A 144,179-nucleotide genomic window follows, 5' to 3' on the forward strand; every position below is an offset into this window, starting at 1 on the left:
TGTCCTGCGGTGGGTTGGCACCCTGCCCAGGATTGGTTCCTGCCTTGTGCCCTGTGTTGGCTGGGATTGGCTCCAGCAGACCCCCGTGACCCTGTGTTCGGGTTGTGCGGGTTAGAAAATGGATGGATGGATTTTGGGTTATTGAGTGCAGATTGAAGGGTGAAAATAGCAAATGTAACCATTTAGAATTAAATCTACAACACAATAAATTGTAAATACTTTTTGAATACTTTTTGAATCCGCTATATATAAGACCATAGCATCTTTGAAATGAATGAGGAAGCAAACATTTTTAGTACTCACCTCTTAAACAAGTCTAACATCCTGTTGTGGATTAAGAGTCTCAAAGTATGGAGATGGCTCTAACTGCAGGCTACAAAACCGATGACGTCGGTCTGGTAAAACCCAAAACGCAAGTCCCGAAACACATTTTGAGTCAGATAGCCCTCACATAACTTAATCACATAAGCTTAACCACAGTGTAATCAGACATGCGATGGATGTTTTGTGACTGATGTCAAGGGTGTTTCGTAATGTTGGGGCATTACGTGACTGACCTCATAGATCTGCATCTGCACTCTGTTGAAAGCACATAGTCCCAAAATCAATTCCAAAAATGTCCACTACAGGGGAATATCACCGTCAAACCTCAGGTCGAAACAGGATAAACACAGATTTTTTATGAATAAAAACATTTATCCTTCACAAAATGTCTTGTAACAAGAATAAAGCTCCAGAGGAGCGCAAAAGGCAAATCAAGACTCAATACAGATATTCAAAGAATCAATCAAGACTCAATACAGATATTCAAAGAATCATCAACGTACAGAGCAGAGGATAAAAAATGCAGAAATCCAATAAATCACCTAAACTCAAGTAAACTCACCACTCCCAGGCACTATTGAAATGAAGTAGCAGGAACTGTGAGAGACACTGCAGATTTATAGGGCAGAGGGCAGTTTCTGGTGGTGATTGGCAGGTGGCCCCGCCCCTTGAGTGACCACTGACAAAACACGTGGCAGCTTACATACATAAACAAAGTCAAAGAACAAAGAATAATGCACATAATCAATAACAGTAACTTTAACATGATCAACATAAATCAAACTAGTGGGCTCTGCGCTCTGCTCCCTTCGCTCGCCAACCCCTGGGCGGGCACTACGTGCTAGTCACTTTGCGGCTCTGACGCTTGCGTATGGGGAAGTGGATGTGCAATTTAAACACATTGATTATTTTCATTCAAATTGTTACATATGCATAATAGACTTATTTTACATTACAGCGAGTAATTAACCATAGTGAAAAATAGTAAAACGTAATAAATTGAAAGAAAATTATGTTTCATGTTGTGTTAGAGGTATTCGTTTGTGTTATACGTTTTTGTTCTGTTTGGCTTTGAAATTAACACGCAAATACTTTTTAAACTTACACTTTAACCGTAAAGCTTCAGTAAAAACAATATTTGGAATTAACGTTCCATCAATATCACATTGAATTTTGATTCTGTGTTTGGAGTTACATCGTGACAATGCAACATATAACTGCTCGTGAGTGAATATCATTTCTTTCTCTCTAATAAATAAACCGACTGTTTTGAATGTTTGTCCCTGTGATTAGTTAATTGTCATAGTAAACTGTCACTGTAAATGTTTTAATACGAATATCATATCAAGATCTCCTTTGGTGTCTAATGTTATCTGCGGAATATGTACTACATTACTTTTCTTGTCGTCTGTTAAAATATGACATGTCAGAATTGTTCGACTAATTTTGAATACAACTAATCTTGTCCTATTGCATAGCCCATCACTCAGACATAAATTACGCAATAACATTACGGTACATCCTTCATTCAACAGTAATTTGGCCGATGGAAGACTGGACGGTGTTAACAATTGTAGATATTCTACAGGATATTGTAAGTTGATGTTTTCATCATCTGCCGAACCATCAGCACCAACTGCTTCAGCATAGCCTATTGATACACATTTAACCAATTAGCTGTGTAAATGATCGACAATTTTCGCGTTAATTCATTTGACTTCATAATTTCTCGGTGCTAGGATTTCCCGTGTAGTCATTTCTTTTGTTGATAACCCTTCAGGATAAAATTCTTCAATAAGATTTGGACATAATAAGTCTTCTTTTATTGGGAACTTGAAGTGAGGAAAATGTAAAAATTTATAAGAGCTGAGAGCGCAGGAACTGTGTCTGACAAAAGCATTCACACGATTGAAAGTGAAATGGACTGTGGGTGTGGGCCGTTAACCGGAAATGGTTGAGAAGAGGATGGGAACCCCTCTACCAAGTTGAAAATCTCAAGATTTTCTTTTATAATAGAGAGATAATAAAAAATGAACCAAACAGACATAAAACATATTTCAAGCTGAGCCAAGGGAGGAACACAGGCTGAGACCTGACACATTTCTTCAATAAAATCTATAGGTGTTGCTGATGCAGTAAGTGACCAGCCATATTGATGGGTTAATTCTTGAGTCCATTTATTTACATGCTATTCAACAGCATGGTCCCTGGGCCAGGGCTGCCCTTTGTCACCGATTCTGTTCATAACTTTTATGGACAGAATTTCTAGGCGCAGCCAGGGTGTTGAAGGGGTCCGGTTTGGTGGACTCAGGATTGGGTCACTGCTTTTTGCAGATGATGTTGTCCTGTTTGCTTCATCAGGCCGTGATCTTCAGCTCACTCTGGATCGGTTCGCAGCTGAGTGTGAAGCGGCTGGGATGAGAATCAGCACCTCCAAATCCGAGAGCATGGTCCTCAGCCGGAAAAGGATGGAGTGCCCTCTCAGGGTTGGGGGAGAGATCCTGCCCCAAGTGGAGGAGTTCAAGTATCTCGGGTTTTGTTCACGAGTGAGGGAAGAATGGAGCGTGAGATCGATAGGCGGATCGGTGCAGCATCCGCAGTGATGCGGGCTCTGCATCGGTCTGTCGTGGTGAAAAAGGAGCTGAGCCGTAAGGCAAAGCTCTCAATTTACCAGTCGATCTACGTTCCTACCCTCACCTATGGTCATGAGCTATGGGTAGTGACCGAAAGAACGAGATCGCAAATACAAGCGGCTGAAATGAGTTTCCTCCGCAGGGTGTCTGGGCTTTCCCTTAAAGATAGGGTGAGAAGCTCAGTCATCCGGGAGGGGCTCAGAGTAGAGCTGCTGCTCCTCCACATCGAGAGGAGTCAGATGAGGTGGCTCGGGCATCTGATCAGGATGCCTCCTGGACGTCTCCCTGGTGAGGTGTTCCGGGCACGTCCAACCGGGAGGAGGCCCCGGGGAAGACCCAGGACACGCTGGAGGGACTATGTCTCCCGGCTGGCCTGGGAACGCCTTGGGATTCTCCCGGAAGAGCTGGAAGAAGTGGCCGGGAGAGGGAAGTCTGGGCCTCTCTGCTTAAGCTGCTGTCCCCGCGACCCGACCTCGGATAAGCGGAAGAGGATGGATGGATGGATGGATGGCTATTCAACAGTTAACAACTGACAACCCCTCAAAACAGTGAGATGTTTTTAGTGGGTTGCCTGATGTAGTTGCACATCCTAAATCATATTAACTAATGGCATGAAACTTGTCAACATAACTAATTTCAGGAGAATAAGTGGCTCAGAGTCCTTTTAACAACAATTTCAGTCAAACTGACCAAACGGTACATCCGTGTATGCTTTGGGGCTGGCTGAAAATGATTACTCCAGACCCCAAATTTTAAGTGTTTAGCCTTAGCCTTAAAGAAAATGAAATAGCCAAACCTTATAAGCTAATGGTAAATTTACACTTAATTTAACTTAGATAGTGGAAGACTCTGTTTAACAAGTTAATGGAATGTCCTCAATGCTCTGCAATACGAGACAATGGAATTCTCTCTAATTATAGTTAGAGAGCTAGAAAGAAACAGTTTTCTGGGCATTGCCTCTACGCTAGCATTACGTTATTTGTGTACAGTCCTAATGTTTAAGCCTTAAACAAAACGTCACAGACGTATGAAAGCAACTAGCCGACGCCATGTGAGAATTCCATGTAACACTGACCTCACCGTGCACGTCCAGGCTTTTTCTGATTATCAAGGGGATTACAGGGATGCACTAAACGGAGCCAAGAACACACATTATGACAGAATAATAAAAAATGGCCATGATCACCCAAGGGTTTTGTTCTTTGTAATTCACTTCAACCTGTATCTGGCCCAATTACATCCTCCGCCGAAGTTTGTGAGAAATTCCTCCAGTTTTTCTGCAGTAAAACTAAAGATATAAATAATTTACCTAACATAATTCCATCACCCATTTATATCTTCCCACCCTATTCAGCTTTTTTTTCAAAATTTTCACCGGTCACATCTGCATTTGTTAATGACCTTCTTTGCAAGGTGAGGCTGACTGCTTGGGTAATGGACCCCATCCCCACCACACTTCTTAAATTCTGCCTTCATGCCATAAGCCCGACTGTTACGACTGTAATAAACACATCCCTTGACACTGGCTTTGTGCCGACCACTTTTAAAATCGCTTCTGTAACCCCACTGTTAAAAAAGTCTGGTGTTGATGCTGACAATCTTTCTAACAATTTCTGGCCTATTTCTCATTTACCTTTTCTGTCAAAACTTCTTGAGTGTGTTGTAGCCTCCCAACTCACCAATTACTTAACTTCTAATAATTTGAATGGAACCCTTTCTGTCTGGTTCAGGGTGCAGTACAGCTGTGAAACTGCTCTGCTTGGGGTAACCAATGATTTGCTTAAGGCAGAAGATTCCGGACAAACCAGCATATTAATTCTGTTAGATCTTAGTGCAGCATTTGACACTGTTAGACATGACATTCTACTGTCCAGAGTGGAGAACATGTTGGGCATCTCAGGCACTGCCCTCCATTGGTTTAAGTCCTGTCAGACTGACAGACAAGAGTTTGTTAGTCTTGGCAACAGCAGATCCAGCTACGCGTAGGTCACAGAAGGGGCTCCGCAGGGCTCTGTCCTCAGCCTTCTGTTCTTCTGTATCTCTGTGCTTCCCCTTGGTCATATCATTTGTAGCTATGGACTGGATTTTTATTTTTCTACAGATGAAACTCAACTCTATTTCAATGTTAAAAGTGAAAGTTCATCAGGGCTTTCTCAGCTCACAACTTATCTCAGTGAAATTTAAACCTGAATGGAGCAGATCTCTTTCAGATTAAATTGCAACAAAACTAAACTCCTGCAAATTGCAACTAAAGCATAGCTTAAGAGAACAAGCTCTTGATGGTGATCTCATCAGACCTTCTTCTGATGCGAGGAATCTTGGTGTCATTTTTTATTTCTCCCCTTCTTATTCCACCCACATAAACCACTTTAAGAAACGTTCTTACTTTCACCTCTGTAACATAGCCCATGTTCGCTCATTCCTCTCCGTTTCCAATGCTGAGAAATGTGTCCACACTTTTATCTCATCCCACATCGATTATTGTAACTCCCTACTGGCAGGTGCCACTTTTAATCTTATAGCACAGCTCCAGTTGATTCAAAACTCTGATGCAACAGTCCTAACATGAACCGGCAACAGCAAGCACATAACACCCATCCTGCTTCTCTTCCACTGGCTTCCTGTGTCTTACAGAACTGAATATAAAATTCTCTTATTAACCTACAAAGCTTTAAATGGCCTTGCACCTTACTACATCAGTGACCATCTCCATTGCTATGCTCCTGTTCGCCCACTAAGGTCCTTTGATTCTGGCAATCTTGCTGTGCCCCACGCTAACCTACACTCTGTGGGTGACAGAACAACAACAACAACAACAACAACATTTATTTATATAGCACATTTTCATACAAACAGTAGCTCAAAGTGCTTTACATATTAAAGAATAGAAAAATGAAAGACACAATTATAAAACAAAATAAATCAACATTAATTAACATCGAATAAGAGTAAGGTTCAATGGCCAGGGGGGACAGAAAAAACAAAAAAACTCCAGACGGCTGGAGAAAAAATAAAATCTGTATGGATTCCAGACCATGAGACCGCCCAGTCCCCTCTGTTTATTCTACCTAATATAAATGAAACAGTCCTCTTTGGATTTAGGATTCTCACGGAAGGGCTTGATGATGATGATGGTCACGTAGACTTCTTCCTTTTAATCCGTCCATCATTGTTTGAGCATCATGAAGCTTTGAGTAGGTGGTGGTGGCGCAGGCCATCACCACAAAGAAACCGGAAAAAGAAACAGAAAAGAGAGTAGGGGTCAGTACGGATTTTAGAGCCACCATGAATAGTTATTTTGAGGAGACTGAACATATAGAGTATCAGGATTAAGTTAAATTAAGATTAAAATGAAGTTATAAAAAGGGCCTTCAGCTGTATAGCACCCTGACTCTGGAATGACCACCCGAAATGAATTAGATCAGCTGACTCCATTCATTCTTTTAAAAAACAACTTAAAACTCATCTGTTCAGGAAGACTTTTAAACTTAACCTGATATTCTGTCCCTTCTTTCAGTCTTCCTCTCTGTCCAGATGCTCAGGAGAATTTGTGTTTGTGTTATATCACAAATGATGTTATTTTCTAGGCTATTCTTTAAATATCGAATTTAATATTTTACTCTGGTTTATTGTGTTTTATTCTGTTTAATGCTTTGTGTATCATATATCTATCTATTTTGATGTTCTATTCAGGAAACATTTGCATCCATACTGTACAACTGATGTTTCTTTCTGAGACTATGTGAAATGCCTTGAGCACGGGTTAAGATACTGTATAAGTAAAATGTATCTCTCTATTATAATAAAAAAAATCCTGGGACAAGATGTGACGTTTACAGAGAGATACTTTCACGTCCTGTGAGACGAGACTTTGTGCCAAGAGATTTAATCCTGTCCGGGGTTCGAAATAAAAGACAAAGTGTAGATGACAAAGTAGAACATCTTAACGAATTCAGAAACGCTGGTGTGATATGCATTCAGAGCGGGTTAGAGATAATGGAAGTGCGAAAATTCAAAAGTCTCAAAATATGATAGTAAAGATCGCATTAGCGTAAACAAATAGAAATTATTAGATAGATAGATAGATAGATACTTTACTCGGTGAAATAACAGAACAGCGAAAAGAGATCGAATATATTGTAAGTCGTAGACTTGTAGTTCGTCTATTTCGTGTTGCCATCAGGGAAAAGTAGTGTTTCTTCCCAATGAAGAGGCATATCCGTGAGAATTAAAGGATTTGTTGTTTGGTGAAAGTGAAATCCACATACACAAGCCGCAGAGACGCGAAGTGGCTGGTGCGTAGTGCAGGCTGGGGGGCTGGAGAGCGAAGCGAGCAGGGGGCGAAGTCCCCTAGTTATTCTTATTATTATTAGTAGTAGTAGTATGGCATTCAGTTTTGCTTTTTCTCCTTTGTTACAACCTCCTGGGGGTCCACAGCATGTCCCATAACTGAGCCTTTTAATTAGCTTGTTGATTTGGTGGGCATCTCTTGAATTGATGTTACCAGGCCAGCACATCAACAGCATAGGAAATTCCACTGGCCATCACAGAGCTATAGAAGATGTGAAGGATGTCACTTCCCACATTAAAGGAATGCTGTCTCCTAAGAAAAAAAGAGTCTTCTTTGCCCTTTCTTATATATCTTGTCTGTGTTATGAGAACAGCCCATGCTGTCATTGATGTGAACCCCCAAGTACTTGTATGAGTGAACCACCACTACATCCTCTCTCTGAATAATGACTTGACATAGATGCTTTGGTGAGTGGCTATAAGTAGATCCATGTTTTGTTGTTGTTAAGATGCAGACAATTCTTTTAGCACCATTAAAGAAAGGTCTCCACCTGACTCCTACATTCTGTCTCATCCCCCTTATCAATACACCCCATAAATTTGGAATCATCTGAGAATTTCTGCAAGTGACATGACCTGGTGTTATATTTATAGTCAGAGGAGTCCAGAGTGAAGAGTAAATGTGACAGGCCTGCTCCTTGTGGTGCTCCAGTTTTGCTCATCCATACCAGAGACACAGTCCTCGAGTCTCACAAACTGCGGTCTGCTTAACAGATAGAGTCCATTATCCAAAACACCACAGGCTCATCCACCTGCAGATCTCTGAGTTTACCCCTTAACAGGGATGGCTGGATGGTACTGAAGGCACTGGAGAAATCAAAAATCATCATCCTCAAAGTGCTGTTAGCTTCGCCCAGGTGAGAATAAGCCTTGTGGAGTAGTTAGATCTGCAGTGGGCTGGCACCCTGTCCGGGATTTGTTCCTGCCTTGTGCCCTGTGTTGGCTGGGGATTGGCTCCAGCAGACCCCCGTGACCCTGTATTAGGATATAGTGGGTTGGAAAATGACTGACTGACTGAGTAGTTGCATTGCAAGATAATTGCATTCTCCACTCTAATCTTTGTCTGATAAGCAAACTGCAGTGGGTCCAGGTGGCCTACCACAAGAGGTCTAATATATTCCAGGACCAGTCTCTCAAAGGTCTTCATGATGTGAGACGTAAGTGCCACTGGTGTGTAGTCATGCCTTCCTTCTTTGGAACAGGGAAAATGAAGGATGTTTTCCACTGCAGTGACACTTTCTGGGGCCTTAGTGACAGACTGGACAGGTGACAGAGGACACCACAAGAGGACTTAAGAACTTGACGACTGAATGGTCCAACAGCTTTTCCTGTGTGTAGCTTCCTCAATTGTTTCCTTACTTGGTCTTCAGTTATGGACAGCCTGCTGTTCACAGGTGGATTCATCACCAGCCATTCCAGTTCATGTAGTTGGGATGGTGTAGGGAGACTGGTCATTGCAAGAAGGTGGCAGTGGGAGGGAAAATGTAATAAACTGGTTCATGGAATAAGCTTTGTCCACATCTCCTTCAATCACCTAAGCCCTGGTATGCTTGAGTCCCATATTTATGTGAACATACTAAAAAATGCAGCAGCCCAGGCCTGCTGTGAATGAGTGTGATTTATGATGGACTGTTGCTACATCCAGGACTGGTCCCTACCTTGCGGCTGATGCTTTTGGGATGAACTGCGTTACTTAAAGTGAGTTCAGATAACACTGGTCTACAAAAAAATATTTTTTGTTTGCTACTGGGAACTTCGGAGCAGCTATTTATTACGTTTTTTTACACTGATTCCATATATGACATCGGAATTAAGCTAGCATGTCAGGTTTTTGAAATACACATCATTAACGTTTTGACACTTTTGAATATCAAGATAATATATCAACACGATATCTGGAGTTTGGACTATGTCCCACCAAAATTATTTTGATGTGTTTATTCTGAAAACAAACCAGGAGATGATACCAGAGACACGTTAAAGCATATTTATGTCCATTTGCCTCAATATAAAAGTGAGGTCAGCGTGCCCAAAAATGTTGGAGGCATTCGCTTTTACACTTGTACTGAACATCCGTTTCTCTTTCCAAGAACCAACAGTAGTCACCCATCATGCTCAGAGTGAATTTTCCCTGATATCAATTCTCCATCACCTTTATATCTTGATGAAATCTTTCCCCATACTCAGCGCTGACATCGCCCAGATTTGGTGGAAAAAAGTCGAGATGAGAATGTAAGAAATATGCATCTTTAGTGACATGCTGGCTCCCATAAGCTGATACACTTTCAGCAGGTTCTCCAGAAGCTCAGCATTATTTTCTGCTCTGTGACTGCCAAGAAAATTCTGGACAACTCGCACGAATGCTTCCTAAGCTGCTGATTCAGTGGGCTTCAGTTTCCTTTTGAAGTCATCGTCAAACATCCATCAGTTCACAGATTTCAAGAAAAACAAAAACACCTTCCTTAATTTTGGCTTCACTTCTCTCGAGACCAAACTTATTTCTTAAGTGCATCGTCGTTTCTGTCCATCGCCTTGACAAAATTTTCAAAGTAATGGTGAATCTAACGAACAAAATGTCCCGAAATGCAACGTTATGTTTAACAATTGTGACAGATAGGGGGCACTATCGCTACCTTGAACCCCTGTCCAAGACTCCAGACACCAGATAAAAGTCCAAAAGTTGACTTTATTTATTAACACTAGTGCACCAAGCACCCCACTCTCCACAATACTCATAAATTAAATCACAAATACAATAAACAATCCTCCACACTCCCAGACGCATTGCCACCCTTCCACCCAGCTCAGCTCAATGCTCTGGTGTCTCTCTGTCTTTTATAGTCCTTATCCCCGAAGTGTTTTGCCCTCTCTGTCCACATGACTAGGAACACTTCCGGGTCAGATGAAAATCCTTTTTCTTTACCCCGGAACTACGTCATTCCCCTTGTCCATGTGTGTATGGAAAATAGTCACTGCTCCTCCCTGCAGTGCCTTTTAGTGGCCCCCATGGTATCCAGCAGGGCTGTAAAGGAAAACTCCAACGTCCGTAATTCCCTGCTGCCATTCGGGGCACCTCCATGGTGCAGGGAGGGCTCCACCTGGCGGCATAGGGGTATTGGCTGGGATGAACAGCCGGCCATCAATCACACAGTAAAACCTCGATCTACTGCACTGTCATGTCTGAGTTGTGTCATTATGCTTTAGATTCATATAAGACCTGGTAATCAGTAACAAATATTTTTTCTGCTAATTAAAAATTAATAATTAAAAAAATTAATAACGACAAAGTAAACGACTCACAGCTGTTAGTAACGTGTGGCAAATTCTTTTATCTCAATGGCATCCCTAATGGAATTACCGGTCCAGTCACACTTGTTGTCCAAAACCTGGAACATCATAACTAAAAAAACGGGACATGCTGGACGAAAACGGTTTTCAGATTTGGAGTCAGCAAGTGAAACCTGTTATAGTAAAGATGAAAGACTCCCAGTAGCAAAATGCTTGTTGACCAGTGTAATGGATGTATTAAACAATTTATTTAAAATGGTCAGGTAATAAGTGAGTATGGGTGTGTGACGGTATGTCCTTCCATGCACTGGTTGGTTCCCTGCTTCCTCGTGACTAATGCTGCTGGAATCCTTCAATTAGCCTGAGTGTTTTCACTTGAATGGATTGATGGTCATGGATGGACAAATGCGAAATAACACAAAAAGCATTAAGGACAGACAAGTATCCATCTGCTTCCTGCATTTGCTTTTACTCATTACAGAGTCAAAGTGTGTCCCCCCAGCATAAGATATGAAGCAGGAACAGTCGCTGGATTGGAGGCCAGTTCATTCCATGACATCCGCAATGAATCATCAAGGGCTTGATTTCTGAACCTTTTCCTTTTCGTTTAGGATTTCTTTCTGTCAGTTGTTTCTAATGAATTCATTACGTATTACTTGTTTCTTGTGTTAGTTGGAATTACTGTTTTCTGTGTTTTGTTGCTGGAACCTCAGTTTGCGAGCATAATTCATTCTGGAAATGTGCTCGCAATCCAAAGCACTCATATATCAAAGCGAATTTCCCCATAAGAAATAATGGAAACTCTGATGATTCGTTTCACAACCCAAAACTATTCATATAAAAATGATTAATACAAAATATAAAGTAAAAATACATAAAACAAATTAACCTGCACTTTACCTTTGAAAAGAATCATGGCTGGTGTGAGAGAGTTTTTAAATGCTTTCGGGATTCTACCTAATGGGACGACAGGCCGGAAGAGCATCTCGAAGCAACCACAGGCTCCAAGTGCTGCAGCAGTTCGCCGTAAAAACAAATCTGAAAAGATTACGGACATGCTATAAACGCCTGCCATTGATGGGTAATACAGGAACATAATAAATGTGCAGGGCACAGTGTTACTTGGCCCTGGCCCTGTCTGACTGCGGTGTCTGTGTATAGTTAGTGGCAGATCCCGCTACAATAAATAACCGTGCTGTTCCTGTTTCAAGCAGAATAAAGCTGGTGTCGCTAAAATAAAGCGACAGAGAGAAGAACCATCAGCTCAGTTGTGATCACGTGGCGCTTGGCAGACAAAGTGTATACGGACTACTCGTATTGCAAGACATTTCACCATTATTAAAAATTTTAGCTCATCTTGCAAAATACTCGCAATCCAAGGTTCCACTTGTATTTTGCTTGATTTAATTAGTGTGTGGAAAGACCCTTAATTAGTTTGTTGCTTTCAAGTTCCATCTTTAGAGGACTCCGTTAAACACCAACATACAGACAGTGCGGTTAACCTTATGTTGGTGTTCTTCTGCTCTCTTTAACGCCCTAGAGTGTTTTGGCATTTACAGTCTTTTCACCATTGCGGAAGAATATGTGTAACTTTAGAAAAACGGTTTATATTGTGTTATCTTTCGCTTTGATCTACTTGCTTGAGTAAGCTTTAATCTTATCAGCTTTTGCTGATCGAGTTACTTACTGTCCTTCTTGAGACATACCCTGTAGGCTTGTAAACAAGCTCATCTCTTACAGATGACAGATGCAGGACATGTTTTGTGGTTAAAGGAATCATCAAAGTGTAATATGTCTGTTTTGTCTGAGGGGCCTACATGCAGGACCTCTCTTGGGCTGGCGTGGGGAGATCTGTAGCCATGATGTCCAACTACTGCAGTGCTACTGTGGCTACGAGCTTTCATCCTAACCCTTTTCTTAATTCTTAATTTAACTCTTTATCTTCACTTCAATTAATCCAGACCCCCACCCCAGTTCTTTCTGTTTTTCTTAACTAGGGGGCTCTGCCCCCTGGTCACTTTCGCTCGCCCACCCCTGGGTTTGGTTTACTGGATATAAAATTTAAAGAGAATGTTATTTTCATGGGAATTGTTACACATTCATTACGTTCACTTTTACTTTAAAACTTTTGTAAAAACAATACTTGTCCTTTATTTCCGGCCCTGACTGTGGTTAAATCTCTTTCTCGCAGGACGTGTCACGCTTCTTGTGTTGTGAAGGGGGGGGCAGCTGAATTCACACTAAAGAGAAGCGGTCGGATCATCTGCTAGCTTGCTGCTGCTGGCGAGCTGCCTGTTCTGTTTGTCGCGCCGCGCGTCAATCATTTAAAAGCCAGTACAGCAGCTGTTCTTTTGCCACTTTGTGCTGTGAAGGGGGGGTGAACGCACGCTAAGGATCATCTGCTGGCTGCTACTGCTGGCGATCTGCGTGTTCTGCTTGTCGTTGTTTTAAGAGCTGGGAGCACATGATGCATGTCTGCCAAAAGCATTCCAACAACTGCTAGGTTAGATGTCCATGAACGTGTTTGAAATGTCGTCTCACTGCCTTGACTCGCGGGACGTCAAATTGTCTTCCAAGAAGATCACGTCTCGTCTCCCTAGTCTCCCTTTATAATAGAGAAATAACAATGAGATACAAATTGAGCCGACACATGGCCATCTAACTTGTGTCCATCGTACAATTTTGGAAAATAAAGAAAAGTGATGTCTCAGTAATGGAAGTCTGCTCAGGTTCACAAAACATTTTGAGGGTCTTCTTACAAGAGAAAAAAACAATTTCTGGAAATATCTGTTGTGACAGAATGAGAGCGCCGAGAAGCCACGGATTTAAATAACAGGTTTAAGGAACAGCAAGAATCGTCTTCTAATTAAGAAAATGGTTGAGGACCTGACTTAGCGGGTCATCTGTTGGCTCACCTCACATCTCATTTGTTTTTTTTTTTTCTTTTGCTGCCACTGAAAGAAAAAAGAAGCAAATTCAGAGGACTAAGTGTTTTTAAAAAACAAGGCAATTAAAATGATGGGAAAAGAAGTCAATTAACAGCAGAAATTTGTCACTAATGAAGACAGGAAAATCTGCAGCCATGGTAGCCCAGCCAGGATTGGAGTAGGACACCCCAGGCAACAGCAGCCCAGCCCTGGGTGAAGCCCCCCTGGTTCCAATGTCTATGTTTTACTGTCATCTATAGATGAAGTTAAAGTAATGAATGAATAATGTTAGATTCCAATTAAACCAGGAATAGAAAATGACTACACGCTTGGCTACTCCCCCACAAATTTCTCATTTGGTTTAAGGCTTTTTTCTCAGTTCTATGCTTTAAAACTTAGAGCTATGCATCTGGTAGAGATGCCTCCATTTCAGGTCTCACTCTAAGCTAGTCAAGGAATTTGATCAAAGAGCCCTTTTGATTCCCTATCTGCAGCTGAATGCCTTCATGACTGGACTGCATAGCATCTGGGAAGGAATTCACACGTCATGGTGCTGCTCGTCACCTCTGTTCTCTGCTTTAAAACTAAGCAAGGTGTGACTATCACTTCAATCAGTCTGTCAAGCTTGTTAGTATATAGCGCCTTTTACAGCATTCCCAAAATAAATCTTTTTATTTAGAAAAAAGGAGGTGTGTGTGTGTGTGTGTGTGTGAGAAGAACAGGGTCCAAGCAATCCACTGGCCCCCACCCAGTTGTCTAATTAGAATAAAGCAAAGTTGAGTTTGGGGGTTTCCTGCAATAGCCATGCTGCCTTAGAGAAGGGGGTGAGTAGCCAGGCACCTTTGGAACGAGCCCCGGACACAGACAGGTAGACATCGTATTACACACCACCACATGTTTATTTACAGTCCCTATTTACAACAAAGTGTTCACAAACCCCCAAAACTGCCCTAAAGTCCAGGCCTCACACTGCCTCTTTCAGTCTTCAGGCCGCCTCCTTTCCTCCTCCAAGACCTTGTCTTCCTTCGCTCCAGACTCCAGCCAATGAATGGAGGGAGGAGACCCCTTTTATTCACACCCGGACGAGCTCCAGGTGCTTCCTGACAAGCCTCCGCAGACACTCCCCAGTGTGGCGGAAGTACCAGCTGCATATCCTGAAGCACTCCGGGTGTCCCTGGTCTTCTTTCCCCCAGCTATTCCGGCTGTGGCGGAAGTGCTGAGGTCCAGGGCTCCATAGGCATTGGGGCGCCCCCTGGTGGTGACCACGGGCCCCTACAGGGCTGAACGTCCAAGCTCTGTACCCGTGGTCCCCAAAGCCACCAGGGTGGTCACCCCCTTGTGGTCTGGAGGAGGCACAAGCCCTCCTCCGGTCCTCCTGGGCATCCTGGCTGGGTAGCAGCCCCAGCCACTTGCCACACACCCAAAAAACACATCAACTATTTCAAATGTAACTGTTTATAACACAAATTCTCCTCTTACCTTTCTGCTGACATTGTAATGTATCCTTCTGGGTGGGATGCTCACAGGACACTGCAGGCTTTACTGCCAGTATAGTGACAACACATAGGGGGACCCCCTCTTATCCACCAACACTCAAGTATACCTATCCAGTTAATCTGGAGCGTGTCATTGTGCAATTGTTTAATAACTAGTCTTATGCAAAGAGAGTATCTGCAAATTTAATGCCAGAAAACATGGCAGAACTCATTGATTGTAACATTGAATAAAAACAAGGATAGATAGATAGATAGATAGATAGATGTAAGGTACTATATAATAGATAGATAGATAGATAGATGTAAGGCACTATATAGATAGATAGATAGATAGATAGATGTAAGGCACTATATAATAGATAGATAGATAGATAGATTAAGGCACTATATAATAGATAGATAGATGTAAGGCACTATATAATAGATAGATAGATGTAAGGCACTATATAATAGATAGATAGATAGATAGATGTAAGGCACTATATAATAGATAGATAGATAGATAGTGTGGAAGATGGCCCAGACACAGACAGGCAGACACACACGTTTATTTAGGTGCTCCATACTTACAAGTATGCTCCTCAGTCCCCAAAGTCCTGGCCACCAAACAATGCCTTCTCTTTCTTCAGGCCGCCTCCTTGCCTCCTCCCAGACCTCGTCCGTCTTCCACCCAACTGAAGTCAATGTAGGAAGGGAGGCGGCCCCTTTTATGGTCCCCCAGATGTGCTCCAGATGTGTCCCGGCAATCTTCCACCGACATGCCCCAGTGTGGCAGAAGTGCCGGCTGCATCCCTGGAAGCACTCTGGGTGTCCCTGTTTCTCCGGGTGTGGCGGAAGTGCTGAGGTTCAGGGCTCTAAAGGCATAGGGGCGCCCCCTGGCGGTGACCACGGGCCCCTACAGGGTTGAGTTTTAAAGCTCTGTACTTGTGGCCCCCAAAGGAACCAGGGCAGTCACCCCCACATGGTCTGGGGAAGGCGTAAGCCCTCCTCCGGTCCTCCTGGGCAGGTCGCCCCCCCAGCCATCTCCGACAATATATAGATGTAAGGCACTAGATAATAGATAGATAGATAGACAGGCACTACATGATAGCTGGATTGGTTCCTAAAGCTGTTTCTAAAAATCTTTTTAGACCAACAGAAGCAGATGCCTCTCAGATGGTTTTTACCAACAGTTGTCCCAAATACGATTTTATACACTAGCACAAAGTGTAAACGTTGAGAGGTTAACCTGAAATGCTTACAAACATTTTAATAAGTATGTCATCAAACTGAAGCAGGAGTGACACTTGTCTTTAATAAGCAATGTAAGAAATGTCAATTCTTCCTTTTTTTTTCTTTAATGTATGTGTTTTTGTGGCTCACTTTTATGTCCTCCTCCTGGTGTGTGTATAATGTGATCCGCACTGCCTGATCCCCTTTGGTTGCTCTCTAGTCCCACTTTTAGGTGAGATATTAAAGACCATCAGTGACAACATACACTCATTGAGCAAATTCTTATGCACGCTCTACTTTTGCTCTCAGTTGTTTGTTGCATGGACTCCCCACGATCTTGGAAACATTCCTATGAATCTCTAGTTCATGTTGACAGTTTCTGCAGATGTGTCACCTGCACATTCATACTGCTGTTCTGCTCGATTCAGATATGGGGACTGGGAAGGCCACTGAAGAACACTGAACTCATTGTCATGTTATTGACAGCAGTTTGCGATGACTTTTGCTTTGTGACATGGTGATTTATCATGTTGGAAGTAGAAATTAGAAGATGGACACATTGTGGCCAGGAATGGATGCACATGGTCAGCAACAATCCTCAAATCCTGGAGCCCTGGACCTCAGCACTTCCGCCACACCCGGAGAAGCAGGGACACCCAGAGTGCTTCCAGGGATGCAGGGTTGTGGTATTCAAGAGAGGATTGCTTGGTATTAACAGGCCTAAAGTGTGCCAAGAAAACATTCATAACACCATGACACCACCACCACCAGCCTTGACTGATTATCCAAGGCAGGTTGGGTGCACGGATTCATGATGTTAACACCAAATTTCCGATCCGTATGCCTTAGCAGAAATTGAGATTCATCAGACCATTCTTTGTTTTTCTAGTCTTCAATTGTCCAGTTCTGGTGAGCCTACGCCAACTGCAGCCTCAGCTTTCTGTTTTTGGCTGACAGAAATGAAACTCGACGTGGTCTTCTGCTGTTGTAGCCCATCCACCTCAAGGTCTGACGTGATGTGCATTCTGTGATGCTCTTCTGCTCACCTCAGGTGTACAGAAAGGTCATCTGTTGCCTTTCTGTCAGCTTGAACCATTCTGGCCATTCTCTTCTGACCGCTCGCTGTTCTCAACAAGCCATTTCCATCTGCTTTTGAGGGTTACCTTTATGAGAACCCTGTTGGTGTCATTATTTCCATAACTCATCTTCAGTAAATATTTGATCACATCCCATCTGCAGAACTACCGCTCACTGGATGTTTTTGTGTTTCTACACCATTCTCAGTAAACTCTCAAGACTGTTAATACATGAAAATCCCAGGAGATCAGCAGTTACAGAAATACTCAAAGCAGCCGGTCTGGCATCAACAGTCATTTTTCATACTTTTCATACTTTTATGCATTGTGCTGCTGCCATGCGATTGGCTGATTAGATCGTTGCACAGACGTTCTTAATAATTTGTTCAGTGAGTGTCATGTGCTGTACAGCACTCTCTCAATATTTGTACATTATTTGAGCAGTAAGCTGTGCGTTACTTTCATGTACCCTGCTGTAAGGCGTGACTCCGCTGTGTACTTCACCTAGAAAGGGTTTATAAATGGAGCAATGAAAGCACAGCCTGAGCCCAAGTTGTAAATTTAACAATAAACTCTACGTGCTGTCTCTCAGACTTCATGCTGGGGTGAAAACACTGTGCATAAAAACTTTGTAAAAAACCTGAGACTTTGCGAGGTTTCATCTTTTTTTACTGACTCAAACAGATATGTAAAGATATAACAGTACAAAAAGTATAAAATCATATCGCGCATACATCAAAATGACAGTTTTATGAAAATAAGTAATCGTGATACTTGAAAAACGTGTAAAAATGTTATAAAGACATTAATGTGCAAGCCGTTCTTTACACGTTTATTAAAAGTGTCTGGAAAAGTTAAAATAAAAATTCATATGCATGGCATGGCTCTCTTGATTTCTTTTGTCACGGAAACAGCAAGCAGTACACCTGAAATCCAGGAACGGAAAAAGATCTCTGCTAATGGCGCATATCCGTAGGCCACGGATTTATTCAAAGTGTCTGCTTTTAATACTGTGAATATCGTCCGTGTTATTCTGGTCAGTTTTTAATAAAAACACAGAACTGGTGTGGTCAATAAAGCACTTCTGTTCTGTGCAATATTTTCAGAATTACAATCAAACATTTTTTTTGGCTGCATGGTCATGCATTGGGGTTGTGCTTTGAGCTCCAGGTTCAGGATTATGGATTTAAATCCCTGCTGAGCTGCTGTATGTGAGAAGTCCGAGTCTCTGCCAGTCCTTGCGGGTTTTTCCTTCAAGCACTTCAGTTTTCGTTCTCTATCCCTGTGACGTGCACGTTATGGGTGCCCTAAATCTGAATTTGACCTCATTCAGGCTCGGCCCCCTGCCTTGTTCCTGAAGCTCCTCGATACTCGCTAAAAATCACTCAGTAAATGGTGGGTTCCATTCTTCCTTCCACATGCAGAGTAGGTATTGCAGTTTAGAGCTACACTAATGAGTGTGCCTGTGATTGTGTGCCATTTTCAAACAAGAAATAACCAAATGTACAAAATATCTCCAATCCCAACTTTAATTGTCCCTCCAAAACCCCAAAATGACATAATTTATGTTCACATTTATTTAACAGACAACTTTGCCCAGAGTGAATGTACAAATCCCGTACAGTTAACTATGCCAGCTTAAAGGATTTGAATCTGTAAGTCTGAAGGGCGCCAGTCCTAACCGCGGAAGTGACCCTCAAAGTCAGTGCTCTGATGTCTAAACTGTTTTACTGTACGGTGCAAAATTGAAAAATCAGAGCCGGCCATTGACTATATGGAGTTTGCGTGGTCACTGGATGGACAGACGCTTTTGGTCCCAGCGACATCTCTGCAGTGTATGAATGCACCGGAGTGGAGCCTGTGATCTGCAGCCATCCTATCGAGGATCGGTTCCTGCCTTGCCCACAGTGGTCTCTGCCCAAGTGGAATGAGGCATAAATGTCTTTACTAAATGCTATGTTTCAAAATAAAACGTAACAGTGTAGAGAATAGATGCATAAATATCCTTAGCCACGATGATTTGGTTAAAAGAACACAAAATATTTAAGCAAATACAGTATAACGTACTGTTTTAATTACAAAAGGTAGTTATGCTGCTTCCTCATAGCTCCTGGGCCTTGGGTACGAATGTTAGCCTAGTGGAGTCTACATGTTCTCTCCGTGTCTATGTGGGCTTTCCTTCAGGTACTCTACTTTTATTTCTACACTCCGTCACCGAAAGGGCCTGGCATGAAGGAGTGTGGGTGCGAGCAAAATGATACCCTTTGATGGACTGGCAGCTGTCACAGGCTTTGGTCAGTAGCATGTTTCAAAATGGATAGAAGACCATAAGAAGTTTGACAAGTGAGAGGAGACCATTCAGCAGTACCGCCGCTCCCTCTACGCAGAGTACGCAGTCTGCGTAGGGCACCAACTCCCAGGGGCACCATCCCAGCTGCTCAAAAAAATCTTTTATATATTATATTAATAAATTAATAATAATAATATACATATACAAATAAACAAAAATATAAACGTATATATTGCATTTTACGGTGAACGCAGAGTAGGCTAAGCACACGTGATGATGCGCGCGCCCTCATGTACTTACTTTTATTTGAATAAAGTTCTATTTTGGCCCCCATAGTTGGTGTTTTTTTTATTATTTTATTTTTACTTCCGTAATATTTGGGGGAGGGGGCACAAAAGTAAATTTCTGCTTAGGGCACCCATTTGGCCAGCAGCAGCCCTGCCATTCAGTCCATCAAGCCTGTTTTGTTTAGCTAATAGCTCATCCAGATTCTTAAAGGTTGTCAAGGACAGACAGAAGAAAGCGAGGTCCTTTGATATTTCTTCACATCCATAATGGCTCAACTCAAATGTTGTTATTAATATCCATATATTTTTAACACTGAGCAGTTGAGAGAGCTAGTAGGTTTTGGGCATGATCCTTACTTAGACTCCAACCAGGAAAATATAAATATTGTATGTATTTCATAAAATATAAACTGTGGTAAAAGTACCAGTTTTAGAATATGTAGTTATTATATGCGGCATGGTGGCGCAGTGATGGCGCTGCTGCCTCGCAGTTAGAAGACCCGGGATCGCTTCCCAGGTCCTCCCTGCGTGGAGTTTGCATGTTCTCCCCGTGTCTGCGTGGCTTTCCTCCCACAGTCCAAAGACATGCTGGTTAGCTGCGCTGGCGATCCTAAATTGTCCCAAGTGTGTGCTTGGTGGGCTGGCACCCTGCCCGGGATTTGTTTCCTGCCTTGTGCCCTGTGTTGACTGGGATTGGCGCCAGCAGACCCCTGTGACCCTGTTTTTGGAGAATGACTGGATAGATAGTTATTATTATTAGAACTAAAAAAACAAGGAAAGATCAAACTTACAGTCCTTGACTCCACCAAACACCCCATATTTTTAGTTTCTCCATATTTCATACTGTAAACGAGAAGAAGTACTGTTTTCTGAAATCAGCTTTTAGGTTGTCCATGAAAAAACACTCTTGGATATTTCTAGAACATGTTTTGAACACTGCGGTGGACTGGCACCCTGCCCGGGGTTTGTTTCCTGCCTTGTGACCTGTGTTGGCTGGGATTGGCGCCAGCAGACCCCTGTGACCCTGTAGTTAGGATATAGCGGGTTGGATGATGGATGGATGGCTATTTTGCACATCTTTTGGAAATACACGTGTCTGTGTGTTTCTGTGTTTGTGATAAAAAAATTTGCCGGTCGCTGTAATATGAGAAGAAATAAAGCGACTCTGGTGAAATTTTGTGACCACGTTAGTTGCAAGAACTGATTAGGTTTGGGGTGAAGTGCAACTCTTCAGCATTACCCTTTGAATGTTCAAAGTTTTTAAAGCTGAAACCAGCAGCAGCCAAACCACAGCCAAAAACATTGTAAAATTTGGCATATGCAGTTAGGACTTTGCTGAATTTTGCATTCGGACATTTCAAATGTGGTATTGCATGCTGCATACATGGAAGAAAAATAAGCCACAATGTTTAATTTAACAAAAGGAGGTCTTTTATTAGCATTAATGCGGATCCAGAACTTCTAACACTGAAGTCCTGAATCAGGATTAATACTAATAAAGACCTCCTTTTGTTAAATTAAATTTTGTGGCTTATTTTTCTTCCACTGTTTTTGGTACCAGAAGTGGCGTCAGACTGCTCTGATGATTTTTTTCCAGCAGCGTTTGATCTGGGATGGCACTTTAAAAAGGAAAAGTCAGCAGTCAATAAGGTGATCTGGGATAGCTCTGTAAAAAAGGAACAGTTAGCACTCAATAAGGTAGACATGTCTGTTCAAAAACTGCCCCTTCTCAAATGCCTGACTCAGGTCTGTCTGTAGGACATTTTATCAGAGAACTGTGAAACTAAACTGGCACGAGGGTCTGCTAGGTTTTCTGGTTCTGCGCACACACTGTATATCTGGCTCGAGGTGGGTCCTTGAAGGTTTGAGGAATGGTTCTCCTGCACACAGATTAATTAGTAAACTCAAGGAGAGGCCTTGATAAATTAAGGTGCAGTTCTCCGGACTAAACTGTCATTAATTTAGTGGCAATGGGTGAAAAACAAAGTTCAGGTCAATGTAGTGAAGTAAGCATGGGTAAACTTAGTCCTGCTGCGCTGATGGCACATATGTAAGTAAATTCACACCATACACTGTACTCATATGGAGAAAACCATGGCCACATCAGATTTTTTGCTTTTCTGCTGAGCAACTTTTGTAAATTCACATATATTGTGAACATCGCTTGTATACAAACATTGTGAGATTCGGCTGTGTTTGAAACCACATAAAGGACAAGTAACTAATATCATTTGACCAAAAACAGACCATACATTTAAAATGATCGTTCTTCAGCTATTATCAGTAGAGCTGCTATACACTTTATGAATTATATACTTTTGAGGCATATACAAATATTCATGTAAACAACAATAAAAAGCACAAACAATACTGGCTCAGAAGAATTGTAGGCACCGCCCATATTTTGCAACGTCAAGCCCCAAATTTAAAAGTCCTGCTGTGCAGGGTGTTACATTGGCCATAACACTTGTCAGTTTTCTCACATCTATGACGGTGTTTATAAATAAATGTAGTACTTTTTAATCCTCACTGGGAGCTAAGTGCAAGGTTTATATTAAGTCAGACAAGCTACTGCAATTGTCATTTGTGGTTGAAATATAAATTGCACTCTGCTTTACCTCAGCATACATGTATGTCACTTGCAGCTCCGAAGTGCGCACTGTCTTCGTTTATGAGCTGAAAACCTCTTAGCACAGTTTAGTTTTATTTTGTAATGATGATTGGACATTTTGGTTTTGCAGGACTGTCAAATTCGAACCCCTCTTCCAGTCGCTCGGAACAGAGAACTTAAAAACATTACCCCTGAGGAAATCTTTTAGTCCAATGCAGTTTACTAATCAAAAAAGATTCATCGGAGCACAAAAATGTTCCTCCTGGTTGCCAGACGCTCAAAGTCTCATCTGTTTAGCGTTCTACCCAGCTTTCTTTGATGCTACCATGTGTGCTTGGGTCTTGGTCAACGTCTACACTTTGTTTTAGGTAGAGAACACTGAGGTCTGCATGAGAGACACCACTCTCATCTTCTGTTCAGATCTTTCAGATGTGTACCTTATTGGCAAAATTATATTTTGTGTGTTCTGGTGGACGGTTCCAACATGTAGCTAGTTGTACAAGCCTTGTAAGCCGTCAATTTATTGTAATATTTCATTCCAGTTGTGGCTAAAGGGAAGCTGAAGGCTCAGATTGAAGACCAATGTCAAGCAGAACTGGGCAACAGTCCCATGTCGAAAAGGCAGATGGAAAAGGTGAAATGAATGACATACAGGGCAGTAATCTGGAGTGCATTAACAGTACGATTTACCAAAGATGTCCTTCCACTGCAAGAATCCTAAAGTTTGTGTCAGTGGATCAGCGTTCCTGCCAGATGGGCAACTGCATTATGGCCTTCACTTTCGCTAAAGTAATGTTTAGTTGGAAGAAGATGAGTCACCAGGTGGTGAGACTGTATATGCAACCCACTGCTTCACATAATTGGAAGAGTGTTCCCTCTCGCCCAAGACCGGCAAATTTGTTTCATCTTTGTTATGAAAATCTGATTCAACTGGACTACTGCAGCCTGATTCTGTAAAGCCACTGTCTATTGTGTCCAAATCTAGACAAATTTTTGGATACCCATCTTCTCCTTCAGACCTACTATTAGATCCAAAAGAATTTAATGAAAGGCTTTCCTCATCTGGTAAGTGATGCTGGTCTCCTGGTTCAGAATCGTTACCAATCAGGTCATAAAGAGCAATAGGATTTGGAGACATTATGGAGTTCAAAGGAAAGCATGGACTGCGTTTTGTATCTTCTGAAACACAGCTGCACAAAATGACCATGTCGCCTGGTCTGTTTAATGGTCCATTGGACAAAAGGGAGTCTTCTTCAGACAGACTTGAGCCATCAAGTACACCAGCAGATGAGTAATCATAGCTTTCATCACTGTCTCTGTAGGCCTCTTCCTCCTCCGCGCCGGGCCACTGTGGACAACAGAGCGCATCTTCACCTGAGACAGTAACGGTATCGATTGAAATGTGACCGATGGAGTTATCTTTCAAAACGCTTGCCATGCTTCCACTGGAGAAGTACAGTTTGGAAGAACTGTTGCTAGCCATGTTTCGACACATAAAACCGCAGTTACTTGTTCTGTCTGCAGCCCTGCTGGTGATGTCATCTTCCAGTTTGGCCATGTTCTTCACAGATTCTTCTTTGCTTTTCACAATTGGAACAACTGTGTTTTTTTCAACAAAGTCGAATCCTGTAAACATATGAGGGTGACCAACCCAGCTCTGAAAGACAAAAAAAACAAAACACAAAAGTCCTCAGTTAAGCAACAGAAAGAAATACTCACACATCTAGTCATTGTTAGGTGAAAAAAAATTTTAAGAAGCAGTGAAATTAAATGTATTTGATTTAGGCCTGCCACCAGTTAGCCATCTTGTACTTTACTCTGCATTGTGAAATGTCTTTTCTTGTTTAAGAATATTTTAAAGTTGTGCAATTTTACAGAACAAGATATGTTGATAGTTGTGGCATATTTGCATGTACAAATTGACCAGATTTAGCTCATAGCTAAGCTTTCCCGATAGCTCATCTAGATACATCTTAAAGGTACATCTCAAAAACTTAGCTAAAATTTAGATCTGTGAAGTGCAATTTAGATTTGAACTGCTGAAATAAAACCAACACTTGGGAGTAAACTGACACAAGAAAGATGCTCCTTTTCAGCCAAACAGCTGAAGCATTCTTGCACTTTTGGTCAAGTGTGGTCAAGTGTGGTACAACGTCCACTAGCTGTGAAAGTTTGCACGCTCTCCCACTGTCATGTACACCACTTCTTCTGCCATATCCCAAAGCTGTATGGGTTAAGATAACTGGTAACCCTAAACTGGCCTGGTAGGTGTGTGCCCTGATATGGACTGTGCTGAATACAATGTAAACTTCATATCCAATTTTAAACAAATTAACCACTTTGCCAAATGATTTATGCCTATACAAACTCTTCTCTTTGAGCCTGATGCTTTTAAAGTCTCATAAACATTTGTTTGGCCTTTATATTGGGCAGCATGGCAGTGCAAGCTTTCTGGAGTTGGAAGACAAGCTGCAGGGTTATTGACAACTCTTCAGAATTGCGCCAGTTTGAGTGTACGTCTAACTGAATCTTTTCATTAATGGACTACAATCCACTCTAAATGAGACTTCTGTCACACACCAGTTGCACTCAGAAGTGATACCATCCCCTCTACTATCCCTAAAAATAAATTCGGCATCGTTATGAAGCTGACATTTATAGTCTGTGTTCTTTTTTCCCAAGCTTAACTACATTTTGTACACAAAAAGAGAGAGATCATTATTATGACTGTACATTACACACAGCCTGAGAAGACATCTGACAAGTTAAGCACATAACTGATAACATCCCAAAAGTTAAATAATCAGAGTCACTGACGCATCCTATATTCAAAATCTGATTATCATGGATTAGAGCAGCCGTCTAAAAGATGTTTGGCTAATTTTTTTATATTCACAATTTTTCAACTCAAGTATAGCAACCTTAATGTGGTAACTTTCTGGAGGGACAAAACATATATATATATATATATATATAGCTTTTGTTTCTTTTAGACTGAAAATTCTATAGAAAATCATCAATTTGAATCAATCAATCAGTCAATCTCAGGGTGGTCAAACACACACACACACACACAAACCAGAAAAAAAATGTCAGTTAAGCTAACCTCCATAGCTTTTGACTGTGGGATGAAGCCAATGCACCTGTACACAGGGAGAACATGCAAGCTTCATGTAGGGAGCACCCCAGGCTTGAACCCTGGTCTGCATGTTGTTATGCAACCCACTACTTATATATTCATATAATTTTTTGATGATCAACCACAACTAAGGCCATGCTCTACATCACGGGTGTCGAACTCCTGGCCTGGAGGGCCGAAGCGGCTACAGGTTTTCATTCTAACCCTTTTCCTAATCAGTGACCTGTTTTCACTGTTAATTCACATTTTATAGCCCTGTTAGAAGGATTCAGTCCTCTGAATTGATTCGTTTCCATATTAAAATGCAGCAAAACAGAAATGAGACGTGAAATGAGCCAACAGATGACCAGCTAAACTGGGGCTTCAAACTCCAACCAGTTTCTTAACGAGAAGCCAATTCTTGCTGTTTATTAAACCCGTTATTTAATTCCACGGCCTGTTGTTGCTCTCGTTCTGCCACAGCTGACATTTCCAAAACTGTTGATTTTCTGTTTTTCATAGGAACATCGTCAAAGTGTTTTGGTGAGTTGAGCGATCAACCTTACTGAGACCTTCACCTTTCTTTATTTTCAGATATTGTGTGATGTGGCAGCTTGTTTTGTGTCTTATTATTGTTTGGTTGCTAATTAAGGAAAAATAAACAACTAAAGGGCCTGAGTCAAGTTAATTGAAAGAAGTAATTAGCAGCAGAAACTGGTCACTAATTAAGAAGATGGTTAGAATGAAAACCTGTAGCCACTGCGGCCCTCCAGGACTGGAGTTTGACACCCCTGCTCTACATTGTTTGGTACAGACTATAATAATAAAAACTCAAATTATTACATCCATACATTTTCATAACCTGCTTATTCAAGGCTAGAAGCACGAGGCAGCTGGAGAGTATCATGCAAACCACTGCATGCAAGGCAAGAACAACGCCTGGACAGGGCACCAGGGTGGACACACACACACTATTGCAAATTATAAAAAAAAAAAAAGCCAACTCAGCTAACCTGCACGGCTTTGGACTGTGGGATGAAGTCAGCACACTCAGAAAAAAACCCACACATCCATGAAAGGAACAAGCAAACATGCAGGCAGCAATTTGGACTTGAACCTGGTCTTGTTGTTGCAGCACACTTTTTATATTATATTGTGCTGAACAACCACAGCAGAGGCAATGCTGTGTATTGCTTGGTACAGACTATAAAAATAAAAACACGACTGTGATGTCATCAAAGTTATATTTAACAGCAGCCTCTAACTGCCTTGCTAATTCTCTTCTCAACAATAAGGAGTGGTCTGCAACACAGCAGTAAAAGAATTAAATGAAAACCCGCAGCCCCCATTAAAGTCAGAATTTAAAAGAAAAAAAAATTGCAAAAGAGGCCTTTTACCAGACGTCTCTCACAACATAAAATTAATTCACCTTTTTTCCTGTATAATCTGTTTACACTATGATTAAAGGAGGAAGGAAGCCTTTTTTAAAGATGAAAAGCCGCCTTTAAGACGCTGATGAAATAAACCCAGCCCAATAAATTCAATTCAAGGGTTGTGAGGGCTTGATCTTATTCCAGTAGCAATGAACACAAGACAAGAACTGGCCCTGGATTTGGCTCCAGTTTCTCTCGATAACAATACCAGAAATAATCAACTTGGTGCTTTCTGATTTCAACCAATCTACCCTTAGCTTCAGTACAATTTATCAACCATCTTTGTCGTTCTCATGTATAAGCTGTGGCCAGCTGGGGGTGTAAAAGCACCCCAAGCCCCTCACAAATACCAGAGACAGAGTCATGGCTTCAAACCCATTTCTTTTATTTAACCACAAAAGTTGGTCTGGTCACTAGGGGGGTGTACCAGCACCCCAAACCACAGACACAATCCTGGCTTCAAACGCAGTTCTTTTATTTAACCACCAAAGTGTATCTCGTACAGGTGTTTTCCTCATACTGCTGCAAAGGGTTCCAGAACCCAGTGGTGCAACACAACACTTTCTTCAGTCTTTTACTTTGTCCAATCGTTTTCATTCTACCCAGGCAAGTGTTGTCCATCTCCTCTACCAATGCTGACTCCCTTTAAACTCTTTAAGGTCTTAATCAATTACCTTCAGGAAGCACTTCTGGGTCAGGCAAGACCACAACAGTCTTTGAAGTGTCGCTATCTGAGAGATCCACCTTGGTGGTCCCAACAGAACATGACAGGGCAGACCCATGGGACCACACCTCCCAAGCCGCCTTTCATGCATCCATAATAGGGCTTGACAGGATGCTGCCACTCAGTGAACAAGGGGACTCTCTACCCATAGTAGGCAGTCACACACTGTGCTGTCCTTCCCAGTTTCCAAGTGCATCCTGAGTGTGTCTCAGAGGCTGTTAAGAGTGTCAGCCCCAATGTAGCTGCTGTTAATGTCCATCTGAGTCTTGGCGTGGAAAGGAGATATTGCAACTCCCTCCCTGACCTTCTGTTATCAAGACCTCCTGGCCAGGTCAGGGAGTGGGGTCCATATGGCTGGGATGCCAGTTCATCCCTCACAAGGTATAAAAAATGTAAAAACATAAACGGCAGCTAAATCTTCATACTTTTTTAAGTGAGGAAGCAGATTCTGTAACAGATTTTAACTCAATCAGAAGCCAGGTTAGAAGGAATCAGAAGGAATTAGAGGAATCAGATTATCCTTCTTAGTACTTATTATTATCTTTGCTACTTTATTTTGTGTTAAACTTAACATAGTTGGAGAATGACTTGAACTGCCAGATAGTAAAATATTGTAGGAGTTATTTTGCTATATCCTGCATAGTAAGAGAATCACCTGAATGTGACATTTACACTACTATTTTGAGTTAGCTCCCTCAGGGGTCCAGTGTTCTGAGTTTCAGTCTCACACCCAGTGACTGTCAGCATGTCCTCCCATGGGTTTCCCTTTAGGTGCTCCAGTTTTCTTCCCATATCCTCAAAGACATGCCTGTTAAGTGAGTTGGTGACTCTAAATCATCCCTATGTCAGTGTGGCAGGAGTGGGTCCCATGATGGACTGCTGACCTTGTGAGGACAGTCTCCTTCCTGGATAGGCTGTGACTTTCTGTACCCCTAAATTGAATTAAATGCATGTAAGAATGCAACACTGTAGTAAAATAAACATATTTGCATGCATAAGAGAGGCCTCAAAACTCCAGAGAGACCGGTTTCGAGTCTATTGATCGTCTTTTAAAGTTTGTAAGGGTTTCCCTATACTTCTGTCTTCATTGATGTGTATAAGCTTTCTCTGTCTTGAGTGTGCACGAGTGCACCATAGAGCTTTAAGATGGACTGGCATCTCGTTCACTGCTGGGCCTTGCCTTGTTCACTGTGACTGTATAATGGAGAAAGTGGCAACAGAAAATGGACGGATGGGTAGATGACACAAAGAAATAAGCACAGGAAACTCTGTGTTTAGTGTGCACCTAGCCCAGAATAGATGCAGCAAGTTATTCTGAAGTAACGTGTCAGAGTATGTCTTAACAAGAATCATTTATTCTTACAGCAGCTGCATATTTAAGAGTTTCTTTGTGTCTATATATAAAAATAAACACAATAATTAAGCTGATGTAATTTCTAATTTTCTTTCATTGTATTCAGCATCTTCCTTCATATCTTGTGTGCTAATGCTCTTTGTTGCTCTCAGGTCAACAAATGAACACTATATGCTTTTGCAATGATATATTTATTTATGTTTAAAGATAAAGAAGGTTTATTTCCTCCATACTACTGATATCTTGGTTATTGCATCTACAAAGGAGACAGTTTATTCTTTAAAGTGCAGAAGATGCATCTGTATGCAGAGTAGGCGGATGTTTATTGCTTTAAAGGCTCGGCCTCTTAAGATGTACAAGTCATTCACCATTGGTTATGTGAAGACGGTAGGTTTTCTTTCTCTAAAGTACTCATACATAATGGTGCAGTGAGAGTTCTTTTAAAATGATGACCCACTGATATTTCAAAAATCCGTTATCTGTTTATGGATTTAAATAAATAAAGGTTCTTTCTGGGATCTTTATGTGGATGGGTATATTGGGAACCAAAAATGGCATCTCTCCGATAAACCACACTGGCACCTTTATTTTTAAGTGTATGTAAAAATACAAAGTTGTGGGCTCCCCAGCAGGTTAGCAGGGTTTAGTCACTGAATCATGATATCTCCTTTTAATTTTATTATTGGGAAATGCGGCACAGGAAATCCAACAAGTGAATTTTAGTCACTTGGACTCCTGTATGCTAGACTTCTTCTGGTTAATGCTGAGTTGGGGCATCAAACTTTAATGAAGTTGAACACATGCAAGAAGATACAGCTACAGCATGTGGGGGAAAATGAAGCCTCAAGAAGTACTATGCAGATCTTAAGGCAAGTGGCACAAATTTCCTTTAATATGTAAATAGATTGACATGTTTTTGTATGGGGCGGCACGGTGGCGCTGCTACCTCGCAGTTAGGAGACCCGGGTTCGCTTCCCGGGTCCAGAGTGCGTGGAGTTTACATGTACTCCGGTTTCCTCCCACAGTCCAAAGACATGCAGGTTAGGCGCATTGACGATTCTAACAATTGTGCTTGGTGTGTGGGTGTGTGTGTGTGCGCCCTGCGGTGGGCTGGCGCCCTACCCGGGGTTTGTTTTCTGCCTTGTGCCCTGTGTTGGCTGGGATTGGCTCCAGCAGACTCCGGTGACCCTGTAGTTAGGATATAGTGGGTTGGATAATGGATGGATGGATGTTTTTGTATATGTTTTACATCACTACGTGGCAGCATAAATACAAGATATTGACTTCAAAATAAATCCAATAGCACAAAAACACAAAACCTCCAACTGACCAAGCATTTTCAGACTCACTCAGTCTAATTCAGAGTGTCAGGGTCAATATACAATAATGAGCTACTATTAAGGAGATGAATAGATATTTTAACAATCTTTACATTCATCTATTTTTAACCCACTTATCCAGTTCAGGATTTTATGAACCAGGTGCCAATTCTGGCAGCATTAGACACAAGGCAGCAATCAACCATGAATAAGCCACCATTTTTTGGAACAGCACCCACTTAAACTCATGACATCTAGGTCAGTTTAGAGCACCCATTTAACCTAACATACAAATTAATTAGTTATTAATATATTAAAGGACACACTGCCACACTTTTACTTTTATACAACTCACTATAATCTTTGTTGTGTGGAACGAAAATAGCACCAAATGGGTGGAACGTGAATACTCCACTCAAACAGTGACCAAGATTGAAAGTTTTAGTTTGGTCATTTTTATATACAAAAAACATGAAATCCAGGCAGGGACTGAAACCATCAAGCAGTAATCAATGTACCAACATGCTGGCTTATATTCTATACACTTTAAGCTATATACATTAAACTAGATATTTTTGGTTTTAAAAACAATGAAATCAAGGATTTAAAAAAAAAAATAATGAATCACAAGTTCATAACATTGTGAAGCATATCTGTTGTCTTTTCTTGGTAAAGTTTATAATGTAAAAAGGTGTATACTATTACAAATGAGTAGATTATAAAGTTTTATGTTTATAAGAAATATTAATCTTATTACTGAGAGTTTTTTAAACAACAGCAATTTGGTGAGGCCGTTAAAACAGTGAGAACAAGCATTTAGTGAAATGATGGCAGCCAGCATGAATCATCAGCTGTGCAATTCTGCCCCCTGCTGGACCAACTAGTCAGTATTAACACACTGGCCCCATTTCTTATCCTGCATGGACAACTTCCAGGACTGTGACATAAGTAAACAAATAAATGCATTACATAATTATTATTAATAATTCATTATTTTTATTTAGTTGATAAACTGGTTATATCTGATACAATTTTTAAAGCTTTATTCCTCATAAGAGAAAGCTGTGTCTTAGAATATATTTGCTGATTATTCATTACAGGCACATCTTATACACAAATTTCCACAATTATTATTTTTGACCGAATAATTGGTAAAAGATAACAAATTTTTCCATAAAAAGATAAAATTTTAATGTGGCAGGTATTTAAGCTTTCAAAGCTGAAATGAGAACGGAGGTCCACTAAACAGGCTGTTATTCTGTGAATCTAATGAAGAGCTGTAAAATAATGGAGCTATTCCTCACATATCCATATCGTGTCGCCTATAGTTCTGTGTGCACATGTCAGTCAGATGGAATGGCCATGTCAGAGTCCTGACCTTAACCTTAAATGAGATGCTGTGCAATCAAGGTTTGTTGGGAGCATGCGCTGATTACTGACCAAAATTGGATTTGCATTAAGTTGCATCAAATCAAAGTGTAAGGCTGAGTTCTGCTCCAAACACAATGTGCTTCTTTTGCTTGCAGTGCCTTGTACAGTTTAATAAAGATGGCTACTTTATACTCAAAAAATTCTCCTTGAATAACAAAACATGCATTCCACCAAAGGATACAACAAAAAGTAAAGAGAAATGGAAACTGTAATTCACGACTCGTATCAAGTTTCTGAATCTGCTTATTACAATAAAATGTCTCACAGAGCCATAGCCAATCCTGGTGGTACCAGAAGAAAGACAGGAGTTAACAGCACTCACTCACACACACACACACACACACCCTTAAAAGATTCATTTAGAGCCACCAATTTGTATGAAATGCTCAACTTTAGAATGAGAGAAGAAGCTGGGATAACTGGAGAAATTACTTGTGGGCACAGAAAACACAGGCAAACTCCACAGATATAGTGTTTGAGGTCACCACATGAATGTGAAAACATGACAGAGTGGTTGTTTGCACTTCTGTTGATGTATACTTGTTCATAATGCACATGAGTATTGTTACCACTCATTGAACTTCAGCTAATGAACCTTCAAAAGTTAACTTTAGGTGCCTAAAGGTTAATTAGTGTGGGACTGATTAGGACGGAAAAAGCTCATTCTTTTTAATTAATAAACAGAATGGCTACACCACAGCAGTTTTGGATGTGATTTTAGTTTTGTACAATGGCAGTACAAATAAATACCAACTACAATCAAAAATAAGCAAACGAAGAAGGCAAGTGACAATGGGTCAATGCCATTTTAAAGTGGCAATAAGGGCTTAGCTTTTATACACATTGGAAAGAATGACCATATTGGAGACCATAAGGTGCTATATTTCTATTCTTTAGACATGACATTAGACATCATGTAAAATGTAATTGGTTTGATATTACATTGAACAGAAAATGAAGCAATTTAGAGAATGAATACATAGAAAATTTCTAAATGTCAACAGTATGAGAAGGAAGTTTTGAGATGGAGACATCAAACCCAGTGAGTTCTGTGCATTAGTCCAGTCATTTCTCCTGAACAAACTGTAACTACTAGGATACAGTTGCAAGAAAAAGTAAGTGAACCCGTTGGAATTCCCAGGATTTCTGGATTAGTGACTAATAATTAATAGCGGTCTGATCTTCATTTAAGTGACAATTCGAGACAACCACACTGTTGTACTTTTCATGTCTTTATTGAGCACATGGAATAATTATTCACAGTGTAAGATGGTAAAAGTAAGTGAACCTCTTTGTCAATATCTTCTCCACAGGCTAACTGGAGAAAGTGATTCAATTAAGAAGATGAGATTGGAATTGAAGTTTGCACAAATGCCTTATCCTTTAAATAAAGGTACACAGAACCAAGTTACTGACAAATCTGTTCTCCTTAAGACAGACTGGTTAGTATGAACCATACCTCAATCCAATCAACTGTCACAGGACCTTAGAAGGAGATGCATGAAGCTGGAAATGGCTACCAAAGCATTGCTAAAGAACTGGATGTTCATCAATTCACAGTAAGACAAATTCTCTACAAACATTCAGGACTGTGACTACTCTCCCTAGGAGTGGGTATCCTCTAAAGATCACTCCAAGAACACAAAGGGCAGTTCCGAAACAGGTGAAAAAGAACCCAAGGATAACAGAAAAAAGACCTCCAGAAAAGTCTACAAACTGTACAAGTTTTTGTTCATGTATCTACTATCAGAAGAATAATCAACAAGAATGGTGTTCATGAAAGGACACCACAAAGGAAACAATTGCTGTCAAATAAAAACATTGTAGTGTCTCAAGTTTGCCCAAGACCATCTGGATGTTCCATAATGTTTCTGGGAAAATATTCCATGGACAAATGAGACAAAAGTTAAACTTTCTGGTGCAATGGACAAGGCCATGTTTAGAGGAAAAAGGGCACTGCATCCCAACACCAAAACCTCATCCCGACTGTGAAGCATGGTGGAGGATTTATCATGGTTTGGGCCTGCTTTGCTGTCCCAGGGCCTGGATGCCTTGCAGTCATTGAGGTAACAATGACTTCAAAGGTTTATCAAGGTATTTTACAGGTGAATGTATGGGCAGCAGTCCATGACCCCAAGTTTAAGATAGGTTGGGTGATGGCCCAAAGCACACAAGTAAATCAACTAAAGAATGGCTGAAAAAGATGAAGATTTGTGTTTTGGAATGGCCACATCAGAGTCGTGACCTTAACCCAAATGAGATGCTGTGCAAATCAAGGTTGATTGTAAGCATGTGCTGATAGTGCATTGACCCACCCACCACACAACAAACAACCTGGACTAGGACCTGAGTGCAGTGGGTGACACCTCAGCACAACACTGGAACAGTGAAGCATCCCTGAAAAATTGGTGAACTGAAAGACTGAACTGAGACTTGTGGAGGAGAAGGGTGCAAAATTTGTCCTCACCGTTGTGCAAGTTCTATAAGCAGCTACAGGAAACATTGGCAGGAGTTATTGCTGCTAAAGAAGGATCTACAAGTTATTAAAATCAGGGGTTCGCTTACTTTGTCCAGCCTTCAATGTAAATGACTACTCAGTGTGTTCAATAAAGACATGAAAAGTACAACTGTGTGTGTGCTGATCATTTATTCAGATTGTGTTTGTCTAGAATTAAGAATCTAGAATTAAGAACTTAAATGAAGGTCTGACCACATTTTATTTTTAATTAATGCAGAAACCCAGGGAATTCCAAAGACTTCATGTCATTTTGTGAATCTGTACATTGTTGCCAGTAGTGAACTTTGGCGGGGTTTGATAGTTTGATAGCAGTTTGGTGACCTCTGCTGGCCATTTTCGTGTACTGTCTGCATTCACTCTTAAATCCAAATCAGCAGGTTCATGCAGTGAGAGAATTCCAGCTAATCTGAACAAAACCATTGACTGTATTTATTAAATTTGTACAATATTAGCAAAAATAACAATATTAATAATATTTTATTTATATAATGCCTTATCTAAAACCCAAGGTCACTTCAAAAAAATGAATTAACAAATAGGTAAACAGCCAAAAAGGTTCAGAACGCACAATACAAAGAGTATAAATTGCTTTAAAATAATGTTTGTTTAAAGAGTATAAATGCTGCGTTGTCTTTATGTACCATATTAAAAATCAGCTGATAGTCTGCTGTAATTCTTATTTTATGAAAAATGTGCAGAAAGGTACTGGAATTTGTATTGAGTTTTAATTTATGAAATTCATTCTGCAGTTTCACCAGTTCAATTCAACTAAAAGTATCCAATGAAACGGATTATCTTGTCTGCAGTGATTTCCTTTCACTGGGTGTTTGCATCCAGTAGGGGGCGCACACTCCATGGGAATAGGTTTGTTAGAGATTACAGATTTTACTAAACCACAAGTCTACCCTGAAAGTTTATGAACATTTCAGTTTTTCTTCAAATGTTATCACTGGAAATGTAATGCACGACCTAAAATGACGAAAAGGTAAGCAGTAAACTGTCAGAGGTTTAAATTTAATATTTAGGCTAGCAAAAACTGAAAAAAGTGGAAGTTATCAGAATATTACAAATGGGCTTTCTTAAGGGAACAACTAATAAATTACAACCTACAGATATTCTGCAGCAATTAAAGTAAATTAAGCCTTGCAATTTTAAGCAAACAATTTGCCAAGGTGTCCTAACTTCTGCTGATTACTTAAAAATCCACTGTCTGTCTCAAAGCAGAGTTGGAACAGACCGAGTCAGACCAAATAAGAAAATTGCAATTAATAAATTAAATGAGACAGTGCATTATCACCCTTAGAAGTGTAGGCCTTTTAATTAGAGAAACTGCAAAAAAAAATCGAAGTGTCAATGAGTACAGTGGTGTCCTGCACAATCCAAAGGAAACTGGAAACTGAAAGAAACAGGTCAAGTGGTAGTAAGAAAGCCATTCCATCAGGAGAAAACAGGGTCTTGAAATACAGTTGTGCTTGAAAGTTTGTGAACCCTTTAGAATTTTCTATATTTCTGCATAAATATGACCTAAAACATCATCAGATTTTCACTCAAGTCCTAAAACTAGATAATGAGAAACCAAATGTGACAAAAATATTATACTTGGTCATTTAATTATTGAGAAAAATTATCGAATATTACATATTTGTGAGTGGCAAAATTATGTGAAGATCTAGGATTAGCAGTTAGTTTGAAGGTGAAATTAGAGTGAAGGTCTGCTCTTCACAACACATATTTGTGGAAGTGTATCATGGCACGAACAAAGGAGATTTCTGAGGACCTCAGAAAAAGAGTTGTTGATGCTCATCAGGCTGGAAAAGGTTACAAAACCATCTCTAAAGAGTTTGGACTCCACCAATCCACAGTCAGACAGATTGTGTACAAATGGAGGAAATTCAAGACCATTGTTACCTTCCCCAGGAGTGGTCGACCAACAAAGATCACTCCAAGAGCAAGGCGTGTAATAGTCGGCAAGGTCACAAAGGACCCCAGGGTAACTTCTAAGCAACTGAAGGCCTCTCTCACATTGGCTAATGTTCATGTTCATGAGTCCACCATCAGGAGAACACTGAACAACAATGGTGTGCATGGCAGGGTTGCAAGGAGAAAGCCACTGCTTTCCAAAAAAAACATTGCTGCTTGTCTGCAGTTTGCTAAAGATCACGTGGACAAACCAGAAGGCTATTGGAAGAATGTTTTGAGGACGGATAATACCAAAATAGAACTTTTTGGTTTAAATGAAAAGCGTTATGTTTGGAGAAAGGAAAACACTGCATTCCAGTATAAGAACCTTATCCCATCTGTGAAACATGGTGGTGGTATTATCATGGTTTGTGCCTGTTTTGCTGCATCTGGGCCAGGACGGCTTGCCTTCATTGATGGAACAATGAATTCTAAATTATATCAGAGAATTCTAAAGGGAATTGTCAGGACATCTGTCCATGAACTGAATCTCAAGAGAAGGTGGGTCATGCAGAAAGACAACGACCCTAAGCACACAAGTTGTTCTACTAAAGAACAGTTAAAGAAGAATAAAGTTAATGTTTTGGTATGGCCAAGTCAAAGTCCTGACCTTAATCCAATCGAAATGTTGTGGAAGGACCTGAAGCGAGCAGTTAATGTGAAGAAACCTACCAACATCCCAGAGTTGAAGCTGTTCTGTATGGAGGAATGGGCTGAAATTCCTCCAAGCTGGTGTGCAGGAATGATCAAAAGTTACCGGAAACGTTTAGTTGCAGTTATTGCTACAAAGGGAGGGTCACACCAGATACTGAAAGCAAAGGTTCACATACTTTTGCCACTCACAAATATTTTATGTAATATTCGATCATTTTCCTTAATAAATAAATGACCAAGTATGATATTTTTGTCTCATTTGTTTAAATGGTTTCTTTTTATCTACTTTTAGGACTTGAGTGAAAATCTGATGATGTTTTAGGTCATATTTATGCAGAAATACAGAAAATTCTAAAGGGTTCACAAACTTTCAAGCACAATTGTACTGGCTGTGGACTACTGCACACTAGAAGAAACCCTTATGGATCGATGAATCAAAATTTGAAATCTTCAGGTCATCATGCATGATGTCTGTTGAGATGGTGAAAGGATGGTTCGTCAGTATGTGACACCAACTGTCAAACATGGTGGAGGAAGTGTGATGGTCATGGGTTTCTTTTGCTGGAGGCAGAGTTGGTGACTTGCACATTCTAAATCAAAAGGGTTACCATGGTTTGCCTGTTACATCAGGAAAAGGCAGTTACTTTGATTAATCAAAAATTTGAATACAATTTTGTACACTCAATATCTTGACTTATTTTTTATTTCCCATTGTTTATTTGTTTTATGTATTCATTTTATGAAACATTAAGACATTAAACTTTTCCGAAAAAACTGAGGCTTTCTAAAACTTTTGACCGGTTATGTATATTATATCTTTTCCTAGTGTGGTGGTGATTCTAAGATGAAGAAAAAATAACCCTACAGTCGACACTCATAATAATACAATTTTGAAGAAAGCTCCTGGCAAAGTGTGCAGTTGTGGGGTTCCTGCAGTCAGCTCTGGCCACCTCGAGGGAGTGCAGGAGGCACTGTTTCCTGGGTTTGGGCAGGAGCGATATCTACCCTCTGTCCTTAAGTGATCTTTAACATTCAGTGCAGTTGTCAGAGCTACATGGCCTTTGTTTCCAAAATAAGAAAATGCATTTGCCAAACATGGGCTACAATCTTTTGCTGGCATAAGATAAACGGTAATAGCACAGAGTAACAATTGACCATCAATTGACCATCGGACCACAGGATACACCTACTCTCTTTAAATAGCCTGCCTGAGTTGTCTCCACTTGCCTCTTCCCTTTTCCCTGACAGGTTGCTTACATGGCACTAATGTTTCTCCCCATCAGCTGGTCTGCATTGTTTAGATATTTTCATAAATATTTTCATCATTGATATAAATTCAAACATCATTACACAAAGTCAGTACCAGCTTTAGACACACACTGATTTTGCTCAAGCACTAATTTGAACTGGGATGTCAGAATTTATGAGTTCCTAGTTGGAACTTTCAACTTGAGCACCCCATAAGTCAGATTTTCAACTCAGAAACTTGGCGCTGGTCTGTCAAGTCCAAGTTTGTCCAACTTCATAGCAAAATGGTGACGTACACCAAAAACGTTTGTGAAAGCTGTAATATTACACTGTTTATTAGCACATTTGTCTGTTTATGTTTCATTAAATCAGTCATAAACACAGCACTGTACAACCTCATTATGTGGACATGCTGCTACAGTGTTTGGATCTGCAAAATACCGCATAATGCATTGTTCAGTAGTTGTCTGTATTCTGAAAGAGGAAACACAACAAAGGTTTTCCTGGAGGTGTCCATAAAGTTTTTCTGAATGTTTTACTGGAACTCTTTCAACTTGGGTTGTGAAATCATTCCTAGGTTGGACATCTGACTTCCGAGCAACACAGCATTAAGTTTCTCACAAAGTCCACCCATTATTTGCATAAAATTCTGACACAAATCCTTGATGCTTGCCTACGGTTTAGTAATTGGATCAGCACCTAAATATATGGTGACATTTATGGAGTCTTGTGGTTCTTCTCAACTTCTCTGGTCTGCTGATGAATGGCGTCTTTTGATGCCACCTCTGTGTGATATTATATCTCAGACTTTTCATGTGTAACTCCTAGCTGGTGGAACAATTTGCCCACCTCCATTTGGAATACTGACAATCGTAATGTGTTTGAACAATTCTGTTGTTTGGGAAGGTTCTATTTACCTGATATTAGTTGATAAGTTTTATTATCTAGGGTTTGTAACTCGCTTGTATTTTGTTCTGAGCACTTCAGTTGTGAAGATTATCTTGTCCTGTAACACTTGTTCCCAAACAGTCCCCCACACTGATGTTTACTCCATTATGTTGACCTCTCTTGTAAATTGCTTTGGATGAAAGTGTCTGCTAAGCAAATAAGTGGAAATGTAATAGTGAACAGATAACATAAAGTGATGTCAACAAGAAACATAAAATGGAAGAACTTATACAGACAAATACATGAAAATGGCATCAAAATGACACCAAAGCAAAAGAATACAAAATGGGACATTGTTTGACAAAAAGGGGCTAGTGGACTTTAATTCAGATGAGGGGATAAAGCAATTGCTCAACTTCCTTGAATTCATCAGAAGAATACAATGACTTGCAGATAAAAATGAGACTTGCTTGGTAGGTCTAATGGCAAACCAGAAATCATCAGTTTGGAAACGGAATCTCTTTGTTAGGCCTGTGCACAGGGCAGTGAATGTCAGATGAACCCACATTAGCCCCGTCTGAAGTACAGACATCTTTTCAGTAAATGTGTGTGAGCCACATGCCTGAACAATGTAGAGTTAGCTACGCAGTCGCCTTTCTGACCTTGCATTTTTAAGGTTGACCTTGGCCACAAGGGGCCACCCCAGAACAATACCTAACTGAAGCAGATTATTTAAACGAAAAAAGAAAAGAAGAAAACAACATTGAATAAGAACAAAAGTTCTTGGTCTACTGCTTCTGAATTACATGGAATATTTTTCAAATTACCCCTTAAGAAGTAAACAGCTAAATTTAGAAGGCCAGATCTTAGCTTGAAAACATCTGCACTGTGATAACATTTATGGTATTTTCCATTCACGTCTGTGCTAAGAGCCCCTTGATTAATGACATCTTATGTGTGGTTATAAATGCCACACCTACAATTTCCCCTTTCACTTAAAGCTGTGATGTTCAGTAAGCCAGTGTTGTCTATGCTCTTTGAAAGATGTGACTCATGTTTATCAATAGCGTTAATAGGTTTTACCTTGAAGTCTCCATTGTGAATAATGTAGAGAGGCTTGAAGAAGTCTTCTGGGCTAGGAATGAAAGGACAATGCTTCTTCAGCAACCTGGAGTGAAGGCCGAAAGACAACAAGTGCAGCATGTTAATCACCTACAACTAAAAATTGATGAGGAATAAAAACTCAAATGTGTATAAATTTACAGATAGTAAAGTATACATTTGATTACAAAAATTATTATTTGCACTTTTTATAAGAGGATATATGAATGAACATTTATAATTTTCTGGGCACGTTCTGTGCAAGCAATGCATTCTAAACAATCAAAAATCCTGTAATCTTGAATAGCACATGAAGTGTTTATTAACTAAAAAATAGTCTGAATTTGTGTAAGCCACCCTAATTTCCGAATCTTTATTACAAATGTAATAATTAACTTTATGAAGTATAAATACATACCAGACAAAATTGCTTGCATCAGATATTTAAAATATTAAAATGTGTGCTTCAGTTTCAATTTTGTAAAGACATTTGTAATTTTTTAACCCCTGATAGTCCTAGAGGGCTAGATCTCAAGTAAAGAACCAAAAATCAAAAATAGCATCATATTCATAACCACTGACCTTGAAATATTCCAAAATGATACCCAACAATGCTTATGCTTAAAACCTGTCATTTTTAATATTCTGGGTGTATTTCTTAGAGGGCTAGGACCACTGGTAAAGAAGCAAATATCAAACATATAATCACATTCATGATCAGCAACCTCAACACTTCACATGCCTATTTTACTGATCCCCATTTCTTTGATTTTGACCCCATGTACTGTATCCTGTGAAGGTGTGAACCCCCAAAGTTGATTGATGTTCATTTCTGCTGGACACCTATTGGTTTAATCTTTATTCTTTGTCATAAGGGTGAAATTTCCTGCACAAAATAAAGGCCTAAAATTAGGCATTTTCAGGTCTATAGAGGCAAAATAGGATAGGGGGGACCCACAAAAAGCTTAAGGTCTATCTATCTATCTATCTATCTATCTATCTATCTATCTATCTATCTATCTATCTATCTATCTATCTATCTATCTAGATCTATAGATAGATAGATAGATAGATAGATAGATAGATAGATAGATAGATAGATAGATAGATAAGATAGTGTGATTTCAAAGTATTCATAAGTAATTCTTAAGAACCCAATAAACCCATTTTGAAACTGAACACAGTTGCATGAAGTGAAGTATAAAAATTGAGATACAAGTCCAGATTAACAGAAATGGAGAGGTCATCACCTTGTAATTAGCAGATAGAAGTAAAGCTCTGGTAGGTACCTTCTACCATGTAAATTGTATTTTTTTACACATCTACTACATTTATTAAAAATACATGTATTTTTGCTTGTGTTAACTATCATGATCTTTATTATACAGGTCAGTTAATAAACATAAGAAAAGGCATTCAACAGAATAACTTACAAAAAGAATATAGTTTATGTATTTGTTGCACAGTAAGCAATGTATACACATTTGCAAAAGCTGTATGTGGAGGATTTAATTTAAACTTGCAAAAGCAAGATTTTTTTCAGCTTGTTTCAAAAGAACCTCTTACAAGATTTTCTCATATACAGTAATAGCCTTTTTCAGTTTAACCTGTAACTAGTTAGAAGTGTGACAAATATGTTATCTTTTAAGCCACTTTTAATGATGTTCACTTGATGAAAACATTTAAAAGATTATTGTACCCCCTCAAGCAATTTTAAAATATGAATATATTTTGTTGAACTGTGGATTCCTTATTCTGCATGTTAACTGCCATGTAAACATGTCAAAGCAGTGGTAATAATGTATTTGCATAAGGTATAGCAAGTGTTTCCCCACAGGTTGACTGATTAAATGCGAAATTTTGGTGGGGGAAGTTAAAGTGAAGTGAAGAGCAATTTCTTACTGATGAAATTAGCACTGATCTGTTAAAAAGTATATAATGAAAATACCTCTACAAAATACAAGCAAAATCAGGACAGTGGCCGCAGTTCGTTTACTGTTCTGAATTTCTGGCCTATTTACTAAAATGAAAAAGTGACCTTTAGAAATGTTTGTTCATTTAAGCATTTAAAATATGATGAACCCACATCCATTTCATTAAGTCCATATAAAATAAGAGAGCAGCACTCAGCAGTCCTAATTGCTGGGGGTGTGGTCTTTGAGGTCGTGACTTCTGACTTCACTGACTCAATGGGTTAAAAGGTGTGCAGTGATTACATTTACTTATTCGAGATTGCAGACAGCATAGCTCTTTGCCATGAAATTCTTTCAGAAAGTCTTTTCTGGTTTTTGATCTTTTTTTGCTCAGTATTTTGACCCTGATTTTTTTTAACCATTTTGGCCTTAACGACAATTAGTTTTGAGCACCCAAGTTTGTCTCTAGTCTTGTTTACATACATCTCTTCTTCTGGTCCTACTCCTTTAACTTTGCTAGCAATTCATCTCTAGCATTACAATCTTCTCTGAATGACTGCTGATTCTACTTTTATTAACTACTCACTATGACTATGTAAGGATCCCCTTTTTTCAAGTTTCCAATTTTAAACCAATATTTTTATTTTCAAACAGTGTAACTTAATTTTTTTATCTTATCCTCATCTGCATTATGTTATGCTTAGCCTTACTATGGAGTCTGCATTTACTGCATGTGCTCATTTACCGTTATTTTTTTCTTATTAATTTGTCAAGAATTTTTAAATGTACAAGGTGTGATCAAAAATATGGTAAATATTTAAAAAAAAAATTACAGCAAAAAACACATTGCCTTTAATCCCCCTTAAAATGCTCTCCCTCACTTTGAACACACTTATGCCATCATTCTTGCCACTTTCTGAAGCAGTTTTGGAAGTTCTCTTTCGTGAGTGTCTTTACTTGCGTTGTTGTGGCTGCCTCAATATCCTGAATTGATTCAAAATGTTCATCTTTCATGGTGATTTTGACTGTGGGGAAGAGCCAGAAGTCGCACAGTGCCAGATCCAGTGAATAAAGTAGATGAGGACACATCATAATGTTTTTATCTGACAGACATTGCCGTACCAATAGCGATGTGCGATATGGTGCATTGTCATGATGGAGGATGAAACTGTTTCTCAGGTCGTTTTCTACCAACATCGCCTCTTAAACACTCTAATAAGCCCTTATAATTTTCATAGTTCACCATTGTGTTTCCGAGTACAAACTCAGTTTGCACAACTCCATCAAGGTCAAAAAACACAATCATCATCACCTTGATGTTTGATCTTGATTGATGTGCAGGACATTGGGGCAGCCATGACAGCAAAACTAAAGACATTCATGAAAAAGGACTTCCAGAATTGCTTCAGAAAATGGCAAGAATGATGGAAGCAAGGGGGAGTATTTTGAGGGGATGAATGGCAATGTGTCCTTTACTGTATCAATTTTTTTAATTTACACACTCACTGTATTTTTGCATCAGAAAGCATGGTATGATGGAGGATGAAACTGTTTCTCAGGTCGTTTTCTACCAACATCGCTTCTTAAACACTCTAATAAGCCCTTATAATTTTCATAGTTCACCATTGTGTTTCCAAGTAAAAAAACTCAGTTTGCACAACTCCATCAAGGTCAAAAAACACAATCATCATCACCTTGATGTTTGATCTTAATTGATGTGCAGGACATTGAGGGAGCCATGACAGCGAAACTAAAGACATTCATGAAAGAGGACTTCCAGAACTGCTTCAGAAAATGGCAAGAATGATGGAAGCAAGGGGGAGTATTTTGAGGGGATGAATGGCAATGTGTCCTTTACTGTATCAATTTTTTTTAATTTACACACTCACTGTATTTTTGCATCAGAAAGCATGGTACAAAAAGATAAGGAGGATTTTAGTTGTATTTTTTCAATTTTAAAACCAGAAAAGTATAAAAGGTTGGAAAGTAATGTGTGTAAGAGCAACTTGATGCTAATATAGAGCAAATCTGAAGACCCGGCGGTAGTAAAACAGAGACATTCAAGCTTGTAAGCTGACCATTTCAAAAGCCAGGCTATTTGTAGGGATCAATAACAGTTCTATTTACTAATGAGGAAACAGAAGAATTATGGGTCTCAACTACCTTCCCTACCTCAGGTAATGAATTAAATAGTATATCAAGTGAAATATGATTGAAAAAGTGTTTTATACACTCTATGCCGAATGTTTTCTCTTTAATATAGATTATGAGTGAGTTATGTGCCCAAAGCACATTTCCTGTACGTATATAAGCACTCTGCATTCATGTTGCTTTCTTGCTCGACTGAATGGCTTGCAGAATCTTGTGGTTTTGTTAATGTAGGAGGCACTGCAAGGAAGAGTGACTAAATGAGCGATATTTCACTTACTCAAGATCACATAAAGCTCAACAAATTTACAGTCATTTTGACCACACTTCCGGTTCTATCTATAATATATATAAACATCAGTAATGTTAGAGGTAAAGGAAGAATAACATGTTCTAAGTGGAATTTATTCATAATTTCTGGCAAAAGTTAGAATGAACATCTGGCAGATAATACAAGTGACAACAATCCAGAAAGACCTTTGAACTTCAAATATTTAAAAATGTCTGTCAAGCAAAAGGGAACCACATAATGTACAGTACATAAAAGACATCAGCAAAAAAATATATAAAAAGAATATAATATATATAAATACATTTTGTTGCTGATGGCCAGAACCCTTACCCGGCCAGGATGCCCACAGGTTGGAAGGACCAGGGGAGAGAACTTACATGGGGCATTACCTCCCCCAGAGTGCTAGTTGGCAGCCCCCCTGGTTTGCTATGGTACCCCGATTCCCACAAGCCTCCATGTCAGTTGGAGTTCGGCACAGCCCTGTTGGGTTCCATAGGTGCTGCCAGGGGATGCTGCAGGGACTTTATTGGGCTTCCACCTCACCCAGAAGTGCTTCCGGACCATTCTAATGGACCACCAGAAGTACTTCTGGGTGCAGAATAAAAGGAGACAACTACCAATGGTCCACAAGCCAGAGTCATGAATAAGGTGAAGAAGCTTGCTGGAGGAGGAGTGGAGGCGGAAAGAGAGACGGAGGCAAGGAGGAGAAAGAAAGTGCTGTGTGTATTTACCTGTTGGTGCTTTGCTGTACAGTGCATTAAGGGGAATAAAAGAGAAAGAATTTACCAGGTTAAAAAAGCCTGTGTTGTGCTGGAACTTGTGCCATGTGTCTGTCTGTGTCGGGTTTGGGGAGCTGGAGCACCCCCTGGTGGCTACAATATACATGCATTCATACATACTGTACATACAAAAATCTGCCAATGGAGTAAACAAAATTTACTTGACAAGATTTCTTAAGATAAGCTAAATACAGTACAATCCCTCTTAACTGGCCTTGCATTAACTGGCCGACAAATTAACTGGCCTGCTAAAATAAAATATATATCAGGCTTCGCAACAGGGGAGTCACCCTACCTGCAGATGCAGCGGCCAGGGCACTCATGCTGGGTCTAAACCAGCCGAAAGCCTCCACAACTGCTGCTGCCTTTCGACAGCCCATTTGCTCTCTCTCTCTCTCTCTCCCTCTACCTCCACAGTCCCGAGGTGGCCGGTTAAGAGGGATTGTACTGTATATGTAAATAAAAATTTTTTGATAAGTCAATAATTTTTACAATAAGGAAAACAAGATTTAATGTCATGATAAGAAATACTTTAACACTTGCTTTGATATCATTTTTTGCTTTTTTCTACTTCTGTGCATCCCTGCGGTTAACCAAACATGAGGGATTCTGCCTCCCATTGCACTAGGGGAACACATAGCCCCGCGAGGTAGTCTCGACCAGAAAAAGTACCACTAACCAACCCAGTCAAGGTGCCATATGCTTATGTGTAAAGAACATAACACAACATGTCCAGCCCACTTAGTCCAACTCACCATCATGGGAGGCCAGAACTGGACGTAACACTGGAACCAGTGCTTGGCAAGTCTGTGGTCCACTGCAATGCACAGTCACATTAACATATGAAAATGAATTATACATGACAATAAAGTCAGGTGCTTTCAATTTTTCCATGCTATATCGCATGATATGAATGACTTTTAGATTTTTCCAATTACCTAAGCCTGTCTTACTGTCCATATTTGTGTTCACATGTTATATGATGTCTGATTCAGTTATTCCAATATTTGCACTGCTTTTTTTTAGTTATGTGAATTTCCCATCTTAAAAGATGTTTCTAAGATTTAAATACACACTAAATTTGACTGCCAGGTCAACTACTTACTTTTTTCCTGCAGAAAATGACAGAACAGCCAGGAAAACGATCAGGAGCAGGATTAAAAAAATGTAAATCGATCTTCTATTGACTGCTAAAAAAAGGAAATGTAGCATATCAGTACTGAATGTAGACTACATCTAACTAATCACATTTGTATAACAAATAAGACAAATTCTGAGTAATCTGCAGAAATTGAAGACCAGCTAGACTGAAAATATGGTCGAACATAAACTTCAGATCTTATTTATTTGTTCTCTGTTTGCTAATAGAACCACAGGTATGTTCACCTCACATGCCACATCCTCATATGTTCAAGCTGAAAATGTGAAAAAGTATAAAGGTAAGACAAAGAAAACACGTCTGCCTTATAATTTTGATTTTGTTGTTATTTTAAAGTCGTACATACAGTATATAAACATACAGTTTAATCAGGAAGCTTTTTATACCATACACCTACAAAGTGAAAAATGAAGGGTGAGAAAAGTTCTAATAAATTCAAAAATAGCTGAAAAACACTTACATTTGGAAATATTAAAGACAAATTGACTAGAAAATGTGTGTTATCATTACTTTCACCTTTACTTGGTAAAATTACACTTAGAACTGAAACAAAACACATTTTTTAATGGATTCATACTGTAGGCACAAGTTAGATATTTACATTTTTGCAATGTGCAACCTTACTAACATTGAATATTACTAAAAAACTCAGTCAGGCTCTAAATCTATACTAATAAAAGGCAAAGCCCTCACTGACTGACTGACTGACTGACTCATCACTAATTCTCCAACTTCCCGTGTAGGTAGAAGGCTGAAATTTGGCAGACTCATTCCTTACATCTTACTTACAAAAGTTAGGCAGGTTTCATTTCAAAATTCTACACGTAACGGTCATAACTGGAAACTACTTATGTACATATATACGGCCATAGCCTGCAGCTCGGTCGCCGTGTGAGGCGAAGTTGCATCCCTCATCGTCACGCCTCCCATGTAATTGAGTGCCTGCCCATATAAGGCCGTCCATCGGCAGCAATCCAACAGACACGCTACTGCTAAATATTCGCGGGTGAAGGATTGTGCTTATGCAAACGAAGATGAGATAGTCAGGGATAGACTAGTGTTTGGCACAAACTCAGCGAAAGTACGAGAAAAACTTTTAAGTGCCAGGTCTTAGCTAACATTAAATAAAGCCGTGGACATCGCAAGATCGCACGAGATAGCACAAGTGCAGCTGAGAACCTTCGATGCATGTACTCCGATCGGCTCACGTGAACTGACTGTGAACGCAGTACGCAGAGAACAAGGAAGAGCTCCAAAGAGCGCTGAACAAAAAACGCATTACACAATTGAGAAGGCAGCAAAAGAATATGAAGCGAGTGACGCATACAAGCATATTCATAAGTGCAGCTACTGCAGAAACAAAGCACGGTGTAAACCTTAAGTTTAAATTAAGTTCATAGACAGGCTGCCGCTGGCGTTTGTCATGCCTATGACGAATATGATATTCGCGAGATACAAGTTTAATGAGAAGACGCAGGGTATAAACGAAACTTTTGATCACTTTGTGACGAAGTTAAAATTGCTGTAACGGAGTTAAAATTGCTGGTGAAGGATTGTGCTTATGCAAACGAATAGGAAAGCAAGGTGTAAAGCTTAACTTTAAATTAGGTTCATAAGACACGCTGCCGCTGGCGTTTGTTGTGCCTAAGACGAATACGATTTTTGCGAGATACAAGTTTAATGAGAGGATGCAGGGTATAAACGAGACTTTTCATCACTTTGTAACAGAGTTAAAATTGCTGGTGAAGGACTGTACTTATGCAAACAAATAGGAAAGCAAGTTGTAAAACTTAACTTTAAATTAAGCTCATAGACACGCTGCCACTGGCGTTTGTCATGTCGAGAGACTGTGTTTGTGGAGGGATGGACAGTTAAGGTGGGTGGGGGAGTCACGTCATCATCTCCTCTCCCATTCACGTCATTTCATTCACTTCATTTCGCTCCGAGCTAAGCTCCGCAGCTGATGCGGTCTTGCCGTTCTTTTTCCTTAGTGTTTAGTCCTCTCTCCTTTACTGATTTATATAAAGGAGAGTTGAGATCCGAGAGACTGTGTTTGTGTGTTTGTAGAGGGATTGAGAATTAAGGCGGGTGGGGAAGTCACGTCATCATCTCCCTTCCCATTCACCTCATTTTATTCACTTCATTTCGCTCCGAGCTGAACTCCGCAGCTCACGCGGTCTTACGGAAACAACTTCGTGACAATCCCGCCAAATACTCACAGAAAAATCCACAAGTTGATAGACACGCTGTCGCTAGAGTTTCTCCACACTCTGAATCCCAAAGGCACTCCTGAGCATAATCTGTTACTGAAAAACTTACAGCCACCGAAACTTTGTACCGGCACGAGACTTCAGGTGACGTGTCTGCAAAAGAACCTAATTGAGGCAACTATTTTTACTAGCAGTTGCTCAGGGGAGAGAGTTTTATTCCTCGCATCCCCGTTATACCCTCTGATCTCCCATTTCAATTCAAACGTCTCCAATTTCCAGTAAGGCTCTGCTTCGCAATGACAATTAATAAGTCTCAGGGACAGACCCTACAAAAGGTTGCCATTGATTTGAGGCAAGATTGCTTTTAACATGGCCAACTATACATTGCATGCTCAAGAGTAAGCTCGCACAGCTTGGTCATATTACAACCGGAGTGCTGAACTGACAACGTGGTATACAAAGAGATCCTTAACAAATAATTATTGGTATATTTTCCCTCAGTTTAAAAAGGTTTACTTTTCTTCTTAATAAAATTTTAAAAGCAGTACTTCGCCGCTGCGAAGCGCAGGTATTTTGCTAGTATTAAATAAAATTAAAGTGCACGTGTTTAATTAAAGATTTGTTTCCAAATGTACATTTTGAATTAAACAAAAAAGTCTTCTCAGTCAACAAGGTACAAGAAAGACATAGCACCACCTGAAGCTGTGCAGAGGAGAGTAACCAAGTGCATCCCAGGACTTAAAAGACTTGCACAGACTCAGAGAATTAAACCTGTTTAGTCTCGAGCATAGGAGACTGTGTGGAGACCTCATCCAGGTATTTGAAATCCTCAGAGGCATCAATAAAGTAGATCCAGCAACATTCTATCGGATTAAGGGGGAATCACGTACTCAATGACATCAGTGGAAATTAAGGGGAAGTGCATTTAAAACTGAAACCAGGAAGAACTTCTGCGCCACTCACTGAGTTTCAAAATAAACAAAAGATTTTCTTTTTGTTTTTTTACAATAAAATTAGAATACATCACTGTAAATTAAAATTTTCTTTTGCCAAATTTGTTCAACATTTTGGACAATCTGCTTATTAGTTAAACCAAATGTTAATATAAAATGTTATCGGTTATTTAATGTATTGTATGCTTAAACATTATTTCTCCCGGCCAGACTGTTTTGGTTTATTTAGGGTTTTATCCCTGTTTTATGTTTTGTTTGATCTTCATTTGTATGGTATTATTCATGATTTTTGTTATTATGTGTTGAACATTAGTGTATGTATTGTATGTTTTACATATTTAGTTATTTACCCTGCTCTCAGAAACTCTGAGGTCAGAGCATATAACTAAATATATAATAAACACAACAAATGTTCATCACATCATGATAAAAACATGATTAAAAACACAGGATACGAATGAAGATCTAACAAAATGTAAAAACTCACATAAAACAACACTTTACATGAGCCTGAGATAAAAGCCTGGCTAAACCCTAACACAGGCCAAGAGAAAGACTTGGCCTGCAGCCAAAGGTTCAAGGTGGGAGCTATGCACAGTTGGCCAATTAGACCCCTTGAAAAGAAACTCAATCACACCAAAATAATTTAGAATCACAGAATTCAATTAACACCTTGCCTTTAGATCCATTAAAAACTCCAGGAGAAGCATAACAAACATCAGCAAAACACACTAAGTTCCCAAAGAAGTGACTGCAGCCAGGAAGAAAGGCAAGGTCCAAGAGTTTTGGGCAAGTAATAATGTGGCATCATTCTGTCCCAAGTAGCTGAACTGCTATTTTTCTTTTCAATAAAATATATGTAAAAATGTTCATTCTTTCAGCTGATGCACCGAACACAGTCATTTTACAAGAAGGGGAATTCAACTACTTACATGGAATTGACAGAATGGCAGGTTTACTCCACTCGCTCCAGGTACCTGAGTAGTCACTCTCATTATTCACTCCTGCACGAACTTCAAATACATACTCTTTACCACTTTCAAATAAAGCGTTTGCAATAATATAACTCCTGATGTCATTATTTATGTGGCAAACTCTTTGATTCTGTAAGGTAAAAACAATTCTATATTAAAAATATTATTTAATTTCGTATTTCAGTACTAAGTAAATGTACTTAATGACTTGCCATTCAGTTAAAATACAGCATAGAGGTGTTCAATAGCAGAAAGGAACAATTAATGTAAACATCGCATGTGTTGTTTTCTTAGAATTTAACCACTAAAAACTTAGCAGGTTTCAATTCCTACATTGAAAACTAAACAGGAATGTAAATTTAGTTAGTTTGACAAAAGCTTAAGAAAAAATAACTTCATTGTTTTGATTGTACTTAGTGCCTTACTGTAATTAGACAAAGTGAAAATATGGAAGATTAAAAAAAAATAGAATATTAAAGTGGATTTCAAACCACACTACAAAAAAGCATATGCAATAATTAGCTTAAAAACTTTACATGGAAGTTATTTTGCTTGTATTTAGCAAACAAAATCTACCAAAGGGGTACGCAAAATTTACTTGAAAAGATTTCTTAAAGTAAGCTAAATAATCATAAATACATACAATTAGGAAAACAAGATTTAATGTCATGCTAGAAATACTTTTCAATTGGCTGAGATTTCATTTTTTGCAGTACATTTGCCTGATATCTGGCAATTACAAAACATGCATTGTATGCATTGTATTTGAATATGATTGTTTTTCTTTCAAAGAATAAAGATATTTTAAATATTAATCATACTACACAAATTATTTTAATTGTGGCAAACTGTAAAAAAGCTTTACTGATTTTTCTGAAAGACAAAATCAAAAAAGATGCAAGAAAATTCTAAAAGTAAAGTGTGAGGGATTATAAAATATATTACCGTATATTTGCATACTCTAAATACAATGCTTTTGCTTTTCTAGATAGTAAGTTTAAGACTAAAAAATTAGTTAGAAAAAAATATTTGCACATCATAATTCAATAGTTTTAGAAAATTGTGATATTTTGATAAACAGCTGGAAGTAAAAGGCATTGAGTTTCTTGCGCATTTTATATTTTAATGACTCACAGTACAGTAAATGAGACATAGAACAATCTGGGATTCAATCCCTACTTCTCCTCATACATTTAAGTTTCATATTAAATCCAATTAATTTAGAATCAGTACTTTCGCATACCCAATCTGGAGAGTTATGGTCACAAAAAAAAAAGCTAAATTGCAATAACCTATCATATACTTTCACAAATCAAAACCTAAACAATGGCATATTGTGTTTATTTTAGTACACTATAAAAAAAAGCAATAAATTAAAACAGATGTAGAAAGGAAGATATAATAAGATGTGGAGAACTGTAAGGTGCAGTGAGCTGGCCCTCCCCATGAAGTATCTTTAGAAATATTTCACTGTTACTAGTTTACACATTCACATTTTACAGTCTGATACAGGTCATTATTGACATAGTGAATTAAAACCAGTAAACAAAAGATACATGTGGGTACCAATAAATACCATAACACAAAAATGTCTGTGAAAGTGTCACTGTTTGATTTAGAATTAGAACATTGGACATTTACTCTTCGGTGAATGTGGAGTTAATTGACAGAGATAATTTTTTTACGAGAAAAGACCAGAAAAAATTATGTGGTCGAGAAACATGTCACATTCATTACTGGACATTCAAACAATCACTTGATAGAGTCCAATATGCAAAACAAAAGAATCAAACTTCTCGAAAGAAAAGCAATGATCAAAAGCCATAATTTCACCAAGTTTCATAAGAAATGCTCAAAGAATTATTATCTCAGATGATTTGAGAACACATACACCAACCTATTTACGTTGTTGTTCTGATGACATTACATGTCACGCGTTCCCAGGGATATCTGGGAGTGATTGTCATAGCAAATGACGATACTATTGCTGGAAGATGCCAGAGCCCATAATTATGCAGGATAATCAAAATTGACCAGAAGGACATGGTAGTGTTCAAAATGTTTAGCAGTTGTACAAAAGTTGGAAAATTTTTAGATTTTTTTGTAAAGTTAGGACACTTTAATAAAAGACTTTATAATTCTGAGCTGTACAGATGACATTTAGGTTGTGAACAAACATACTAACCTAATTGCAATGGAAAATCCATTAAAGTCAATGGTGGGTCAAAATTGACCTGCAAGACATGGAAAGGTAACATTTTTCTGAAGCTGTATAAGTTTTTTTTTAACTGTTTGGTAATTGTGCCAAATGTAGGAAAAGTCATAAAGTTTCCTTCTAAACAGATGAAGTTTAGGGAGTTTTTATTTATTTTAAACACAAAATCGGGTGATATTTGACAAAATGACATTGTAAGGTTTGAGTTACCCTGTTTAATATATGTATAGTATGCTGTCTAGATTACAAAAGTAACAGAAATTGCTCCAAACATTTCGTTTTGAAACAGTCCTGTTTTTTTAATACAACCAGATGGGTAGTTGAATCACCAATATAACTTTTATTAAACAAACCTCCTACCTCCCAGCTATCATATGCAGTTTTGTACCGTACTTCGTATACAAGTTCTCCATTTAGATAGTAGTTTTCATCCTCAGTGTACAGCATTTCCCAGGACATATTATAATCATTGTCACTTCTTTCAATTGTCACATTAAAAGGTGGTTGGGGCTTAACTGTTAAAGAGAAAAATAAAAAGAAGGTGTCAATGATGTCAGTAGGCGTATTAGATTAAGAAAATCAATCTAAAAATTGATGACAGAGTATCCTTTCCACCCTTATTTAATTCTGAATGGATTAACATGGAGATTACGCTGGTCTGACAAAAAACATTTTTTTGCCTTCGTCAAAAATTGTAGGTGTTCATTATAGATTTTCAGAGTGTTGAATCCAAATCTGACAACAGAATTACTCTATGACGTTCAGTTTTCGAAGAAATGATGGTCACACATATAATTGTTTTAAATATATTTATTGCTTACAAACAGTATTCACTCAGTAGTTTCTTTCCTCTTATAATTCTCTGAATGTGTTTCACAGTGGAATGACCAGCAGAAGATGTCTGCTAATATAAGACTCGCTCCACTTTTCACTATAACGTTTGAGCGCTGTCATGGTGGACCCTCTTCTAAGTTCAAACCATTTAAGCCATTTAAACCAGTGCCTGAAGTGGGTATACAGTACATACGTGCCAGTACTCTCTGTTTAAGATTGATTTATTCAATTGATGAGTCCCTCTTGGTGTTCTGATACTTTTGTACTCAATTGAGGACCTTTGGAGAAGCTTAGATAATGCTTCATGCATTTTTGCATATTTGAAAACACTGTGGTACACAACTTTTAAATAGACAGATAGATAGATAGATAGATAGATAGATAGATAGATAGATAGATAGATAGATAGATAGATAGATAGATAGATACTTTATTAATCCCCAAGGGAAAATTCACATACTCCAGAAGCAGCGTACTGATAAAAACAATGGCTGCTCCTCTGTCTGTAGAAGATACTGTTCAGTGGATGCAGTGGATTCTCCATGATTGACAGAAGCCTGCTCAGCGCCCGTCGCTCTGCCACAGATGTCAAACTGCCCAGCTCCGTGCCTACAATAGAGCCTGCCTTCCTCACCAGTTTGTCCAGTACTCCCTCTTCTTTATGCTGCCTCCCCAGCACACCACCGCGTAGAAGAGGGTGCTCACCACAACCGTCTGATAGAACATCTGCAGCATCTTACTGCAGATGTTGAAGGACGCCAACCTTCTAAGAAAGTATAGTCGGCTCTGTCCTCTCTTGCACAGAGCATCAGTATTGGCAGTCCAGTCCAGTTCATCATCCAGCTGCACTCCCAGGTATTTATAGGTCTGTACCCTCTGCACACAGTCACCTCTGATGATCAAGGGCTCCATGAGGGGCCTGGTCCTAAAATCCACCACCAGCTCCTTGGTATTGCTGGTGTTCAGTTGTAGGTGGTTTGAGTTGCACCATTTAACAAAGTCCTTGATTAGGTTCCTATAATCCTCCTCCTGACCACTCCTGATGCAGCCCACGATAGCAGTGTCGTTGGCGAAATTTTGCACGTGACAGCACTCTGAGTTGTATTGGAAGTCTGATGTATATAGGCTAAACAGGACTGGAGAAAGCACAATCCCCGCAGCGCTCCTGTGTTGCTGACCACAATGTCAGACCTGCAGTTCCCAAGATGCACATACTGAGGTCTGTCTGTAAGATAGTCCACGATCCATGCCACCAGGTATGAATCTACTCCCAGCTCTGTCAGCTTGTCCCTAAGGAGCCAAGGTTGGATGGTGTTGAAGGTGCTAGAGAAGTCCAGAAACATAATTCTTACAGCACCACTGCTTCTGTCCAAGTAGGAGAGGGATCGGTGTAGCATATAGATGATGGCATCTTATGCTCCCACCTTCTCCTGGTATGCAAACTGCAGAGAGAAAAGTGGAAAAGTGCAGGTGCGTATCGGCCCACTTTAAGTCCAGATATAAACAACTTCTGGACAATAGAAAGGCATCATTTGAACCTTACAAATGTAAATTCCTGGCTATTCTGAAGGAATAAGAAAAGAGAAAAAATACTGTTTAACAGCAAAAAATGGGTAGCAAATAATTTACTTTGGGTTGTAACTTTAAGAATGAGGAACATTATTTTCCAGCTCAAAATATATTTCAGATAATATTCTGAGCATGAAAAGTACTTATGCTGTAACAAACATAACATATTTTAAAAAAATCAAATTAAAAAAAAAATGTAATTAGATCTGATGGAAACGGTTATCAACAGAGAAATTCCAATTTGAAAAGTATATTTAGTATACCTAAATCTATAAAGTTCAGGTTTTTTTTTTGTGTGCGAGAGGATTAGGGTGCAGACAAGTGTTATTGTTCCCCAGTTTACTTAAAGATATTTTCCAGAAAAGGTTTCAGGTGTCATACATATTTTATATACATATCATATTCTAATTTTTCATCAGCATGTCCTAGTAAGGTTTACAGAGGGAACAACACACCCCACCTCCTCCTTGGGTGCTATTAGGCCAACTGAGAGATGCAAGCATTCCAACTTCCTTCCAGACACATGTATCGAGTAGACCATGCCCAAACCAACTCATTGCTCCTCTCAATACAGAAAAGCATCTGCTTTATCCTGAGGAAGTTGTGAAGTATCAAGCTTCTCAGTCTGTCTTGGAGACTGAGGCCTGCACCTCTGTACATTAAGCTTATATGGTCCAGTTATGTAACAGACCCAATTTTTTCAGGTTACTTTCCACTAGTTATGAGGTGAAGATGAGGCTGTAGCTTAATCAACAGATAGAGAATGTCTCCCAAGGATTTAGCTCCTACTTCATTACCACAATGGCAGTATTTACAACATCCAACTTTAAATGAGCATTTCCTGGCATTTGAATGAATTAGTGGATGAAGGTTTTACAATAATTTCTTTAGTATATCATTTTGAAAGATTTTATCATAAGAGATCAACTAATAGTGTGAAGCAACATTTGAGTCACCCCATGCATGTGACAGTTCATGAAGTGCTAACCACAAGGTTAGGCAGACACATATTCTAAGTATCAAAGTAAATGAAACTGACATTTTGTCTGTGTTTATTTCTAAATGTTCCCTGCTTGTTGCTTTAAAATTATGCCCTGCTGACTGCAATTAAAATTTGCATTGATTTTTCCAACACTGCATGCAAATTCTATGTGAAATCCCTTTAAAAATTTAGGACATACAAACAGCTGTTCACAGGTTAACACTGCCTGGGCTGGAGATCTGGCACATTCACCATGTGTTGGCATGGGTTTTTCTACAGGTAGCTTGGTTTCCTCCCACATCCTAAGGACATGCTTGATAAGTTGTCTAATGATTCTAGATTCCTCTGGTACAAGAAAGTGTAGGTGTGTGACTGATTCTGCACTTTGATATGCCCTGTGCAGTGTTCATTAATGTCCTGCAGTTGAGGCTGTGAAGACAGACTCCAGCTCTAGGACTGCACACTGGAATAGGTTCGTGAAGAATGTGGATGGATGGAGGGATGGATGGATGGACCAAGGCTTACACATCTGTTCTCTGAGGCAAAATAAGCATAATGCAGGTCATTTGTTTACTTTATAAAAAGACACAAATGAATAACATTGTAGCGGTCGCGATGATACTAAGATTCACACTGTCAGAAAGACGCTGATTTATTTATTTTATGGTGGAGACTCCAGGAACACACCCAGCTTTGGCCCGGAGCTCACACACTCACTCATAGAGACACAGTTAGTGGACCAATGAATTGATAAATAATAATGAAATATATTAATGAAATGAACAAAAAAGAAGATGCAATAAAACAAAAAACACATATACAATAGGCCTTCCCCAGATCCAGATAATACATTAAACACACCTTTACAAATAATAAACAGCTAACAATAAAATCAAACAAAAAACACCAACAACAATATCCAAAACACAGTACAATTTAGCAGGAGCAGTTGATAAAGGATGGGTGAGTGAAAAATTCTTTGAACAGTTCACTGTAAGCATTGTTAAGTTTGTCCTACCGGTTTCCTGATGAGGTGATTGGGATTGGGAGCGCTACCTCTGATGAACACATATCCAAACCATACAAACTCACATGAACAGACAGGCACAAGACAGACCATACATTCGGACTGGAACAGTAATCCAAAATAATCAACAAATAATCCAAATGGATGTGAACAGCATATGAATTGGCAGATAGAAGATTGTGATCTTCCAGGCTTCCTTGTTAAACAGCCAGTCTGATCAATCTTCTTCCCAGCAGCCCCTGCACCCTCCAAAGCTGTCCAATAGCATTATACCATTTTGGCCACTGGGAGATGTATTATATTTTAAGTAGCGCTGCTACAACATCATTCCAGAACATATAAACACTAAAATTATGTCACTTGCTTATCTAAAAAAACAAGATAACCTAGTAATCTGCAGATACTGTTGTTCATTCAGTTCAGTCTTATATATGCTTACATGGTTGCTTTCCTCTTCCATTCATTTCCAGAGTAGTGACTTTTTTGTGCTCTATTAGTTAACATATTGAAAGAGGTAGGAGAAGGACGCTGCTGTGTGAGCTGTTGGCACGCGCTCCGCCAGGTGTTGGACTCAATTGCATTGTGCATCAGAGTAGCTGTTATACGAGTAAAAGAGGAAAATATACAAAATATACAATTTTAAGCAACCACTCTCAAGATAAAACTAAAACAGCAAAATAATTTGTAGTTGAAGACAAACATAATATTTAATGTTTTAGGAATGGACAAGCTCACAAATAAGCCAATACTTTTCAATGGGAAATTTTGAAAGTTGAAAGCAATGCAATCTGTTTGAAATATATGAACGAAAATGGAATCTTCTTGACAAATTTCTCTGTAGAATAAGTGAGCCACATCTCAATAAAATTGGTTCATGGGGGGCCAAGTTGTTTCAGACAGACAGACAGACAGACAGACATGGGCTGTTGCAATAGGTGCTACATACATTATATGTGAATGCACCTAAAATATGTTAGTCTTGCATCCCATATACAGAACAAGAAAAAAAAGCAATGAAACTAAAAAGAGTAGCGCATAGATGTATGTAAAAAAAAAAATAACTAACACATCGAAATCAAATAACCCAAAATATAATATGCTTGCAAATTCTTACTCATTTCTCTTAGCTCAATGGTGGCACAGTGTTCAGGATGGCTTTTGTTCTCCGGATAAGCACATACTGTATAAAAATAGTCAAGGTCAGCAATGTTTAGTAAACACCATGTTTCAATTGATCCAGTATTTTGATTATGTTTGAGTTGACAAGCCGAAGACTTTGAATCATTCATCCTGTGAAAAAAGAAAATGATATAGACCACTTATAACAACAGAGAGAGAGTAATGATTTATCTATACATTTAGGTTAGCAAACCCATATACATTACCAACACTTATTTTTTCTCTTCTTTTCTATAGTTACAGTTGTTACTGATACTTCACATTTTAAATTATGCATTTTGATCTGTAATTTTTTTTTCTTGATTTGACATAAAATCTGGAACAGCTTGCCAATAGGAATTCGCCAGGTTAATACAGTGGAGCACTTTAAAACACTGCTGAAAACACATTACTTTAACATGGCTTTCTCACAGCTTCATTTTAATTAAATCCTGATGCTCTGTATATTCAATTAATTATCATTATTATTCATGGTGGCTCCAAAATCCATACTAACCCCTACTTTCTCTTCTGTTCTTTTCCCGGTTTTCTGTGGTGGCGATCTGTGCTACCAGCACCTAATCAAAACAATGTGATGTCCTTACATTGATGGGTTAAAGGCCAGAAGTCCACATGACCATCATCTTCAAATTCTTACAGGAGAACACAGAATACAATGAGGTCTGATTAAGGTAATTTATGATAGGTAGAATGCCTAGAGGGGGCTGGGTGGTCTTGTGGCCTTGGAACCCCTGCAGATTTTATTTTTTTGAGTTTTTTTTTTTCTGTCCTCCCTGGTCATCAGACATTACTTTTATTCTATGTTAATTAGTGTTCCCTAATTTTAATTATTTATTTTGTCTTTTTTCTCTTTCTTCATCATGTAAAGCACTTTGAGCCACATTGTTTGTATGAAAATGTGGTACTGTATATAAATAAATGTTGTTGTTGTTAATCCCCAAGGAGAAATTGTCTTTTCATATGATCTCAGGGGGTGGGGAATTCTCTTTTCCATGACCTTAGGGGGTCAGAACGCAGGTTCAGCCATTGTACGACACTTCTGGAGAAATTTCCAGGTTAAGGACCTTGTTCAAGGACCCAACAGAGTAGAATCTCTTCTGGCAGTATGTTCTAATACTCTGTAATATTGCAGTGGGGAGTTATGAGACTTAAATGTACCACATTGTAGATTCGATTACACCTCTAATGCCAAAGGCTAATACTTCCCACTATATTTTCACATATTGATTTCTCACATTACTGTGTATTTCATTACTTATTTCCCTCAGTGCTTGTGGCAATAAAATGCCCAAGGACATTCAGAAAATCTGAACAAAAGAATTCAGGATATCATTGACTAAACCAGCCTACAGGAAAGATGTTTTATGGACGACTAAAAATTGCACCTCCATTGCAATATCAACTGTGTGAAACAGAAGAGCAAAAAAATTCAAATTAGGGATTCACAGCAATGCAAAAAACGTTACAGAGCACTGGTAGTTTTTACTTCAATAACATTGGAAAAATTTGTAGGCGGCATGTGCCTGAAGGAAAAAAAAAAGAATTTTGAGAAAAACATAAATACTTCTTGTCTGGAAGAGACCTACGAAAATGAAGTAATGCCTGAAAAATGAGGATCAAATCAAATCAAATAGCCTTTTATTGTCAATTCACTATATGTGCAGAACATACAGGAGAATCGAAATACTGTTTCTCTCTCAACTTTGTAGTACAATAAAATACACACACAAAAATAAAGTATAACATATAAGATAAATAACATTAGAAATTGTAAAGTAGACCTGTGTACAATGTGCAATAGTCATTAGTGCAAAAGCCAATTACAGTAAAAAAATGAGAAGGTGCACTATAGAGTAGCTTATGAGATGTACAAAAAGACAAACAGTTAGCAGAAGATGTACTATTGAGTCCTTATATAATACAAGCTGAGGTAGGGTACTTGGTATATAGTAACTCTTGTTATGGTCCAGGGGTAGGGGGCAAGGGGGGAAGGTAGTGGCCAGAGTTCAGCATCCTGACAGCTTGGTGGATAAAGCTGTTAGACAGTCTTGTGGAGCGGGCCCGGAGGCTCCGGTACCATTTCCCTGAGGGGAGGAGGCTAAAAAGGGAGTTAAAGGGGTGGGAGGAGTCACCAGCATTGCTGATGGCTCTAAGGGTGAGATGGATGTGGAAAATGTCCTTGAGGGAGGGCAGTGGGGCACCAATAATCTTACTGGCCACATCCACTATGCGTTGCAGGGACTTCCTACAGGAGGCAGTGCAGCTTCCATATCACACTGAGATGCAGCTAGTGTCTATGCTCTCGATTGTGACCCGGTAGAAACAGCACATGATGGGGGAAGGAATTTGTGCTCTCCTCAATTTGCATAAAAAGTAGAGGTGGGTTTGAGCTTTCTTGGCCAGTGATGTGGTGTTATCTGACCAGGAAAGCATGAGATTCTGTGAAGAAACTACAGTAAAAATAAACATTTTCGAGACTAGAGTGTAAATGGACCAGGAATTTAAAGATAAGTAGGATGTTGTTTTAATGGGCACATAAAAATAATGACCATCAATAAGAATGGCAGTAAAACTGAGAAACGTTTGCTGAAAGAAAAAAGTACTTTCACCACTAGTATCAAAGGGGCTGCTAATAAGTCTTTCCTGCACTAGTCCCCTTTATGATTGTAAGCGTGAAATGCAAATACTGACTAAAAAAGCTCAAATCTATTTTATGTGCACCTTATAAAAGCATTGAGCTTTATCAGTGGAAAAAATCACTCTACTCTCTTACTTACCGAGGTATCGCCAACTCATATGGAGACTGAGGCACTTGGCCTTGGCAGGTGCAGTTCAAAGAGCTGATGATGTCGGTGTAGCAGGTCACATTGCACAAGCAAGTAGCTTCAAAGAAAACATTGTTTTTAATCACTTGTTACTTTCATTTTGATATATAAAAATATGCCCTTATGTTATTCTCTACAATTAACATTACCAATGAAAGTAATATACATTATAATATACCCAGCATTAATCACATGTAAATAACTTCAAGGTCACAGGAGCCAAAACATATCCCAGCAGCACTGATCAGAAGGCAGGAACCAATGCTGGAAGGGTCTCTAATTTATCTCCGGACAGTACTAGAAGATACGGACATTAAATGTTAAAGGTGTAAAATATAACAGGGGTTATAAACCTGTAAGGGGTCTATAACACTTTAGTTAAATTGCTTAATAATGCATTTAAGCTGATATTACTCTACAGTAATCTAATAATAAATACTGAATATGAATTTTACTATCCAATTGAAAATTTGACCTGCATGGTGGTCACTATTGCTCCCTTACTGGTTTGTGACTTGGAAATCCAATGCAGACTTCTTGTGTGTGTAGCTGACACATTTTGTCATTGGCTCTGAGGCTAGGGATCTGTACTGGCAATCAGAAGGTTGCCGGTTCAAATCCCGTAAATGCTAAAAGGGAATCTGCTCTGTTGGGCCCTTGAGCAAGGCCCTTAACCGGCAATTGTTCCATCCTGGGTATGACATTACTCTGTATCCATCCCTGCACGTAGGCCCTCCAATCATCAGGGAAAAAGTTGGGGGTTGGTGGCAGAATTGGCACTCCAGCCACCATAAAAAAACTCACTATTTTCGCTCCATCTGAACTAGTGTGGTAAAACACCCGTTGCATGGCTGCACTTGGGTCCTTATCTGGAGCCTGAGTTGGTTTGTCGTGTGGTGGGTGCGGCAATGCGCTGTATCAGCGCATGCTCCTAACCTCTCTCTCTCTCTCTTTCACATAGTCTAGATTCACCCTAAAGATGTATGGAATATATAAATGGCATCCCTTAAACTGGACATGAGTGAGTGGGTGAGGTGAGTGAGTGTTAGTGTACTCTGCAATGATCTGGCACTACATTCATTTCTGACCGTGCATTATATTCTGTACCACTGGGACTCCACATTACACCTAAACTAAATAAGTGAAGTTCTGAAAATATGACAGATAGATAGATAGATAGATAGATAGATAGATAGATAGATAGATAGATAGATAGATAGATAGATTAAAAAGGACCAATATTGACACATAAATATGCACTGTATTTTACAATTGTCTCAGATTTCTCTTACATAAAAGTTTTGAAATCATCACTGATAAAATTGTGATTGATAAAAATGACTTGTGAAAATGAATGGATGGCCAAATTTAATAAACATTCATTTTTTAAAGTTATTATAAAATATACTGCTCAAAAAATTAAAGGAATACTTTTTAATCAGAGGATAGCATCAAGTCAATGAAACTTCTGGGATGTTGATCTAGTAAGTTAAATAACAGAGGGGGTTGTTAATCAGTTTCAGCTGCTTTGATGTTAATGAAATGAACAACAGGTGCACTAGGGAGACAACAATGAGATGACCCCCAAAACAGGAATGGTTTAATAGGTGGAAGTGACTGACATTTTTCCCTCCTCATCTTTTGACTGTTTTTTCACTCGTTTTGCATTTGCCTCAGTGTCACTACTGGTCGCATCAGGCGATACATGGACCCTACAGAGGTTGCACAGGTAGTCCAACTTCTCCAGGATGGCACATCAATATGTGCCTTTGCCAGAAGGTTTGCTGTGTCTCCCAGCACAGTCTCAAGGGCATGGAGGAGATTCCAGGAGGCAGGCAGTTACTCTAGGAGAGCTGGACAGGGCCGTAGAAAGTCCTTAACCCATCAGCAGGACTGGTATCTGCTCCTTTGGTCAAGGAGGAACAGGATATGCACTGCCAGAGCCCTACAAAATGACCGCCAGCAGGCTACTGGTGTGAATGTCTCTGACCAAACAATCAGAAACAAACTTCATGAGGGTGGCCTGAGGGCCCGACGTTCTCTAGTAGGCCTTGTGCTCACTGCCTGGCATCGGTGAGCTAGATTGGCATTTGCCATAGAATACCAGAATTGGCAGGTCCACCACTGGCACCCTGTGCGTTTCACAGATGAGAGCAGGTTCACCCTGAGCACATGTGACAGATGTGAAAGGGTCTGGAGAAGCCGTGGAGAACATTATGCTGCCTGTAACATCGTTCAGCATGACCAGTTTGGCGGTGGGTCAGTGATGGTCTGGGGAGACGTATCCATGGAGGGGCGCACAGACCTCCACAGGCTAGACAACGGCACCTTGGCTGCCATTAGGTATCGGGATGATATCCTTGGACCCATTGTCAGACCCTATGCTGGTGCAGTGTGTCCTGGGTTCCTCCTGGTGCACGACAATGCCAGGCTTCATGTGGCGAGAGTATGCAGGCAGTTCCTGGAGGATGAAGGAATTGATACCATTGACTGGCCCCCACACTCACCTGACCTAAATCCAATAGAACAGCTCTGGGACATTATGTTTCGGTCCATCCGACACCGCCAGGTTGCACCTCAGACTGTCCAGGAGCTCAGTGATGCCCTGGTCCAGCTCTGGAAGGAGATCCCCTAGGACACCATCCACCGTCTCATTAGGAGCATGTCCCGACGTTGTCAGGCATGCACACAAGCACGTGGGGGCTATACAAACTACTGAGTATGATTTGGAGTTTCTGCAATGAAATTTCAGCAAAATGGACTAGCCTGCTGCATCATTTTTTCACTTTGATTTTTGGGGTGTCTTTGAATTTAGCCCTATGTAGGTTGATAATTTTCATTTCCATCAAACAATGTGGCATCCTTTCTTTCCTAACACATTACCCAGCCCATATCAGTAGAGATATCTAGCAGGATTTTTTCCCCATTGAGATCTGATGTGTTTTCAAAGTGTTCCTTTAATGTGTTCAGCAGTTTTATATACTGTATTTTCATTTTCAGTTACATTATCTAAGTTGTTTTTATATTTTCCCCAGGAAAACAACATTATCTCCTCAAATTACTTTACCTAAGAGCTACAATATTATTGTTGCATTTCTCGCAAAAATATAAATTACTCTGCTGAAGTATTCAGAATTTGAGTTTACAATAAGAATGCATATTGGGAAAAAATGAGGGAATGTCATTTGTAATCCACATTATATAAAATTTAAAGGGTCAGAATACTTTTGCAAGTCAATATATATTCTACAGATATGTTTTAAAACATAAAACATTTACTATTTAAATATATCTGCCAGATCACATCGCTCACTACCTTAAACATTATCATTGTATGTGCTTTATGGCTAGCCCCTAAGTTTGAAAAAGATCGACACAAAAATAGTACTTACTGTTTTGAATAAATGTACAAAGGAGAAGTGTTATTACAGCTGACAATAAATTATCCATGTTACCAGAACTCTGTTACTGTGCAAACACCCAAAGCCAATTCAGAACTACTCTTATTCTGAAGATGTTACCTACAGGGATGAGAAAAGGTGCATTATTACTCATTTACAATAAGATTACTTCTTTGTAGTTCAGAGCATTTCTATAAAGCTGCTAGCTTAATCAAATATCACCTCTACACAGGAATGTACCTACTGTGTTTGTCACAGATGAATGAGACGTGTGGAAATGTGTGGTTGAAACATGTATTGTTAAGTTGACCACAGTGAAAAGCCACTTTCTTCTGGTTACATTTTTTCAATGATAGTCTAGTAAGACCACCCCAATTATTATATTTTGCTAGTAAGTATTTATGTGATCATCAGTGCAACTCCTATCAAATTTTCCTTTCATCTACAATTAATAATTTGAACAATCATTATCTTATAACCTAAATGGATTAACTAAAAACAGATTGATGTGTTATTAGTTAAAAAGGAAATAAGTATACAAAGAATAAATTCAAAAATGACATTAATTCTGAACGAAATATTTTTATTCATGTATTCATTTAATTACTGCTTTAATTATAAAATTAAAAATTGTAAATGCATGTTTAAATTAAGATAAGCATACATTAAGTACTATGATGAAGTAATATATTGAAGGAGCAGCTTTACTTTACATTTCGGGCTGTTTACTCGCTCCCAATAAGAGATTCTCATTCTAGAAAAACAAAAACCGTCCCAGCCTTTTCAAAACCACAGCAGTCCGCACTTCTGCAATATCACGTGTTGCTCTCACAATTTAGCCTAATTTACAGTGCATAGCATTGTTATCATACACGTGTTTTGCCTGCCATGGATATGCTATTATTTCTCCACACTGAAAGTGCTCTATGACTTTAAAATCTAACAAGTTTAAGTATTCTGTAGAAAAGAAGGGATGACAAAGTGCATAAATCATAATTCCATGTGTCGCTTGGAATTGTCATAAAACCGATTTTGTGTTCCAATCAGCAATCATCACTTGGCTATGCCTATGTTCACAATAAAAGATAGTAATTGAAATATTAAACGATAAGTTATTTTGTGTATTTTAATCTCATAACATTTAGCCATCATTTATTATTCATCCCTCCATTTTCTGAACTTCCTGTATCCATTAATAGGAAGCCAACACTCTCACACGTGTCCATGCTCACTCATAAAAGGCAAGTTTAAAGTCAATGGTCAAATTAACATGGACAGATTTTGAACATAGAAAAAAATGAATATTCAGAGAAATGCATTCAGGCACTGCAAGGACATGTACACACCACACAGACAATGAGGCGCCATTGAATCTAACACAGATCCCAGCACCTCCACATCAAAAATGGCAGTTTGATTCATATCCTCAAGAAAATGGCAAGGAGGGGCTCCACTTGTGATGACAAACACAACCCTTTTACAGTAAGGACAACCTCTGTGCACTTTATATTGTATTTTAAAAGGAATTTGTAAGGACAGTGGCAGCAGAGTTGTAGCATTGGTTTACACCCCTGCATCATGCTGTATATACTCTTAAAAATACTGGCTCCAAAATGGCACCTCACTGTGTTGTGAGGTCCCTTGCAGGAATATTTGCTTGACAAAGAACTGTTTCATTCTGTGAAGGGTTCTTGGCATTTGAAAATATTCCTAATATTGTACTGTAGGCTACATAGCAGGATACTAACAAATCAAGAAAACCTTAAGCCGGTGTTTTTGCATGCAGAGTGTCCTTTTAAAATCAGGAACCCGCTGATATTTCATATATCTGTTTTCATGTGTTCATGGATATTTATTGAACAAGTTATAGATCTAAATAAAGAAATGTTCTTTTTGGAAGGTGCATTTTTCTTTGGGAACCAATAATGGTTCCTCTATGGCATTGCTCTGAAGGACAACTTTGGCAACTTTATTTTTAAGAGTGTAGGTCAGAACTTAAGAGTCTGATTTCCCTGGGGTGGTGAGTTTGCAAATCAAACAGGTTGTCCTCTAATATTCCTACCAGTCTCCCAAAAACGTAGCTAATGTAAATTGGTCCACCGTTAGTAAGTGTGCTACAACTGTAATGGACTAGCAGCCCGTGCAGAATGGATTCCTGCTGTTTACCCAGAGGTGCCAAAATGGGTGCTGGTGACCCTCAGCTAGATAAGAACATTGATAGCTGGATTTAGTGATGAAAGAATATTTTTACACAAGTTATTCAATTCCCTGAGAAATGAATGAAATGTAATCCCAAAGATGGTTAATTTAAATAAAGGAGAATTGAATTAACACTGTTTTGTTTTAAGAATAATATGTATGTCTTATATATTTTTTTGTTTTCAACTACAAGCTAGACACATAAACAAAAAACAGCCCTTCCATATCATACCTAATGAAAGCTGAAGGCAGCCTTTTAGAAATATGTATTTTTATTTATTGAGATAAATGTACAGCATGCGTAAAAAAGAAAGACCCCAAGTTTATGGTCATTCTGACAGATAAAAGTAAGACCCCTAGTTTATGGTCATTCTGACAGATATTCGATGACTTTTATTATTCAGGTATTACATTTCTTTTCAAGATATTTTATTGCAGGGCAGTCTGGTGAGGTACAGATAGGCAGGCTACACTCTTAAAAATAAAGGCGCCAGGCCTGTTCTTCAGAGCGATGCCACAGGTGAACCATTTTTAGTTTCCAGAAGACCCATCTACAGGAAGGTTCCAGAAAGAACCTTTACTTAGTTAGGTCCATAACAGGCTCCATACAGTTAATAACCATGAGTAGATGGTAAAAGATTTGTGAAATACCAATAGGTCACAATTTTTAAGGACTCTTACTGCATACAATAACACAGGCAAGGCGAGGTTCTTTTAATCTGTTAGTGTCCGGCTAGTTAGCATGCCATATATTAAAGATTTCAGTTTCTTTTTTTACAAGTTTTTCAAAGCAGAAAGAACCAACTTCATGTGCAGGAAACTCTTCACGGAATAAAATGGTGGTTGGTCAAGCAATGGCTCTGTGAGGAACCACACAACCCAGTAAAGAGCCACAAAGTGCTATTAAAGAACCAGCTTTTTTAAGAGTTTAGAGTGATGTTCCCAGTCAGGTATGGTGTTTGAATGTTTACTTGGATTTGCTCTGAATGATGCGTGTTTCTCTCGCATCCCAAAGATGTGTGCACTGGTGTCTGAGTGAGTATGGCATCTCGTTCAGACCCAGACCCCACAGCGATTCTCTATGGGCGGTGCAGCTTAATTCAACAAATTAATAACAAAATATCAGACCATCTAACACCTCCCACCACAAAAACACAAGTACAAAATACATTGCGTATATTTCTTTTTAAAAATTCCCCACACCTAAATAGACAATTCTGTCATCAGTTCCATTAAAAGAAGTGTTCCGAATTCCTGTAATCTGTAATGTTACCTTGGTAAAAATGGATGGACATACTTAAAAATATATGAACTATAAAGGCTCTTCAGAGCGGTGCCTATAAAGAACCATCCATCCATTTTCTAACCCGCTGAATCTGAACACAGGGTCACGGGGGTCTGCGGGAGCCAACCCCAGCCAACACTGGGCACAAGGCAGGAAACAATCCTGGGCAGGGTGCCAACTCACCGCAGTATAAAGAACCATCCACAGAAAAGGTTCCAGAAAGATCCTTTTATTAATTTAGCTTCGGAAAAGGTTCCATAAATAACAATGCATAAGTAACAGAATTGTCAAATATCAATGGGTTTATGATTTTAAAAAGACAATAACACAGGCTAAGTCCAGGTTTTTTTGACCTCTTAATATGCATACTAGATTGCATTCTATGTATTAAACACTTCTTTTTTGTCCACATATTAGGAACCTTTCTAAACCACAAAGAACAAACTTTATATGCAAAGAACCTTTACCAAAATTCAACAAATCTTTATCAACCAATGGAGCTACGAGGAACCATGCAACCCATTCAACTGCCATTACAGATTCGTTATTTTTAAGAGTGTACAACCAAAAAGTTTGAAAACCAGCCAGCCTCAAAACAATATGGCTATATTTGAAGTTATTTTCCTGTGAACATATGTTACACCAAAAAGCACACTTTATTTATAGTGTCACATTCTTTGGTGGACTATACTGGTAGGCAAACATTGAGATGTTGAACTGCCTGCTTGAGATCACTGGACTCCTTTCTGACATCCATCCACAGTTGGTACAAAATGTACGGCCATGGCATGTGCTTGAATAGAAATTTGGAAAACTTAGACCAGTGTATAAAAGAGAAACGAACCACCTGCTGATATCGACCAAAGACGCTCCTCCGCCTCATTGGGTTTTTAAGAATGAAACTTCGATTCTATGAAATACTTAAAAGTCAGAAAGCCCTGGCGCTTTGGCACAAACACAAAACATAACGACCAAAGTTCCCTTTGACGAAACGCGAGCGACCTCAGCGCTTCTGATGTTCTCCTTTGGTTAAATGTGTAGCTGCACTCGCGCTATTACAAAGGAACGATAACTGTCACGGAAAAAATCCTCTACTTCATACAATAGCCCCTAGCATATAAATATAAGAACACCCTATATAAATAAAAGCACTCCCTCGGACGGGTGACAAGAGACGATTCAAAAACAGCTGTAGCCTTACTTTTAAGTGTCCTCTCCGTACTCATACTCGTCAATCCATCGAGTCAGCAGCGGAGGAACTCGACGAAGATTTGCTTCACAAGGGTTTCTTTCCCAGCGAACCAGAGACGGATGCGGCGACAGCCACCCTCCCCCGGTAATCATTCTCATCAGTACCGACTCAGTTGTGTGGTAGATCGAGTCATTGTGTGCATGACGAGGGCCGTGGAGCTCGACGTCATTCTCGCACAGAACCTGCAGATCTCGACGCTTCAGGAGGATGTGGTTATGGAGCTAAAACCAGAGAGGCGTCGCGGAATGCTAACACGTTGACGCTCACCTCCACCGGATTTTGCTTTGGACGGCACACGACTGGTAAGAGGTTTACTTATATCGTGTATAAAGGTCGACGCTCGGCAGCTGCTTTCTGGTGCGCGCTCTCTTTTCAACCAGATGCGCGCATCCGCTCCGCTTACTACTGTTGGCTCAGTGATTAGCACTGCTGACTTCGGCATCCTAGCCAGGACACTTTAAGGGCGGAGTTTGCACGTTGTTCTTATGGCAGCGTGAGTTTTCATGTTCCCCTGGTTTTCCCTCATAATCCCCAAAACGTGCATATTAGGTTAATTGGTGGCTGCAGTGCACATTTGAATTGAACAAAAAAGTGTGTATTTATGAGTGTGTGTGCAATGGACTGTTAGTCCCAATCCCAGTGATTCATTATGTAGACGTATTGATGTTGTTATAGTGGAGCACATGTAGTGTTACCTGACACATTTCTGCTGAATAATTCGTTGGCTGAAAGTCCTTAGTGTTAGTGTGTTTGTGAGATGATGTGCAGCGTTGTTCATAATGGCACTATGTTTTAATTCTCTTATTTTGTTGATACCTCCAGGGGGTTTAGAGTACATCCCATAACTGAGCCTGTCCTTTAAATTAGCTTGTTAATTCAGTGGGCCTCTCTTGAAGTGATATTATCACAAGTGAAGAAACATAGAAACAAAACAGAATAATCAAACAATAAACATTGCATTGTGTTGCTGCTTTGCTAGCCAATGACTGACTGCCACACGATTTTCCATTCGCGGATCACATTCTGTTAAAAACAAAGTACGGATGACAGAACTTGCCGTTTTTCAATTCTTTTTTGGCTTCTCTAAATCTCATTTTTTCCATCCGTCCATTTTTTAAACCCACTTATCTGGGGCAAAGTCACATGGCAGCAGGAGCCTATCCCAACAAGTACTGGGCACAAAGCAGGATCAACACCTGGGCAGGAACGCAACAGAAAAATTGAATGTTTTGTATCAAACAGACTAAAAAGTGACAGAAATTAGATTAGAACAGGTGGAAGGACACTCGAGGACTTCAAGGAAGTATTGGAGTGCCAGCTGGGTCACCACATTTAATCCTAAATTAAATTGTATTAAAGGAAACAGGCACTCGGTGGCGCAAACCTAACAAAGGTAACAGAAATAGTAGGCAGTCTTCTCAACTCTCGTAGTCTAGCAGCTCGGCAGAGCGGGTCTTTTTCAGGAGATCTGTTCTGGTTGTAGTTTGTGGCCAGATAGAGACAACTCTGTCTGGGGCATCTGGTCTTTTATAATGATCGGACCAGAAGGGGCAGAGTCAGTTGTCCTCACCGGGCATCTTCTTGCTGCTGCAGGTAAAAGAAAAGATGATACTGTTAGAAACAATGTCCCCACTTTCCCTGGGGTGGTGTCACTTACCTTAGTTAGGCCTGGAAAGTGATCCTCTGATGCGCACCATCGAGTGGATCACTGTCTGGCTTGGGAGCTACAATGTCTCTGACCGTAAGGTCCTCCATTAAAGGTATCTATCTAATGCAGTACATCCACAAAACCTATAACATCGTGAAGGACTGTTTCCACCCTTCGAACATGTCCCACCTCCAGCTGGCAGAAGGTACTGCAGCATCTGACCCAGTCTTGGCAGGTGCTGCTACAGCTTCTACCCCTTGGCTGCCCAGACGTTGGACTCTTTGCTGCTCCACAGCACTCAGATCTGCTCCTAGTAGTTTATTTATATGTAATACATTTGTTACACTTGTTACTACTGTTGTTTTTATTATTAGTTGTTGCTATTTATTTATTTATTACTATCTGTTTCAAATTACAAAAATGGGGCAGGGTGGTGGCAGCTCTGAGGCTAAGGATCTGTGCTGGTATCCTGAAGGTTGCTGGTTCGAATCCCCATCTCTGCCAAAAGAGATCCTACTCTGCTGGCCCCTTGAGCAAAACCCTTAACCGGTAATTGCTCCAGGGGCACTGTACAATGGCTGACCCTGCACTCTGACCCCAAGGGGTATGTGAAAACTAACAAATTCCTAATACAAGAAATAAAGAACAAAAAAAAAATATTACTGTCTATTCACTTACCTCTTATTTTATTAGTTATCTATTTATAGTATAATGTAGTTGTTTACGTGTCCTGCATTTGTCCTGTGTTTATGTATGAACATGTTGCACTGCGGTCTTGGGGGCACCACTGTATGCTGCAACTTGGTATGAATGGTATGATAATAGAGTCACTTGACTTGACACTTTTTCTCATAAAAATTTTTTCTGACCTTATTCCTAATGCCTAATGCAGGTACCGATACTAATACAGGTATTGCACTGATATTAATTCTTTGTGATATTGCTGATTTCCACATGCGTGCTATAAAGTTTATATATTTACTTTTTTATTCCTGCCTTCCACTCTCAACTAGTTCTACAAATTTTTACACTGGCGGAGTAAAAGTGCTTCATACTTAGTTATGTGATATAAGCACATCCTCTTTCAGTTCTATGGTTTTATTTCTCGGGACATAATCTTGTAGCCATTTAATTCCCCAAGTCTTTTAAATAGATAAGTGACACATAAGACATATGGCTTCGACATTTTGGCTTATTTGTGTTTGTATGAAGGAAAGAGTGTAAGCCATGAAGACAGGGTGAGAGGAAGTTTGCTCAGGGAGTAGAAAATGTTAGCAGAATGAGGCAGAAATGCTTTTTTGGGATTTAGTAGAAAAGCAGACAGGAAAAGAAAAATGATAATTGAGCAAGGAATGTAAAAGGTGGACACAGTGTTGCTATGTATTTACAGATTTTATGAACAGCTTAGTAACCTTTCAACAAGAAATTCACTGTTATTACAAAATACTTGAATTATTTTGTTCGGCTCTGCAATGTCTCAAAATGGATTAGTCCTGATATTTCTTCTTCAACACATGATTATAGATTGCAACACTTTTAGTACATGTTTACACTATTGGTGTTTTATTGCATTGTCTGTAAAATCTGGGGTTTTCCTCTGTCATTACTTTAGGGGGATTTGGACATACTGTATTACATCTATTTGAATTCATTATGAAACTAAAATAATACTTAACACTTTTAAAAGTAATTTTCTGTAATAAAAATTAAACATTTACTTTTCGTTTGTGTCTGCATATAACATTGTAACTGATATCATGTCTACCATTCCCACATTATGACACGCTAATGGCTCGCAGAAAAAATAATCACTAATCTGCTCACATCAACAAATAGAGTAATGAAAATGAGGGGTTTTGAGATTTAAGTTTTTTGGAAAATCAAACCCTGAAATAGAAATTCTTTACTTTTATTTTACTTACATTGACTGTAAAACACATTCACACCTTCAGAAGTTGTCACATTTTATTTTTATACAACCGTGAATCGCGACAGATTTAATTTTGCTTTTTTGACACTTAGCAACAGAAAAAGATTTTGCACTGTCAAAGTGAAAACTCATCTATGCAAAGTGGTTTAAATTAATTACAAATGTAAAACACAAAATAACTGATCACAGATGATTTAATATGGCACCCCTAAATCCTTACTGATGCAGCCAGCTGGTTTTATACATCCCGCAATTAGTTCAATGGAGGTTACCCGTATGGGGTTTCAGTTAATGTAGTCTCAATGCATCTTATCTAGAAAGTCCAGCTTGTGGTGTGGTATGGTGGCCTTAACCTACATGATGAAAACAAAAGGACAGTCGAAGCAACTGCCTGAAAATCACAAGTCAGGGGATAAAAATAAGTAAACATCCAAGTCACTGAATATCCAGTTAAATCTATCATTTAGAAAAGGAAACAGTATGGCACAGCTAGAAATCTGCCTACAACAGGCTGCCCACTAAAACTGAATAATTATGCAAGAAGAACATGACAAGTGAGGGAGGCCACCAAAACACCTATGAGAACCATGAAAGAGTTACCAACTACAGTGCAGAAAACAAGTGGTACTTCACCAGTAGCAGCTTTGTGGAAAAGTGGTAAAGAGAAAGCCACTGGTAAAAACCAACAATATCTCATCAAGAAATTTCCAGAAGGCACATGGGAAACTCTGAAGTCAGCTGGCAGAAGATTCTATGGTTTGATTTGGCTAACACAGTAAGTGGCATGTTTACCCTACACCTAACACTACACAGTATCAAAAACACTCCACCGTGAAGCAACATGGCTTCAGCAAAGTGTTATGAAGATGCTTCTCTGCACCAGGCTCTGTAAAGCTTGTAAAGATACAGAACAAAATGAATGCTGCAAAATATGGGGAATCCTGGTGGAAAACCCGATGTAGTCTGCAAGAAACCTGCACTTTGGGAGATTTATTTAGCTGCAACAGAAACCAGAAAGTTGAGAAAAAAAACTGATAAAGATTTCATTCCAATCATGATTCCCAAATGAATCTTTGCTTTGGATTTAGAGGGTTGTGTTGATGATGCAAGGCACAGTGTCATTCTATGCAGCATCCATAGCAATCGGGAGCTGCATGCCATTTAACAGGAATAATAATCTGGCGGTGCCCAATTGTAAAACAAAATAATGTCACGGCACATTGAATAATTAATCATTTTATTCAGGAAACATATAGCTGTGAGAACCCACACAAGAAGGTCCATCCATCCATCCATTATCCAACCCGCTATATCCTAACTACAGGGTCACAGTGGTCTGCTGGAGCCAATCCCAGCCAACACAGGGCGCAAGGCAGGAAATAAACCCCGGGCAGGGCGCCAGCCCACCACACACACTAGAAGGTGCTAGGGATGAAAAAAGAGCCCAAATTCCCATGTAATGTATTGTTCTAAAATCCTTTGAGAGAAAAAAAAATTCTCAAAGTGCACAATTCATAACAGAAATTATTTTTTATGGTTCGTCTGGTCCCCACCAAGCCTCAATGCCAAATGCTTTGTATGCAAATAAGCCATATTTCATAGAACTTGACACCTTGAGATTCTGAAAAAGGGCTCTCCTATAGAAGTTTGTTATGTACTCCCACTAGCTTTACAAGAAAAAAAAAATCAACTGCTGGTTTTGTGTTCCTATCAGCAATGGCAAAGACCTCGAGAAGTTTTGTGATTGAACTATGGCAATGATATTTTGCTTGGTTCATAACTGACAGATTAAGAAGAATTCTTCACTGAACTGATGCAAAAACGCCAACACCAAGCAAGTTCAGAGCTGTGGACATATGTCTTAACAGTTTAGAAGTGTCCCTAGTCTGTTTTAATTTCATAATCTTAAAAATGTTAAATGTATTGTTTCAGCAGATTTCCTCCTCAAAAACATAAAAATGGCCGGGTGTCTATAACAGGTATCAGTCATTTGCCCAAAGCGTGCCCTATGACAAGCCTCAAGAGAGCTTTTGTGTTAAACATGGCACCCACAATCAGCTCATATGTAGGGTCACCAAGATGATGACATGGCTGCCACAGTTTTTCTAACCAAATTAACCACTTGTATTAACTGGTAAATGGTGGGTTGCTATTTTAGTTATGATTTGCTGAATTCACCATATACTTTTCAGCTGTTTTCATATTTCCTTCCTGGACACAGGAGGTGTCAAACTAAATCATATAAACACTCAAGGGAATTGATATTTTTTCAGCAAGCTACAAAAACTCTACACACCCGTTCCCCCAATAAACCCCCCCCAGTCCTAACTGGGAAACACCTATGTCACCAAACCGTTATTGTCTGTCAACACAATATGAGACTGCAAATATAGCAGTATGAAGGCTGAACTCTATAAGGACAGCGGGTTTCAATGGCTCACTTCAACTGGGAAGTTTCTGCTCGAAGGGAAGTCCAAAGATTAAGAGTTGCAAAGCACGATGATGCTCATTTTTTAAGAAGCATTAACTCGCTTTTTCCTGGTCAGTGGACTGGACTCCAGGAGCCACAGGGGCAAAGACAGAACTTCAGCATAATGGCCACACCATGATTTTGGAACAATTAGGAGATGGTGATCAGTTACACAATATGTCTTTGCAATGTGGGATGGAACTTGTGAACATAGGGACTACCCAGAGGACGCACAAGATCCAGAGTCTGTGTTCTGTGTCACCAGCATACCATCTGTATGTTACAATTTATACAGAGATTTTTGATCTCATAAAACAATTTCTTTGTTTTTATATTGCATTGTTACATTAAATTAAAAATGTAAAAATATTTAAATTATATATTAAGAAGTTAAAAAAAAGCTGATTAGTGGCAAGGCCTAAAGAGTAGATGATATCCAACCAGTAACGTTAAATGTACCAGATACTGTATGTTGGGGGTATTTCGATTATTGCTCCCTTTCAACTATGGAACACAGGGACAGTGATTTGGGTCTAGGTGACTGTGGTGGTGGTCCCTGTTGTTAAACAAGAAGGCGTTTCCCATTTTCGATATATCACACTGTTCTGCCTCCTTCTGAAAGCCTATGCTGGAATCGAGATGCTGTCTGGTTGCTGAAAATCAAATTCAGGAGGAGGAATGTGGATTTTGTCATGGCTATAGAACTGTGTGCCAATTCTTTGTCTTTGCACATACACCTGAGTGGACATGGGATTTTGTCAATATTGTCTACATGCACTTCATGAATGTGGAAAAGCTCATTACCATGTACACTCCTGAATGTCAAAAATTTGAGTTTCATGGGCAGAACCTGTAAAGCATCAACTGTGCTGACATATTGCAATGGAGAGTAATATCTATTATATAGGATGATTTTTAAAAAGTAAATATCTAATAATATACAATTTAAAAATATTTAACCTCATAGGGACACAAAATAAGGCAGTTGTTGTTTGAGTACATTTATGATCCTACTAGATCAGATAAGAACTAGTGTTAGGTGCTTGGCAGGGGGGGTATGTAATTGGCATTGATCTGGCTGTAGAATGTATAAGGGAGGACAAGTTCTAGAAGCATGAGCACCCGTTGTCCTTCCAGGAACATAGTCTGGGTAAATACAAGTTGCCAAGGTTGGAATGGAGACTGGTGGCTGAGATGGAAGTTCATGAACAGACCCACTAGTCCAAGAAGCATGTCAGGAATGACAGAACCTGACTTAAATTAAAGGCCAAGAGGGTGACGAAATGTCTCACTGCTGCTCCATTCATGCAGAATGCCATGCTGACATCACATGTACTGAGGGGCCATGTTGTGTCTCTACAGTTCCATCCAAGAGCCATGCCAAAACACATTGGACAAGAGACAAACTAACATACTAAGACAGAGAGCCACCTGGTAGATAAGCACACAAGATAAACTGATTATTAATCAGTTGTATTATGTTGCTAACTCTCATTTTCACTCATAATTAGAAATCTTAAATTGATGTATGCATGTAACTTTCTCTCCCATCTGCTCTGGTAGTTTATCTAATTCCCTGAGGTTATAGATGTAAAAGAAGTGGGGGAGTATTGAAATACAATAGCAGTCAACCATGACAGCATGAAGGCTGGTAAGAGAGAAAATGCAAGAGTCATACATGAAATTTGAGACATTCTGTTAAAATTTACATAGTATAGAGTCTGAAGGGAAAATAGGGTCACTCTAGGAACCTTCCATGACAAAACACACATTTAGTAATAATAATTAATTACATTTATATACTGCTTTTCTCACTGGTCTAAGCATTTTACATAGACAGAGGGGAACCATTTCAGCCACCACCAATGTGTAGCACCCACCTGGATGATGGATTGGAAACCATTATTGCATCTCTAAACACAACACACATTACCTATTAGGTGGTGAATGGAACAGAGAAATAGTTTGCCAATAATGTAAATAAATAAATAAAAATTAGAGACGGGGATGATTAGGGGGCCAGAATGACCAAGCCTTGGCAGTAATTTAGCCAGGATATCGGAATAAACCTAACTCTTTTGGAATGATACCCAATGATCTTTAATGACCACAGAGAGTCAGGACCTTGGTTTTACATCTCATCGAAACTGCAACATCATTTTTAAAGCGCTGTGTGTTCGTCACTGCTGTGGCGCTTTGGAATCCACACACAGACTACAGGGTAGGTACCCCCTGCTGGCCTCAACAACACCTCTTCCATTAGCAACCCAAGCTTTTCCTAGATGGTCTCCTATCCAAGTACTGGCTGGGCCCAAACATGCTTATTTTCAAGAGGATGACATGTTCTGAAGCACAGGTGCTATGGCTGCTAACAAGAACAGCACAGCATTAAGTCAAGATCATTCAATGTGGGCATTTGGACTCATCACAGAATGCAAAGTGCATCCCCTTCTGTTAATGATTTTCAAAGTCAGGATATCAAGGTACTGGCAAAGTTTATACTTTTCACAGGCTCACAAAGTAATTATTGTCACATGTACAGAGTACAATGAAATTCTTACTTGCATGTAACACATAGCCATAGTGAATATTACTACCTTACTTCAAATCATTTGTCTTCCTTATATTGAAGTTTCTGTCTTTCTTATGTGAAATCACTACCTCAACTTAAAGTTAGAACTTATAAGATAGATGGGCTACGTCTCTGGTTCTTTTATTTTTTGCGTTTGGCATAAACAAAACAATGTCTGAAAATCCAAGATGACAATTAGGAATGTAAGGGGACAGACACTAAAAAGTAAAGAAGGGGTGAGAAGTTTCAGAGCTTTACATATGATTAAGGGTATTTTAAAATAAATTTTAAAAGAAGCAGGTAACCAATGCAATGATGCTAAGACTGGTGAGATGTGCTTGGATTTTCTTCTATTGGTTGAGATTCTGGCTGCTCCATTTTGAACAAGCTGCATCCAATTTATGTCTTTCTTAAGTAACCCTGTTAACAGTATGTTACAATATCCTAGTCCACTAAAAACAACAACAGGAGCTATTTTTTTAGAATTTGACATATTATAAGAGGTCTAATTTTTGCCATGTTTATTAACTGAAAACAAAGTCTTAGTAATATAGTAAATACTTGAGATGAACTTGAGTTCATAACATTGCCTAAATTCTTTACTTCTGACCTAAATTATATTTTTTTTTGCTTATGTAGCTTGAGGAAATCAGATGGTATTTTGGGTGTCTCTGGGTCTAAGAGATTGTCTTTTCTCTCTTAGACTTCAAAGGGTATCCAGTTTGCAGCTCTGCTGTTTACAGGCCTTCTTGGTCTCCTCAGTTGGTGCTCACGAGAATGTCCACTCAAAAACTAATTTCATAGTTCTTTTTTTGAAAATAGTGGCTTGTCCTCTACATGTACTAGGTAAACAGCTACCCTAAATGGGTGAGTTCAAGTGCCTCAGGGCCTTATTGACAAGCAAGCATAAAGGTGACTGTGAAATAGATGAGTTGGTACAGCCGTAGCAGTATTCTGAGTATTGTACTAGTCTGTTGTGGTGAAGCTGGAGCTAAAGTTTCAGATGAAGGTATCAATTGAATGGTCAGTCTACATCTCACGTTTAGTCACAAGCTCTTTTTAGTTACTGAAAGAATGAGATGACAGGTACGAGCAGCTAAAATTAGTTTTCTGTACAGTGTATAAGTAGGATGCCTTCCTCAGGAAGCTTACATGAGACAGTCCACGGGTAGAAGAGTGTGGGACAGAACAAGGGCACAATGGATGGATTATATCTGTTGACTGCCCTGGGAGCATCTGGGCATTTACTAAGAATAGCTAAAGGAAGCTTTAGTGGAAGGGAGACCCAGTCAGCCCAGCTCAGTATGTTGCTACTGCTACAATGATGATTATATTTTGCTTTATTACTTATCCCTTGGTGCTGAATAGACCACTAATATGAAACTGTCACTAAGTAAATAAAAATTGACTACAAACATGCATACATTTATATTTGAACTTTTGTAAACTCCAGAATCATAAATAAAGACACACACACTTTACTTAAAAAAAAGAAAAGCAGGGCCCCTTAACCATACCATTTAAAAATATTGTTATTTTAGATATGATTAGAAAATTCCATTATGGTTAGAGAGTGGGAGTGGTGAAGCTCTTAAATGCTGTGTTGACTGTTATCAGCTATAAAGAATAACAAGCAACATTTTGCCCGTCTTAGTACCGGAACAAACTTCACATTTGCTGAATTAAGCACAATGTCAGTTATTTTATCAATCTGATTTCTTTTAAAATAATTTCTTTTAATTCTGTGGCCTAAATTAGATTAAGAAAATTAAGGTGTAGGCAATGATGGGAAATTCACACCAGTGGGGGCCACAGATACATCGTTCAATGGCTATTTTCACAGACTAAGCGAGTTGCTTTATTAGTCAAGCGTATCTGTGGGATGGAATATTAAGTAATGCGGATTGTCTATCTATCTATCTATCTAATCTATCTCAGAAAGTATTCAGACCTGTTTACTCTTTTCACATTTTATTATGCCACAGCCTTATGCTAAAATTGTTCAAATTCATTTTCTTCCTCTCATCAAGCAACACTCAATACCTCAGAATTATAAAGCAAGCACAGGAGTTTAGAAATTTTTGCAAATTTATTAAAAACAAAAACCTGAAATATCCAATTGACACAAGTGATTAGACCCTTTCCTCAATACTTCGTTGAAGCCCCTTTTGCAGTAATTGCAGCCTGGAATCTTGTTGGATCTGACACAACAAGCTTTGCTCATCTGGATTTGGATATTTTCTGCCATTCTTCTCTGCAGATACTCTTAGGCGTTGTCAGGTTGGATGTAGACCATCGTTGCACAACTATTTTCTGGTCTCTCCAGAGATGTTTGATTGGGTTCAATTCCGGGCTCTGGCTGGGCCATTTGTAAATTTTCAGAGTTGACCCTAAACCAATCCTGTGTTATCTTTGCTTTGTGCTTAGTGTCATTGTCCTGTTGGCTGATGAACTTTCAAAGCAGTCCAGTGGTTCAGAGCATTGTGGAGCAGGATTTCATGTAGGATATCTCTGTATTTTGCTCCATTTGACTATCCCTTAACTCTGTCTAGTCTCTCCATCCCAGCCGCTGAAAAACAACCCCACAGCATGATGCTGCCTCCAGCATACCTCATCGTTGGACTGGTATTGTGCAGGTGATGAGTGGTGCCTGGTGTTCACCAGATGTGACAGTTACAATTGAAGCCAATCATCAAAACAGAAAATCTTGTTTCTCACAGTCTGTGTGTCCTTTAGGTGCCTTTTTGCAAACTCCAGGCTGGTTTTCATGTGTCATCCGGCCATTCTCCCATAAAGCCCAGATTAGTGGGGTGTTGCAGTGGTGGTTGTCCTTCTGGATGTTTTCCCATCTCCACACAGGCTCTCTGGGGCTTAATATAATAATATTGGGTTCTTGGTCACCTTTCTTACCAAGGCCCTACTCCTCCAATTGTTCAGTTTGGCCAGATAGCCAGCTCTAGGAAGAGTTATAGTTGTTCCAAACTTATTCCATTTAAGAATTATGAAGTGCACTATGCTACAGAAATGTTTTGTAGCCTTTCCCAGATCTTTGCATTGACATAATCCTGTCTCTAAAATCTGCAAGTAATTTTTTCAACATCATAGCTTGGTTTTTGCTCTGATACACATTGTCAGCTGTGGGTCCTCCTATGGACAGGTGTGTGCCAATCCTAATCGTGTCCAATCAATTGAATTGACCACAGAATGGCATGTAATTGAGCCAAATTTCAAGTGTTATAGCAAAGAGTCTGAAAACTTGTGTCAATGTGACATATCTGTGTTTTATTTTTAGTACATTTGCAAAATATCCTGAAGTCTAGCTCATACTTTGTCACTCTGGTGTATTGAGTGCTGTTTGATGAAGGAAACAATTTTTTTAATGATTTTGGCATAAAGCTACAACATACCAAATGTGAAAAAGGTGAGGAGGTCTTAATACATTCTCAAGGCACCATATGTACATATACATTTATATTTACAGCATATAAACAAGTACACTCTGAACCCTGTTCTTAACAGAAAAGTTTTAAGAGTTACATAACTTCTTGCACTTTTAAACCAGTCACCTTCCCCCTACCTTACACCTCCTGTGGTTGGTAGAACTAAAAACATTTTCACATTTATTTAGCCAGCCAGCCAGCCAGGAGAAGCAGTCACCAAAAACAAGAAGGTGGGATGCACATTATTTCACTAAGACATATGATAAATGTAGTATTAAAATGATCCTTCTTTATTTTATGTGTTGAAATTTACAAAGCAACTATTACATTACAAAACAGAGTGAACAAGAGTACAATACAAATCCACCTAAGGCCTTAAAAGATGCAAACAAATGTACTGAATGGAAGTGCAGTTTATGTTAATAATAAATGTCCATCTATCCATCTTAACCCAATTCAGCCTTGCGGGGAGCTGGGATCTTTCCATAGTGCACAAACCGGGAATTGGCACCAGTCCATTGCAGGGCACATCTAAACACACTTAGAGTAGCCAAGTGGAAGCCATAAATAGCCTGGCATGCATGTCTTTTGAATTAAAACTGAAGTACATGGAGAAAAACCCATGCAGACACAATGAAAACATGCAAACTTTGCGCAGACAGTGACTGGGCTGTTCTATAAATGAATAGTATAGAAGAATATCAATATAATAATAATAATAATAATTTTTTACATTTATATAGTGCTTATAAACAATTTGTTTTTATTAGACATTTTAAATGTAACTTAAAACAATAAGATAGCAACTGAGATGATATTTGAAAGCATTTACAGCAAGAACAGTGAGATAGCAGTGCGCAACTACTGTGCCACAGTAGTTAATAAATGTAATACATGCCAATTACTTATAACAGAACATGAATACGTTGCATTCATATTTGGTGTTAATATCCAAACTTCATCATCCTGTCCAGTTAGAAATGGGGAATAAATATCACGCAGCATTTGTCAATCTCTTCGTTGAACCCAGGGTAGGTTACATATGACAATAAATCTGACAGAAACTGATTTCACTACATTTTTTGTATCAGTGCATAGCCTTTCATTTTCAAAAAAGCCAGCACTGTTGTCCACTTGCAAGTCATCAAGAAATTCACAATGCCAATCAACGATCAGCATTATATTATTATTATTCGTATGACATACACATTGGATCTGCACACCATCAAGATGCACTGTCAGTTATGTGTTTGCGTTGCGTGTATTCAAATGGAACACAAATGTCTCGGTTTTCATGGGGTTAGGTTGAAGGTGCCATCTATGGAAATAGTCAGTCAGCACTTGTAAGTGTTCCCTCGAGGGTGTCTTCACATTCTGTGAGCGATTTTATCTGGTATGCTAGAGCTAGGTATTCAGCGTACTGGAACTGCTTTGCTTTTGTAGGAGGTATATCTGAGATGTACAGATTAAACAGTATTAGCGCTAGTAAGCTTCCTTGTGGGAGCCCATCATTCATCATTATCATATCTTATCACGCCACTGCCATATCCAGGTAAGAACGGCATCATTAGCTTCCTTTTAGCCTGAACTAGCTGCTGTTTCTTTCAACAACAACATTTATTTATATAGCACATTTTCATACAAAAAATGTAGCTCAAAGTGCTTTACATAATGAAGAATAGAAAAATAAGAGACACAGTAAGAAAATAAAATAAGTCAACATTAATTAACATAGAATAAGAGTAAGGTCCAATGGCCAGGGGGGATAGAAAAAACAAAAAAAAAACTCCAGACGGCCGGAGAAAAAAAATAAAATCTGCATGGATTCCAGGCTATGAGACCGCCCAGTCCCCTCTGGGCAATCTACCTAACATAAATGAAACAGTCCTCTTTGTATTTATGGTTTTCACAGAAGGATTTGATGATGATGATGATGATGATGATGATGATCACGTGGACTTCTGGCTTTTAGTCCATCAATGCTGGGGCTTCATGGTGCTTTGAGTAGGTTGGTGGTGGCGCAGGCTGCCACCACAGAGAAACCGGAAAAAGAAACAGAAGAGAGAGTAGGGGTCAGTACGGATTTTAGAGCCACCATGAATAGTTATTATGATGAATTGAACATATAGAGTATCAGGAAGATACTCCCAGGATTTCTCCCAGGAAGACTTTAAAGAAACAATTAGTGAGTGTGTTGTTGAGCAGGCCGCAGAGTTTTGTGCATGTCGTAAGCTGCTGTAAGATCCACGAATACCACTCCTGTTTTCAGCTGACGTTGGTACCCTGATTCAATGTGTGTGGTTAAGGCTATTACTTGTTCAATGCAGCTGGGGATTTTCCAGAAACAATTAGCATTAATTACTTTTTTAAGTAAAAAAAAAAAATGGGGCTAAGTTATGTTTAAACAGAATGAAGTGTGATTCTTTTCATAAATATTGGAGATGCTATTTATCAGAATGTGATACGAAGAGAACAGGATGGTGCTTTGGAGTTGGTAAGGAGCATGCACTGATAATGAGTACATTGCTGCACCTACCACATGACGAACCACCTGGATTGGGACCCGAGTACAGTGGGTGACACCTCAGCACCACACTGGAACAGTGCAAGGTTTTTTATGGTGGCTGGAGTGCCAATCCTGCCACCAACCCCGACATTTTCCCTGTAAGATGGAGAACCTACTTGCAGGGCTGAATGCAGATTAACTCTGGAGTGAGTAAAAGTAATTACGGTAGTAACTTTTGTTTTTAGTTTGTTGGTGGACATTTATTCAAAACCACTGTATACTGAGTGGGTACTAATTTTAGGCTTTCGTGCTAATTGAGAGTCGAGATTTTTAGCAGTTTTTAGCTTGGAATGAATCAACTTTAAATAACCTTTGTAACAATACCAAATATTGCTTTAATATGGAGTTCTGCTGCAATCTCCTTCACAACAGCACCTCCCAGGACTGTATGCAGCATGTTCGACAGTAAGCAGCCCAAGTAAACTAATCATAATAATACAAATATCATACACAGAAAACTACTTAGTTACACAGTACGTCTCATGCACTCGATTAACTAACAGCACTAACAACTGAGGCCCAGTGACTTAGAAAATTTCCCGGACAAAGCCAGATAACAGAGCTAGTGAAAATATGCTTATCCACCAGAAATGCATAGCAACTTTCTCCTGAAAGAAAATAAAACAGACAAAAAGTTCAATTAAATTCTCAAAACATTTTAATCCAGCTCAGTTTTATAGCAGCAGGAGCCTATCCCAGCAAGATTCAAGGCAGGAAACAACTCTGAATTGGGCAAAACTCCATCGCAGGTCACACTCACACCAGGCCAAATCAGGGTCATCAATCAAGCGAATATACAAAAACAGATAGATAATGTTATAAAGATGCCAGAATCCACGTTGTGCACTGTCATTACTGCATATGCAGTAAAGTGAGATTCTAGAATGTTCTAGCTAAAAGTCAGATGCATACAATCAAGAACTGCACAAAGAGTGAACACAAACCTGAAATTTGAAGATCTATCCATCCATTCTTTATAAAAATCCTAATGGAACAAGTAACTGAGAATTACGTTGTTCTTTGCAGATCCTTGGATTTGGAAGAGGATCAAATCTCTGGCTACAAACCTAACCAAAATACAATATGGTGGATGGCCTGGCAGTGAAACCTTTTTCTGGAGGACATGTTTCTTCCAACAGGAGTTGAAGTGAACAGCAAAGCATATCTAAACATCTAGGCAGACTGTCAGAATGTAGTGTGAAGGGTGCTGCCAGGGAATCTTACCTGGCCGGGACTCTCACATTGTGGAATAACAGGGGGTGACAACTTGCAGAGGGCTTTGTCTCCCCCAGTGCGCTAGATGGCCACAGCTTTGGGGCCCTGACACTACTTTCGGGGATTACATAAAAGGAGCAGCCTGCCACTACTCAGGGAGACAGAGTCAGGAAGAAAGAGGATGAAGCTTACAGAGAGGAGTGGAGTAGGCAGTAAGTGAGAGGGAGACTGAGAGAAAGACAAATGTGGAGAAGAAGGCAAAGAGGTGCTGTGTGCTGCTTGCTATATATCTGTACATGTGGCTGTGGCGTGGGAAACGCTTACCTGAGAAGGGTTTCTCAAGAATAAAAACTCTTTTGTGCTTTTACACCAGTGTTTGAGCTTTACTGGGTCGGTTTTGGGGAGATGGAGTGTCTCCTACAGTTCACAGCTGACAACTTCTATATGAGGAATTTTAAACTTCAACATGTAGTTATTAGTGAAAATTTACCACATAAGACATCATGTATTATTATTTCTACCAAGATCCAAACAATGGATGGATGTTTGAAACAGAAAAGGGTTTTGCCTAATAAAGCAGTGTTTGGGGGTCAACAATAAATGCCTAATGATTCCATCTCCACCATCTTCCCAGGAAGTCTGTGTTACTGGATTTACCAGGGTAGAGAAGAATGATTTCAGGGATCCAGAATTGTTTTTTTGGTGTAATCTGGAAATGGAAATTGGCTAGACAATCTAAAGAGTGGGCCACTAGTGGTGTATATGCTCAGAGGTCCATGCTCAGTCATCCTTTGGATGAGCAAAGCTGAATAATTCTGTCAAAGGTATCCTTACTTGGCTATAAGAACAAATCAGACATACTACATGACACATAAGCATATGGCTAAAGACATAACAGGTTTAATCAATCTCTGTACACTGTGGCTCTGTTGCCATAATCCTCAAATTTCTTATAAGGCAATGCTCCCTTTTTTTGTGCATTTTATTTCTAGATTGTTTTAGAAACAAATTTTTACATAGACTACTCAGGACATTTGCAGGTTCTTACTTGTTACCTCATGTTCATTATATTGTACTCATGCTTGCTTTGTAAAGTGCCTTCGGAGCAAACAGAGCGTAATATTCATAGTTATAAAATAAAGGCTGATTGAGTTCAATTTGGACTGCAACCATCTTGCTTCAAAATGAGGAACACTTCAAGCACTTTTTACACTTCATCACATGATAAAAGCAGACTTCCTTTTCACAAAACTATTATTTATGTGACATTTAATAAGATCCTGGATTTGAGGAACCAGTCATTTTATTCCACACAGCACATTGCTTTAAACAATGTGTCTGCACACTGAAAATAAATCACTTCAGCATCACAAGAGCAGACTTCTGTTTTTAAGTCCAACTTTCTATTTTCAGATGCAATTTCACTGCCTTCTTACAAATTTGTTAAAATGGCTTTACTTTGATATAAAAAACAGAACTTTGGTTTGACATTTACTATTGACTTCAGTCTCTGTATGTGTGCTTTATGTCATCGCTGAACCACCCCAGCTTCTCAGAATGACTAAATGCTGATTGGTTTCATATAGCACACTCTGAAGCAGATCGATTGCTTGTTGAGTAAATGAATAAGAGTCTGCTTCTGTTTCAGTGGCACACAGCAAGTAAAGGGTTAATAATGAATGCTTTTAAAAGATTCAAACACTCCCTTGTACTATTCAGGTTCAAGGAGGAACTGAAGGGTGAAGCTTTCTTAGTGAAGTTCTTCTTTGTAGCATAGATTCCACAAGATTCTTTAATGATTTTAGTCCATGTTGACATGATTGCATCACGCAGTTTCTTCAGATTTGTTCGCTGCACATTCATGCTGCAGTTCTACCACATGTAACAGGTGTTCTACTGGATTCAGATGGGGTGACTGAAGAAGGCCACTGAACTCATTGGCATATTCATTAAACTAGTTTGAGATGACTTCTGCTTTGTGTCATGATGGACTATTGTTCTGGAAGTAGATATTAGAAGAGGGACAAATTATGGCCATGATAGGATGCATCTCTTCAGCAACAATACTCAGATAGGCCATGACATTCAGGCGATGGTTGATTGGTATTAATGAGCCCAAAGTGTGCCAAGAAAACATTTCCCATAGCATTACTCCTCCACCACCAGCCTGGACTCTTGACACATGGAAGGTTGGGTGCATGGATTCCTGCTGTTGGCCCCAAATTCTGACTCTTTCATTTGTGTGCCTTACCAGAAATCAAGATATATTTTCCAGTCATCATCTGTCCAGTTTTGTTGAGCCTGCAGTAGCCTCAGCTTTTGCTCTTGGTTAACAGTGGTGGACCCTGATGTGGTCTTCTGCTATTGTAGCCCATCCACCTCAAGATTTGGTGTGTTGTGAGATGTTTTTCTGCCCACAACAGTTACACAGAGTGGCTATCTGAGTTATTGTTGTCTTTCTGTCAGCTCAAATCAGTCCAGCCATTCTCCTCTGACCTCTGTTATCAACAAGGTGTTTCCATCCCTAGTACTGTCACTCACTGGATGATTTTTGTTTTAGAGTAAACTCTTAGAGACTCTTATGTGTTAAGGTGTGCAGGTATCTTTATATATAGTACATTACCGTGGATGTCGGTTAGTCTTTCCAGGATTTTAAATCACCTGTAGCTTGCAAACCGCTTGATTTATTGACCTGAAATTTGGTACACATATACTATGTGACATCTACTATCCACCTTCAGAGTGATGATTAACCTCAAATGTTATTTCTCTTTTTATTTTTATTTTATTTTATTGTAGAATCAACTCTTGGCAGCAGCCAGCAGGGCAAATGTGCAGAGCATGCATACGGGTACTGTTTTCATTCCCTACCACCTTCGCTGTCACATCTCCTACCTCTTCATATCTTAAATCATTCTTGAGCCAGATTGAAGACTTAAGTGGCAGCTTAAGTGAAAAAATAAAGAAAACGTACTAAGTAATTGCAACGCAAACACTGACTTAATCAGTTTTAAAGTGAAAAGATGCCAACGAAAGAAGAGAAGAATCGGGCCGCTAGGGTGGAGAAAAGAAGAGCTGCTCAGGAAGCAGCAAGCGCATTAACCTCTGAGCAAATGAATGCTAAACGTACAGAGAAAGAGGATGAAAACTAGGAATGCTCAAGTCAAGTGTATTCGTTCAGTGTGCCATTACTGGTTCTTAATAATTTGCTTAGTGAATGCTGTGGAAGATGAACCCTAGAACACAGACAGACAGACACCAAATGTCCAAAAATACACAAATTTATTTCCGTCAGCACCTTCCCAACCAATACAGTTGACAAATCACTATCCAGCTCACAGTCATTTTCCTTTTCTCTATTTCTTCTGCCACCTTCACTCCTCTTCAAACAAGCTCCATCTTACTCCTCCCGACTCCAGCTCATCTAATGTAGTGATGCGGCCCCCTTTATAATGCCCCGGATGTGCTCCAGGTACTTCCTGATAATCTTCTGACGGTACTTCCTGGTGTGGTGGAAGTGCCGTATGAACACCCAAAAGCACTCCAGGTGTTCCTGCAATTACTTCCAGCAGCAGTTCCGGTTGTGGTATTGATGTATTCTAGAGCCCCTTAATCCTCCGGGTGCCCCCTGGTGGTGGCCACGGGCCACAACAGGGATGAGCTTCTCAGCTCTGTTCCCTTGGCCCCCATGCAGACCAGGGTGGCTGCCCTCTCGTGGTCCAGGGGAGGTATTGTCCCTCCCATGGTCCTTCCAGGTGTCCCCAGCTGTCCACCACAATGTATATTCTCAATAGGGAGGCCACATAAGGTCTGCCTTGTAGATGTGAGGCTACTTTAGTTTATTTTACATGGATCTGAAATTGGAATGCAGTGTTGTTCTCATAGCTTTAACAATGGCTACAGTATTTGTTACATTCATTTTTTGGCATTTTAAATTTCTGATTCATTTTATTAGAAGACAGGAGAGTATGGTACGCTAGTTGCTGACAGCTCCTGGGACATGGGATTAAGTTACTGGCCATGTTACGTCTGTGTGGGGTTTGCATGTTCCCCCTGAGATTGTGTTTCTTCCCATATAACAAAGTGGATATGCTAGAGACTCATTCATATGGCTCTTGTAGGGAGAAGTCAAGAGGATGTCACGAAAAAAATGGTTAAGAATTGACAAGAGTTAGTGAGACAGAAAAGGTGGTAACTGAAGAGTATCTCTACATGCAATTATAGATGGGCATGGGCCTCCAGGAGGCAGTATGCCCTGTCATAAGATTTTTTAAAAACAGAGGATCAGAAAATGAGATGTGAACATAGATTCATACAGAGATCAAAACCAGTTGCAACAATTATACAATGTGTCGCATACTGCTGCGTAGTTGTGGGAAAGTTTTCCATAGCATCTCATAATGTGACTGTAACAAAATGATGGCTCATGTAAACAAACAAAATGCCATCAAGAGAAGTAAATAAAGAATAAATAAATAAAATAAAGCAAACCAAATTAGCGTATAAACTACTAAAATCCTTTGAAAAATTCTCCCTGAAAATGAATTAAAAATATTAATCAGAACAGGTAGGGACCACAGAAACAAAACAGAAAATGGATTTGGCTAGAATAATGATAAAAGGCATAAACAACAGGAAAAGAACCCAAAAAAAGCCAAGAATGAATCATACCGAATCACAGAAAGCATCAACCCAAATTCATTACGGTAAAATTTCAATTAACAATATTCAAAACGCAACTCATTTTAGGAGAATAGCATTTCTCTTTTCGAGTTTTCTTTAAATGGTGGGAGCAAGAAACAAACTCTTCATAGGACATCCTTATACGCAGGGCACCTACCCACTTTCACACATATTGGGCAGGTTTAGAAGTGCTAATTAATGTAACGTACATTATTGGGTATGGGAGGGAAGCTAAAGTACCTGGAGATAAAACCAACACTATCATGGGGTGAATATACAAGGTGCACACATGGCATACACCAGAAATGACAAATATATAAGGATGGAAAAGGACAAGTTCATTCTGTAAAAACTGAAAGGAGGTTGTGGTTTTGTTTAATGATTAATACCCTTAATAACTAGTAGTTATAATATTCCCTGTATTCTATGTATTTTTGAATACTTCAGTCAAACAAAAACATTTATACATTTATTCAATTATATCTGCCAAGTTTCATTTTGTTGGGCCAGCTATGAAGAAGCCTAGTAAATTTGATGGGCCGTAGAAATCAATCCATGAAGAATGCTCAAAGTGACACACTAGAGTTGTAGGCTTACCAAAATTAAAAGCCAACAGTGTGAATATCTCAGTGGGACATCCTAATAGCTTTAAATGAAATAAAATAAACCTTAAGGTTAGCGACTTGATTTTTAGTTGTGTTTTCACCGTATGTCTTCAGCAAAGCTATATTTCACAAATGCCAAGTCCTTACTAAAAGATATTTTATTTTTCATGTATTTGCTTTTGGTGAAAAATGGCAGACTGACTGTTCACACTAATTTAATAATTATAAGAAGTAGGAGTTAAGAACCAGAGAAGAAATGCTTTATGGAATGAGTTTTTGTTTTTTTTTTTCTGTAAAAACACCACTGTAGCACTTGGCTGAAAATTCTGTCAAATTCCCCTCAGTGAGGTCTTCTTGCATTAGCCTGAATTACCACGTCTGTCTTGCATGTATGTTAGCACTCTTGGTCAAGTGTCTCTGCTTTTTTATAATGGAAAGTCCCATTTATCTCTAAAGGCCACACGTAGCCTTGTTGGCCTGTTGTGCAGCTTTTCATGCTCAGATATTTTGCTCTCACTGAGAATTTTATGGAAGTGGATTTTGTATTTTTAAATCAGAGTGTCTGAACGCTAAGGTGTTTGACCATCGAGATGGATCCGTTTCTTTTCATTTTTGACCTTTCAGCTGTAAAAGGAAGCACCTTTTTGTTATTTTCCATTATTCACCTTTGATTCTAGTTGTCTGCTATCAGTTATAACTCTCAAAGCCAACGGCAGAGTCAGAGTCCTGGTTGTCCACTCTCTCCTGGGCATTCTACATCAGTGTGTGCTGGGCTATCTAAAATGATGACAGTTTAAATTTTATATTTGATTGGAGTTCAATAACTTCTTTCCAAACACTCACAGACCATTCATTTTTGTTTGTTATTAATTTTTATATCACACTCTGCTCAATCTGACTACATTTGAGGACATCCTTCTGGTAAAACTCCCTTCTCACACATTTAAACACTCTGTGTTGTTATAATACTAATTTCCATCCATCCATTTTCTTTATTCATTGTAGTGTTATGAAAATTGCACACCTATTGCAACAGCATTGGAGGCAAAGCAGGAAATAACTATGGACTGGATACCAGTGGACTGAAAGTCATACTTGTGCATACAAACATACTGGGACTTGGTCGATGCCTATGGAATATGAGAGGAAACCAGAGTGTCTATACAAACAAAGGGAAAATGAGAAAGCTCCAGGTAATGAGGCTATAACATTAATTACTGAGCCACCATGGATTTTTTGTATTCTTATTCAATGAATGCTGCTGCAGGATGGACTGAAGCCCCCCTCACACAACTCTGAAATACATTAGAAATTTGAAAATGGATCTATGAAGGTATATTGGAGTAAATAATATGGGCTTCATATATGTCTAATGAATTTGTATAAAAAAATAAATATTACAATTACTATGAACTAACCCTCCTCATAAAAACATAAGAACAGAAATTTGAGAAACAATAGGAGACCATTCAATCCAGTAAGCTCATTTGTTTAGCTAGGAGCTAAGCTGTGCTGGTAGCTCATTCAGATACTTCATGGTTCCAATCCAGCAAGGATTTACCACAATTATGGAATCCAATCATACACAAAATTAAGTTCTTGACTCATGACAGCAAACAAATTAATAGCAAGCAGAAGATAGATGGTACAGCAGCATTTCATCCAGCAATGACATAAGGCTCAACATTAAAAAAAACACATAAATATTTCTTTCTTACTTTAATGCAATATACAAATACTGGCCACAGTACCTGTCGAAGACCGATAATAGAATAATTTAAAAATAGTTGCATGTGTGAACATCTCTTTGCCGTTTCACTCCCTCTCTTGACCGTGTTCCCCGCTTCTCAGACTATCATTATTTTTGAGGCAACTTTCTCACCTCCTGCCCAGTTTTACTTTTGCCATCTTTGAATGTCCCAGTGTTCCTCATGTGCATATACTCCTCTTTGTGTGTCTCATGCTAGCTCTTTCTCTTTTGTCGCATCATCAAAGCCAAACTGACCAATCAGATTGTTCAGAGGAACAGAACACTCAGACCTTAGTGTTTTATTTTATAGTAGATACTCAGGGAACACCAGGTACTTCAGCTAGTTAATGCTAATGGTAGCTCCCAGTTTTGAAATGACCTGATATATACTACTATCACAAATTTGCGCACATGCACTGTTGACCACCTCGATGGGCACTAAACCATGAAAAATAAATCAAATAAAAATGAATTGCAATGAAGCAAAACAAAGAAAAAAAAGTATTTAAAACATAACCAAAATAAACAACTGCCAATCTTAACACGTCTAACCTTAACATCAAAAGTGGTCCATTATCTGTTACACTTTATTTACGATAAAAGCTCCTGTTTGTATTTTGTATTTATGATCCTGTATGGAAGTACCTTCACAACCTAGAAGTGCACCTTTCTATCACCCTGTTGGCTAACCTGTGCGAGGAAACAAGGCCACAGATATCTCACATGTGGGAGACGGAGTCCATGTGAATTACTGTAATATACACCAGTACCGCACTGGTGTCCTTTTTTATGAAAACTCTTGTTAGGTGCTGCTAAGAAATGTTGTTTTTCAATTTGGGGAGATGCCGGGTGTTAATGTACATGCAGAACAGTGTGCCACTTCAAAGCTTGCAGAAAAGCCACAGGAACCGCTTGTTTACACGCCAAAATAGAAGCTGCAAGTGTCACCAAGCTCACAGGATGGAGTTTAGCTTGTTACAACAGAGCACAGTCACATTAAAGGTGAGACTTTTCAATTACTGTTCCTTCATGGAGAAGATCCACTATCCCTGCTATTAAATGTGATTTTACTTTCACCGCCCTGATGTCTGCATATTAAGTTATCTTCTAGCCTTAAAAGTGTTATCCAGTTTTTAAATGTACCTTATCTTACGATCTGGTTTTGAAGTTTAAGTTTGTCGTTGTGCTTTTCTCTGTTTACTGGAGATCCACCATTTTACTTTGTCACTAATACTTCAGCTTTCACCCTGTTCCATAGTTTTCTACCAAAAATGTATTCGATTTGTATAGCTCATCTTGACACTTGCTGTCGTACTTCCATGACTATTCTACAATGGTGCGCATCCTGTTCAGTTTAGAAAGTCTGCTTGTTAACCGATAACTTCAAATAATCTTTAAGAGAGTTTATTTAATGCTTTGCTCTTTTGTACTAATTGGACAATTCAAATGCACAACTGGAACTTGCATTTCTTAATGTAATTGTTTTAGCTGATGGTTTCAATGTTTTACATTTTTTTACCTTTATCATTTTTATTTATTTCTTTTTTCTTTTCTATATGTGTCATCTTTGGAATTTTTGTTGCACCCAACTGCAGTGCTAATGCAGGTATAGAAAAGGGAAAATGAAATTAAAAAGAAACTGACCACATTTAAAGCTATGGTAAAGAATACAAATATCATTTGTAGGCCAGATAACTAGACAATGAGATCATTTAAAAGTAAGAATGGCACAATGATTGTGAAGTTAGTTGAAATAGTCCTCAAGAACTGGACTACGTTAGATTATAAACTCAAAAGCTACAGGTCCATCCCCAGATCATCTTTATGGGCTCACACTGTACTTTAGAGGCTGCTCTCCCATTGTGATAAAGCATCATGGGCTTCATTGGCAGGACGTCTTGTCCCATGGTGGTCAATGTTTTGGATAGTAAAACTCCACGACTGCTTATTCAGTTTCCATCTTGGAGTCAGTTCATGACCTGGTGTTTGTTCCTTTACTCCCCATTGCTCCTGTTTGTGAATATGCAAATAAGTGCAATTGGCAATTGTATCACTTTATAAAAAGAATCAACCAAATACAGTCTGCACAAACAGAACAATATTGATGTGTTTTTAGATTAAAACTCAGAAATAACTACTTTGAATGCAGTTCCTCCTCCTTACTGTAAAAAGCACAGTGAGATCAAGTGCAGCTCCTAAATGAGGGAAGTTGTTGATGTATTTGTGACACATGCCGCACAAATAATGCTTTGTCAGCCACAGCCCCACTTCCTGCCTTGCACCTCTGCTGACTAATGCTTAGCATGTGATTTACACTTTTTGAAATAACAACTCTGAGATGTAGCACCAATTCTATGTTATTTACAACATATGCCCAAAAGTTTGTGGAGAAACCTCCAAATTACTGAGATCAGTTGTTTCAGCTACCTCTATTGTTAACAGGTGGATAAACCCAAGCTTATAGCCATACCATCTCCTTGTCGAACATTGGCAGTAAAATCAGTTGTACCGATGAGCTCAATGACTTTAAGCATGACACTGTCATATAATTAGACTGTTACAACATGTGAAATTTCTGCTCTGCTAGATCTACCCTGGTCAACTATAAGTGCTACTCTTGTGAAGTGGAAGCACCTGGGAGCAACAACAGCTCAGCCATTATGTGTTTGACTCACAGAGCAGGACTGTGCCTAATAATTGCCTATCACCTGTGACATCACTCACAACAGTATACTAAGCTGCCTCTGGTAGCAACATCAACACAACAACTGTCTGTGCATCAGGAATTCATGAATTTGTTTCCATGGCTGAGCAGTTGCACACAAGCCTAAGATCACTGTGTGCAATGCCGTGTTGGCTGAAGTGGTGTAAACCATGCTGCCATTGGACTCTGAAGCAGTGGAAACATTTTCTCTGTAGAGATGAATCATGTTTAACTATCTGGCAGTCTGGTGGATGAATCTGGGATTAGTGGATCTCACTAGAATGCAAACTTCCGGACTGCATAGTACCTACTGTAAAGTTTGGTGGAGGAGGGATAATGGTCTGGGGCTGTTTTTCAGGGTTTGGGCTAGACTCTTTGGCTCCACTGAAGTATGTCATTAATGCTACAGCATACAAAGAGATTTTAGATAATTGTTCACATCCAACTGTGAGGAAACGGTTTGGGAAATGTTTTTCGTGTTCCAACATGATTATGCCCCTGTGCACAATGCCAGGTCCATAAAGATATGGAGGAACCGGAGCAGCCTGCACAGAGCCCTGACCTTACCCTTCTTAACATATTTGGGATGAAGTAGAACACCAATTGTGAGCTTGGTCTTCTTAACCTTTATAATTACTTGACCTCAGAAATGCTCTTTTGGCTCTCACAGACACCCTCCAAAATCCTGTGGAAAGCCTTCCTAGAACAGTGGTGGTTATTAGAACAACAAAAGGTGGGGCAAATCCATACTAATGCCCATGTTTAGGAATGGGATACCTAACAAGCTCATGTTGTTGTAAAGGTAAGGTGTCCACAATCCTTTGGCGCTATAGTGTATATTTCATCCCCTTTCAGGTCCAAATGATGTCAAGTACTAAGTGAAAGCACATGTTTCCACTGTAGTACTCTATTCAACTAGATTATGTGTGACAGTAATAAAGAAATTGTAAGAGGAATAAACAGCAGCCATACCACATGCATTTCAGAACAGGTCATCTACCTGAAGCTAAGCACATCTGGGCCTGGCCAGAACTTGGTTGGGAGACCTACCAGGAAAACGCTTGGGTTGCTGCTGGAAGAGGTGTTGATGAGGCCAGCAGGGGGTGCCATGCCTGTGGCCTGAATATGGATGTCAATGCCCCAGTGTAGTGACGGAAACACTGTATTATAAAAATGGTGCCGTCCAACTGAGGTCCTGACACTCTGTGGTGATTAAAGATTCCTGGGCATCCTTCATAAAGAACAGGGAGTATCCCGACATTCAGGCTAAATTGTCCTCCACTGCCTAGTCATTCTGGCCTGCTAATCATCCCCTGTCACTAATTGGCTATTTCTCACCCCCTCACGGTTAATGTGTCATGAGCATACTGGCACATCAATTGGTCATCAATCAGATGGATGCTGCACATCAGTGGTGGTTGAAGTGGTTCCCCACTCACTGTGTAAAGTGCTTTGAGTACCTTGAAAAGCGCTATGTAAATGTAATGAATTATTATTATTACAATAATGTGTTGGGATAAATCGGTATGACTAGGTAAATTACAATCACAGCTTAAAAATGACAGAGTGACCCTGGCATTTTGTTGTTCTATGATGGAAGTGGGACTTTCACTGATATTTTAGCTATATATAAATGTCTAACCATCCGAACATTTAATATGAATAGACCTCATATAACATTCACCTGTTTTACACAGGCATAGGAATTTTGCTGCATTCCATTTTTCTTGGAAGTCGGAGCTGGGAATGATGTCACACCCAGGTTGACCACATTCCAGTAAAACGTTCAGAAAGCAAATATGGACATGTCCAGGAAAACCTTTGTTGTGCTTGCTCTATCAGAATAAACAGCAGTTGATAACAATGCATTACAGGGTATGTATATGTAATTGGAAAGTTAAATCTGGAGTGTAATTGCTCATATGATGCAAACTTGTCATCTACATTAAATCTTTAAGTGTCTCAATCCCTAGTATTTTCCAAAAGTTAAACACTAAGTGGGCATGAGAAGGTTGAAAAAGGTGACTATCATGTATAAGAGCAACAGATAAGAGTTTCTCTACCTTGAAATGCCTTCTGCATCAGCTCCATTTTTAACAAATGCTGGACGACTGGATTACTGGTAAACTGTAGATTTAGTTAGTATTGAATAGAGTACAATGCCGGGAATAGAAGGAAGATTTAGAATGGGGTTTGTTTTTATATTGGAAACAAGACTGGCCGGTGTGAATTCATGAATTTCTGGCAAATTCCAAGATTTTATTGTGTGTATATTTATGGCCCAATGTTAAAACTGAAAGTTAGGTAATGCCATGCCACCTTCTGCTTTAGATCTTTGTAGAGTTGTCTTTTGGATGCTGCTTCAAATTCAAGATGAATGATGTTAATTTTTTTAAAAATGGTTTTATTAATGTGTATAGGGATGTTCCTGAATAGATAGAGCAGCTCAGGGAGGATGTTTTGACAGTGTTAATTCTCCCTGCTAAAGTGGAAATTCTCCAGTATACACTATGAAAATATTTCAAAGAATCTATCCTTCAAAGATCCTAGGGAATAAAGGGTGAAGGGCCTTTCAAGTTGCATTTCAGGTAAGGAGTGGAACTGATCCCTGTGTAGAATATACCATGCCTCTATAGGCACCAAGCATTTCATAATTCAACTAAAAGTCTTTCATTGATCACATTTATCTTGTTTAAAGTTGTCCAAAATATACCCAGGCCAAAACCTAACCAATGTTTTGGGAATGCACTAAATTAACATCATTTTGGACCAAAGTCTTTACATACTTCTCAGACAGCCTTGGTGTTACAAACAACTGGGGCCTTCTTAACAGCATCATAGGCCCCCAAGCAAAGTAGTGTGCTGGGACCCCTGTTTTGATAGCAAAACAGAAACATACATAAGCATCAGAAACATTGTGGGCCCCTAAGCTCCTGGGGCACTCAGCCAGTGCCCATTGTGCACATATGTTAAGATGGCCTTGACAATCACTCCTAATCCATTAACAGTGATATTTGGAGTACCCCCGGATTGAATTAAAGCTCACAAGGATAAAACGATTTTAATAGCCTATATCACACTACTAGTATAGTAATTTATCTTGTTTAACCTGGAGAATTCCAACCCACCCTCTATAACTGAGTGGGTAAGTGACATTCGACATCAGGGTACCTAACTTTGATCCTGGTAGTTCTCAGCTGCTACATGTTTTTGCTTTAAACAACTTTTTAATTAGAAACCATTTATTTACTACTAAAACAATGCTTTTTTTTCTTACATAGTTTTAGTTAACTCTTGTTATGATTCAGAATCCTTAATTGCCTACTTTAATTTTAAACAGTGGCATTTAGGTTTCTATTGTTGGGTATTTTCTTCACCAGCCATCAGTTAATAATGAGGTACAAATGATAAAAAAGGAATCAGCAGTTTGCTAGCTACTGTGCTTCCATTTAAACCTGTGTATATTCTTCGTTAAATATCCGTGTTAATACAATGTATTGAAATAAATGAGAAAGAAGGGAAGGACCAAGAGGTAAAAATCTCTTCCGAACCACAAAACATGAGGATAATGTTCTCAAAAAACAAAAAAAATCTACAATGTGATAAAAATGTGTCTTGGAAGAATTCATACTCAAACAAGCCATATAATTAAATACTCATTAACACAAAACTGGTGGGAATGAAAATTTGCAGCCACTGCGGACCTCCAGGACCGGAGTTGAATACCCCTCTTCTGTATTACCTGAAATTAGAAAAAAAAATCAATATCTGTCTTTGAGGATACACACAAAACTTTTTTATTTAAAAAAAAAAATCGCAAGAATTAATTAATATATTTTTAGAATAATAAGCAAGTTGGGCCTGTGAATGACATTCGTATGTTATTAGCTGTATTATCATTTTTAAAAAAAAATGCTTCTTTTTCTCTTTCTTTTGGCTGCAGGTTGAATCGTTTTACTTTTTGTTTTTTTATTCTTGGTATTTCCATTCTTCCTTTGTATTGATTTTCAAAATAAATACTTGTATCTGTTATTATTATATGTTTTATTGAATAGCATGCCATTTTAATGTTCTAATTTTCAAAAAGAAAAAAAGAAAAGGACCTACTCAAACCTGCTTAATCCAATTTCGGTGCCAAGATGGGCATGAGTCTATTTCCGATTGGGTGACAATCTGACAATAAAGATTAAGAGTTAAACTTTTGCAGTGTGTATTTAATTGACAAGCTGTGGCTTATACATATGGAACTTGAGGAAATGTAAGCGTCGTTGGAAGAAGATGGAGAGGATACTGTTGCTTTTTAAATTGTACCTAACACCATATTGTACAGACGATACTGCCCGGATAGCCTAAAAACCCCGAGTTGAATTATTCTGCTTTAAGAATATTATACCGCAAAAGTGACCACCCTGCATACAGCTGATGAAGACTCCCTTTGCTCTTTAATGCCCGTGATCTTGACGTTTTGACGTAATTAGCGCGATTCCTAGGTTCGAATCCCGACTCAAGTACTGGGAGTGGAGTTTGCATGTTTTATATTGCACCTCTGGTTTTCTCCATTTATCCCGATTCGTGACTCTAAATTGTCTTGCTGTGAGCAGGATTGCCATATACCCGAGTACTCAAAGGAGGTCACAAAAAGCAGGAATGTTTCAAGCCTAAAACACCGTTCTGTGACAGAATCTCGAGTTCCGTATACATTTGTTATCAACAAACGTCTTGCTTCTTGCCGGTCCACAATCACCGTAGCACCGAGCCACGTAGCCATATATTGTAGAGAACTGTTAATTGTTCAAGTCATGCCAATTATGGATCTATGTATTATATAAATTGTATCTTAACTACACTTTTTGTAGTAAGTATATTTCACGGATGACACGTTTACTTTTGTTTTGCTCTATAAATTTGTTTCAGCGGGAACCATTACCGTAATATGATGTTTCCATACAGCTGTATTTACATACACACTCAAAATCCAGGAAGCGGTTGTCAGTTTGTTGGACGTGGTATGTTCTGAAATTTGTTGAAGTTTTAATTTTTATCGGTCGATGGAGGAGACCTCTTTTCTTTTCTTTACATCATTTTTCATTTTAACGTTTGTTTTAATTATGTAGTTGAACATACTTTGAAGTTTGAAGTTGCATTGCCTTAAGAATTTCCAAGTCTATTAACTTGTCTGTGTATTATTAAGCTCCAACACTGAGAAATTAAGTTATTTTATCGCATTAACGTGACGTTTGTCACTTGATTTGCTTGTTTTGCGTGCGGAACGGTGACGTTTTGGGATTATATATTGCGGTTACATGGTTTGTATAAACCAATTTTGTGTTTGTTATGATAGCATTTTTGCACCCCGCAACGTCCATGTCTTTAATCGTGTTCCTGTCAGTTTCAGTACTTGTTCAGGTTTTCATTCCTGGGTTGCATGTTATATTTTAAGGAGAATGGACATTTTGCATTTGTGTATTTTTCCATTTGGTAGCCCGCAATATCAGTCAGTTATTGACGTCATATAAGCCTGCTGATTTTTGTCATCTTCATTGTTTGGGTTAGTGTCAGTATCTTACCAGACTGAGAGATTATCTACTTCAACATTTTGCATGGAGAAATGCCTCCTGTATTTTTTTGTTTCCTTCATGTCAGTTTAATCTTTTGTGAAGACCTTGCATGCCAAATCCATCAGCAGAATGCATTTCTAACATTATGCACAGTGTCAGGGAACTGAAAATTGTATAAAAAATGATTTTTATGCATTAGTGTATCTTTTTGGTCCTTTTGTATCTCTACACTAAACCACATACGATCTTTCATATTTTAATATGTGTCACTCATGTTATAGTTCTTCTTTAGCAACTAGATACCTGTCTGAACGAACTCAAAATTTATGATTTATGAGGTGTTACAAATAGAAAAATTATTTAACACCTCTGTTTCAAAAGTGTTTTTCCCATGCATGACAGTCTGTCATAAAAAAAATTATACCATTTAATTGGGAAATGCACAAAATCTGAAGCTGGTACCTGGAACCAAGCTATATTTACTAAGATATCTAACATACCATGGTATAGTATTTGTAAACAGAAATGTACCATTATGGCACGTACATATTAATTTACTAGTATAAATTCTCCAGGCTGGTGGTAAGGCTGACCTTGTGGCATTGCAAGCAATCTTCATTTCCATTTAGGAGACTGGCATTATCCCAACGACTGGAAAACGGGACTTGTCATACCTATTTTGAAAGGGAAGGGTGATCGCCTGGATAACCCTGCTCTCTGTGCCGGGTAAGGTCCATGCTAGGGTGCATTAAACAAATAAGCAATATGCGGTTAATTTCAGTTTATTTATAAAGCCACGTCAGGGATGTGGATGTAAAAAAGAAACGGAAACCACACTGGAACGATAGCACTGCTTTGATGCTGGGTGCCATCAGTTTGCAAAACCGAGCACAGAACTTGCGTATGCCAGGGTATGAGCTACCGTGAAAATGTGTGTGGCTTTACGCCAAGTTTAGGGTTTATACATTGTGATTTGAGCATGGAACCGTTCGTATGTAACATTTTTGTGTGTACGCTTCGTTTATACATGAGGACCCTGGTGTTTCCTGTCTTGCTATATGGTTGTGAGACATGAATGCTATCCAGTGACCTGAGATGAAGATTGGACTCCTTCGGTACTGTGTCTCTCCGGAGAATCCTTGGATACCATTAGTTTGACTTTGTGTCAAATGAGCGGTTGCTCACTGAGCCCTAAATGAGGCACATTATCTGCATTGTGAGGAAGTGTCAGTTACAGCACTATGGCCATGTGGCGTGATTCCCCGAGGGTGATCTGGCTCGCGGATCTTCATTTTTGAGAATCCAAGCAGTTGGACCATGCCAAGGGGAACCCATGTAACACCAGTTTATGGCACATAGATGGTCATGGTGGAGGGTGGGACTGGATTGCGTGTCTGCCTGGGGGGGGGGTTTTCAACCGGGATCCAGAGCTGTTTTGTTATTTGGTGAGTGTGGCAACGCATTGTACCAGTGCATGCTCCCCAACCTGTCCTGACCTTTAAAATGTGTGAATCTGCAAAATTTTTTAACAGCTGTCTTTTAGAAGTTCATAACTGTGTGCTTCTACTTGTTTGTCAATTATAATTGCTGATGGCAGCAGAGCTTAGCTACTCTATGTTTTTCTACAGGAGTTAGAGATTCATAGTTATAAATGCTGCATATTTTCTTTACTTTGGACGTGTTTCAAATTTGTATAAAACGTGAACACACATATAGACGAACCAATGCATAGATACCTAGTATTGTCCATTTGCAGATTTAGTGCAGAAACTGTATCTTTAATGCATTCTGCATTGTTCTGTGTGTAATACAATAGTGGAAAATTTAAAAAAGCATCCTATAGGTGTCACACCTCAGAATGAGTTTCTGGTATTTTTGTCCTTTAAGTGTGTTTCGAACATGACCACACACAGAAGGTGATACTTCACTGTTTATTCATTTGACTATGAGAACATCGGAAACATTTTGATGAGAACAGGCTGTTCAGCCCAACAAGGCTCACCAACTTCTACTTAATTCCTCCAAAATAACCAAGTTGATATTTGAGTGTCCCTAAACAACTCTCCTCCATACTACTTGGTAATTCATTCCACGTGTCTGTGTTTCTCTGACTGTTAAGTCCGTAGTACCTAGAGCGCTCATTACCTGGAGTACATTCAGAGGCACATGTTACAGAATACTCACATTAATATTGGCAGTAATCTCCTTGTATTGCTATATTATCTTTTACTTTGACATGCAAACAATCTTGTGACAAATGTGGATTGTCATTCCCTACCTGTTTCATCTGGTTAAGGCTCAACATTGAAGGCTGATCATAGGAAACATGCTGTCTAATCCAGTCCCATATGTTTTCAGTTGGGGAGGGGCCGTATTTGAGTAATTGTGCAGCCTTTGCAGTGAGTTGTATAGGCAGAATGTAGATGAGAGCAGTCTTGATAGAAGAACACATCATCCAGCCAGTCCTGCATGAAACAAGAGATGTCTCTCTTGTAGGTAGCGCTGGTCAATGTCCTCTCTACAAATGGCAGATCAAAACAAGCACTGTAAATGATAATATCCCACACCATGCTACCCAGTGTGGGCTCCTTGCTTCACATGTGTATAGAGTTTGGGAGAAACCTATCACCAGATCTCAGCTGGACATGTATATGACCATCACTCATTCAGAGGCATAATCTGCTTTTATTACTAAAGATGATAGAACACAAAAAATATACGAAATCAGGGAGTTCGAGGCACCACAACATATGTATTTGTTTCTCATGGTCTGAGAGTCCTTCAGGTGCCTTTTGGCAAACTCCAGGTGGGCTGCCATGTGCCTTTTACTAAGGAGTGGCTTCCATCTGGCCACTCTACCATGCAGGCCTGATTAGTGGATTGCTGCAGAGATGGTTGTCCTTCTGGAAGGTTCTCCTCTCTCCACAGAGGACCTCTGGAGCTCTGACAGAGTGACCAATCGGGTTCTTGGTCACCTCCCTGACTAAGGCCCTTCTCCCCCGATTGCTCAGTTTAGATAGCCAGCCAGCTCTAGGAAGAGTCCTGGTGGTTTTAAACTTCTTCCACTTACGGATGATGGAGGCCACTGTTCTCATTGGGTCCTTCAAAGCAGCAGAAATCTTTCTGTAACCTTCCCCAGATTTGTGCCTCGAGACAGTCTTTCATGCTTGGTTTGTGCTCTGACATGAACTGTCAACTGTGGGACCTTCTATAGACAGGTGTGTGCCTTTCCAAATCATGTCCAATCAACTGAATTTACCACAGGTGGACTCCAGTTAAGCTGCAGAAACATCTCAAGGATGATCAGGGAAACAGGATGCATCTGAGCTCAATTTGGAGCTTCATGGCAAAGGCTGTGAATACTTATGTACATGTGATTTCTCAGTTTTTTTATTTTTAATAAATTTGCAAAAATCTCAAGTAAACATTTTTCACGTTGTCATTATGGGGTGTTGTGTGCAGAATTCTGAGGAAAAAAATGAATTTAATCCATTTTGGAATAAGGCTGTAACATACCAAAGTGTGGAAAAAGTCATGGGGCTGCGAATACTTTCCGGATGCACATCTATCTATCTATCTATCTATCTATCTATCTATCTATCTATCTATCTATCTATCTATCTATCTATCTATCTATCTATCTATCTATCTATCTATCTATCTATCTATCTATCTATCTATCTATCTATCTATCTATCTATCTATCTATCTATCTATCCCTAAAATTATTCTTACACAACAAGGAACACAGTACTATGTATAATGTAGTAACACAATAGACTCTTTCTATAATGCTGTGAACACCACCTGTTGTGACCTTCACCAAATTCTACATCACCACAGGGTTCTCCACTGACTTACAGACTTTGATCTCAACACTATCTGCCATTTGTCTTCACCGTATTCATATTATATTACAATTTTCTAAACTGGATTTTCTTCTGAGGCACTTTTTCACTTTCCATTACAGTAATTTATATTCATTATTACTGATAATGGATTAAGCATCCATTATCTACAGAATAAGAATGATCTGTGTCTTATTTTGAGATAAAACAGCCTGCAATGATGCAATCTGTCAGTTAAAGAACATTTGTCTTGGTTATCTAGTGTCTTGTTTAATGTACCTTCTAATTAAGAACTAATCAGTTTTCTTTGTAATATGTGTCGTTCTTTACAGCTACTTAGGCAAAAGGAATGCCAACGTAAAAGCAAAAAGGGCATCCATATCCATTAAAAAATGGATTTTTCCAAGTTTTTGAATGATGACTTTGATGTAAAGGATTGGGTGAATGGAGCCTTTAAAACAGTCCAGAAAGATGCCCCTGGGAAAGTAGATAGCCATGCTGCTACTCTTGTCATGAAATTACAACTTTTCATTCAAGAAGTTAACAATGCCATTGAAGGTAATAAACCTCTTAATCTGTCTGTTTCGAGTTTGCTGTGCAGCAGCTTTACAGAATATATTGCTACACAACTGTATCATTTTCAGCATTCTCTTTATTTAGAAGAACTTTTAAGAGTCAAATGGAGATGAAAACTGTGTGCGTACTCTTGTGAATATTTGTTCCAACTGTTGCTGAAGCATCATGTAGTAAAACAGGGTACTTCAGATAGCATTGATTTATAATTTTTTTTTTCTTCTAAATAAATAGAAAGTAGCCACCAAGCACTTCAGAACATGCCAAGAGTGCTTCGGGATGTGGAGGCTTTAAAGCAAGAAGCATCCTTTCTCAAAGAGCAAATGATTCTTGTTAAAGAGGATATAAAGAAATTCGAACAGGATACTGTGCAGTCTATGCAGGTAAGAAATTAAGATAATAAAGATGGGCACATTGCCTTTCTTCCAAGCTAATGCTGCCTTTTATTTTCTTGACATGTTAATCAAATATTGTTTTGTATATAGGAAAGTAGGTATCGTCTCAAGGTGTTTTTGAAAGCAAATAAATAAGTAATAAAATGATCATATTACAGGATGACCACATATATCTTATATATATATAAACTGCTCAAAAAAATTAAAGGAACACTTTGAAAACACATCAGATCTCAATGGGAAGAAGAAATCCTCCTAGATATCTATACTGATAAAGACTGGGTAATGTGTTAGGAACGAAAGGATGCCACATCGTTTGATGGAAATGAAAATGATCAACCTACAGAGCCCTGAATTCAAAGACGCCCCAAAAATCAGAGTGAAAAAATTATGTGGCAGGCTAGTCCATTTTGCTAAAATTTAATTGCAGCAACTCAAAATTGTACGCAGCACTCTGTATGGCCCCTGTGTTCTTGTATAAATGCCTGACAACATCGGTGCATGCTTCTAATGAGATGACAGATGGTGTTGTGGGGGATCTCCTCCCAGATCTGGACCAGGGCATCACTGAGCTCCTGGACAGTCTGAGGTGCAACCTGGTGGCATTGGATGGACCAAAACATAATGTCCCAGAGGTGTTCTATTGGATTTAGGTCAGGAAAGTGTGGTGGCCAGTCAATGGTATCAATTCCTTCATCCTCCAGGAACTGCCTGCATACTCTCACCACATGAGGCCAGGAATTGTCGTGCACCAGGAGCCACTGTACCAGCATAGGGTCTGACAATGGGTCCAAGGATTTCATCCTGATACTTAATGGCAGCCAAGGTGCCTTTGTCAAGCCTGTAGCGGTCTGTGTGACCCTCCATGGATATGCCTCCCCAGACAATCATTAACCCACCACCAAACTGCTCATGCTGAATGATGTTACAGGCAGCATAATGTTCTCCATGGCTTCTCCAGACCCTTTCACTTCTGTCACGTGCTCAGGGTGAACCTGCTCTCATCTGTAAAAAGCACAGGGCACCAGTGGTGCATCTGCCAATTCTGGTATTCTATGGCGAATGCCAATCGAGCTGCATGCTGCTGGGCAGTGAGCTCAGGGCCCATTAGAGGACATGGGGCCCTTGGGTCACCCTCATGAAGTCTTTCTGGTTGTTTGATCAGAGACATTCACACCAGTGGCCTGCTGGAGGTCATTTTGTAGGGCTCTGGCAGTGCTCATCCTGTTCCTCCTTGCCCAAAGGAGCAGATACTGGTCCTGCTGATGGGTTATGGACCTTCTATGGCCCTCTCCAGCTCTCCTAGAGTAACTGCTTGTCTCCTAGAATCTCCTCCATGCCCTTGAGACTGTGCAGGGAGACACAGCAAACCTTCTGGCAATGACACGTATTGATGTGCCATCCTGGAGAAGTTGGACTACCTGTGCAACCTCTGTAGGGTCCAGGTATCGCCTCATGCTACCAGTAGTGACACTGACTGTAGCCAAATGCAAAACTAGTGAAGAAACAGTCGGAAAAGATGAGGAGGGAAAAATGTCAGTGGCCTCCACCTGTTAAACCATTCCTGTTTTGGGGGTGATCTCATTGTTGCCCCTCTAGTGCATCTGTTGTTAATTTCATTAACACCACAGCAGCTGAAACTGATTAACAACACCCTCTGCTACTTAACTGACCTGATTAATATCCCATAAGTTTCATTGACTTTATGCTATACTCTGATTAAAAAGTGTTCCTTTAATTCTTTTGAGCAGTATATATTGTGGAGGACTGCCGGCTTCCCAGGCCGGTCCGCACCCCCAGGCCGACAGGAGGAGCTCTCCCGACAGCAGGATCGTGCCCCGAGGTCCAGCAGGACCTTATAGACTCTGTAGTGTTTATACACAGCCCTGCTGGATACCTTGGGGACCACCAGGAGTCGCTCTGGGGGGACTTGTGGGATCTGTTGTGCCTTATGACCCGGGAGTACGTCACGGTCACGTGACGGGAAGGAATGGCGTGCTCCCGTGGTGAAGTAAAAGACTGATTGCCCTGACCCGGAAGGAATAAGGAACTGTGGACTGCTGGGACAGGAACACCTCCGGGTCAGGGGCTATAAAAGGACGGTGCCTCAGTCCAGACACTGAGCTGTGCTGGGTGGGAGAGGAGCAAAGTGTCTGGGCGAGGAGGAGAGGTTATTGTGTTTATTTGTCCTGATTAAATATATGAGTAGTGTGGGAGGTGCTTGGTGCACTGAAGAAGATAATAAAAGGTCTTGGACTTTTACCTGGTGTTTGGAGTCATACCTGAGGGTTCAAGGGAGCACTAGCGCCCCCTACTGCCACTATATATATATATATATATATATATATATATCTTATGTATCCTAGGTTTAAACCCCGTACCTTGTCGATGTACATGTTCTTTCTGTATCTGTGTGGTTTCTTCTCCTGGTACCTTATCTTTAGATACTTGCAAGTTATGTTTATTGGTCTCTGTACGGGAGTGATTGTGAGTAGGTCCTACAATGGAACAGTGTACTGTCCAAGGCTGGTTCGTGCATGGCTCCTGCAGCCATTATAGGTTCCTGACCCCATTATTGTATTGTTTTAGAAGATGATGACATACATTAGTCGCTTAATGTGGTCAGTAATACAGGTAGTACAAGTATACTATCATGTGAAAAATCTTGTTTAAGGCAGAAAACTAAATATGCTGTGGTGTGCTACATTTGGGTTGAGATAAGTACCTGACACAGATGATTTTATGCAAGATATCCGTGTGTAAGAGTATTAAGTCAGAAGTAAGCTAATGACAAATCATTTAAAGCATTGTTTTAATTTACATATGATTCTTAGAAAACAAGAACAGCGGAAATTGCACTAATGTGGTAAATCTGAATTGTGGTAAAGCCTGAAATAGAAGATCAATCTTTTAGTTCCAACTAAGAGCAGATTGTGTTAATTCAATTTAAAGAAAATAACAATGGAATTTTACAATTTTTTATGATTTGACTTCAAAAATGCATTTGTTAATTGTAACATTTATTGTAGTTGTACAAATGAAAAAATTAGTAATTAGGAAACGTGCGTGTTGTTTATAATGCAGATACAGTTTAAGTGCATTCCTTCAAAGCATTTCTGTGTTACAGCAATTGGTTAAGAAAAGTTTTTTTTTTCCCAATTTGAAATGAATGCAGTGGTCTTAAAGTTTGAGGTCTGTGTCAAATAAGAAAGTTCTGGTATTACAGTATGCCTGCAAAAAAGTCCCTAATCCTAATATTTTTATTTGCAGAATTGACTTTGGAATAATTTACAAGACGTTATTTAAATGTTCAGCCCAGCTTATTTGAATTGTATAGTTACTGTAGAGAGTATAGTCAAAAAACATAGAACATTATGTAATTTGCTACCTCAATATACAGTTTTGAGACTGTCTTATATGGATTACATTACTTCTTCCAGGTCCTTGTTGAAATTGATCGAGTGAAATCCAGGATGCAAGTGGCTGCAGAAGCCCTTCAGGAAGCAGACAAATGGAGTACGTTGAGTTCAGACATTGAAGAGACGTTTAAAACACAGGTATCAAGAATGGAAACATTTCTAATTCAGTAAAATATACTGTAAGAACAAAGGAAAACTGTAAATGAAGAGTTTAGGACCCAAAGGGTAACCCTGTTAGATTACCTCTAGACGGAGGTGTTGTTCAGGCAGAACAGTAGTAACAGAGGCACTATTATCAGTCATCTCAGTCATGTTTTCTCCTTGCAGGTTGTTATTAATTAAACACTGTCATCCAGTAAGTGCCATCTTTTTATAGTGATTGGGTGGCGTTGGGGTTATTACTCAACATTTGTCACTGGTTTTTCCATACTGGAAAAAGAATAGAGATTTTGTTAATGAGGCTGAAGCAGTCTGTTCACCAGACACTGCAAGGTTGCTGAGCCCCATGCAGTCTACAGGAAGCACATAGTATTGCCAGTGTAAAATGTTTTTTTTTTTCCTTTGCACTAGGGGTCAAAAGAGTCTGCCAAATATCCCTTAGTCAGATATGCCATAGTTAAGAAACAATCATTACCAAACCTCTCAATGAAACGGTCTCAACCCTGGGCATGGCTTAGACCTCAAAGCGAGAGACTTAGTTGTTGTAAAAATGGCATCTGATTTTGGCACTCGAATTACAGGGTTAGACCAAGAGCTAGAACACTTTCCTGAACACTAACCTGCAAGTTACACATGGTTTCCACCTCCATTTTAACTTCTGCTCATTTTGCTTCAGGCACTTATTAAGGTCATGCTTGTGTTAAAACCCTGGTGTCAGGCATAGTATCATGCAAATGCAGGTGAGTCAGTTCTGGGCTATCGTAAATGATATCGGCCACTGGACTAGAAGATGCCCTAACTGCAGTCCATAATTTCTTTTATGGACACTTGGTCATCACAACTCTAGAGGATTAAGAAGATTCACAGACTAGTCCCTCTTCTTCCAGGTTTTTAGTAAATTCCCTTGGCACATCCTTTAGCCAGTCTGTGGTTTTGTAGCCTCGCCACTTACTTCAGTAGTCCTTTAATCTCATAAAGGCCTTGACAGTATGTCACTAGTTTACAGGGGCAAGTGGGAATATGCACCATGACTTGTTCCCCAAGTTGAAACTTTTAAGAACATTTTGGCAGTTGTATAACTGGGCCTGTGATCTTTGGGCTTCCTCCATGTGCTCTTAACATATTCCAAAATGTTTTTTTGTGTTTGTCTGCCCCTCCCAGCCTTTCTTGACTAAGTTATGGATCCCTCCGTGTTGTTTGTTGTACAACAATTCAAAGGGGAGAGAACACAGATGCTTGCATCATTTACCCATATGCAAACAAGACAGGAGGAAGCAGTTGATCCTAATCCATACCACCTATTTTTTTCTGCCTCTTGTGACATCTGCTTTTTTTGAACATTTCTGCTAAGCATTCTTTTTGAGGATGATTTTGAGGATATTTTAAGGGGACTTGCATGTAAGAGTGTACCAGTTTGTTTGAATGTCTTGGAAGTGAAAGGTACCCCCTGATCTGTGAAGATCTCCTTAGGGATGTCAACCTTTCAACACCCAGCTAACTCTCAGGCAATAGTTTCAGAATTACCAACCTGTAAGGGAATGGTTTTGGGTATTGAGTCACATAATCAACTAGTACCAATATGTGTGTATGTCTACAAGCAGAGGGTTCTATTAGGCCAGCTACATCTAGCCCTTTGAAAAGTTTTTTATGGGAAGAAGCATGAGGAGGCTGTTTGGTGACAATCAATTTGACATTTATGAGAGTCGGGGCAAGAAGTACAATCTGGCTACCAGGTAGAACCAATTCTCCTCATGAAAGCAGGTGAATTCTCCTGTTTGTTTATATATTCTTGTGGGAAAACAAAATTGGCAGCAATAATAATTAAATTACTGTCCAGATCCACTAAAGCCATCACCTTGTGTCTGTTTAACAATATTAAGTCACAAAAAGAGAAAGAGATTCAGGCAAAGTCATGCAATAATACCTTCCTCCTTTGTCCTATTGACTCATCCAGTTGAGGGCAGTTTCAAATGGTGTGGCTAGATTTGACCCACACTTATTACAGTGGTGAGGTGGTAGTGATACATGTTTTTTAGTATGGCTTCTTGTAAGAGTATCATAGTCTTTGTATTTTAGGCCGGAGTTATACTTCACGAGACGCATGCTGCAGCGGACGTTCCTGCTACGCAAGCGTTGTAGTGTTCATACTTGCGCGTGTACTTTACGTAAATCTGGAGGAATCCACCAGGTGGCAGTGCGAGATATTATCATGGTGATAACATGTTCGGCTTCTCTGTGTTGTGAATTGCCTAGAACACTCATTAAATTCTGATGACACCTTATTGCGATATCTCTGAAAATTATGTTTATTGATTTAAATCCATCAATCCAGGGATGTGTCCATTCCAGCAAGCATTGGGCACGAGTGAGAAACAATCCCTGGATGCTCATCGCAAGGTGAATACAAGCACTCGCATACACTAGCGTCATTTTAGCGGCACCAAATCCCCAAATCTGCATATCTTTGGAAGGAAACCGGAGCACAGTGTGGAATACAAGCAGGAAATACCAGCAACATAACTCCCTGTGAGACAGCAGTGCTATAACTCCTCCACCGTGACACCCCCATGTGTGTAATTATTAACAGTATTCATTATTTAAAGGAAATTATATGTAAAATGTAACATACACACTTTAATGCATTTCATCATGAAAGTGGTATCAAGTACAAATCTAAAGATTCTAAATGTGCAGAGAGTTAGAATATCATACATTTAATTTGTTCTGTGTGGTGATCTATTGCTGCTTGCCCCTGCTGTCAGGTCCAAGAAGCTCGTAGCGATTAAAAACTGGGATGACGTATACAATGGTCTGCATTAATGATAAAGTAAACTATGAGGTTAAAGTGGACATTTCAAGATTAAAGCCGGAATTTCCACTTTAATCACAAAATACACGTTTTCACCGTGTCCTTTATTTTATTCTCAGTGGCTCAAATACAGCGCTATACATTATGTTACTGTTGTTAAGTTGCAAAAATAAAAAAGACGTAACAAAAGATGGTTTGTGAGGCTTTTAAAATGTATCTTGTCATTACGATTGGGAATATGCAATGCTTGAATATAAAAGCACCATGAATGCATCTGTATGTCGGCATTTTGCTTCACCACATCGAAGCATTCATCCCGTAGGATCTGCATAGAGGCTTTCTGTCACATGTACATAGTAAACTGAGACACTGACGTCACATTCCGACTTTTAGCACACTGCACCCCCTGACTTTTTGCTGGTTCTGCAACATGCGCACGCGTCGCACTAATTTCTGAGGACCTGCTCAGAGGACGCGTGAAGTGAACGCTGGTAATGCACGGCAGCCATGATGCGGGCGCGTACGCGTTCTGAGCGTGAAGTATAAATCGGCCCTTAGGGTCTGCCCTCTTAAAGTTACCATCTGTCAAGGTTTCTGCTGGACAAAGCATGAATCACATAGTCTGCTGCACTAACCTCTACTACACCATCCCTAGAATTATAGCTTCAGCCATTTAGCCATTTACCCCACAACTTCAAAAACTTGTATCCACACCTACTGTATCTACTGTAGTGTGGTCTTTTGCAAACTAACTGGAAGATGGTATTGTGATAAGGTTTCTTTCTTTACTAGTCAGTAGCATACCATCTGCTCTAAAGGAATACTGTGATGTAAATTTCAACTGTTAAAAAACAGGGCTAAAATTTTTCCTTGCTCATGGAGCACCCATTATTGGTGCATAATGGTTCATGCATCATGTCCTCTTCATGTTTTAGTGGAACAAGTATTTGGGTAAGGCCCAGTGTTCTGTCTCTGCAAAATATTTAATTGAATATGGTGCACATTGTTGCTGAGTTGTTAAATGGTGTCCAGTACTGCTTTAGACATTTCACCTTGTTTGCCATTCTCTCAAAAAGTCCTGCCAATTGCGTCAGTGTAAGAACAATAGGAGACTTGATTTTAAAGAGTAGGAGACAAATATTTAACCCTGTGTAACTGCCACAAGGTAAAGGTGGTGTTCAGGTAAAATTATGTTGACGTAATAGCACTATTACTGGTTCTGGTAGCTGTGTTTCCTCCTTGAAGATGGTCCATCCAAATGAAGATTGTCATCCGGTAAGCGCAGTCTTTTATAACGTGTAGGCGAGATTGGTGGCTGTGTGTAGTTGATATCATTTCTTATTACTAGAAATTGAATTGTGGCTTTATTAATCATGCTGCCCTTACTTTGTCACCACTCCTTTTTACCCTCACCAAAAACCATGCAATACATTGGAAGAATTATGTGTGACAGTAGGTTTTAGATCTTTAATATTTTTGTGTCATTGATCATGTGGCAGAAGATTTTTTTTTCACCTTGATTTTATTTTATCATACCCTATGTTTTAGAGGGTTGTTTATTATTAGATTATCTTTTTAATGTTTTATTTAATGTTTTTATGTTCTATGAAATTGATTTTTTAAACGTTTCATGGTAGATGCTATTGAAATCTGTCCTACTGTGTGAAGTATTTTCTGTCAATCAAGGTAGAGTGGATTCAGTTACATTCAGTTTATGACTCCATTGTTATAAATACAACTGACCCAAACATTTAGTTATAAAAAAATAATTGTCTTAATCCCAGAGTGCAATACTTTTGTATAACATATTGTTACATTCTCAAACCTACAAAGAGTTAAATGTACTTATCCAAGACTGATCAATTTACCACAATCTTCGATCTAAATATATTTTGTTATGTTTGGGTGGTGCCCCTAAAGTGGAAAAGTATGAAAGAATTTTGACAATTCCTAAAATGGATTATGCCAAGACTTGCCTTCTGACTTGCCCTCATTGTTGCCAGAACATGTTCCATCACACAACAAAGAGTGTAAAATGTTGTTTTAGGATAGACCATTCATTCTGACTAAAATAGCAGGGAAATTTCCAAGAATACAGAAATGCAAATTATGTCAAAAATGATGCACATTATTAGATGCTTTCTCATGGTGATCTCATCCTCTGTGTGTGGTTTTTACAGTCAGTCACATCCACAGTCTGATGAGAAAATGATTACAGCCTGCATTTATTGTTCTTATGTGGATTAGACATTTTTGTTAAATATATTATCAGTGTCTAAAAGCTGAAAAGTAATATAATGATAATGATTTGGAAAAATCAAAAACATGACCAGATTTCTTTAAAGACCTAATTCAGAAACATAAACAAAAATATAGTACATCTAAAAGACCTTTTGACACTAGCCATCTAGCAAATGTAACACTACTGCTAGCCTAACACAGTATTTAAGACTTGTTAATCTAAGCATTGTATTGGTAGTTTAACCCCAGTATCTGTGGCTTAGGTGCAAAAAGAACAAATGTCAAAAAACACACAAATAGATTCCTGTTACAGTGATACCAATGATATTTTGTGCAATAAAATAACTAATTTGCCTGACAGTTTTGTTGCATTAAAAAAGTCTAGTTCATTCACAACCTTGTATTAAAATGAAAATCAACAGTTTGGTAGATGTTAAAGATTTTCCCTAAGAGTCAGTACTGTCCAGGTTGACTGTAGAAATCAGGCACAGTAGATGGATGGATAGACACAAAATTTTATTAATCCCCAAAGAACATTGTGACAAAAAAGAAAAAAAAATTCAGGTCACTATTGACTAGGAATAACTCCATATTTCACAGAGTGTAAAATATCAATACCATCTCAACAGTACTTGAATTCAGTATAGAATATAATGACTACCCGCAGAAATGGCCTCAGTCGGCGGCCTCAGCAGCAGACACTAAGATTGGCACTCCTTGTACATAGTTTCTCATACTAACCTGTGCTCTAGGGGTGACTGAGCCTTCAGCTCTATTACAGCCAGATTTTGCAGTGACCTCCCTAAATTAATAATATCAGCTGGGCAGTACGGTGGCGCGATGGGTAACGCTGCTGCCTCGCAGTTAGGAGACCCGGGTTCGCTTCCCAGGTCCTCCCTGCGTGGAGTTTGCATGGTTTCCCCCGGTTTCCTCCCACAGTCCAAAGACATGCAGGTTAGGTGCATTGGCGATTCTAAATTATCCCTAATGTGTGCTTGATGTGTGTGCGCGCCCTGTGCTTGTCTGGCGCCCTGCCCAGGGTTTGTTTCCTGCCTTGTGCCCTGTGTTGGCTGGGATTGGCTCCAGCACACCCCCATGACCCTGTAGTTAGGATATAGAGGGTTGGATGATTAATCAAATCATTCTTTTATACTGTACAATTTAAAACCCATTTATTCAAGAAGGCATTTAACTTACCCTGACTTTCTGACCCTTCTTTCAGTTTACCAACATGGTCCAGATGCTCAGGATGATTTCTGTTTTTATCATAAATTGTTATTTGTTCATAGTTTTCTCCTAATTTTTGTATTTTACTGTGGTGTATTGTTTCTTATTCTATTTCAATGCTTCATGTTTCCTGTATTAGGTTTTAATTGTTTCGTGAAGAATATATATCAAATGTTGCATATACCCTGTTGTTCTTTCTGAGTTTCTGTAAAGTGCTATGAACCTGGGAAAGGTACTAAATAATAATAATAATGCATTTTATTTATATGTTATATTGTGACTGTTGGTAGTTCACTTTAACCTGTTCACTATATACAGCCCCAGGTATTTGTAGATTCTTACTGAAAAATTTTAAAAACACTTTTCTTAGCTGCAACTATTTAAAATAAGCAGAATTATTTATTTTGAAAAGTTTACAATAACTTTCCTTAGTTTTCCTTTTTTAGGGAAACTTCTGTAGGAATATAGTGTAGCCAGATATCTTAGCTATTTATTTTATGCAGCTTTTTTTAGTCAATCCTCATGAAGATCACCAGTTTCTCTCAAACCATTTGGTTATTAAATGGATGTCACAGTACATTCCTATTGAATGTAAACAAAATTAGCATGGGAACTGTTTTTCACGTTTTGCTTAGCATTATTTTATTACAGTATTACAATGCTCTCCTCCTTGAACCGTCACCTTATCGTGGTGGAGGGGTTTGCGTGTCCCAATGATCCTAGGAGCTATGTTGTCCAGGGCTTTATGCCTGGTAGGCCACCAAGGCAAACTGGTCCTAGGTGAGGGATGAGACAAAGAGCGGTTCAACAAACCTCCAATGATGAGCAAAACCTTTGGACGGCGTTTTCCCTTGCCCGGACGGGTCACGGGCCCCCTCTGGAGCCAGGCCTGGAGGTGGGGCTCGATGGCGGCGCCTGGTGGCGGGCCTGCACCCATGGGGCTCGGCGGGCACAGCCGAAGAGGTAACGTGGGTCCTCCTCCCCATGGGCTCACCACCTATGGGAGAGGCCAAGGAGGTTGGGTGCAGTGTGAGTTGGGTGGTGGCGGCGGGACCTTGGCGGTCTGATCCTCGGCTACAGAAACTGGCTCTTGGGACGTGGAATGTCACCTCTCTGAAGGGGAAGGAGCCTGAGCTAGTGCGCGAGGTCGAGAGGCTTCGGCTAGATATAGTCGGACTCACCTCGACGCACAGCTTGGACTCTGGAACCAATCTTCTTGAGAGGGGCTGGACTCTCTACCACTCTGGAGTTGCCCCCGGTGAGAGGCGCCGAGCAGGTGTGGGCATACTTATTGCCCCGACTGGAGCCTGTGCATTGGGGTTTACCCGGTGGGCGAGAGGGTGGCCTCCCTCCGCCGGGTGGGGAAGGGTCCTGACTGTTGTTTGTGCGTATCGCCGAACAGCAGTTTGGAGTATCCACCCTTTTGGAGTCTCTGGAGGGTTGCTAGAGGGCATACCTTCTGGGGATTCCCTCGTTTTGCTGGGAGACTTCAATGCTCCGTGGGCAATGACAGTGAGACCTGGAAGGGCGTGATTGGGAGGAATGGCCCCGATCTGAACCCGGCGGTGTTTTGTTATTGGACTTCTGTGCTCGTCATGGATTGTCCATAACGAACACCATGTTCAAGCATAAGGGTGTTCATATGTGCACTTGGCACCAGGACACCCTAGGCCTCAGGTCGATGATCGACTTTGTGGTCGTGTCGCCGGACTTGCGGCCATATGTCTTGGACACTCGGGTGAAGAGAGGGCGGAGCTGTCAACTGATCACCACCTGGTGGTGAGTTGGCCGATGGTGGGGAAGATGCGGTCAGACCTGGTAGGCCCAAGCGTGTTGTGAGGGTCTGCTGGGAACGGCTGGCAGAGTCCCCTGTCAGAAGTAGCTTCAACTCCCACCTCCGGCAGAACTTCAACCCGCCCCGAGGGAGGTGGGGACATTGAGTCGAATGGGCCATGTTCCGTGCCTCTATTGTTGAGGCGGCTGACCGGAGCTGTGGCCGCAAGGTGGTGGTGCCTGTCGTGGCGGCAATCCCGAACCCGTTGGTGGACACCGCGGTGAGGGATGCCGTCAAGCTGAAGAAGGAGTCCTATAGGACTTTTTGTCCTGTGGGTCTCTGGAGGCAGCTGATAGGTACCGGCAGGCCAAGCGAGCAGCGGCTTGGTTGTTGCTGAGGCAAAACTTCGGGCATGGGAGGAGTTTGAGAGGCCATGGAGAGCGACTTTGGACGGCTTCGAGGAGATTCTGGTCCACCGTCCGGCGTCTCAGGAGGGAAGCAGTGCAGTGTCAACACCGTATATGGTGGGGATGGTGCGCTGCTGACCTCGACTTCGGGGCGTTATGGTCGGTGGGAGGAGTACTTGAAGACCTCCTCAATCCCACTAACATGCCTTCCAATGAGGAAGCAGAGCCTGGGGACTCTGAGGTGGGCTCTCCCATCTCTGGGACTGAAGTCACCGAGGTGGTCAAAAAACTCCTTGGTGGCAGGGCCCGGGGTGGATGAGATCGCCCGGAGTTCCTTAAGGCTCTGGATGTTGTAGGACTGTCTTGGTTGACACGTCTCTGCAACATCGCATGGACATCGGGACAGTGCCTCTGGATTGGCAGACCGGGGTGGTGGTCCCCTCTTTAAAAGGGGACGGAGGGTGTGTTCCAACTATAGAGGGATCACACTCCTCAGCCTCCCTGGAAAAGTCTATTGGGGTTCTGGAGAGGAGGGTCCGTCGGATAGTGAACCTCGGATTCAGGAGGAACAGTGTGGTTTTAGTCCTGGTCGCGGAACAGTGGACCAGCTCTTCACCCTTAGCAGAGTCCTGGAGGGTGCATGGGAGTTTGCCCGACCGGTCTACATGTGTTTTGTGGACTTGGAAAGGCATTCGACCGTGTCCCTCGGGAATCCTGTGGGGGTGCTCGGGAGTATGGGGTACGGACCCCTGATAAGAGCTGTTCGGTCTCTGTACAACCGGTGTCAGAGCTTGGTCCGCATTGCGGCAGTAAGTCGAGCCCGTTTCCAGTGAGAGTTGGACTCCGCCAGGGCTGCCCTTTGTCACCGATTCTGTTCATAACTTTTATGGACAGAATTTCTAAGCGCAACCAGGGTGTTGAAGGGGTCGGTTTGGTGGACTCAGGATTGGGTCACTGCTTTTTGCAGATGATGTTGTCCTGTTTGCTTCATCAGGCCGTGATCTTCAGCTCTCTCTGGATCGGTTTGCAGCTGAGTGTGAAGCGGCTGGGATGAGAATCAGCACCTCCAAATCCGAGAGCATGGTCCTCAGCCGGAAAAGGGTGGAGTGCCCTCTCAGGGTTGGGGGAGAGATCCTGCCCCAAGTGGAGGAGTTCAAGTATCTCGGGGTCTTGTTCACGAGTGAGGGAAGAATGGAGCGTGAGATCGACAGGCGGATCGGTGCGGCATCCGCAGTGATGCGGGCTCTGCATCGGTCTGTCGTGGTGAAAAAGGAGCTGAGCCGTAAGGCAAAGCTCTCAATTTACCAGTCGATCTACGCTCCTACCCTCACCTATGGTCATGAGCTATGGGTAGTGACCGAAAGAACGAGATCGCGAATACAAGCGGCTGAAATGAGTTTCCTCCGCAGGGTGTCTGGGCTTTCCCTTAAAGATAGGGTGAGAAGCTCAGTCATCCGGGAGGAGCTCAGAGTAGAGCCGCTGCTCCTCCGCATCGAGAGGAGTCAGATGAGGTGGCTCGGGCATCTGATCAGGATACCTCCTGGACGCCTCCCTGGTGAGGTGTTCCGGGCACGTCCAACGGGAGGAGGCCCCGGGGAAGACCCAGGACACGCTGGAGGGACTATGTCTCCGGCTGGCCTGGGAGCTTTGGGATTCTCCGGAAGAGCTGGAAGAAGTGGCGGGGAGAGGGAAGTCTGGGCCTCTCTGCTTAAGCTGCTGCCCCGCGTCCCGACCTCGGATAAGCGGAAGAGGATGGATGGATGGATGGATGGATGGATTACAATGCTTCATGGTTTTTCTTTGATTCCTGCCATTTTTCTCTTTCTAATAAATTGACTGTTGCTTGTGCTGTCTGACTGCTTGCCATTAATTTTGCATATATACAAATTTTAAGGTTTCCTCACAAGAAAAACTGCCAGAAGTTTCAGAATTTATTAGCCTCCTCAGCAATTGGTCATTTGTAGTTATTTCATGTTAAATATGCAATATTTGGTGCTAGAGTTTTCAGTCTTAAAATACCATACATCCATTTTGTAAACTCCCTTTATTGAGGTACAGGGTCAAGGGGAAATTAGAGCTGAGCAAGATAAGATAAACGCACTGTGAAAAATTCACTACATTAAAATAAATAATACTGTTTTGTTTTTCTTTGTCAAATATATTTTTGTGCAATTACGTGTTTTGCTGAATTACTGTATATGAGCCTTTAATTAATATATTTATAACAGAAAAATTTGTCTTTATAGCATAGTGGTTATGCACTATACAATAATAAGATAATACATAAAAAATGTATTTCTCCCTATTTCACAAATCTGTTTATTGTGCTTTGATGTGTTTTATTAAATGTTATGTTGATCCTTTACTGTTTTTTTCATAATAGTATGTTAAATCTTTTTTGTCTTAAGGACATAGCTGCAATCTCTGCAAAATTAACTGGCATGCAGAACAGTTTAGCCATGCTCGTGGACACTCCTGACTATTCTGAGAAGTGTGTGCACCTGGAAGCTTTGAAGAACAGGTTGGAGGCAATGGCCAGCCCTTCAATTGTGTCTACTTTTAATTCTCATTCTGCTGGTAGGTTGAACTGTAGGAAGCTGTTACTTATCATTGGTTATGTGACCACATAATGTAATGTTATGAATGACTGAAGTCAAGTGGCTTTATAAAAGAACAAATCTTCAATTGGCATTTTAATGCAGTGGTGGAATAATTTGTGTAGAATAACCACACCGAGAAGTGCCAGTAAGTAGTATTGTAGGTTTAGTGGGCCTGTTTAGCAGTCGGACCTTCATATTTAGAACTTTGGAATAGGTGACTTAGCCCACTAAAACAGTCTTAAGGACAATCCTGAAATGTGCATAAAAGGAATTACTGTCTTTGTCTTGGTCTTGAATTTCCTGGAATGTGTTGGTGCTTTTAACAGGAATGAACTGAAGAGAGAAAATTTGCAATAACATCAACCAGAGATAAGTGTCTTTGCATTTGAGTTTGAATGATAAGGATTTGCATTCTTGGACAATAGTAAATTCTTCATAAAATAGCAATAAAACAACTCAATTCAGTTTTCTTAAGTGTGTTGCAATGTGTTTATAGGCAGCCAGTACTATTCATTCTAATTTGTTTTCTGTGGGTGCGGTTAAATTATCTATGTGAATGTCTTTAGTTGGTAAATAAACCATTCTTTTTATTGGAATTCAGAGTTTTAGAAATTTAAACTGCAAGATGTTTTTGCCTTAGGTGGAGTTTTCCCATAAATGCTGTACAATCAGAGGTTTAATTCACATCTTTTGCTCCAACAGATCAAGCCAAGCTGTTTGTAAAGGTCTTTAGTGAGATTGACAGGATGCCTCAGCTGCTCGCTTACTATTACAAGTGTCATAAGGTTTGCGGTTTCTCTTTTTTTTTTTTCTTCCCCCCTTAACCTGATATTTTATGTCATTAGAAAATATTTTCCCAAAGTGCCCTGTGCTTTATCACTCACTGGCCTGATATAGAGGATGCTACAAAATGGTTGGTTACTTTGCTATCTATTTCATAAAAACACCTGGCTCCTTTATTTTTTTTTCACTAAGTTCACATTAAATTACTGCATGCACACTTATTGATAATAAAACAATATCCCATAAGGTTCTGCAATACAACAGTAGGTCAGTGAGCACAGTACAAGCACAAGAAGGATCACTTAACACTGTTTGATCGATAGGCTTCACACTGTTTAGCAAATGGCTGCAGCCCTCTCCCATTTATTTTCTGATTGAATTGTTGAAGCACCTAACAAGCATTCCTTATTGATTGACTGTTTGATTTTGTTCCATAATCTTGAAGAGTCAGTTACTGACTGTATGGCAAGATCTCTGTCAGAGCGACCTGAATCTTGACCGGCAGCTGGCAGAGTTCTATGACACGCTGTTGGGAACCTGGCACTCACAGCTACAGTGGAGTTCTCAGGTACTGGAAGTGTCTTATTGTGCTTACTCAATATACTGTAATATTTTGCATTCATTTTTACTTTATTATTTTTTGTATGTAAGAGAGAATGACATTTAAAGCATGAGTTAGTTGTCAGATACCTAAGGTTTTATAGTGGAAATCTTAACTTAGAGTGATATGGATACTGTTTTTTTTTTTTTACTGTGTTGCATATTTATTGCAAGTAATTTAAGTATTAATAATACATTCTGAATTCTCAGTGATATTAACAAATTCTTTTTTTTTAGTCAAGCATTTTAAAAATTGCGGAAAGAAAATGTGCACCCACATATTTTGAATTGTTTAGAGTGAATATGATGATTTATTATGTTTTAATTCAATACAACTGAAAATGTGTCTTAATAAATAGTTCTTTTGTTCATCTCTCTACATTGTCATTGAGTAATGTAGTATTCAGCAAAGCGTATTAGTGTACTTGTCCAGCAGAGGGCATCAGAGCCCAAAGGAGAGTGCTTTTAAAGAGGCTCATTGTGAGGTGTTTGGTTTCAAGTTATAGACCAATACACCATCCTATTCACTGCCCATTTTTGTTGGCAGTTGATTCCCAAACAAGCTCCAGTAACCTATATAGAGAGAAACGGCACATGACAATAAACTGTGAATATAGCAGAAGTCCCCACCCACCCCGTATTCCATTAAACATTATATGTTTTACATTTGCATTGGCAGCTCTGCAGCAAGTCTTTATGTCCTCTTTTGGGGCCAATTCATCAACATTAAATTTTCAAACCGCAATGTGTATGAAGTTACTTTCTGCCTGTGCAATAGCAGGTACTTTATTTTTTATATAAAATGTTGACTTTTTAAGTTATTCTTGTATTGGAAAAGTAAATCCATTTAAATCCACACCACATGCTGGGCAAATATAGGTGGAAATTCACATGTCCACTTAGCTGAAAATGTGAACTTCACTTGGGTGTTTTAAAGACAGGTGTTAGTTACTCAACAAAGAAGACAGCTTCCTGTGTTACATTCAATTGATTTTTATTGCCTTTCTGTTTGTTTTTTCTTTGTTGTGACTCAAATTGTAAGGATAGTCCTGCTATTAAATCTCTTTGTCAGATGACCAAATGGAATAAGCCTACTGCACTTAAGGCTTCTCTTTTTATTGTTTTATAGTGTTTACCCTGCCTTATCTTCTTTATCTACCTTAAAGCAGTTGCTGGCTGATTACTTTTAGATGGTTTAAACTTTTTCATAATTAACCTGGCTGGTTCTGTCTGGAACAAAGCTGAATGAAATGTTGCTACTTGATATTCCCTTACTCTGAAATGTTTTGTAATCATTTCAATGGCGAAACATATTATGGTGAGCTTGTTTTGACACATAATATTTCTGAAATGGTAAACGATACATAAAATGAATGACATACTTAATGTTTTTTACATCTTTTTTTCTTTATTTGTATTTGGTGTGTTTTTTTCTTTTTATGATTATTTCAAAAATTAATAACTAAAATTAGATCCCAAAGAAACTTAATTTACCTTTTCATGCACATGTTTTTCTAGTACAGATTTTCTTGAGGGCTGGAGCCTTCCCAGAGAAGTGCCAAGAGATGCCACTGCATTACATTGCACACTCACAAACACACCCACCCTTTAATATACTGTGACCAGATTAGTTTAGAATTACTTGTCTACCTAACTACATGTGATGGATCTGTTAAAGTAAACCCACACAAGAACATAGAGGATGTGTAACATTTATAGAGCAGAATGGGTCTAGATTTTATATATACAGTTAATAGTTAGGGGCATTCAAGTTGAGTAGTCTAACATTGACAAGTTCAGAAAATGGCCAAAGTTCGGGCAGGTGAAAACTAGATTAAATGTCGTGACCAGAAATCTATTTCAAAAGTGGTCCAAAAAAACCCTTTCAGGTTGTTCCTTTACTGTGCAATCTGTTTTGGACACGTTTCAAACCTCCCAGCCATTTTAATAATGTGCCTACCATGATGTCACATGTTGTGCAGAGCAGGCAAAATGTGCCTGGAAGCACGTAGAGTTACAGCAAACCAAATTTTAGCACCCATGAAAAGTAAACACATTATGGCTGTGACTAATGTACAGAAGTTGTGGTAATATTAAAAGAAACAAAACGCAAGCAGGTAGAATCTGTATGGTTGCTAGTACAAATTGCTGAATTGTAGCAACCTTGAAGGTTTTCTATGATAGCAAGAACCTCTAAAGTGTAGAAGTCCAGATATGGACCAATAAATTTGACTTTCATTTTAGTTTTGGAATCTCTTTTTAATAGTATTGTGTGATATGTATTCTAGTTTTTATGCACATTGGACCATTAAATCTGTGTATGACTACTTTTTCTGGTTCAGTCTTAAAACTCCTAAAATAAAAATTATACTGCAAATGTAACATTGCTTTAATTTATTTTCACATCAACTTAATTCAATTCATTGTTATGTTGAGCCAAAATCTATGAATGCAACACTGAGCACAGGACTGGAATCAGCTGCGGACAACCCACTAGTCCGTGACAGTCACTCTTGTAAGGCCAATTTAGTGTCTTTAGGCAGCCTAGCATGTATGGGATTGATGAGATTTATTGGGCAGAATGGCCTGTTCTTCTCAAAAGCTTTAATCATATTGAATGAGAAATGAAGACACACAAAGACTACATCTTCACAGAGAATGAAAGGGCTGAAACTTGAATCTAGTCTCCCTGATCTGTGAGGCAGTTTGCTCTACACTGTGCATGGTGTTGCTGAGATTTTCTAAAAAAGTTTAAGCAAATATGGTGTGTTTACATGACAGGTTGAAGATTGGGACAATGTAGACGAGAACAGGCCATTCAACCCAACACGGCTCTTCTGTCCTGTCCATTTAAATCCTCTAAAATCAAGTCAAGTTTTAAAAGTCCCACTTTTTACTACACTGCTTCGTACCTTATTCCATGTGTCTATGGTTCTCTGTGTAAAGAAAAACTTCCTAACATTTGTGTAAAATTTATTGTAATTGTTTAATTCCTAAACAAGTCTCCAACTGTGTCCCTGGGTTCTTAATGAACTAATTTTAAAATAACAGTCTCGATCCACTGTACTAATTCCCTTCGTAATCTTAAACACTTCAGTGATGTCTCCTCTTAATCATCATTAGCTTAAACGATAATTTTTCAGCTCTTTTAATTTTTCCTCATAATTCATCTTTTGTAGCCTTAGCTTCTCTGGACTTTTTCCATCTCTTCTATGTCCTTTGTTGTGGAGACCAAAACTGCATGCAGTACTTCGGATGAGGTCTCACCAGTGCATTGCTTGTATTAGTAGTTGAACCTTTGTGACATATCATTATTTCTATATTTCCTGTGGTTAGAACAGATCTGTGGCTCACTCTAGGTTTTGTTTTTTTTTTTTTTTTTTTTTAACAGGTTTTTAAGAATCCATATGAAGTTGTGACAGTTCTCCTAATTCAAACTTTGGGAGCCATGGTGCCTTCAATCCCAGTTTGTTTGAGTACAGGAATGGAAAGAGCAGGACAGGAATCTAAGTTATCTGTTTTGCTTGAACTCTATGAAACTGCTTCCCATTTTGCCAAAGCGCTTGAGGCTGCCATGCTGCCACATCTTGGTAAGAAAGAAACTTATTTAGACCAAGTGAATGTTGTTAGATTGTGCAAAGAATAGTCAATATATATTGGCAGCATATGGCAACATATAAAGAATTAATTTTCACATCATCCTGCTTGAAATGTTCATGCTTATTTTCAAATCAGAGCTACAAGTGAATTTAGTAAATTTATTTTTTTTGGTAATATCTACTTTGCCTTGTTATTGCTTAGAGAATGCCTCACCTTGTCCTCCTTTATATTTGGTTCTTTACAAGATGGAACCAAATCAGGGATTGTATTGTACCTGCACAGATACACACAGACAGTTCTGTCTTCTTTTATTAAACTTTTGTTACTATGTAGAATGTGGTTTGCTGAAAATGTATTTCTTTTTCATAGGTGAAAGTAATCCTCTTAAAGTGAATGAATTGGTTGTAGCTGTATATGATCCATTTACTCCATACAGGCTACAATTTGGAGAACTGGAAGAATCTAACCTTCTTATTCAGATTAGTGCTGTGCCATTGGTAAGACAAAAAAACTCTCTTGAGAAATTAATTATTTTTGTTAAGTGATATTGAGTTATTTTCTAAGACAGCAACCACATCCTATATAACCAGGTGTAGAGGTTTAAAGATATTTTAATGCTCATCAGAAATTGCAGTGGCATTATTAGAAATTGTTCAGTGTTCATTATTATAACCCTGGTTCTTTTAGCAACATAAAAATGGGTTGGAATATTGGAAGGTCCTGAGAATTTCACAGTTTGTTTTTGGCGGATTATTTGGGTTTTATTCATTATGTGGTTTGGATATTATGTCCAGTTTTAGAGTATCTTCAAAATGAAATGAGCACCAGCCAGCAGAGAAAGTCTTTGTGTGTGTGGCAAAGTATGTGAGCTTTGCTATAATCATATACGAGTATATTCAAGTAAAAAATTATAATTGCATACTACAGTTTTCATTAACATTTATGTAAACTTAAAATTCTTTAGTTATAAAAAACAATTCAGAGCTACTTTGTGTAAATGTTTGAGACATGTACCAATGGGTTTTATACTATAACAAAAAACAAGAGGTTTTTTTTTCTAAGTATTCATAACTGAGCCTGTTAGGTATATCCCAGATTAAAGTAACACTTGAGCCAAAAATAATTTATCTGTTTCTTACCCTCTGTTTTATAAAGAACAGAAATTATTCCTGATACAGCAGGGGTCAGTAGGGACTAATGCCGAACAACAGCAAATAAGATCAAAATATCCGTGTGAAACCTCTCAAATTACTTTTGTCCCATAATCCATATGTCATGTGACAAGTCACACGCTGAAAATGTCCCAAAAATACGTATTTTTTCTAAAGTATTGTTAAATAAGCAATTTCTGGTAAATCCCCTTATGAACATAAGTGTAGCACTCCAAAACAAGAACAAGCTTTTGAACTGTTTTTCTTTATGGATGTTTTGTTATGTTTGCTGCTGTTCAGTGTAGACCCTTATTAGCATGTTGTATCAGGAATTTAGTTCTCTCTATGCTCCGTAAACACATGACGTTAATAATTTTTTTGGCCATATCTACAAACAATATGTTGTAATTAGCAGCCTAAATAATACATTTGGATGGGGTATTCCTTTTAAGTGCAAAATTATATTGAAACCACAAAGTATTATAATGTGGAAATATTTACTGCAGAAAGTTGAAGGGGAGACTACCTGTCCACTCCATACAGTAGTTTGTGATGCATGGTATGAGTGAAAACTCCCCAAATGCAGTTCTTGTTAAGTGCTATAAATTTCTCACACTACTTAATTGAGTCATGTTCAGTAATTAATAAATTAATAAAACACACTGAATTTTTAAAGTGTGGAGCATACTTTTATGACCTCACATGTAATATAACTTATGAGTATTGTATGAAGCAATTACATCTTCATATAGATGATTATTTTTGAAGGGAGATATTTTATCACTAAATATCAGTGAATCAGATATAAAAAATCCAATAAACAGCAATAGACAAATGAGGAATGAACAGAAAAGTAAAATCTAAACTGCTTTTTATTCAGTAACTGAAATACAACCGTCATTTTGTGAGAAATTAAGAACCATGTTTGGAATGCTGCTGATTAGGATAAGATAAGAAATAACGGAAGAAGAATGAGCTTCCAACCATAGCTATTTATGACCTTCTGTAGCATGGGCCGTACAATCACAGAGCCCTTAAGTAGTAAAAACATGAAACAAAAGTTTTAAATGTCATTTGAATGTTTCTGTTAATGTTTTAATATCTTGTTTGTCTAAAATGATAGAAAGAAAGGTGCAGAAAGAATTTCTTTAAAACAATTAAAAAGACTACAGTAAGTGTAAATAGAGTTTGAAACAATGTATTAACAGTATCAACAGTTTCGACATGCATCACTGCAATGTGCAGACTTGATTGCTTTTAAGTACTTGAGAGTTTTGTTTCAGAAGGATTCCTCCCTGTAACAAAAGGCAATTCCACCATAGGACTATAGACATTGATAACAAGGTTTTACAGAATGTTATGATTTGTTTTCAAAATTGTATTTCATTTCATCTTTACTAATGGAACAATTTAACTAAAGTATTTACTTTTCAAATGTATTGAAGTGCTGAACAGTGTTTTTTTTTTTTTGTCAGCAAAATTCTTTCTAGTCTTATATTTAATGTTACAAAGTGAAAAATAATATGCTGCTATAGTTTAAACTAAGATAGTGCTCTGTTTATAGGATGTTTATTGGCTTTGAAATGAGTTAAGATGATAAAATATCCAATTGCTTTTTCCATAATGTGCTCTGTGTTTGACCCACAGGAACGCGGAGAAGTGATTGACTGCGTGCAGGAGCTAAACCACTCTGTAAATAAGCTCTTCAGCTTGGCTTCCGCAGCAGTGGAGCGGTGCATCAAGCTGACTGATGGGCTTGCAGTGCGTGGCCTCATGAAAGCTTTGAAGGCACTGTTTACAAAGTATGACTTGCTGCGCGTGCTTCTAAAGCCTCACATCTAAAGAAATGTCAAAGCATTCAAATGGCTAATAAATGCACAGTTAAGACTGTCATCAAAAATAAGACATGTTCAGTCTTTCTGGTACCAAACATCTTCATCAGCTTTTTATGTAATATTGTTTAAAAACTAAGTTAATAACTAATTGTGGGTATTTACTGTATATACTGGACACAGTCTTGACTCCATATTTGTAATAATTAAGAAAGATTATTCATCTGTGCCAACTTTTGAACCCAAGCTCTAGTGTAGGACAGGATATGCAAGTGAACTTAATTTACGAAAGCTGACTCCATCTACACATGTACTGTAAATTTGTAAGTCCTAAAGATTTTATCTCAAACATATTATTTTTGTTAATGTCATTTTTTTCTTTGAATATCTAATGCTTTTGACAGTTTAAATCAATTTAGTTTATTTTTATTAAATCAATTTCCATTCATGAACTTGGCATGCTGTTTAATAATTGCAAAAACAATATGAAAACTGTAGTGTAACAAAAGCAGAAAGCACAATATATAAAATATGTAGAGTGTTTTTTTGGTCCAAATATCACCTGTCCATGGCCAACTACATTCTGGGAGTGATTGTTCCATGTAGACAATGACAATTTAAATTGGATTGAATATATCTGAAATTTGGCCCATCACATGTGATGTTGAGTCCACCCCAATGCAGCCCAGATGCCACCAAAGAGAGAATGATAATGGACTTATTAATGGCAATTGAAAAACCATTACTATATTTATTTGAAATGCAATATAAAAGGACAATATGGAATGCCCTCAATGGTGCCTTCCTTAATATTGGTAGGTGGGTCATTTTTGGGTTTGGGTGCTGTACTACACTAGTTTTATTTATCTTTGAAGTTTTAAGGGAGCCTACTGTACATCTTGCGATTACAATAATGTACAGCCTGGATTGACAGTACTAATTTGTTGCGTTAGAGGTGGCTTAACCCTTTAGAATTTTTATATATAAGGAGGAGTATTTTAAACAATTGGATAAAACTCCATTGGAAGTTGAAGTGATTCTTCATTCTGATTGTAATCCTGGCTTCTGTGTTGTGAATTAATTATAGTGTAGTAAGTGAACGATATGAACGGTCTGCCGATTAAACATTGCAGTAGTTGGTACCTTTTCAGGTTCATTTTTATTGTCTCAGTAATCTTACTTTTAGATTTACTTGCATCATTTTTATTGTAGGTATGTGTCTGACTTTTCAAATGCACTTCAGTCTGTGAAGAAGAAATGCAAACTAGAAGACCTGCCAAATGGCTCTTATTTTCATGAAGATTGGACAGCATTCCAAAACTGCGCCAGGTTCGTAGTTTTATGAAGAGCAGAGAAAAACTCTTCATGTTTAAAATGTATTAATGATGATGCTGGTTTTCTGCTTAAAATGTTTTTTTTACTTGTATAAGAGTATATTCGGCTTTATAGCTTTTATATACTACAGCTTGGATTTTACTCCTTTTAATCTTTGTTTGCATGCAGTAGCACAATAGATCAGGTAAATAGGGCACAAGATGAGGAAAAGACATAGGTTTCCTGTTACCCAAGATGTTTTGATCAAATGTCAGTCTTTTTTGTTGTAAATGAAATTTGATGTCCAACTAATCACTGAACTCTTTCCCAAGAGTGTTAGTTATGAGAGGAGAATAGTTTAATTTGTCGTGCTGCAGGTTCAATAATGAATGAATGGAAACAACAGAAATACTCTGTACTTGCTTTGGTATAAGTGACAGCCTTTAAGGACTGGTGGGAGGTAGATCATTGCTTCAGAAAATGAGTAGACACCCAAGAGCCACCTAGATGTATTCATGTCATGCCAGTTTAATGGATCTTTTAAATCAGCTTTATTACATGTGCATACGATAGAATTGTCCTGGACAAGAATTTTCTCTGACGATTGCTTAGGATGCTAGCTTTCTGAGCAATTGCTTCTAAACATTAGATAAGTAACTTGCTGGTGGCTCAATTTGCATGGGAGTCACCATTTCAGAGAATTTTAAATGTCTGATCACACAGAGTAGACAGCTGGAGCAATGTCTGCTCTTCTGCTATTGTATCCTTCTTGTTTTGTAAGAATACCTAAAACTTTTTTTTAACATGTATTGTAGAATTATCGCAACTTGTGGTGAACTACTAAGACAGTGTGGAGCCTTCGAGCAACAGCTGGCAAACAGGTGGGTTGGTTTGTTGGTTCAAATTGTTTTAATTCTTTATTTCTTTGCAATAGAATCACTGATAGTTACTTGCACATAAAGTTAAGCATACGATGGAACATGCCCTGGAATTTGGTTATTCAAGAGAGTCTAAGTCATTGTTTTTTAGCAGAAATTGTTCATGTTAAGAATACAGTTTTGGTTTGCTAAGAAATATACTCTTAAAATTAGGTAGAAAGTAAAACTTGATTTCATGTATATACTACCATTATCATCATAATCTACTTCAGCCAAACAGCTTATCATTAGGTAAACTGAACAAATTAGAGTCTGTTTTGGTTTTTGGTGTTTTGGTGTTGGGTGGCAGAAGTGGAGATAGGGGAGTAGCGGTGGGGCCAAATCCATACCAAGCATTTCATAAGCAGATCAGCTTTGACCAAGTGAATTTCTAATAATTTTACTTGCAGAATTAAGGTGAGTAAGGGCATATCCTCAAACATGTGCTGCTTAGGTTAATTGGTGATTCCTGCTTGGTCCTGTGTGTCAGTCAGTAGGTGCTTTAGTGAGCCCTGCAGTAGACCAGCACTGCGATAGATTCCAGCCCTCCACAACCCTGAAGTGGTTTAGGAGTTTTTAAGAATGCCATGGCATGTGAAACAATACTAGACTGACAAAGTTCAGTGTTTCATTTCTTTATCTTGGTTTATCTAAGTGCTGTCATGTTAAAGCTGACCTCAGAAGTAGCACATTATATTATGGAAACTTAATAATAATAATAATAATAACTAGGGGGCTTCGCCCCCTGCTGGCTTCACTTGCCAACTCTATGTTTGGTTTTCCGGATACACACTTTTAAGATTTTTTTTTCTTTGAATTGTTGCTATTTCATTAGTTTCACTTTTATCTCAGACTCTATATCAAAAACAATATTTGGAATCTTTCGAGTCCCAACATGCTGAATCTTTTAAATGAAGTCCGTGAGACATGTACTAAATGACTTTCTACCATAATTCAGGATAGGTTTCTCTGTTTGGAATTTCAGCACAGACAAAATGGTCTACATCATCAGTAGTTAATTTTTTTTGCAAAGTAACCAAGAAATGCATGTGAGGTAAACCCCGTTTTTGAAATTCTCTGACTTAAACTTCAAAGCCTTACAATATTTACATACTTGTGACACATCACCTACAATTAGGTCCATACATATTTGGACAGAGACAACTTTTTTCTAATTTTGGTTCTGTACATTACCACAATGAATTTTAAATGAAACAACTCAGACTTTCAGCTTGAATTCAGTGGGGTGAACAAAACGATAGCATAAAAATAACTAAAAATAAACTAACTGTATGTCTATATATTCGATCTCTATTCGTCTTTTCGTTATTTCTCCGAATAATAATTTCTTTGTACGCACTAATGCGATCTTTACTTTCTTTTTTTTGACACTTTCGTTTTTTTCTCCTTTCATATTCTGTATCTTGCTCTGCATGTGTATTGTGCCTACGTTTTTTTTTGAGTCTTTTGAATTCCACTGTTTTCATTATCTCTAACCTGCTCTGCATATATTTGGCCCCCTTGTTTTTTAACCTCTTTATGATGTTTTACTTTTTTTTGTACTCTTTGTCTTTTATTTCTGTCCTCGCTTTTTCCTGCTTTTTTTTCAATGACACCTGGTCCGTGGTGATTATTTTCCTTTTTTCGAGTACAGTAATCCCTCGCTATATCGCGCTTTGACTTTCGCGGTTTCGCTCTATCGCGGATTTTATATGAAAGCATAATAACTAAATATATAACGCGGATTTTTCGCTGCTTCGCGGGTTCTGCGGACAATGTGTCTTTTTACTTCCTTGTACATGCTTCCTCAGTTGGTTTGCCCAGTTGATTTCATACAAGGGACGCTATTGGTGGATGACTGAGAAGCTAACCAATCAGAGCACGCAGTTAAGTTCCTGCCTGCTGAATGCAGTGTTAACCAGGAAGTCTCGTCTCACTCATTCAGCATCAACGTGTTTCGCTGTGTAAAGAGTTGTGCTCTTTTGTGTTTATCTTTGTGCATAGTCAAGCCCTTCATTATGGCTCCAAAACGATCTGCTACTGCTTCAGGGGCCATGCCCAAGTGCAAACGGAAGATGTTAATGATTGCCGAAAAGGTAAACGTTTTGGATTTGTTGAAGGCTACGATTCTTTTTATTTAAAAAGTAGGAAAGGAATATAAGATCTACGGCTGCAGTGTCCTTTTAACCAGGGTTCAAAACGAGTTGTAAGTGGATGTAATAAGGCAGTAGTCCGGATGGAATCTGCTTTAGGGATTTGCATTGAAGACTGTCAGAAGAAGAACAACGGCAGTGCTACACAATCGCCTAAAGTGGCTCCTTTAAGGGCTGTAACGCTCTCCTTTGTTGTGCAGTAAAATAAAACTCATTGTTATCGGACAAGTCATCATGTCATTGTTGGTGAGTAACCATAATTAATTTTCTACTTACAGTGCTTAGTACATGTACGTGCGTTTAGTGTCACTGTACACACATTTACTGTATACTATTTTTCTTGTATTGTACGTATTTATTACTGTTGGCATGTCTGTCGTAATGGCTGTAACATATGTGCTATCGGAGACACTCAATATCTTTAAAATAATATTTAGGTTTTACTGTATATAAACAGTGTGTTTACATACATAATTTCAATGAATCTTACCTAATATCTAAGAGAATACAAAGGGATTATGCTGTATAATTCTGCGGGGAATATTTATAAACAGTGTGGGAGAGTTTATAAGGGATAAAATGTATAAAAATAACCATAGAAACATATGGTTTCTACTTTGCGGATTTTTCACCTATCGCGGGGGGGTCTGGAACGCAACCCCCGCGATCGAGGAGGGATTACTGTAATAATTTCCCTTTATTTGCACTACTGCGATCTTTACTTTCTTTTTTTGATACTTTCTAATTTTCCTGCTTTCATATTCTTTAACTTTCTCTACATTTGTATAGTGCCAACTGTTTTTTTTTTTTGTGCCTTTCAAATTCCACTGCTTTCATAATCTCTTACCTGCTCTGCATGAGTATAGCGGCAACATTTTTGAAAGTCTTCATGAAGTTCTACTTTGTCTTTTAATCCTGAGCCCGAGTGGATGTGCTTTTTTTTCAGTTCCGCTTGTTCCGGGCTGATTATTACTTTTCTTATTTTCTGAATTTGCACAAAAATTATTATTTTTCTTGTTTGCATTTTTTTTCTCTCTAATGCTTTTGGGTCTCTCTTTCTTCTTCACTTAGTCGTCGAGGTTTCATCTATAACGTATTGTTCTTATACGCTTTATATGCCGTGAGATCCCTGGATCTGTGTGTGCTCAAAGCCTTTACACGACTGAGAATGTTCTATGTCCCCGCGAGACGGTCCTGGGTCAATCTCTTTTGTCTCGTGGGTCTTTTGAGTGTCTTCCATGATCTTGACGTGAAGATCACATCTTGTCTCCCTAGACTTTCTCTCCCAGGATTTTTTTTTTTAATAGAGTGATAATAATACTAATAATAGTAATTCTTTGCATTTTTTATAGAGCTTTTTTCACTACTCAAAGCGCTCAGCAATTACAGAATAAGGGCCTTGCTAAAGGGCCCAATGGAGCATAGTCCGTTTTGGCATTTATGGGATTCGAACCGGTCACCTTCCGATTGCCAGTGCAGATCCCTAGCCTTAGAGCCACTACTCCACCCTTGAACTTGAACAGACAACTCTGCTATTGGAACTAATAGTGAGAGCTGATATTTTATGGATATTTCACGCACTGTAAGAGTACTTGCTGAACTGACCTTCACGGCATTTTCCCCTTAGCAATATAGATGCACTTTAAAAAAAATAAAATTAAGATTTAATTATTTTCCTGTTCCTCATGGTAATGGATGCTTTCATCAGTAATCTGAAAACATAAATCAGATTGGTATTGGAGTATATAAAAAAAAGTTTTAAATGCCTGTGAATACATAAAGTGAAATTGAAGTATGAACAGTGTGGCTGGGCTTCAGTTAGCTGAGACTGGAGAAATTGTAGAGAATAGTGTGTGTGTATGGGTATGATAATAGAAGAAACAGTTAAAGATAAAGCTCTCTTTGTGATTTATTTTATTCTTGTATAGTGTCTTGTAAAAGAATTCAATCCCCTTGAAAGTCCAACACCATTTCTTGGATTTCAAAAGGCTGATACACTTATTCCTTTAATAAATACTTTTCTTGATAGCTCATGTGGTCTATCTAGCACTTTTTTATTTTTAAAGCCAATGTAAATTTGTAATTGATATATTTCTAAGAAATAAGAACTCTAAAAATACTGCTTGAATGAGTATTTAATCCCCAGACATCAACCTTTACCAGGACCTCCTTTCCAACAATAACAGCCCTGAAGTCTTTTCAGGTAAGTCGGAATCAGCTTTCCACATTGTTCAGGGGTGAATTTTTTTTTTCTTGTTCTTCCTGGCAGATTTTCTGTAGATCGTTCAGGTTGGTTGGGTGGCACCTCCAGAGTGCAGTTTTCAATGATTTCCACAGATTCTTAGTGGAGTTGAGATCAAGACTTTTGACTAGGCCATTATAGAACATTATTTTGTTTTTGAGCTACTCCAATGTTACTTTGGCCTTGTGCTTGGGATCATTGTTTTGCTGGAAGGTGTACCTTCTCCCAAGCCTTAGTTTCTCAGGTGACAAGAGTTGGTTCTCTTCCAGTATTTTGTTCCATTCATTCCATCATCAGCCTTAACAAGACTCCCAGTCACTGTAGATGAAATCCTGTCTACAGCCATTATCCTGCATTCACCTGACTTTACCTGTTTTTTGAGGCATGGGCAGTGATGAATCTGTGCTTTGAATTTAAGGTGAGAAGCTCTGTCTTAGTTTCATATGACCACAAAACTTTTTCCTATATCCTAGCCACGTCCCTCTCATACATTTTGATGAAATCCAGGTATACCTTTTAATGGATATTCATGAATAATGACTTCTTTCTTGCCGTCCTTCTAAACAGACCACTGGTAATATTGACTGCTCTTAATATTGAGGACTAATGCACATATCATCCCAATTTCAATAACTGACTTCTGTAGTTGCTTCAAAGTTATGGCTGGCTTTTGTGTTGCTTTCCTTACCAGCCTATGTCTTGTTTGAATGCTACTGTTAAGTTTTGACGTCTGGCTTCTTTACACAATGACTGAGTGGTGTGATGCACATTTCACTTCTGGACGATTAATTCAGTAGTGCACACTGGTACATGCAAGCACTTGAATATTTTTTATATTCATTTCCTGACCTATGCATTTGTATCGGGTCATCTCTTCCTTCAGTGGTCTGCTCATCAGCCTTCATTTTCAAAGTGGATTCTTATCCAGAAAATGTGACCTTTACTGTAATTGTTGACAGGCAGAAACTAATTATTCAGTTATGCCCAAATGAGAGGCAAATGTGTCTTGTTTAGGAACACTCTGCCACCTTAAGCTTTTGGAGCATAAAGTGACTGGATACTTATGCAAGCAGCGTTTTTTTCATGTTTAGTGGAATTAATAATTGTTTACTTTGGCTTTAAAAATAAACTATTAAACATTTTAGTTGCCAGTAAAAATACTTTTTGGAGGAATAAGTGTATGTGTCTTTTTAAATCCAGAGAAATTTGATGACTTCCAGTAGGAATTGTAGTGCTGCACGCTGGGAGGACTGGGGGAGCAAGCGTGGCCAGAGCGTTACTTCCCTTGGGACGCTAGATTCAACCTCCCTGGGCTGCAGCGGTGCCTCGGACTCCCACAGGTCTTCATGGGAGTTGGAGCATGGTGCAGCCCTGTTGGGATTTGTAGGCGCCGCCAAGGGGTGCTGCAGCGGGAGCTGCTGAGCCCTTATGGGTTGTCCTTCCGCCACACCTGGAAGTGCTGCCTGGAAACAAGTAATCAAGCACCCCGAGCACTTCCGGGTGCGTTATAAAAAGAGCCAGCAGCCACTACTTGGGAGCCAGAGTCGGGAGGAGGAGCGACGAAGCTTGACCCGAGAAGTGAAGGAGGTGAAGGAAAAGCGTGAAGAAAGAGACTTGTTGCATTGTGCTGTACTTGGACTGTGTGGTGCCTGTGGGAAACGGGGAAGGCGTTTCCCACGCGGAAAAAATAAAAAGAGTGTGCCTTGATCTTGTGTCCCATGCTTGTCTTTGTCGGGTTAAGCTGGTAATTGGACCTGTTTATAGTATTTGGTGTGCCATAATGTAGCTATTCTTACATAATTGGACCTGTTTATAGTACTTGGTGTTTCATGCTGAAGAGGTGGACCATGTCACAAATGCTTAAATCTAGTTAGCACAAGCATTTTCTAGGATCATTGAACATCTTATCCTTAACTGTGTTCAGCTGCTACTAAATGAAACAACGAAGTATGGTTGCTTTGTAATTTTATGTTAAACAGTTATGACTTGGTGATCTATTTTATAGTAAAGTTCTAGCCTCAGTTGGTGATGTTTATTCTTGTAATTTGTTGCTTTCTCACAGGATTTTGTCAACCGCTGGAAAATACCTTTCTGATTCATACAGTCCTCGAAGCTTAACGGGTATCCAGGAGGCCAATCTGAGTGACAAAAAGAGTAGCATCAAAAACCCCTGGCAAGACTACAATTATCTAGCTAAAGGAAACCCAGCTGAATATGCTGACTTAATGGAGATGATCTACAACCTAAAGGTTAGACAAATGTTCTGTCAGATTAATTTCTTTTTATTAAACAGTTATACATAAAAATAATATGACAGGGATTTTCTGTTTCTTAAAAAAAAGTTGAGAAAGAGTTGATAACATTATGACGCATAGCATTCAAAACTAGAAAGAAAATTAGGAAGAAGCAAATAGGTCAAAGCTGTGGAGTTATTATTGAAATGGAAAGTCAGTCGATATAAAGTTGTTAATGAGTGGACCACTAGTCAGAAGCACCATTCTCAAGATAGATGATCATGTTTAAGAGATGACAGGCAGCTAGTAATGAACCGTACATGTCAGTCTAACCAAGTCTAGAAGTAAGACACAAAAGCATTTAAGTGACGGGCAAAGTTACATTTATGAACCTTGAAAGGATATCTTATCTATCTGTAGAACCTGCCAGTGCGCTCTGTGGAAAAAAGACAAGTGATGGCTTAGCTGCCATGCCCTACTTATGCTTAGCTAGTGTAGGCTTTTGTGGTGAAGTCTATAAAAATAGATTACTTTTTTATTTACGTGCTGTATTTCTGAAAAAATTAAAGTGTGTGTTTTTGGTATAATAATACCTTTTCTCATGGTGTAATCATTTTTTTTTTTTTTTTAGTAAGTCAAGGTAGCTTATAAAATGTTGATTACAATCTGAGGTTCAGTGTAAGACATGAAGCATGGTTGTCAAATGTACTTTGGAAGGATGCACCCAAATTCTGCCATAGAAGTTTTAAACATTTCAGTATTTTCTGATAATAATCCATCTCAGTGGCTTATTATACACCTTTAAATAGAGACATAAGTAATACAGAGGATTATTTTATTAGTGAGCTTCCCCTGTTTATTCTTGAACTCTTACAGCTCATTTTATGATTAAAGAGAACTATAGTTTATTTACAGCTACCCCTCTCCATGATAAAAACCCCTCCTGGACAGAATTCCACTCCATGTCAGTGGTTAGAATTGCTTTATAGAAAATTAATATACACAGTTAAAGGGTGATGGGTAGAACCTAATTCTAATAGTTAGCACTGCTCCCTTCTCTCCCAGGAGTTCTGCGTTCACATCCAACTCCGAGAGCGCCCTCTGTGGACTTTGGACGACTCCCTTGGGTCTGTGTATATTTTTCACAGGTGCTTTGGTTCTTTCCTGTTTTTTAAAATTTGCCATGGTAGATGCATTAAATTGCCCAGCATATGTTGTGTCATATTGTGAATGCGCAGGCTCTGCAGTACAGTGGGTGACCTATCATGCACCGATATAGGATATCTTCCATCTCCTATAGACACCAAAGTGGAGTAGGTAGGATAAGAAACTTGATGGTTAGAGAACAAATAATTTGCTGCATCATAAAATTGTATGGTGGATTTGTACTGAAAAACTTACCTTTATAATTGATCAAAATATGGGAAGTAGCCACAGAAATACAGAGACGTTATGCCACGCTCAAGAAGGAAGGAGGCATATAATTGGTTATATTGTTTCAGACATAAGCCAGTTTTGTGGAATAAAAACATGTTTTTGGTTGGTGGTGGCAGAGAAGTCTTCTGTTTTTCTTAATTTCAAAAATGTTTAAATTAGCCTGTCCATGCCATCTTACACATAATAATAATAATAATAATACATTTTATTTAGAGCACCTTTCAAAAAACTCAAGGTCACTGTACATTCAGGTTAAAAAAAAATAAAAACATTCAATGACTAGAAAATTTAAAACCCAAATAAAACATCAGATAAAACACCGATAACAGTTACAGTGAATAAGCAATTTTGAACAAATGAGTTTTGAGATTAGCCTGAAATTGGTGAAGGGTAGTCATGTTCCTAAGGTAAGCAGGTAATGAGTTCCATAAGGAAGGTGCCGATCTGCTAAATGCTCGGTATCCCATCATGACAAGACGTGTTGGTGGATTATTTAAGTTGATGGAAGAAGAGGATCTGAGCATGCGAGAGGGTTTAGTGACTTGTAGGAGCTCAGAGAGATACGAGGTGTGGCAGAAAAGTAATGAGACTGGCAACACTGCAAGCGATCTAGCAACGCTGCGCTGTTGTCCTTGATAGAGCACGTGTATCAGTACCCTCCCATAGCTCAGTGCGAGTTTCAACTCCTTCCGTTAACTACGTGATTTTTGTGACTGCTATTAGCGAAGTTGTGTTTTTGGTTGTGCGTCAAGCAAAATGGAACAGCGGAATTTGGAGCAACGTTGTGCCATTAAATTTTGTGTTAAGCTTGGAGAATTTTTATAAAGACGTCCTTGAAAGGCTCAGAAAAAGGGTCATTCGCGTGAGACCAGACATTGCAGGATGCATGGATGCTCCATCATGACAACGCCCCATGTCACACTGCCCTCTCCATGACAGAATTTTTGACCTCAAAAGGCATTCCTGTGGTTCCGCAGCCCCCTTATTCACCTGACCTCAGTCCGTGTGACTTTTTCCTTTTTCCTAAACTGAAAAATGTCCTCAAAGGATGTCATTTCGGGACTTTAGAAAACATCCAAAAGAGTGTAACGGACATGCTGAAGACCATACCGGTTGAAGACTTCCAGTGCTGCTACCAACAGTGGGAACAACGTCTCCATCGGTGTGTAGCTGCCCAAGGGAACTACTTTGAAGGGGATAACATTGATGTTTGAAAAAAATAAAAACTTTGGTAAATAAAAAATCAGTCTCATTACTTTTCTCCCACACCTCGTATGTGGGGGCAAGATTATGAATGGCCTTATATGTAAGGACTAAAATTTTATAGTTGCTTCATTATGCTTCATTAGTCTGGGAATTGGTTACTGTGGAGGTCTCTGTTTTGAGTTGAACTTAGTATAATGTTCCAGAAAATATCATTAATCATGTGACATGAAGTATTATCCTGCTGAAAAGCTTTTCCATTTCATGGCCACCTCTAGACTGCATTGTTGACTTATGGGGTTTTCTTCGTATCCGGGGACTTTCTGCAACGTGAATCAAAATTCTTTAGACCAGGCAATGTTTTTTTAAGCCACCATTGTTATTGTTCCTCCACCCACTCCAGCCATAAGAGTAGAACCTGCCTGGGGTATTGGCTACCACACCCCATCCATGACAACAAATGACAAACTAAGCTTGTCATACGTTTACTCCAGTGCTAACCTCCGTCAGCTCCTGTCAACTGTAGTCTCTTTTGGACCAAATGTCTGTGGTTGGGCACCCATTCGTGACATGTCAGTGATGCTTTCTCTTTTAAATGAAAATGCTGACAGGTCTGCTTCTCCTGAAACAGTTGTTGAGGAGCATCTCGCACTTAATACATTATTATTAAAATCTTTAGTCTTGTATGATATGGAAACTTGGGACTTGCATGTCTGCCTTAAATAGTGCTGTTTATACATATAATGTTGTCAAAGATTTAGGGGTTTAATGTACGGGAAGAGTAGGTGGACGTTCAGAGGAGACAACAGTGTGAAAGTATGTGACAATATGCCTACTCTGTCCACCACCCCCCCACATGCTTGAGAGAGCTCATTAAGTTCAGATTTGGCGTAATTCTGAAAGCACACACAAGAGCAGTGTCCTGAAAATTAGGGTAACGTGTCATCTTCTGTTTTAGGAGAAGGGAACTGGAAGCTCAAGCCTGTTGACTGAACCACGTTCTGCGCTAATGCGGCTGAACCAGCAAACTCATCAGCTGGCCTTTGACTCAGTTTTCCTAAGAATTAAGCAACAGCTTTTCCAGGTTTCAAAGATGGAGGTAAGGTGAAGAGCTCTTGAGATGAGACCACTAGACATAACCAAATGTTCAAAGTAAAATGGTGTATTGTAGGTATGCAAATAAAATATAGTAAGGTGTGTGTAAGAGACTTATCAGATAATTTGAAACAACGTGTTATTGCTTAAAAAGTAAACTGTGTCATTGTGGCTGAACTAGTGGATATGTGTATACAATGCCTTGCAAGAGTATTTGGTCCAAAGTCATCACTGTTCTCTGTATTTCAAATAATACATGCACATATCCTGATAAGCATTTTTATTGACAAGTGAGGTGTTCTAACAAAGCAAAGGTAAGTAATTTGTGAAAGTTATTTTTTATTGTACACTATTACTCCCTGAGGGGAAATTGTCTTTTTGCATGACCTTTGGAGGTCAGAGTGCAGAGTCAGCAATTGTACTGTGCCCCTGGAGTCTTTTTTTTAAGTTAAGTGCCTTGCCCAAAGGCCCAACGGAGTAGGATCCCCTCTGATAGTAACGGGATTTGAACCAGTAGTCTTCCAGATACCAGTACAGATCCTTAGCCTCAGAGCTACCGCTCCACTTTAATACTCGCATAAATATTCCAACCTTACACTTGAGCATTTACTAGGACCTCCTTTCCCACAGTACTTTTGGGGTTATCTCAATCAGCTTTCCACACTGCTCAGGAGTGGTTTTCTCTCATTCTTCCTAATAGATTTTCTGCAAATCATACAGATTGGTTGGGTGGCATCTCTGGACTGCAATCTTCAAGGAGAGCCCCAGATTCTTAGTGGAGTTGAAATCAGGACTTTGACTAGGCCATTGTAAAACATTCATTATTTTGATGTTGAGTTATTGCCAGGGATTGTTGTTTCACTGAAAGGTAAACCTTCTCCAAAACCTTAGTTTCTCAGCTGACAGGAATTGGTTGTTTTCCAGTAATTCCCTGCATTTAGTTCCATCAGCCTTAACAAGATTCCCAGCCATGCAGGTGAAAAGTTTCTAGAAAAAAAAAAAAGAAAATGTTCTAAGGCATCCAATTTCTCTATTTCTGTTGATGGTTCACTTGTCAAACCTGATCCGGTTGTCAAACTTAACTTTCAGGTACACATGAGGCCTCTTTCCAAACTTTTCATTCTATCATCTCCGTAACATTGCCCGCCTCCGTCCATTTCTGTCCTTTAATGATGCTCAAACTCTGGTTCATTGTTTCATAATGTCTTGTACTGATTATTGTAATTCCCTCTTCATCGGCCTCCATGCAGAATCTATACAGAAGCTACAGTATATTGAAAACTCCGCAGCCAGAGTCCTCACCCCCACAAAGCGTTTTGCTCACATCTCCCCTGTTCTCGCCCGGCTTCACTAGTTAGCTATTCCATCAAGGATTAAATTCAAGATTCTGCTTCTCGCCTTCAAAGCTCTACATCACCTTGCTCCCCTCTACCTCACTCAGCTCTTAGCTCCTTACACTCCTTATAATCTTCTTACTGTCCCACGCACCAGACTCTCCACCTTGGCAGGCAGGTCCTTCAGAGCTATGGTTCCTCAACTCTGGAACTCTCTTCCCTAGTCTCTCTGAGATTGCTCCTCTTTCTGCACTTTCAAATCTCAACTGAAAACTTTCCTCTTCTACGAACTTTTGTCATCTGTGTAACGTTTTTTTTTTTTCTCTGCATGTAAAGCGACATAAATGTAACTTATTATTTTATTATTAAAAACATCTCCACAGCCATTATTCTTTAGTTGTTGGGTCTGCACCATGCATAATGCTTTGAATTTTGGCCAACAAGCTCCATCTTAGTTTTATCTGACCACAAAACCTTTTCCCACATCCTAGCTGAGTCCTTCTGATGTATTGCGTTGAACTCCAGACAGTTTTATGGATTTTTCGGAGTCATGGCTTCTTTTTTGCTATCCTTCTAAACAGACCACTGTTATGGGATGCTCTCGATATTGTAGACTCCTACACATGTACCCCAGTTTCAGTAACTGACTTCTGTAGTTCCTTCAAAGTGACGGCTGACTTCTGTGTAGCTTTCCTTTTGTGTGCTTACACTTCTGTTATCAGCATAACCAGTTGCTGGTATCAAAGGAGCAATCATTTTTGAATGTAGGTATTAGGTAGTGCTTAATTTATTGTTACATTGAAAAGAAGTAAACATCCAGATTTGACATGTTTGTTTCTTCAGGATCCATTTTATCAAACACTGGATTTAGCTTCATCACATCCACTTTTAAAGTGTGCAGTAATGCAGAGCGGCAGACAGAACAAATGCTTCCAGCTGCCATTGTGTCGACTCCTGTGATGTGTGTTTGCCTCACTGTTTAGAGAGATGCAGAATTTGTTGAAATCACAGCATTTCAAATATGAAAATATTTAATATTAGTTTACTGTCCACGAAACACGAGCATTATAGACAGTTTATTGTAGAAGTCAGTAGAGCTGATGTCATTCAAAATTTAAAAATGTCTGATTTCAATTTTGTAATAGGAGTATGTGCTGCTGGAGGGTGTCGTTTGAGTCCTGATCCCCACACCATCACTCCCACAAGCACGTTGGCGTTTAGATTTTGTGCTGTCCTGCCTGATTTTTTTTTTTTTTCCAGTTGCATTTCAATTTTCTTATTTCATTTTTTTTTTCCCCCCAGATCTGGAGCACGGTTGGCACTGGCGATACCCTGACAGATGACCTGCCAACTTTTAGTCTCGCCCCTCTTGAATACATTACAAATGTAAGCACAGTATTTCAGCCTTACGATGATGTATTAAAGCTATTGTTGCTCTAAGCCAAGGTACAATAAAGGGAATTGGTCAGATCGGAAAGACTTCATTCTAAGTGAAGGTTGGACCTTGGCAAGTCACTTCAGCTGCCACTGATCTCTACTGCCGATAAAAGAATATCAAGCAAAACAGTATCTTTTTACCGGCATTGCAGGGACTTTCAGAGTGACTTTCTTTGTTTGTGGTTTTGTAAAGCTTTATTGTTTAAAAATAAACATGTGAATTGCTAGTCTTCAACTGTTTTTTTGTCCTTCAGTATCAAAATATACTTTGCCCCATTTCTTTTTAGATTGGCCAGTACATTATGTCACTACCGCTGCATTTAGAGCCTTTTGTCACGCAAGAGGATCCAGCTTTAGAGTTGGCATTACATGCTGGGAAGCTTCCATTTCCTCCAGAGCAAGGTACGGCTCTCTATGACGTTCAAACCTGCGGTGTTTTAAAACGGTTCTATTGGCACAAATTTAATAGGATTTTTATGGATGATGAGTCAGAAACTGTAGGAAAGGGAACTGGTGTTCACCAGTCACTCCTGATCAGTCCAGTGGAGCAAATTTAATTATAAAAGCTAAGGTAGTAAATGCAGATTGAATAAAGATTTCTTATTGCTAGACTTTATCGCTACTGCAGGAGAGGAGCCATTAGTGGTCACTGGTTGTCTTCTTTATTGAGAAGGTCACGATTCTCCAACCACCGTTCTCTTTTACACACCCTGAAAAATGTAAAGTGTGCATTTATAGTTTGTCAGTGTTGATGAAAGTCTGCCATTGTGTGTATGAATACCGGTGAAGTATTTCAGGGGTTTAAAAGCTGAATTCA

General features: G+C 39.2%; 2 protein-coding genes across 3 annotated transcripts in view; one reads left to right on the forward strand and one right to left on the reverse strand.

The window, feature by feature from the left end:
* Positions 1 to 21,964: 21,964 nt before the first annotated feature.
* On the reverse strand, positions 21,965 to 69,739 carry LOC120543251 (interleukin-21 receptor-like). Of its 2 annotated transcripts, none has more exons than XM_039776233.1 (9): positions 69,387 to 69,739; positions 64,693 to 64,821; positions 61,253 to 61,358; positions 58,411 to 58,586; positions 53,245 to 53,399; positions 50,628 to 50,799; positions 46,479 to 46,560; positions 40,224 to 40,308; positions 21,965 to 24,151 (listed from the first exon to the last, which is right to left on the reverse strand). In XM_039776233.1, the coding sequence occupies exons 2-9, from the start codon at positions 64,748 to 64,750 to the stop codon at positions 23,291 to 23,293; spliced, it is 1,695 nt and encodes a 564-aa protein (XP_039632167.1). In that variant the 5' UTR covers positions 64,751 to 64,821; positions 69,387 to 69,739; the 3' UTR covers positions 21,965 to 23,290. The 2 variants fall into 2 exon arrangements, with proteins under 2 accessions (XP_039632167.1, XP_039632166.1); XM_039776232.1 differs by having other exon boundaries at positions 46,479 to 46,563.
* Positions 69,740 to 99,960: 30,221 nt separating this feature from the next.
* The window catches only part of cog7 (component of oligomeric golgi complex 7), a 50,153-nt gene continuing 5,934 nt past the window's right edge, over positions 99,961 to 144,179 (forward strand). Inside the window, exons 1-16 of the mRNA XM_039776231.1 lie at positions 99,961 to 100,026; positions 104,759 to 104,984; positions 105,234 to 105,382; positions 108,835 to 108,951; positions 119,839 to 120,007; positions 120,733 to 120,815; positions 121,259 to 121,381; positions 124,805 to 125,003; positions 125,383 to 125,510; positions 127,812 to 127,966; positions 129,209 to 129,325; positions 130,126 to 130,191; positions 136,685 to 136,871; positions 140,455 to 140,595; positions 143,228 to 143,311; positions 143,650 to 143,764. Of these exons, the coding sequence (XP_039632165.1) occupies positions 104,819 to 104,984; positions 105,234 to 105,382; positions 108,835 to 108,951; positions 119,839 to 120,007; positions 120,733 to 120,815; positions 121,259 to 121,381; positions 124,805 to 125,003; positions 125,383 to 125,510; positions 127,812 to 127,966; positions 129,209 to 129,325; positions 130,126 to 130,191; positions 136,685 to 136,871; positions 140,455 to 140,595; positions 143,228 to 143,311; positions 143,650 to 143,764 (1,999 nt within the window). The 5' untranslated portion in view covers positions 99,961 to 100,026; positions 104,759 to 104,818. The remainder of the gene's footprint in view (positions 100,027 to 104,758; positions 104,985 to 105,233; positions 105,383 to 108,834; positions 108,952 to 119,838; positions 120,008 to 120,732; positions 120,816 to 121,258; positions 121,382 to 124,804; positions 125,004 to 125,382; positions 125,511 to 127,811; positions 127,967 to 129,208; positions 129,326 to 130,125; positions 130,192 to 136,684; positions 136,872 to 140,454; positions 140,596 to 143,227; positions 143,312 to 143,649; positions 143,765 to 144,179) is intronic.

This window comes from Polypterus senegalus, chromosome 13 (assembly GCF_016835505.1).
Source record: "Polypterus senegalus isolate Bchr_013 chromosome 13, ASM1683550v1, whole genome shotgun sequence".
NCBI lineage: Eukaryota > Metazoa > Chordata > Cladistia > Polypteriformes > Polypteridae > Polypterus > Polypterus senegalus.

Bases quoted from the DNA above. Each gene is read 5' to 3' on its own strand.
- LOC120543251 (XM_039776232.1), bottom strand. From the start codon at position 64,750: ATGGATAATTTATTGTCAGCTGTAATAACACTTCTCCTTTGTACATTT. The intron at 61,359-64,692 runs GTAAGTACTATT...TTTTCTTTGAAG, and splicing joins TTGTACATTTATTCAAAACA to CTACTTGCTTGTGCAATGTG. The intron at 58,587-61,252 runs GTAAGTAAGAGA...CTTTTTTCACAG, and splicing joins TATGAGTTGGCGATACCTCG to GATGAATGATTCAAAGTCTT.